At 32.7% G+C, this 121,896-nt stretch overlaps 9 protein-coding genes across 10 annotated transcripts in view; 2 read left to right on the top strand and 7 right to left on the bottom strand.

Annotated features, from left to right (window-relative positions):
• Nucleotides 1–752: 752 nt before the first annotated feature.
• LOC128181577 (proton channel OtopLc-like) lies at nucleotides 753–2,808 on the bottom strand. 2 transcript variants are annotated; one of them, XM_052850033.1, is made up of 2 exons: nucleotides 2,768–2,808; nucleotides 753–2,615 (listed from the first exon to the last, which is right to left on the bottom strand). In XM_052850033.1, the coding sequence occupies exon 2, from the start codon at nucleotides 2,581–2,583 to the stop codon at nucleotides 970–972; it is 1,614 nt and encodes a 537-aa protein (XP_052705993.1). In that variant the 5' UTR covers nucleotides 2,584–2,615; nucleotides 2,768–2,808; the 3' UTR covers nucleotides 753–969. The 2 variants fall into 2 exon arrangements, with proteins under 2 accessions (XP_052705993.1, XP_052705992.1); XM_052850032.1 differs by having other exon boundaries at nucleotides 2,755–2,786.
• An 8,292-nt stretch (nucleotides 2,809–11,100) lies between these two features.
• Nucleotides 11,101–17,177, top strand: LOC128181993 (uncharacterized). The gene is made up of 6 exons (XM_052850579.1): nucleotides 11,101–11,192; nucleotides 11,370–11,419; nucleotides 11,584–11,709; nucleotides 14,934–15,045; nucleotides 15,186–15,241; nucleotides 15,687–17,177. Exons 1-6 carry the CDS (start codon nucleotides 11,101–11,103, stop codon nucleotides 16,157–16,159), a joined length of 909 nt encoding a protein of 302 aa, XP_052706539.1. The 3' UTR covers nucleotides 16,160–17,177.
• Nucleotides 17,178–18,827: 1,650 nt separating this feature from the next.
• On the bottom strand, nucleotides 18,828–22,304 carry LOC128181992 (uncharacterized). Its single transcript, XM_052850578.1, has 8 exons — nucleotides 21,758–22,304; nucleotides 21,241–21,412; nucleotides 21,024–21,112; nucleotides 20,642–20,850; nucleotides 20,289–20,559; nucleotides 19,889–20,111; nucleotides 19,055–19,229; nucleotides 18,828–18,962 (listed from the first exon to the last, which is right to left on the bottom strand). Exons 1-7 carry the CDS (start codon nucleotides 22,284–22,286, stop codon nucleotides 19,178–19,180), a joined length of 1,545 nt encoding a protein of 514 aa, XP_052706538.1. The 5' UTR covers nucleotides 22,287–22,304; the 3' UTR covers nucleotides 18,828–18,962; nucleotides 19,055–19,177.
• Nucleotides 22,305–23,722: 1,418 nt separating this feature from the next.
• Nucleotides 23,723–25,660, bottom strand: LOC128181989 (FMRFamide receptor-like). Its single transcript, XM_052850575.1, has one exon. It carries the CDS (start codon nucleotides 25,450–25,452, stop codon nucleotides 24,313–24,315), a length of 1,140 nt encoding a protein of 379 aa, XP_052706535.1. The 5' UTR covers nucleotides 25,453–25,660; the 3' UTR covers nucleotides 23,723–24,312.
• Nucleotides 25,661–27,621: 1,961 nt separating this feature from the next.
• Nucleotides 27,622–49,203, top strand: LOC128181433 (protocadherin-like wing polarity protein stan). The gene is made up of 11 exons (XM_052849831.1): nucleotides 27,622–27,780; nucleotides 34,708–34,878; nucleotides 35,632–35,796; nucleotides 36,068–36,205; nucleotides 36,428–36,550; nucleotides 46,603–46,785; nucleotides 46,906–47,102; nucleotides 47,261–47,624; nucleotides 47,762–48,116; nucleotides 48,413–48,462; nucleotides 48,811–49,203. The coding sequence occupies exons 1-11, from the start codon at nucleotides 27,717–27,719 to the stop codon at nucleotides 48,861–48,863; spliced, it is 1,863 nt and encodes a 620-aa protein (XP_052705791.1). The 5' UTR covers nucleotides 27,622–27,716; the 3' UTR covers nucleotides 48,864–49,203.
• Nucleotides 49,204–65,769: 16,566 nt separating this feature from the next.
• LOC128182144 (growth hormone secretagogue receptor type 1-like) lies at nucleotides 65,770–67,259 on the bottom strand. Its single transcript, XM_052850755.1, has 2 exons — nucleotides 67,246–67,259; nucleotides 65,770–67,020 (listed from the first exon to the last, which is right to left on the bottom strand). The coding sequence occupies exons 1-2, from the start codon at nucleotides 67,257–67,259 to the stop codon at nucleotides 65,814–65,816; spliced, it is 1,221 nt and encodes a 406-aa protein (XP_052706715.1). The 3' UTR covers nucleotides 65,770–65,813.
• A 6,041-nt stretch (nucleotides 67,260–73,300) lies between these two features.
• LOC128181250 (uncharacterized) lies at nucleotides 73,301–74,057 on the bottom strand. The gene has a single exon (XM_052849579.1). The coding sequence runs from the start codon at nucleotides 74,045–74,047 to the stop codon at nucleotides 73,310–73,312; it is 738 nt and encodes a 245-aa protein (XP_052705539.1). The 5' UTR covers nucleotides 74,048–74,057; the 3' UTR covers nucleotides 73,301–73,309.
• Nucleotides 74,058–80,651: 6,594 nt separating this feature from the next.
• LOC128181559 (uncharacterized) lies at nucleotides 80,652–92,923 on the bottom strand. Its single transcript, XM_052850002.1, has 29 exons — nucleotides 92,271–92,923; nucleotides 90,705–90,784; nucleotides 89,898–90,014; nucleotides 89,509–89,591; nucleotides 89,352–89,416; nucleotides 88,942–89,087; nucleotides 88,574–88,828; nucleotides 88,055–88,411; nucleotides 87,855–87,956; nucleotides 87,605–87,711; nucleotides 87,319–87,516; nucleotides 87,151–87,216; nucleotides 86,645–86,756; nucleotides 86,496–86,543; nucleotides 86,337–86,403; nucleotides 86,145–86,244; nucleotides 85,920–85,972; nucleotides 85,702–85,828; nucleotides 85,113–85,222; nucleotides 84,818–84,920; nucleotides 84,292–84,448; nucleotides 83,497–83,578; nucleotides 83,076–83,142; nucleotides 82,870–82,955; nucleotides 82,265–82,388; nucleotides 81,960–82,001; nucleotides 81,711–81,764; nucleotides 81,265–81,292; nucleotides 80,652–81,133 (listed from the first exon to the last, which is right to left on the bottom strand). Exons 1-29 carry the CDS (start codon nucleotides 92,915–92,917, stop codon nucleotides 80,652–80,654), a joined length of 4,065 nt encoding a protein of 1,354 aa, XP_052705962.1. The 5' UTR covers nucleotides 92,918–92,923.
• Nucleotides 92,924–121,595: 28,672 nt separating this feature from the next.
• Nucleotides 121,596–121,896, bottom strand: part of LOC128181300 (tyramine/octopamine receptor-like) — a 1,837-nt gene continuing 1,536 nt past the window's right edge. The window contains exon 1 of the mRNA XM_052849656.1: nucleotides 121,596–121,896. This exon is cut by the window's right edge and continues 1,536 nt beyond it. The gene's annotated coding sequence lies outside the window, so the exon portion shown is untranslated.

Raw genomic sequence — 121,896 nt, 5'->3', positions numbered from 1 at the left:
GTATCCGATATATAATAATGACATTTAAATGAAACTTATTGTTAATTTAATACTGGTAGAACAAATGCATCTGCATGCAGGATAACTTGAAGATAATTAGGTTCTCCCTACTGCATAGTTATGATTTTTCCAGAGTACGACTACTCCATGATACGACTTCTCTAGCATCCGCCAGTGGGTGGCGGTTTATAGGAAACGCGAAAACGAAAGTGGAAGTAGGTTTAGAAATCTGGCGACAAAAAAGCGCTGCAGCTATGCTTAACGCTTTAAAAATCCCTTAACATTCTTACATGTATCCCACATGAATCATCAAAGAGTTTATACATGTATTTACATTATTCTTTTAACAAATTAATGTATTGGCTGTAAAGAGTAAGTGAAAGTATCTAAATTATTGCTAACATTATTATATCATACGTTAGATAAAAGAAATAGCCGTCTTATATAATACTTGAAGTCTGACGTCATAGTGATTATTTCGCGCAATCCGTTTTTTCCCTAGTAGAATGCTAAAGGGTTTTACTAATAGAAATTGGTTTAAACTGGATCGTGTAGTTTTCAGCCTGCAGGTTCCATATAGTTATGAATTAGTCAGTTTTCTGATAAGAAATAGAACAGAAAATACTCCGTAGATTTAAATATTTAATTTCACGAAACAAAACGTATGATAACATTCACTAATAAATTTGACTATAATGTTGATTTAAAATATGTTTAGAAAGGCTCTTAAAACATTCTTACCTCTTGTTTCAAAATATATTGTTGTTCTGGAAATTGGTTATTTAAAATCAATTAATGATGCTTTAATATGAATCAAAGGTCTAGATAAAAAAAGCAAAAAAACACATTTTTTAGTAAAATAATTAATAACAGTATAAATTATTGTCTTGCAAGATAAAACCGTCATCAAATTGATATAATGATATGCTGTTATAGCGGCTAATAGATACATTCTAAAATATCATATTTTCATTTTTTGCATCTTGAATTGTGCAAGTTTTCATAATTTTTGTATAATTGATAAATATCCATTGCTGTATGAAATCTGTAAAAGATTGTAATAGGAAGTACAACATCGTTTACTGCTTTCAAGTAATTATCTCCATAAAAACTTTGTTCAATGTGCATAACACTATCTACCACTTTTCCCATGTAGCTATTCACAAGCCACATTATGATATTGATTGTAAACAATACACAGTGTACTTTATACACAGGTATGTACCTTGAGACATTTTGAAGATGGACAATTTTGTTCGATGAATGTTGTAAGATAAGTATTGTTTGGAAATAGATACAGGCTATCTCAAATATCTTTTGAATAACTAATACTATGGACAACCACCTAGAATCATCTTTATCATACAATAATCCTGCAATTAATCCGAATGTACTATATGCAACTGCTCCTGCAGTACAGAAGATCAGAATAAGCCTACTGCTATTGATTCTATCTATACTATTACTAGCTTCCCTATATTGTTTATTACATAGAAAGAAAGCCAACATAATGACAATAAAAAGTTCAAGTTTAAACATACATTGAATGATCCCAGATGAGAGCTTGTAATGGTAACTTTGGTTTTCCATTGCCGATGACATTATTACAGTGGTTAAAATTGGCAGACATAATACGATGGCAACTAAGACGCAGATATATACTGAGGAACTCCGAACAGCGGATCTTAAGCTAAGCATTCGGATGATCCTTTTATGTATATTCACATGATTGCTTACTTTGGGAGAACTATCACAAAGCAAGGGGGTTCTTTCGTCATCTAGAGAAGGAACAAAAGACGGTTGACTATCCTTTTTCTCAAGCGATATCCACATTCGCAGCATCAATGAAACAGCAAGAAGACTGTACTCTGTCAAGGTCGGGTTGACGTATACGTCGACTGATTTTCGAAAACTAGTTAAATCTGAAGTCCAAAAACAATCGTTTAGGAAGATTTTTGAATCGTTTGTCAAATATATTAAGTCATTGCTTAAGAGTGACCTAAAAAGTGTTCGAAACCACCGTATCGCATGGGTTAAAATTATGGTCGAAATTCCGTAATTTACAAGAGTAGAAGACGTTAATCGATATGCAGAGTAAGAACTTATGAAGCCGAGTTGTCCTGTTAGAAAGATTATCTCAAATGTATGCGTAACAATACTGACTACGTAATCTCCTTGAAATTGTTCTTTGCCTTGCTCGTCTATGCACTCAAAATTTATTGCCATATCGACTGCACAATGTAGAATATTAATGATTCCAAAGATCCAGAGAAAGCATAATTTCATCCGAATTGTGACATCTTCTGCGTTTTTTTCCAGGAACTGATCTCCATTTTTATGTACAACTATCCAGATAATGTATGTAAACACCCCACCAATGGTTGTTAAAATGGCCTCTAATCCCCAGACTACGGGACTATGACCGGCATACTCTTGAACGGTTGAAAACACTATGATAATAACCAGGCAAATAGAACAGGCGCACGCCGAAACTACACCTGAAAAAATTCTTTTCCGTTGCTGACTATTCTCGGGTATCCTTTCCGAACTCATTATGTCCCTTAGATCGTCTAGGTTTGCCATTGGTAGAAACTCAAATCTTCTATCTTTTTAATCTGAAAAAAAATGTAATGAATATGATCCAGAATATTTAAAAGCATATTAACTTTGTGCCTTTGACTTACATAAAAACAAATTTTTAAAGAACGAGTGCAAATTTAATAGACATTGTCTCAAAATATAGAATGGCCTTACTTTAAGAAGTTACCTTGGTTCTTGCTTCGCTCTGTTGTACGATTGTCTTTAAAGTTTTCCTCATTAATGTTTTCACCTTTGCTTAGACAATATATGGACACGTGATTGAAAAGGAAGTTAGTTGTATTCAAGGAAGTTTTTTTATTCTAAATTCCTAATAAAGAAAGTGACAGTAAAAGAATCTGAGTAAATGGCAACATCTTTCTGTCGTTTTGTGGTCGTGAGCAGACTTTTCAACTCTTAAGTTGTTTATACCCTTTCTTAATTTCAACATATCTTTATACAAAACAGTGTTCTTAAAATGATATGATTACTTTTCGTTGGGTTTGTATACCCAGTTTTTATCAAATTCAAAATCCTTAACATTAAATTCGAAAAATTTTTTTATAAATATCTTGTGGTTATTTGAATTTTGGTATATATTGTAAGGCGCGTATGGGGACCCATCGTTGTGGTTTCTCAAACAAAATAAGAAAACACTGATAGTTTCTTCTCAAGTTGTATGCATGAGAAAAACTTCTTATATGGTGTTATGTACAATTCCAATTTTGCTACATAATTAATATCAATTGTTGGATTTGAACCCTATTCTTTGTTATAAACTGGGTATCTACATGTACAAACTTGCGTTTTGAAATTTCTAATTTTATACTTTTAAGTACATATATCTGTTAGTATCCCATTTACTGGCATTTTTTGGTACATTTTATAAGGACATATTTTTGATCCAGATAAATTACAACTACTGAAAAATCAATAAAAATAATAATCTTGCCAAAATTCTTCCTCAATATTTCAATTTTGAATGTTTTGAAAGTTCCTCTAGAGGAAAAGTAAAAATAAAATAGACTAGGAAATATTTGAATTGAGTTCAGTATGTTGATAACCGACCACGTTGACAGTTAAAATAAGCTTTTATCGGACACATTTCTCACTGTCTTTATATATCATTATAATATAGTTGATACAGTATGTAACGAATGAATGACATTTATACGGTAGTATCAGAAACTCGATCCGTATTGAATTATATTTGTATGAGGTTTAAAGTTTTTCAATAATATTATAATGTTATAATAAAAAGGTGGCTTAAATGATATCCCCAGTGGGCGATGAACAAAGATGGGAGACCAATTCAATTTCAAGGACCAAATTTTCTTTTAAAGATTAACTAGAAGAAATTTAGAAGCTATAGTAATGCCGCAAACTTAAGAAAGCAAGATTTTCTAAACCTAAAGGTATCAAATTTTGCAAAGGTAGAACTAAACTGACACAGACTGCTTTTTCATTTGGTTCAATCGATTTAAAACTCGCTTTTTACGATATGCTGAAAAAGATCAGACAAATCCCATACAAAAACATCTCAGCGACCTTTTAAGGGGAGATGTCCGGTTATCTTGTACACGTAAACTAATGTGTAAACATTTCAATTCTAAAACTGACATATATATACCAAATATTGACCAAAATTGCTTTCAAAAGTTCAAAAGCAATAAATATGTGGTTTAAAATGTTGTATTACACCCAAACTGCGCACAAGTGCAGAATTGTGACTTTAAAGTCACTTGGAAAGTTTTCGGCAGAAACAAACTAGTTCAAGAAATGTTTAATTTTTTGTCCTCATTGTACAAAATGGCAAACCTACTTAAATAGGCAATGAAATCTATCTTGTTAAATATTGGCTGGTAGCTCGAACGTGTGGGATTTTTTTTTATCATCGATAAACCTTAATCCAAGAGGTGCTTCGTGTAGTAAACAAGGTCATACAAGTGCATGTTTTAATTCTAAGTGTGTGTTTTTGTTGTTCACGAAAAATATTACATTGGACGAATAATATACACAATTTTGCCGGGAAAAAATGAATTTCGCATGACCTAGACGGATAATTATTGGAGTTATAAGGTCTATCAACTATTTCATGACAGTCACTATTTTTATTGAAGCTTGGATCTAACTGGTTGCCATTTTTAATGTATGTTCATAATTAAAGGTCGTTCTGAGATGACGTTGTTAAATCTTGCAACAGAGTGGGTTTACAAGTCTAAATCATGTTCGGTGACAGTAGGGCAATTATCGCCAGATACAGTGTAGCGATTATTTTGAACATTGGTTAATATCCAATTTGAAGCGATTGCTGGTCGTATTTTACCAACATTAGGCAATTAGTTTCTGCTAAAAATTCCGTATAACAGAACCCACAATACAGATATATTCCCTCTGTCTCCCTATTTTCATTGACAAATAATTTTAATAGAAATACCATGCGTGATAACTTTTCAAATAAATATATCAAAAATTTCATTTATGTTTATATTGTATACATGTTATAATAAAAAAATTAAACATATAATATAATTTTTAGAAGTAAGCAATCTATGTAGTTTAGATCTAAACCAGTAAGATTTCAACAATAATTTTTCAATTGAAAGCATCAACTAAACATGTGCGTTGATTTTCATTTCATTGGTATTGGAAGATCGAAATACACTTGCTAGACTTGAATCTTTATGACAATTAACATGTAATCAATGCATGATGAATCGAAAATCTTGCAAAAGCTTAAGGGTTTATGTATTTTGTTCCCTGCTTTTTCTCTTACTCATTCTTTCGTTCCTTCTTTTTCGTTGTAAAAGAAATACCCTTCACAATATAAAAATATTTTTAAATGTAAAATTTTATGTGAACAATTCATTTAAAAAACGAATTTATCTTAATGTAAGAGTCGCATTAAACAAAATTATAAAAAGTCATATCATCTTAAGTTTATCTATCAAGTCAATTCTAAATATTTTAATAAATCTCATACTTAAGGACATTTTTAAAAAAAATATTTTGTGATATGTTATTAGATTTATTCCAGATTCAATTTAGCAAAACACAAGATCAATTTTTGTTATTTCATAATTGGTGAAATCTTTGAATAATATTTAATAAGATTTTAATAACTGGAAAAAAATCCTAGGAATAATCAAATCAGGGAAATACAAAAGTAGCTTAAAATGTGAGGTTTGAGAGGGGCAACTTCCTGTAAATCTAGCTTTACGTCAATAATTAAAAAAACTGTCTATTTTTTCCCTTATACTCTTATGAATGCGTATTGATGTTCATCACAGTATCAACTTCAAATTCTACGGATTTGGTTTAGGATCAAAGACATAAAAAAGGATATCTTGGTGGAGAACTACTGATCAAATTTACCTATATAATAATTCACCGGAATGATATTTATCCATAATGATATTTCTACATATATTGTTTTGCATGTAATCTTTGCGGGTTCAATTTTGTCAATAACAGTAAATTTCATTTTTAATAAATGGTTTTACTTTGTGGTCAACCATATAATTGTTCATTTTTATTGATTACAGTTCCAAAAACAGTCATAATGAATAAAATTAATTCCTGGACGTGATCGTGTATTTGATACAAAATATTTCCTTAAAATGTCAGTTTCTATACCCAACATAACGGTAATCTCGATTTTTAAAACTTTGAACTCTGGAAGTATTTTGTTAACGCCCGTCCTCTATGTTTGTGTCGACTATTAAAAATCAAATGTTTATAAACCATTAATGAAACATGAATATGAATAAATTCAATTAATAAACGAAATATATAAATAAGCTAGACAATGACGTTTATTTTTTTTATTAATCATTCCATACAGTATCTTTATTTCAAGCGCAACTTACATAAATATAAATACATCACATTACGGAATATTAAAATAAATAATGCTTATCATAATATCAATTATATTTTCTGCAACGTTCGTAAAAGTGCATCGATGCGTGAAATCGATAGAAGACTGTTATTGGTAGAAGTCCACTACGAATTCTGTTCCAGTTTTCTTTTCCAAAGAAACAGACCTCTATCAGCATAGTGCGGGTCTGAGTGTCAAAGAGAATGCTAATCACAAGCCACAGAACCAAGTTTATGAGACAAAGAGTTCCAAAAAGCCGTTTGATGGTTTGTATTTTCTTTGGATCTGTACATTTCTCCATGTGCCATGCCTGTCGAATAAGGATCGTTTGTAAAAGCATTGTGAGCAATTCAAGAATATTCTTCATCAAAGCTGTTGAGCGAATTTTTGAAATTGATAGGTTAGGAACATCCTCGATGCATTCAGTCACTTCGATTGTAGCCAGAGTTTCAAATGTGCAATACACGATAGCACCTATCAAAGTCATTACAAGAAGAAAACTTGTATTCTTAGAAAAGGTTGTAATCCTGATATTTCTCCACTGGGAGAAGTTTCGTAATTGAACAAATGTTGCAACTATCAAAGCGAAGTGTTCAATGTAAAATATTAGAAGTATTGTGACAAATGCTTCGTAATACCTGAAACTGGATTGCTCGGAGTAGAGAATCACAACGCTTGAAACCACATACGGAAGACTTAGAAGAGTTCCAACTAATATACAAATGTAGAATGTGTTAGTAATTACGTATTGGCGCCGAGGTGTGTTCGATGAATTGTCAACAGGTTCACTAATTAGCGATGTAGTTTCATCTACTCCTGTTACATAGTTGAACTCGTCCTCTTCTTCGTCAGGAGTACCATTCCAGGAAGAAACTAGCATCATCATAAACAGTTCAGCCGCTAGCAAGCTAAACTCCGTGATGGCTGGTTTTGTAAAGGGGTTTAACTTATTTCTAAATTCTTGATTACTTTGCTGAAAAAAGCATGAATTTTGAAAAGTAATTGTTTTGTTATCAATGTTCAAGGTTGTTGGTGTTGTCCTGTAAAAATTCAAAAACCATATAACTAAATGTGATAAGATAACACAAGAAATCATGTAATTCTGGATTATGGAAGTCACGAAGGAATAACTGGCAAATGAACTTAGAAAACCTAGCTGTGCCAAATAAAACAAGATTTTAAAAGAGTGCGTTGCAATCCCTAGTTCAAAATCTCCTTCAATTATGTATGGTCGATTTGAAATCAAACAGTCGACGTTTACAGCAACATCGTAGCACGCCATGATTATGCACATCAATCCAAATATCCACAGAAAAACGATCTTTATTCTATGGGTTAGATGTCTGTTTGAATCGTTTCGCAGTTGCCGTCTGTTCCGTCTGAGTACTGAGACCCATAATCCAATGGTCGAGAGAACTCCTAATGGAATCACCATTCCTTCTACAGTCCACGACTTGGTTTCGATCTCGCCGGGATGTTGAGAGGTATTGACAATGATAAAGACAACACAGAAAGAAGTTAACACTAGTCCGAAAGCACCCGATGAAAAGCGCCCATCTTGTCCATTAATGGCATGGTTTAGAGAATTCACGATATGCATTTCGTTTTTTGCGGAACCTAAATAAATGCGTTTAGTCTTGAACTATTGATTTCTTAAACTGTATACTTAAACCGAGTGCCACGTGCTTTATTCATATTTCCCGTCTATGAAATTCCTTCCTTCATTTTATTGTTTTCTAAAGCATGATTTATTTCTATTGTTTAATAGAACCTTATAATTTCCTCTTTAGATTGTTTTATTCTGTTGTGTTTGTTAATCTATATAAAAATGGTGCATAAACAATGCATAACCAATAAAAGCAAGGACGTGAACAAAACATGCTTATAAACATTTCTCTTTTCAGATGCGTCGCAGAATGAACGGTGGAACGGAACTAAGAACAGATGCTGTAATTTCAAGTTAAACATAATTTAACCCGATTTGCATTTGAATTACACTGTTTTACTAAAATGCAAGTAATCAAAACCCAAACAAAGCCAGTGGGCATGTTCCTGAAGTGAATGTATCTTAAGATCCACCTTGATATGTCCTTTGACGTATCTCAAGACATATCTTAAAACCACATGAGCTTTGTTTACATAACAAATTTAAGGAATTTTGAGCTTTGTATCTCGCTTATAAATTCAAATTGACATTCAAATTTGGATGACTGTTGGAAATGCTTTCAAAAAAAGCTTTGTAAACTTTAATAACTTAAAACATTTTGACCAAAACTTGGACCACGCCCCTTTAAGTTTTGTCAAATTTCTAAAATAACAAAATATCAACTAAAATGTGTAAATAGTATTGTGAGTGTTTAACATAAACATACTCCAATAAGCAATTACATTTTTAAAGACTATGTGACTAATGTGATGTGTTGATTTGATTCACCTATGGCGGTAATTCATTTTCGTATCACATATTACATGTGTAAATACGATCAGTAATATTCGTGCCTTAAAAAATAATTTTAAAAATATTATCACCCATTTTAAATCTCGCTGAGCCATGACCACCTTTATTAACAAAATGAAATTGTCCGAAATTGAGTTTCAAGCATTCAAACAAGTTGTTACATGTATAGGATACAAAATCAAACTCGAGTAACCGCAGACCGGAAGGGGAATAGATTGAAGATTTTCAAAGCTATGAGGAACTGTCTCTGTGCAGTGGACACTTTTAGTCCTACATGTGAAGACAGTGGAATTTGTATAATTATATACATGCACATGTCATAATGCTCTAGATACCTTGTTAAACGCGAGGAATTAAAATTCGCGTAAGAAGCAACCATCACGAATTTCAAAATATCGCTTTCATTCATCAGACATTCTTTTTTAATGGTGCTCGATCCCGAGATTTTTATATTCTCGCAATTTGATACAAAACAGCGAAATCGCGGAATTAAGAACCCAAGTAGGATAAGGAATTTACAGTTTCTATCATGCAAATGACGAAAAGCTCAGTTACATCTTGAAATATTTGATTATTGTAAGGAATTGAGAAAATGAGTTCTGTACTCACTGTTACGTAAGCCATGCACAGATCGGGTGTTTGAGACCCCCCCCCCCCCCAAAGGAGCTTCGTAAACATACTCACCGGATATGATAAGAAAATAAATGAGATAAAACTTTTTTGTAAAATTACTTAATGATACTCGTAGTACTTAAAATAAACCGTAAGTAAAATGACAGATCTAATTTTTCTTATTCAATTTATAGTTACTTAAACTTTCTTAAAACGATTTATAAATAAAAATAGTGCATTGTAAGTATTATGTCTCTCTCTCTCCCTCTCTCTCTCTCTCTCTCTCTCTCTCTCTCTCCCAAAATTTGCTTCAAAGAGGTACTAGTGATGGTGACAGAGGGGACTTTTCTTTTGATCCAACCTTTGTCCTACTGTCATTGACGTAACCATTGATGTCATTTCCGCCGACGATCGTTCCTTCCGAGGAAGCCGTTGTTGAAAAAGTCCCCTCTAATTATAATGAAAGAACTACAACTATTAGGTTGTTAAAATCTCATAATAAAAGTCTTTTTCATAACTTTTTCATTAAAATTATATAGATTTGACATAATTAAACGAGGTTGTGACAGAAAGAGGGATTTCTATTTTTTAAACAATTAATCATGGTCATGTCAAAGTGTTATCATTTACCAAAATAGTAAGTTTTTAAAAAATATAATCTGATATTATTTGTAATTATATCAAATGTTCAGGAACTAAAGTGTATGGGGAAAAGAATGAGAATTCTATATAAATGTTGTAGAGCAGTTATAAATTTCAAAACAAGTCTGACAATGGCTACCTTATTCCTAGAAAACTATCTATCTAATATCTTTCTTTACTTTTCATTTGATTCAATTTCTTGAACGTTTAGACCATGCGCATACCATTGATTTATGATTGCTATTTACGATCATGATTTCAAGGAAACTAAGGTTACACAAGGAAGACATGACCAGGAAACTATTGAAAATAACAATATTCCCTTTATAGATGAAAAATATATTAAGACTTAGTTTAGAAACATGGAGTGACTTTAATATGTACATGTATTGTGACCCTCATTGCAATCATGTTTGAAAAAATCTGTTTATCTGTATAGATGGTATTCTCTAGTTCCAACCAATTTTTACCCAGCACTGTACTTGCATTGCTTTCAAAAAGTTTTGCCGTTGTGTGAAAGACAAGCTCAAAGGAAATCTAGTTAACATTGTCTTTAATCATTCAATTTTACCGATCAATTTTTCGAAGAACTTACATCAATATTAAACATATTTTACATGTTTGGCTGTTTTCTGTCTTTCTGTCAAACATGTTCATGACGTTGTCAAATTTTTTAAATATTGGCTTTCAACAAGTACATGCATCAATTGCAAAGAAGATTTGTGTTTACGGTTGATAGTTGGGTGTTATTTGTTTGATTGTTTTTTAATGTTTTCATTTATTAAAACTGGTAGAATGGTAATATTCATGCATATGCTTTGTAAAATTTCCGCTTTTCTAATTAATGCCTAAATGGGAAATGTCATCATTTCCTTCATGTACTTGTATGTTTTAACAGTGTTTTAATAATGTACATCATTCTTTGAAAAAAATGATTGTAGGAGTAGAGATTTTACTTATTCTTCTTACGAACTGTTATAATACATTTAGCAATCAAAATCCAGGTGTTTGTGATAAAAATGGGTAAGGTCTATCTATCTATCTATCTATCTATCTATCTATCTATCTATCTATCTATCTATCTGTATCAATTTATCTAGTGTACTGTATCAGTAAATGGGTCAGTACATATTTTAGTACTACGAATATTTTCCTTTCAGTACATCTATTTAGCATGTTATGTCGGTTTTTTTCTTGTAGAACTAAATGTTGTTTGAACTACTACATCACTACCAATAAAACATGTACGGGTAAGTTGTTTTGTTTTCTTCTGGTGTTAATGAAGAGGAGGTAATTATTTTTAAAAAGATTGTTTTTCGTGGTTACGTTTAAATATATGAACATATTAGATCAAATTTGAGAGTTGATGAATTATGATACCGAACTGGTAACAGGAAATTTATGCTATTTACAGAATGTCCACCGGGATTGTTTGGTGAAAATTGTTCCAACGCCTGCCCACCAGGAAAATTTGGTAGATTGTGTTTGCAAGACTGTCAAAGTTGTCGCAGATCATGTGATCCAGTTATTGGTTGTCACGGTAACCTTTAATTTAGTTTGATATCATCAAATGGTAATTTTAGAAATATAAAGTAAACATGTACAAGGAGATATTTCTTTCTTAATTTTAGTGTATTGATGAAGTGTTTTGTATATAAAGCTGTATTAACCTATTGTTCATAGAAAAGACTAGAGTTTTCAATCTATATAGTATAATTTATTAATGGATGACGAATTTGTCTTAATAGTTAAATGCAAGAGATAATTGTTATACTTTTAAAAATAGGCTGGGAGCAGCAATTAAATTTACATCGTTTCTTCAGGAGCAATCGATTTTCAAAGTACATTGTAACAATTGACGTATTTGGCTCAGTAAAACTTAATTATATTCCGTTGAACAAACGTTTGCAGTTCTATAAAATACATGTTGAACAAAAATAGTTGATGCTAACAGAATATTGTGGAAGGATGTAGAGCATTTGCCAAGATACCTATCATAAAAATGGTCATCAAATGTCTTTAAGTCAGAATTTTTAGTCAAAGATTTTTTTTTTTAAGATTGAATGAAGTTTTTTTTTTAATTGAGATTTTACAACAATTAAATTGCTGATAATTAGCGCACCGAGTATACATAGTAAGAGGAAGGAAGTGACAAATATCTGACCCAGGGAATATAATTACATGCTCAGTTCTTCCCATCTCCAAAAAATGGAGTACTTCTAATAGGCAGCACTTGACTTCATTTGTTTGGTTAATGAATGCCTTCTATAACCCTTAAACACCGACTCCAATACATAATCAAGGTAGTTGAGACTGTATTCAAAGTCTTTACATAAAACGTACGGTATATACCCATTTATTGGCACTGAGGACGATAGCAAGTTTATTGTCCCCCTCAGAAGCAACTTTTTTTCTCGGTTTTTCTACCATCTCAGGGGACAATAAACTTGCTTTTGTCCGATTAGTCAGTATTTTATTAAACCGTTTGTCGGAGATTCAGAGTTTACTGGCACTGTACCAGTTATCGGCTATAATTTTACGTTTCCTTTTCGTGTTTCCTTATTTCTTGATATATTTGACTAAAACATGACAGATTTTAAATGGTGAACTCCTAATTTATCAATCTGTTAGATTATATCATCATTTAGAACCCAAACATATTGTTTTTGTGCTATTTAGCACGCTCCGAATTTGCCGAGTTTTTATGATTTACTGTACCTGTTATCGGCTTCGTGATAATAACACAGTAAAATCCCTTTACATGTTGATTTTATATTCTGCAAAGTTTAAATTGAATTATGTCCCTTGCGGGGTCAGCCTATAAGTCGTGGGGGTTACTATACATAAACAAAACTCATAAAATTATCCGTTTATTATCATACGTTAATACATAAAAACGTATGCTGTTCAATACATAATTGTGCAATCAGGCGTTCAACTGCACCATGAATCTCTCAGAATTTAGTGAATTTTTTTTGTTTAGAAATTTTATATGTATTGATATTATATGTCAAATCAAATAAGTGATATAATAACGTATCACAAAGAGGTCGTATTCTATTTTTAACATATTACATCACTTTCCCCATAGCTGAAAGTGCAAAGATGTAAATCAGCGGTAAACAATGATCGTTAAAGTTCATGTTTAAAACATATTCAAGAAAGTTTTCAAGCAAACTCACTTTTCTTTATACGAAACAGACGACTGAATTAAAAAATCTCGGATAGTCGCATGCTATAAACCCGAACCCTCAGTTTAGCTGATAACTGGTCTTAGCCGATAACTGGTACAGTACCAGTATTGAAAAAAAAAATTGAGTTATCGAACATTGAATTTAACGTAGCGACTCGGATTTCCGATGTCAATCAAAGTACTAAAAGGGTTGGAAAGCGGTAATGATGTATATTGGGATACTGTAGAGTGCATTTACAAGTTCAGACAAAATACAACATTTTCCCATAAGACCGGCAAACCTTCCTTAAGCTAAGAATACCTGTGTGTTGTTACACATAGTATAAAAAGGAGGAAGACCGTCTGTGCAACTATTATTCAGTTTAGAAATATGCTATGTTTCATCGAGTATGCATATTTAAAATAAAAACTACCGACATTTTCAATATGAATACCACACGTGTGTATGCATAACTATAAAACAACGACTTAGTATGAAGCAATATCACAATATTATTTATTTCTCGAGCGTTATACTGATCAAGTTAATTGTTATCGTAAAGCATATTGTTTTGCTGCCAAACTCTGGTTCTGAATTCATTGAATGATCACTTAAATATAAATACAGACACTATATTTTTAAATGAAAGTGTTCAGAATTAAAAAGTAAAAATGTAACTATTGAAAAAATGTGTACACTGTATACACACATCAAAGTAAACCAGCTTTCAGTAGTCTCAGTACTTCAATTCATCATAGGAAGACGTCCGGTTGCGTATTAGTTTTGGTTACATGACATATACATGTATAGCCTTTATCGTACACGTTAACCGCTTAAAAATGAATATTCACCATTGGAGAACTCGCACTGAAACTATTTCACGGTTAGATGAAACAGCATGTTTTATTCGTCATAATTGTACATACTTAGGCTAGTAAAAGATGGTTGATGAAAAAAAAAAACACCACACAACCCGTGTTAGCGCATTATGTATTTTTATTGCAATGATCGCCTTCATAACCCGCATGAATCATCAAAGAAAGTGTTTTATTGTTTATATTTACATCTTTCTTCTTACAAATTAATAAATTAACTGTAAAACGTAAAATTCACTAAATCACTGTTAAATAAAACGGTTAAAGATATAAAGATAAAAAAAAACCCAGCCAAATCGTCTTCCATCGGAATTTGAGTCTGACATCATCGATATCATGATTATTTTGTGCAGTCCTTGGTTTTTCTTAGGCCGCTGTAGGTTTTGACAAATCGATAAACGGGGCGTGTAGATTTCAGTCTTGTCACTTTTCTCTCAGTCTTAGTTACTGCAGGTTTCGACCAATTGATAAACGGGACGTGTAGATTTCAGTCTGGCTGTTTCCTTTTGATTATGTTTTCGTAAGAAATAGAGGAAATCACACTCGGTAGATGTAAATATACTGGTATAGTTATATGGTATATGGTACATGCACTGATCGGTCTTTTAATAAATTTTCTGAAATTACATGCTTGCGTAAATGAGCAAAGGATCGGATTAGAAATCATTTCATGCATATAACCAATGAAGATTTTTACCTAATTGTATAATTTTCAGAAAATGGATCATATGGGACGTCTTTCTTCCAATCGTTTGAGTGGATAGCTACGTTTTCTGTGACAGGAAGCATAGTCTTTATTGCAATATTCACTGCATCGTGTATGGCCTGGTACTGTTAATCATCTATATCAATATAAAATCTAGTTATTTCAGTAATCAAAGTGAAATTTCTATTACTAATTTATGTCATACATTGTATATGATAGCATTAATTTATTACAATTTAATGACCATTGTTGATCTATTTAGTTCGTGTGTGAAAAACAAAAGGAAACATTCGTGGCAGCCAGTAAAATCAAAGAAAGGTAACGTTGAATATTGGTCTAGACTACTTTTATTTTGTTCTTTTTTTCGTGCATGAAAAATCTATTTAATTGCAATAGACCAATCCACATTTTACAAAGGTTATGTCCATTCGCCGCCATCTTTGGGGAAAACCCATATATTTCTCACAGTAGCCATAGTAGTTTAGAGTGTTGAGACGTTTTCATTTGATATTAAATGAAAATCCATTTTCATCGTGTATTTCGACTGCCGCAGGATGGGACATTCCAAAAAACGAATGAATAAATTAAATTCAGAAATATTGCATCAAAGTACATGTACGCTCAAATGCTGTTGTATAAAGAAGAAGAAAGTAAGTTTGTTTTCCCTTTTGACCTTTGGGATGACCCCACAATGGAAAACAATTTTTGCAAAGTGTGGATTGAATTATTGTTAAAGTTTTTCATTTTTCATAAATGCTTTCAGTAGAAAAAAAGAGTGCAAAGAAACCACAGGGAACCTGTTGTGACGTCAAAAACAGGACAACTAGTACACGTCTACCGTGCAAGAACTGTGCAATGAACCCCACGGGAAAAGTGATTGTGAGTGACCTGCCCACCGTTCAAACGGTGTCTCAAGAAGAGGCGCAAGCAGAGCTACCGTCCCACCTCTACTCAACAATTGGAGCCGAGGAAGCAGTCAGCGGCTATCTTACACCAGCCAAAACTGCGACGTTCTCAAAAACCCCGTACGGGAGAGGAAAAGACAACTGCAACAACCAAATTCATTTAGAAATTGACGAAAAATACATAACGGTCAACAAGAACTCTGCCAACAATGGCCTTGGAACATCGGATGTATATAACACCTACTTTGTTTTAGAAAAATCGGAAAACCAAAACAAGAATTCGCTTCAGGACCTTCGTTTTACTGATGACCTACCGCCTCCAAGATTTTAGTGCACGGGGTATCGTGTCTTTGAGAAACACAGCACCAATGATCGATGATTTTGTGTTAACATGTAGATACTGGTTCATTAGAACATGAAACGTTAATGTCAGATGCATACATATATATCGAGTATGTTGACATAATCTAGCTGATATAAACTTATTCAAAATATTACAATATGTATGGAAAACAAAATATATAACTATAGCAACTTTGTTTACCGATGATATGTTCAAAAAATAATACATGTAGTATGTTTGGCATATTATTTTCTAATATCCTAAGGACGTTGTTTACTCAGGATTTAAGTTATCAAATTCGGATTGTTATAAAGTTCAATGTCTTGAGTAAAATGATCCATACACAAAAAGTACTAATGAATTGAATCATAATTGATATAACACTCGAATTTGGTGCAAACGAAATTGAGTTTTTAACAAAACAAAGAAAATTCGGACTAAATTTTCCAGATTTTGTTTTTCATCGAAATGTTTTTGGCAGTTCTGTAATATTAATAGTTAAGATTTTATATTTAGTCAACATAATTTTACATGTTTTCTGTTGGTTTTATCTCACCTTTTATTTAAGATAAACGTATGGCACGCTCTACAAAATTATTGAAAAATGCTGAAAAACGATTTAAGGCAGCATATCTATAAATTTTGATCATTGACCTCATATTAATTTCATAGAAGCAGAAAAAGGTCAATTTAAATAATTTAATACTATAATAAGTGTTTAAGTATTATCGTCGTTCAATTTTTGTTAAATAAAATCAAAAATGGGAAGGGATTTGTAATCTGATAAAGGTATATGTAATTTGGTCTGGAATATTCATAAAAATTGCCAATGGAAACTTTAAAATGCCTTTTATCTATTTAGTTCCACTGCCATTCATAAACTGTATTTCATTTTTGAACAACTTTAACAATTTGTTTTAGTTTTACAATTAAGAAAATTTCAGTCATAGTGTAAAACTTTAAGGGATTTTAAATTTTCTAAAATTTGCCAAAAATATTCAATGGCCATTAAGGTTTCTCCACCCTTGATGTTTTTATGGTTTAATCCATGAAATTGTTGTTTAAATTTGAAGATCAATATGTTAACAATCAAAACAAACTAAAATATTGATATGTTGCTTATATATTTTTCATGCTGTAGGAGCTAACACAGGTACACTATCAGAGCAATTATAGCGACAACAACTCTCCAATCAAACATCACATACATTCCATACTTAATTCCAAAAAATAAAACCAAATCTTACTAGAAATTAATCATTATCATTTATTTTATGTTTGTAAACAATTTAAAGTCATGTAAACTTGCCAGTATGTATATAATAACAAAAAAATGGATTTTGATTCATGTTTTCAACACTGAAAAAATACAGTACACCAAATCAAAATGTCTATAACTTTTTAAATAATGGTTCAAACCCACTCAAAATTGGTACATTTGTAATTCATTATATATCCTATCTTAATTCAAAAAGAAAATAGTATCTTGCCAGGTAAAAAATTTGAAAAATGGTGTCTATACATGGTTGCCATTATACAGTTTTGACAGTTTTTCATTGAATTCAACGATTCCAACTATCTAAATTGAAGAAAATAATTGCCATATCACTCCAAATAACTTCAATTGTGTTAACACACAACAAATAATCAAGAAATGTGGGGAAAACCATGAATTATATAAATGATCTTATTTATTCATGTAGTACCCGTATGTACAGAGTCCGACAAAACTGTTTAGCTTCATTAAACACGTTTAATAAAACTATAATACATGTATGCACATGAATGTTTACAAACTGAAATACTCAACAACCTTTTGAATAACTTTTGCTGACTTTGTTATTCTTGCAGCTTTGGGATTTTCTGTCAATGGTTCTGTGAATACATTTCAAATACCATTTTCTGGGTCTCTAGTATGGATTTGTCTCAAATGTGACAAACTGAGGCCATTTACAACCAACTTTCGAAGCATTAAAGCTGACAAAACTTTGCATCTTAATAAAGGCTCTAAAGATTCCTTGCATGTGTAATATGACAAATAAAAAATATTTTCACATAATGTTCTATCTGACAGACACAATTTTGAGTAATACAGCTTTTCTAATGATGTTACATCAGCCATAGCATTATGGGCCTCATATTCCTCTCCTAGTAGAGTCTGCACTAATGTCTCTTGCTTGTAATTGGACAGGTTAACATCTTTCAAAGATTTTTTTGAAATCTTCAGAGTATCTAAAAACCCAGTTATATTACCACTAAATCTTTCAAGAAGATTGCTACTTCCTAAATGGTGGCGTAATATAGGCAAGTCAAAACTTTGAATATTATGTCCAACTATAATTGGATGATTAAAAGAATCTAAAAAGTTCAGGAATGCAATGAGTGCTTCAAATGGAGGAACTGCTGGAACTGCCTCTCCCTTGTAGCACAGATTGTTTCCATCAAAGGTTAAACATGTTGCTGCAGAGGCCTCCTTGCTGATGCAACGAGTTGGTATGGCATATATCGAAAATTCTTTTTCCTTGCACTTTGCAGCAATTTGAATAATATCAGATGTTCTTCCTGCAATAAGGAAAAAAACTAATAAGCTATTGCCCATTATTATTCACAATTATCTCTTTTTATAAATCAAACTGAAAATGCAATTTTCACAAACCTAATCCTCCAGTTTCCAAATCAAAAAACACCAATGGATATGTGTGTAGGTTTTCTACAGGGGAATTTAGTTGAATGTCATTTAAATCAATGTTTTCTTCCGACTCCAGGCAAATGTTTGTCTGATATGTGTCTCCTTTGAAAAAATAAAATAAATAAATTAGATTCTAATGTACATATACATCAAAGAGATTTTCAATCTTGCAACATACCAATAAAGAAACGTACCTTCAAGAACAGACTGAGATGCATTCTTTGATTGCCTTTCAGCCTTTAGTTCCAGTCTCCTACGTTTAACATCCGGCTGTCCAACTCTCAGTCGTTTTCTTTGCATCTTCCTGTCTTTACGTCTCATGTGTCTAATAGTGTACGAACCCGGCGACACAGAGCAACTCTTGTTAAGCTACCAATAAAAATGTTAAATACTTCAGCATATACATTGTTCTAACTTATTCTTCTAATTCAATTGAAGACATTTTTTATCATGAATGTGGCAGCTATTATTAGGCACAATTTTGTATATTAAATAGATATATTGATAATGGAAACATTTCAATTTTATGAAAACATACATGTATATTGCACAATTTAAACAATTGTTAGTTTATAAGCTATTAGTTGTAAGGCTAAATAAGACTGAAGTAAAATAAAGATTAAATTTATATATTAGTATACATTTTAATTCTGAAAAAATATAGTAACATTAAATATTTTTAAAACCACTGAATAGAAATAATACAAAACTTCAAACAAGATGTAAAAACAATCTCAAAATTGAATCAAATTGTTTTGCATGTAATACATTCTACCTCTGACATGTACTCAAAACCCTCATTTTTTTGACAGACTGTGGCTGAGAGCCTTGACGCAAGACTCTCTGAGCCCCCATAAAACCTGTATTATAAATGTATTACAAAATCAACTACATAACTAATGTGAAATTATTCTTATTATAAATAGTTCAAGCTATCAAAATTTTTTTTAGCTTTTACATGTACACTGAAAGTGTCAGAGCAATATCTATTTTGTACAGTATGGACATTCAAGACAACATGTACTTACAATCTCTTTGGTGCTTTTGAGGCAGCCATATAGTTAAAACTCTCATTTGGCTGAGTGGAACCCATATACGCCAATTCAGATGACTTTGAACTGAATTTTTCCATAAGAGACTGCAGGGCTTCCCTAAGGTCTCTGTCATCAAGGGGTTTACCATATGGTAGTGCCTTGTGCTTGTATCCCTCCTCATTGCCCCTGCACCAGGATCCACAACTAGAATGTTCACCTATACATACATGTAAATAAGTTCTTTAAAATGAATTCATATATATACACATAACCCTCTGGAACATCATGGTTTAAAATTAACAAGATAATCTGCAGTCATATTACATAAAATTAAAAAAAACCCTGTCATATTTTAGTTAAATAGCAACATTTGTATAAAGCTTTTATTACACACCATACAAATGAGGAACTATACTGCTTAATGCATCAGCCAGTTGCTCTGGTTGGCCTTTGTTTTGGGAAATACTGTAGGTAAAACACCTCTCAATGTGGTAGCGGACTTTCGTGTTGCGCAGTAACTTGTGTGCCTTGCTCAACTCTATGAGGGAAGCTGTAAAGCCTTTTCTTGTGTGGTTACTATCACATCGCTTAGTAATATTTTGGTCCACTGTTGACTTTACTCTAGCTATAGTCGTACTGTCATTGTCCATCACAAGAGTTGATACCTTTAAAAAAAAGCATGTTAGTTGTATAAGGCTACCTTTGAATTAATCTTAAACTTGAGCACAACTTTTATTAGTAATTTACTTTTTCTCCCTGGTCCAAAACAGACTGCAGCATTTCACAAGCCATGGCTGGTTCCATTGACTTGGCCGATCCTTTCCAATTTTTCTTGCAGTTATGCTTTCTTGGTGTCACATTTTTTTCCTTGGCGGCGCTGCAGATACGGCATTTCTTACTTTTCAGTGCATATCCAACACATTTACCTGTTTTGTTGCCTATCAGACTGGCATGACCTGATAAATGAATTTGAATTGATTGTTCATTTGTACACAATGAAATTCATTATATAATTTTTTATTACTGGTAAAATTTATTTTGTTTGCCCTACTCAATGTTGTAAAAAAACCTTTTAAAAAGCCTTTAAATTATTTTCCTAAAATAATATAATACATGTACCACAACTCACCAGTAAGACTGTTATATGCCCTTCCAGTTCCTCGTTTCTGCCAAGCTCCATCAAAGCTTACAACAATGCCATCCTCATGTGAATCAGTCCTTACATAAAAAAAAAGGTCAACTTAACAATGGGATCGACTCTGCTCATAAAAAAATAAATGTAAAGGTAATTTCAATTCTTTGTTTCTACAACTTAATTATGCAACGACATTGTTGTATAAACTTACAAAGCTACTTCATTTGCCAGATTTCTTTTACATGATGCATTTGCCATGACTTCAAGTTTTTGCCCCACTTCTCTCTCTCTTTCTTTCAAGTTTTTATGGCATATTCCAGGAATATTAAGAACAGCAAGTAGGGTATTTATGTGGCTTTCTCCAAACCCTCCATTGATCATTCCTTAGCAAAATGGAAAATATTGCCATTAGTACAACCATCAAACATTACCTTATTAGAATGGCTAAAGCCTTACACACATAGTTTTGACATATGTAAGACACCCCTGATCAAATAATTTATTCATGCTATAGTATGATATATATACACATCTTATTACCTATTGATTGCTCAGATTGTGCCAAAAACCTTTGTCAGAGCATGCATATTTTTTTATGAATAAACAGATATCAGAACAAATATGTATAGCATATATATCTTTCTCTTCCCATACATTTATCGGCTTATTGATAGAAATTCATAGACCTGTGAAAATACATAAATATAATTTTACAGTGGTGGCCCTACCTGCAGCTAGTTTTGTATTCGCATCCCAGGCCAACCCTCCTTTTTCTGTTCTGTGGCGGCTTCCTGTAGCAACGTCATTAATTAGCTCACAGTTTTCACATTTTATATTTAATATGTGCGAAAGTCCAAATTTCTTTTCACTTATGCAGTTGTGAAGTTGTAAAGGAAATTGGCAAAGCTTGCAAGCTCTTAGGCCGTCTGCGAGCATGCCCAACTCCACAATTCGTCTCCCCACACGCCAGTCATAAGTATTTTCATCGGGAACAAATGAATCTTCATCAACTTCATCACTACACACTATAACCTCTTCCTGGATGCCGTAATAGTCGTGGTCAATGTGCACTGGAATATCACAATCCGTGTCACATGTTTCATCCATATGCTTCTGAACTGGGGGTAAAGGATCACCATTACTACTAGCTAAGCGCGAGTTTAAACCTTTTCTCAAACCTAGTACCTTTTTCCCGTGTCCTTTCTTGGCAAATGTGCCATTTTTCTTTCGCGAGACGTCTTTCTCTTCAGCAGACATTGTGAAACCATAACCAGATTTTAATTTTAGCCACTAAAATTAAAGCTGATAACGGTAAAAATATTCCGGAATACTGCCCGTGCGATTGTTGAAAATTGATGACGTCACACGACAATCGAAAGACCTTAACTAAAAAGGCAGGTCAATGATCTACTTTTCTGAAAGTGAAAAATAAAACTCTGTGAACAACTGTAATAATTAAAGGTCTGCAACACACAATATATCATCAATGGATTATTTTTTTCATTCTGAGTAAACATAATGCCAAGGGTCGACGAAAAATCACGGAACTGTGGTTCTAGTTTTTCTAGGTTAAAGGAATAAATGTCGTTTTTGATTGCCTCCAACTGAATTACGAAAGGGAAATTGCATAACTCAGGAGTGTTAACACGTGCTCATAACCTCTCAGTGCCACCTTTTTATACTGATCTTTATTCTGCATTTAATTTGGAAATACCAATTTTTTAAAAAGTTGAATTTTATCGTTTGTTAATTAAAAAAAAATGATCATACAACTGGAGAGCTAGTTGATAATTTTAGATTCGGGAAGGAATGTTCCAGATTTCCGACGAAATTTTTGTTCCGCCATTGTTACGGCCTGGCTTTTTTACAAACTGTTCAGTGTTTTTATAAAATATATTTTACATTAACGTATCCAATATTCATTTTAAAAAGCACAAAAGACCCTGTATAATGATATTTTGCAAAAAAAAAAATTATGGAGAATTTTCTCTATTATGTATAATTCTTTAAAAGTTACTTGAAGCAGCCCCTTGTACTTAAGAGTGTCAACATTTTAAGAAAAGTAATTATCCTTTAACCTTGTTGACTTTCATCAAAAGTATCCATAAAGGGCACGCGTCTTAGAAGTATAAACAAAACTTATCCATTTGCTTTCGTACCCCTAATGCTTTGATTGATTCATCACATATTTACATCGTTTCCATAAACCTAAAAAGGTTTCAAGATGGGTTTTCCTTCCCTCTCTGCATGGAGCAATCTTAAGGAGGTTGGTCGACAAATTAACTATATGCATCTGATATTCTCTAGATATTGAATACGATTTCATTCACTGTAAACTATCATATAATTAAGGAACATCCCGCTAATTTTAACATTGAAGTTTAATATTTTGCAACATGTATATAATTTCTTTTTAAGGATATTAGTACTGTGGTTTCATCAATATTCGTTGAATTCAAATTTCGTGGATTTCATTGTTAAGTTGATCCATGAAATAAATGTTCATTGAAATGTCATTTCTATTAACAGTTTGTATTGATTAGGTCATTGGCCACGAATTTACGTGTCCTTGAAACTGTGATTTTCACTTTATCCACAAAAATTGATACCCTTGAATATTAATGAAACCACAGTATTATGAAAAAATTGGCCACGAACATTAAGCTCTCTTGAAACTCTGACACCATCTTTTATTGAATTTTCATATAAAACTCTCTTCATTCAAGTTCATTTTGAAAACTAAATCTGCACAACATTACATGTATCAGCATAAAAACTTACCTAAGGACCACAATTAATGTCTTTACTACATTTCAACAGAAATTCCAAAATTCATTGCTTATACATGTACAGTATGCAATGGCATCAGGCACTTTCAAGTTCAATTCATTCTTCTCTTATTATCAAAGATGATATTTTCATATCATAATTTTTCAATCTCGCATATACAGTTGAACTTTTGAGCAATTATTTTTCTAACCATAATGTGGTTAATGAATATTTTATGAACTAGTATTTAGAACCATTTTAACTTGGACTTTCAATAGGACGTGACTATCTATTTATTGCGTCAAAATAAGTTAAAATGACGCTGGTTTCAAACGAAATATACTTCGATTGCGTAACTTTCGCTCGAAAGCCAGACAAATCTTCTTGATTTCAAAGCGCCATGGCTGAGTGACATACAATGAAATAGACAGGCCTACGTCACATTGCCGTTTGACACAACTACCCAAAGTCCAAGCTCTTGTTAAAATGATTCTACATTGTAAAACAAGTATCATCAACAATCCGTCTCTTTGATGTTTATCATGATATTTGACTTCTTCCTATATGAAGACTGTGATAAGGATTGATACCTAAATCTAAACGTAATCAATTTCAAAAATATTTCAGTAAAATTCTGCCCGCTGATACAGTACAGACAAAAGTTAATGGAATGGTTGACGTACATCAACAGCTCGCAGATTGTTCGCGCAAGAAGCAGTGCCGCTGATTTTCTGGGTGATGCGTTCTCTTGGAATAGAACCTCTGTCACCATTAAGATAACCATCGGAGTGGAAGATATACAGAAAGTAATTGATACAGTCAGTAACATTACATTCAATTTAATGTCACGCCACCTAGTGTTTTCCGAAGCAGTGGATGTTTTGCGCTTTGGATGATTTGGATGTTGTAGTGACTGTCTCTTTTTCTTTGCGGAGAAGACTTTTGAAATGATTGCCGAGTTAAGCACCGAAATGACAAGCAAAGGAAGAAGACAATATATGGTTGCATCAACCCAGGTCCAGACTTTTCTGATGAATATTTTGTAACCATCTAAGGCGTCACAAACTCTACCTTTGTCAACTTCGACCATCCCCGTTGTGAAGAGGAAATGTGCATTAAAGCAAAGGCTAAAAATCAGAAGAAAAGTTATGATTCTTTTGGCCCTGTTTTTGTTGCAAATTCTGTGTGCAGTCAGAGGAAAGCAGACGACTATAAATCGCTCCGCAGTAATGGCAACTATCAACCACACAGAGAATATACTGGAAGTAAATGCAATCACATTCCAAATTTTACACAAGATATCGACACTTCTGAAGATATCCACACCGCTCACTTCATGAACCCATGTGGAGAGCAACCCAAACATTAACACACTGATGTCCGCCAGAGCTAGTACCGACAAATAAGCATTGATGGACATTTTCTTCTCTTTGTCATGCCTCAGGATCACGAACGAAAGTATATTTCCAATCAGACCGATGACCAAAAGAAGAGGTGAAACATACATTTTCAGGTTGTGCTGCAGATTTTGCATCCAGACGTAGTCAGTGATGCCCGCGTTGGTGAAAACTTTGTTATCCTGTGACGATAGTATTGCCTGCACTTTAGTGTGTACCTCCTCAAGCACAGCTAGTGAAATATTTGGGGACATCATGTAGTCTTGAAGACGTTGAAAGATAACAGAAGTATTTTGATGGTCGTAGAGAATATAATCTCTTATGGCGCTGCTACTTCTGTAATAAGAAAACAAAAACAAAGTTTTAACGTTAAGAATTAGTTCTATAGAACAAAAAAGTACTGTACAGCTATCGTTTACTGAATTTAATCTAATCGAATTAAATACACTATAATATTCGTGTACTTATTTTAATTTGCTTAAATAAAATTGAGTAAACGACACAATGGTATAATTGGTAAACCGTATTGGTAACGAATTCAATTCACCCAGTTCCGAATAAGCCTGATTATATAATAATAAACTGGTTCCTACCTATTCTGCATTATCTTCTGAAGTGTTTGTATGTTTCATTGACATTTTATCCTTTTATGCATTTCAATCGCCAGACGTTCACAGGCATTAATTAAAAAGGAGAAATATTTCTATCAATCAGTGTTAAACTTTCTACTTTCTTTATAGAACATGGTTTTTGATTGGATGATACCGTTATACAAGTACAATTCAATTTTCTAGAGTACACAGCCTGATGTTCGTTTAGAAGATGATCAAATGTTAAAAAATACTGAATGAAAGGAAGGGTCATATATATTAAATAAAAATGATTCTTAACTAACACATCAATGGTACATTTGCTAAATTCGTGTAATTGGCGTAATATCTTATTACGATTGAAAAAATCTCTCCCAGAATACATTGCAGATATGAGAGGTCTTTATAGAAAACAATAGTTATAAACTATCAAAGAGTTAATTCATTTTTTCGAGGAATATTTCAATAGATTGATTCTGAGTAATATTCCGTCGCATCATTTTGACGCCTTTGCCGCGGTAGAACATTATGCTGTACAGGACAAAAAGCCGGAACTGCGTGAAGAAATTTGGAACATGCTTATTCTAACTTAAAAACTACACCGCATTATGAAGTTTACGTTTATTAAATGATACCTTATCAAATCTTTGGAGATCCTCCTATGAACTCACAAGAATTGATACCAAAATTCATTTTTTTTTAAATTTGGTATTGGTTTTTTTTTCTTGCTCTTCTTAGAAATATGCAGGTCACAAAACCATATAACGTTAATATTATGTTTTTGTCATAGCCATTTTAGACATTTAAATTATCATGACATAAAAGACAGAGTCATCTGGAATAACATTGATATATATATATATATATATATATATATATATATATATATATATATCCGACATGGGACTTTTAAAACTGCACATCGTGTATTGATAGACTCGCCTGGTTGATGATTTGGCTTGCCTTTGATTTACTTGCGCACTTTTAAAGTTCATGTATCACGCCGCTTATGGTATCTAATTAAAGTCAAAGAGGAATGGCACATGTATTTCTTAAGAGGGTTAGACGGTAGTGGCCATTTTTAGACTGTTTTAATCTCATGTGGAAGAAGAGTTCTATATGAAAATAAAGGAACGTATCCCAAGTTTAAAAGGTGAAATATATGGATTTTCCCTTGCAAAATGATTAAAGCTAATAGCTGCAAGTCATTTCTTTAAATTTTAGGTAGATCTGGCGGTTAATTTGTTGATTACTCAGCCTCTTTAGAATCAGATTTGAATATTTAGGAAGATATTTTATTTATGTGCCATCCGTTTCACCAGCTAATTCTAAATAGAAACTCTCCAAATGGCGGTTTTTAATAATTAAGATGAAAATAGGTCTACTATCATAAACAAGCGTTCATCGTTACATGTATTTGTAAATAGTCTGCAAATTCTTTCAGTATTTCTTTAAATGCCAAATCAAACGCGTTTTATATATATATAATTTATATTAGGATATGTGATTTCTTAAAGCGATCGATCGAACTGCAATACACATCTTGAGCAATGACATCACAAAGGAGAAAGAAAACGTCTTTTAAAAATTCGTTTTATTTCTTCCTTTCTTTTTCCCTTACAAAAGAGGAACCATTTCTATGGCCATAACTTCTCTTCGCCAAGTGATTTCACTCGAGTAATGCAACAGGCATTCATCATCTTTTCAACACTACATTGAAGTCCTTTTAAATACCATTATTTACCCTTTAACAAAAACCTCATAGATAGAAATGGAGTCAACAAATTTTCGTCAGTTTAAATCGATCGATCGAATAATCATCGGTGTAGTTTATTCTATAAAACTTTTTGATGACTTTATATTTAAATTTATTCTGAACTTGATATCACGACACCTAAAAAACCCGCAAGGGAACAAGCGAAATTGTTGTGATGTTTAAACAAGGAATTTGTTTTGTTTTCATTATTTTCTTCTTTGCGGTATACTACAGTGATGGTAAGTAAATCTCACTAAAATACATGTAATATAATAATGTAATATTGTAATGGTATGGTCATGTAATATTGTAATTGTCGTATGATGACTGGCGGTTTTCATACTTGTTGTTTGGCCTTTATCCTTTATCAATCACCAAATTGTCTATCTTTTTTCGTTTTCTCGATTACGACAAAGAGCAAACGGCGGGTGTGACCGGCTTACTCCTCCATGGCACCTGATCTTACCTCTAATTTTTGTCGAGGTCTGTGTTTGCTCTCCTTCTGTTTTGATTTTTTCCTTTGGACTACACTGTTCGTTATCGCCGCCTCATTTCTTTTTGTAAGATAGTGATTGTATTTATGCGAAACAGGTGTACAGAAAATAGTGATGTGTAAGCAGCAGATTTCTTCGCCTTTCCCGTGTTTATCTCTGTGATAAACAACACCCCTGCGAATGTGTTCGGAATGTTTTCTTTATCGATGCTAAGTGTGTAATAAATCCAGAGGTGCTCGAATGAAAAATCACGATACTTCACCGAGATTTGTTAAGTTCCTGTGAAATTTCGAGCGGAAGTATAAGTGTTCGGATAATATTCTCAAAACATCTAAGTACTGGTCAATTTTCATATCATATCCTACTTTGATTTATGTTAAAACATCAAAATCTTTTAAGATGTATGTCTTATTTCACCATTTAGCGGTTATTCAAAATTAAGGATGATATTCAGAACAGAGTTATCGTTCCTGTTCAACCACGTGTAGAGTGGTTGAAAATATAAACATTGGGTTGCTAAATAAAATCATAGCCATGTTTAATGCTTGTGGTGTGCAATACTATGTTGTTTTTTTTAAATGGGTGAATGCTTTGCATAAAAACTTAGTATATCAAGCCATTTTCAAGGAACATTATGCATAAAATAGTATAGTCTCTTACACTATTGATGTTATTACTAGGTCAGGCGCGGATCGAAAATTAATTCCTAAGGGGATCTCTACTACGCATGTTAATTGTTGCAACAGCAGAAAAAAAACTATTTTTTGTATTGTCACATTTATTTCTAGAACACATTTTATCCACCAATTAATGAAAATAAAGTTTAAAATCAATATACGTCTAGAATATATATATTTGACAACAAGTACCTAGATTCTATAAAATAGACTATAAACACGAAGCACGATTTTTACTGTGAAATTGAAAGGGTCAAATAAAACCACGTGGTCTAGAATCTAAATGACAATAACATTCGCAGGGGGTGAACAACAGACGTATAAATTGTAAACAATTTGCTATAGATCTATAGATAAAAATGTTGTTTACACATGTAGCGACATTGAGATAAACACTTCTATAACAAAGATGATATAGCATATTGCAAAACTGAAATGACAACGTTAAAGAGCTTTAAAAGAACAGTGTCTTCTCGGGTAGGCGTTTTTAGAGATGACTTGTCTGTAACTCAAAGGACGTTGACATTAAAGACAAGATCAATAACTTTTGAAATTTTAACCACCTAAAGTTCAAAGATAAATCGATGTGTTTTGAAAGCAATCGTCAAAAATAATAAAAACAGTGTACTCAGATATTGCGAGTTTTTGACATACTAGTATTTAGATATTAGGGTGGGTTTTTTTTTTTTTACAATGGGTGAGCTTTTCTGAACATTTTTTGTGTGTGTCTAGCGTTTATTTATTTGTCTGTTTGCTACGTCTGTCTTTAAACTTTAAATTTTTTTATCAATTTTAATTTGAATAAAAACATGTTTTAGTTTTTAATAAACATATAAATCTCAACTTAATGCCTCGGTGTCATCTCAATTCTGTTAAAATAATGTATACAATGTAGTTTCTTGTAATCTGATGCTAGTATTCACCATTTTACACAAAAAAATCTTCTTCTGATAATCCTCCAATATTTAAAACGAAGCGTTCAGAACCAGGTAAATTCATGATCATGTATTTATGTTCCGTATGATGTCAACACCAGACTCCATGACTAAGGAGTAATTTTAGACCTGGGTCAGAACTTGTACACTGTCTCATTTTCATGTGATTAAAAACATCCAAAAAATGTAATGCTGTTAAAATGTATCTCTTTATTACGTTGACACTTAGAATTTTTAAGCGTAATTTCAGGATAAAAATCCTTTTCCTGAATGATCAGAATTTGGACTTTAATCTGAAATGCCCCATGATCCTGGGGCTAGGCCCCATGATTATGAAGCAGTCTTAGACTTAATTAAGTCAAAACTTTTGTACTTTGTTTGTAATTTGATTAAAAACATCGAAAATATGAAGTAATATTAAACGTCTCCATATGTTACGGCCATTTAAAGCGTCATTTCTATGATTAATATTCATTTTATAAATGACTGAAGTCGTCTATGTTATATAAAATACTGCATAATCCTGAGGCCAGGTCACAAATTAAATGTTTTTAAATTGACATACTATTAAGCTATACTTGATCTTAAATGATCTTAAATGAGTGGGGTACCATGGTTTCCCTTGGACGTCTTCTTCTGCAGGTTTAGATACATGTACATGTAAAATAAAATGTTTTGGCATTTAAAGAGTGAAAATTCACCGATATATCTGAAGTAAATCATGCAAATAACGCTAGTTAATTATTAATTCCAACATTAAATAATGGAGAGGAGTCGCAAATTAAAATTTTCGATTTCTTGTCCTAGTTTAAGTATCATTAGTATGTAGAGGATGGCACAACTTGAGGGCACTTAAAGCAGCTAAAGCCTTAGTCACAATGTACGTGCGTCTACGGGTGGTCTAAGGCGGATTTTTAATGAAAATCTTGCTAAACACGTAAGTGCATCATACGATTTTGGAAGCACATACTCCTCCCGTAAGCACGCAGGTGGCTGTTGGACACACACAACAATCACCATGCCACAGTTTCCTTGTAATATCTGAAAAAGTATGTTGGCTTTGCATTTCACTCCAGAAACCCGTAAGATAAGCTAACGACTTGACTTGCAGGAATGACGTAAGGAGATCTCACTTGTCCCTTGCGTTACACGTACATTGACTGCAAGTCGCTTGTACACGCCATCAACTTAACAAGAGGCCCAGGGGCCACATCGCTCACCTGAGCAACAATTGCCTTAATTCTGATAAAATTAGCATTATAGTATCAAAATATCTTGACAACTAAGTACAGTAGATCTTGCTAAAAAAAATTGAAAATCTGCCAATTTTTATCCACCTCTTTTTTTGGTAAATACCAAGCCCCTTTTGTTGTTGTACCTGTAAGAAGATTTTTCTCTATTCCTATATACCCCCCCCCCCCCATTTCGTGGCCCCAATTTTCTCTAGGGAATCATGGTTTCATCAAACTCAAATCTGCATAACCTGTGCTTTCACACTAAGTACTGAGTTTTGGACCGAAAACTTTCCCAGAATATTTTTTTAAAGATTTTCTCTATATTATCCTATGGCCATCACGGCCCCGCCCTACCACTAGGGACTGTGATTTTGCAAACTTGAATTTACACTACCCAAGGATGCTTCTACACAATTTTAAGCTTTTCTGGCCAAATAGTCTTCAAAAAGAAGATTTTTAAAGATTTTCTCTTTATATTCCTATGTAAAAATTCATCCCCCATTGTGGCCTCACCCTACCCCTGGACTATTATCTAAACAAACTTGAATCTATACGATCTGGGGATGCTTCAAATTTGGGCTTTCCTGGCCTAATAGTTTTGAGAAGAATATTTTTAAAGATTTTCTATATATATAAAAATTTATCCCCCATTGTGGCCCCGCCCTACCCCCAGGGACCATGATTTGAATAAACTAAAATCTACATTATCTGAGGATAGTTACACGCCAATTTAAGATTTCTTGGCCAAAGAGTTTTTAAAAGATTTTTTTTAAAGATTTTCTCTATTAATATATTCCTGTATAAAAATGTATCCCCCAATCGTGGCCCCACCCTATCCCCGGGGACCATGATTTGAACAAACTTGAATCTACACTATCTGAGGATACTTCCACTCAAATTTGAGCTTTCATGGCCTAATAGTTTTTAAGAAGACGATTTTTAAAGATTTTCTCTATATATTCCTATGTAAATCTTGATCCCCCATTGTGGCCCCACCCTACCCCAGACACTATGATTTGAACAAACTTGAATCTACACTACCTGAGGATGCTTCCATTTTAATTTGAGCTTTTCTGGCCGAATAGTTTTTGAGAAGAAGATTTTTAAAGATTTTCTCTATATATTCCTATGTAAATCTTGATCCACCATTGTGGCCCCACCCTACCCAAGACACTATGATTTGAACAAACTTGAATCTACACTACCTGAGGATGCTTTCATTTTTTTAATTTGAGCTTTTCTGGCCTAATAGTTTTTGAGAAGAAGATTTTTAAAGATTTTCTCTAAAGACTATTAATATATTCCTACGTAAATCTTGATCCCCCATCGTGGCCCCACCCTACCCCAGCGCTATGATTTGAACAAACTTGAATCTACACTACCTGAGGATGCTTCCATTTTAATTTGAGCTTTTCTGGCCTAAGAGTTTTTGAGAAGAAGATTTTTAAAGATTTTCTCTATACATTCTTATGTAAAACTTGATCCCCTTATTGTAGCCCCACCCTACCCACAGGGACCATGATTTGAACAAACTTGAATCTACACTACCTGAGGATGCCTCCATACAAGTTTAAGCTTTTCAGGCGGAATAGTTTTTGAGAAAAAGATTTTTGAAAAATACCAACAAATTTTCAATAATTCTCAATTATCTCCCCTTTAAAGAGGGCGTGGCCCTTCATTTGAACAAAATTGAATCCCCTTCACCTAGTGGTGCTTTGTGCCAAATTTGTATGAAATCTGCCCAGTGGTTCTTGAGAAGAAGATGAAAATGTGAAAAGTTTACAACGACGAAGACGACGACAACGCCGACAACGACAGACAACGGACAAATTGTGATCAGAAAAGCTTACCTGAACCTTTGGCTCAGGTGAGCTAAAAACTGAATTTTCAAAAAAACACGTTCTTGACAAAAAAATGGAAGGCAAAAAAAAATAAATAAAAACAGAACAAGAAGGAACTAGATATTAAAGTTTATTATAGAGATTAGAGAAAAGGCAAAAGATTGTCCGATCATTTTGACTTGCAAGCGTGCTTGGATAGAATAATATACATTTTCGAAATAAGGAGAAAAAAAGATATTTACGCGCAGAACGATATTTTTTAACTAAAACTACTACACAAACACTTGAACACATCCTACTGAAGAAAGTTGTATTCGTGAGGATGATAATTTTACTTTGTGAATAGAATACTTCCTCCATTTTGAAATATTCATTATCTTCTCATATGACCACTAAAATTTTATAGTATCATTTTTATAATTGTATCAAAATTAGAATACTGGAATTTTAAAAAATTGTATGTACCTTGATTTTTTAAATGAATGAACGAAGCGTAAATGTGTTACTTTTTTAATCATAACATTAAAATATTTGTAAAAGCAAAGTAATTTGATTGAAAGTTTAGTCGAAGCTTTTTTGAAAATATTGTACAGTTAAAAAATAGTCACAAAATTGTAACTTATTTAAAAATATCACATTGGCCTGGAAAATTATTTTAAATAATAATTAATTAGCTGAAATTAGATTTTTTTGAAAAATTTTTTTTAATAGATTTTAGAAAAGTTTTCAATATTCTATGGTATTAAATTGAAAAATGAATTATGTTATGGGCACAGAGACACATCAGTACGATTGACTTGCAGGTGACCTACGACGCGAATGTTACATTGTATTAATTACTGCCGTTCCCAATGAAAACGTACGTGTACGTCTGGTGCATTTAATTAATTGTAAAACAAAAGTACGGTGCCTACAGGAATTGCACGCTGCGAGAGCCAAACGTCAATTTGTATCACATGTACGTTGCACTTTCAATAACTTCAACTGTTTCGATCATGAATAAAACAATTGTATACCGTAGATTGTATTTTCTAATAATCAAAAAAAAAAAAAATTAGATATTCAGTTGTTTCGTCCATAACTAGCGCAATTTTTTTTTTCGCCGTAGACTGCATTTTTTTTTTATATGGGAGGCACTGTAGCTCCCAGGTCGTACATCCAAATAATTTCAGGTCAGGAGTTATAGACCTGCAGCTAATCGTGACCATTACTATACAAAAAATGTACATGTAATTATGGTTTTCTTGCGATAAATGGCTTTGTCTGCATTCAAATTTCAAAGCTAAATTATAATAAAGTTTGTTTTAACTAATAGGTTAAGACATACATGTATAACATATCTGATTGGTTGGTCATTAAACTTACTGAGGGGCCTCTTTAAAGGGGCATGGTCACGATTTTGGTCAAATTCTGTTTTTCTGTTTTTATTATTTACAATGCTTAAGGAAAGCATTTCTAATGATCAAATGAAATTTGAGAGTCAGTCCTAAAGTCATAAGCAAGATACAGGGCTCACAATTCTTTGTCATGTAAACAAGGCTCGTGTCCTGTTTTTGTTTACATTGGTTCAATATACAGGTAAACAAATCTTTTTCAAGCTGATTTGTCTATCTTCTTATTCATTTTAAGCAAAAATAAACATTTCCTAACGTTTAACACATTCATTTTAGGTATAAAATTGGAATTTTTAACTCAACATTCAAAATGCAAACAAAAGCTTTGTTTACACAGCAAAGAATTGCAAGCTCTGTAACTTGCTTACATGTATAACTCAACGAACGACACCCAAAGTTTTGGTTGCCTATTAAAAATGCCTTACTGAAGCATTGTAAATATTAAAAATGGAAAAATAATTTTTGACCAAAATCGTAACCATGCCCCTTTAAAACCCCAATCACAACTGGAATCAGTTAAAAAACGCGAACATTAATGAAGCCAAAGTAACCACTAATATTCGAGAATTTTTTTTTTTTATAATTTATAGCTCAGCCGCTTGCTATCACGAGTCTACCGACCGCCTATGATCTCCCAGAAGACACCATAGCGGAGACCCTTATACACACAGTGGTGTATTCCGGGGTCACCGCGGGGGACACCGTGACCTGTAGCATGAACACCGTGGCCAACTTCTTCATGAAAATAGTGTCCGGCTCAAGTAGGTGTTACTCTCTCTAGACCTAATAATAAACTTGTTCCTGACATCGTTAATAAATTTTGAGTTTTCATTATGTAAGAAAAAAAGATAAAATGGCATTTTCTTGTAAAGATGGAAATCTCAATCAATCGCAATGTCATACTAAAATGAGCATTAACAATAAAAATATGAAAAATGAAAATTATTTATTAATAATCTAACCATAATTTGTGATAGATACTTTAATGAACGTATTTTACTGTTATTCAGTTATATTCTCTTTGAATACTTTTTTATATTTGTTATCTGGAATGGTTGAAATCGTTGACGTTTAGTTAATTCCACAGAAGGAAGAGCCAAAACTTCCAAAAATGGTTAATACTAAAACTGCTATGTCGTTGGAGGTCTGATCTGAGTTCTTGTATTCAACGTTTTGAATGTAGCTGAACGTTTCAACGATTCAGACCTATATGTAAATACTCATAAAAACTAAAGTACAAAATGAGATCTTGCCAACGTAAATAAATGATTTCAACATCATTTATTAAAGGTACTTAAATATACGCTGTAAGTAAACTTAAGCTACTTAATATTGCCATATTTTTACTTATGATGGAATGTAATATTTAAAAGATAAATAAGGGAATGTGTAACTACATTGTATATATTCGTGCGCAGGCAAATAGCTTTATACTGGTAAGATACATTTATACATATTGTTTTTGTGCATGTATATGTGAGTAGATGTACGATAAATAGTGTCATATTTTACAGCAAATTATGGCGTGTATGTAAACGCCAATCCAACGGGCCTGACTTATCCCAACAGCTTCGATGTAACGGTCACGTGTACTGGAGCGCCCTCTGGTAGCACCGTCTCTCAGATTCTACAGGTCCACATCACCAAAAACACTCCACCGACCATCAACAATGTCCCTGGTGGGTTAAAAAAAGAATAAAATGTATAACTCTTGTTTTGGGGTTTTGATATATGAGTTTTTTTTTGTTTGGTTGAAAGGGTGGGGGGGGGGGGGAGCTGTGGAAGTCAGGGTAGGTTGTCACAGTCTCCGTTTCGTACATTATGAAATCAATGAATTTTTTTTGTACGTTTAATCTTTTGTTAATACAATTCATATATGTTTTCAAAATCGGTATGTGTTGATACATGTGTACCAGTGAATAAGAATTGACTTTGATTTCATTAATTTAGCAAGCATAAGTGTCGATAGCACCACCACCGGAAGTGGCGTCACCATATTTACCATAAGTGCTTCCGACACTGAAGGGGATCAATTGTACTTTGAGATAATTTGCGACCCAACTGGATGTCCATTTGAGGTTTTTGCCTGTAAGTTTTAGCATTAAATATATGCAAAATGTACAAAAAATGTGTTTGCTCTTTAAAGAAATTCTTAGATTTTACATTTCATTTAGTATGGATTTGATACGCGACATTTACGTATCAATTATTAATCGATAGCAACCTTTCATAAGTGTCAGACAAATATATCAAGTTCATACAGAAACGATAATTATATAATATTTGCTGTAATTCTTTCATTGTAATTAGCGGGGGCTATCTTAACGACGGCCTCTCTAGAAGGAACGACCGTCGGCGGATATGACATCAATGTTTACGTCAATGACAGTAGGACGAAGGTTGGCCCCAAAGTTCTCTCCGTCACTATTACTAGTAAGTAGTTCCAAAGAAAAGGGAGAGAAATTTCCAATAAAATTTTGTTTTGTATTTTTATAGTGAAATACCGTACATTCAATTTCACACAAAATTTAAAATAATGCCGCTTGTCATACAAGTTTGAAACAAGAGCACCCCGTTTGATTAGCGAAATCGTTCGAGCGTACCGTAAACGTACTTCATTTGGATGTGTTTTCTTTTAAGCGCTTTTGGCGGAATGCGCCTTCCGCTAAATCAAAAGCATCACTAAATGCCATGCATTTAATATTCACATTCATGAATACGCTAATTGAAATCCAAGCCAACTTGTTCAAAAACTAATATCCGCCAAATATAATATGTTTGCAGTATTCTGGCCAGGACCTTAGAATTCAGTTCATTACATGTAGCAAAATTATACATCATTATGATCATTGATATCTTCCGCTATATGGTGAAGTTGTTGACTTCTATTTAAAATTTGACGGTGTTTTTTTTTTCTATTTTGCTGATGTGAATAATTAATTCATTAATCGAAACCACATTCTTCTTGTTTAACTTAGAATGTGGAAATTATTGAATGAAGGACAACCAGCTTCATACCTTATTAATTTAAAAAACTAAAAGTCTTTCTTAAACAAAGCTTTATTTGCTTTCAGTAGTCAAGTAATGAGAACTACTATTATACCTTTGAGTAAGATGACGAAATCCATCCTAAAAAACTAGCCGCCTATACAATCTACATTCAGTCTTTTTTTTTCATGCAATTATATGTTATGTAGTAACAAAATTAGAACCATTTTAACGAGAGCTTGGACTTTGAGTAGATTTGTCTAACAGCAATGTGACGTTGGCCTGTCTATTTTATTACCATTATAGGCCATGACTCTTTGAAATCGACAAGATTTGTCTGACTTTTGAGCTATAACTATGCAATCTGTGTATATTTTACTTGAAACCAGCGTCATTTTAAACTTGTTTTGACGCAAGAAAAATAGAGTTACACTAAAGGCTACTGAAAGTCCAAGGTATTGTTAAAATGGTTCTTCATGTAGAGCACGAGAACAGTACTGTTACAAAGTCACGATTGAGGTAGATTTTGTAGAAGAAGTAATTTATATTTCCGTATATTTACATGTTTCAGTGTCTTTGCCTGTGATAACACTACGTATCGATTTTGTACTATACAGTCCAATAACTTCAAATGGGGCGCCAGCGGGGTTTGCTCTTTTATATTTAAACATTTAATCGAAGAGTGACTGAAAATTATGTAAATATAAGTAATAAGGAATCATTCTTCGAATATTATGAGATGATAATTTCGGTCGGGGCATGATCAAATCTATCATAAAGCCCGGGCCTTCGGGCTTTGTTGGAATGATCACGCCCCGACCAAAATTATCACCTCATAATACTCAAAGAATGATTCTTTATTCCTTAAATGTGTGCGTTCAAGACCGCAGCTGGTTGCTATATGGGTCATTATCAAAATATGCAGCCTTTTGCGTCAGTGTCAATTTAAAGGGGGAAAAATAATGTTCTGGGGAATATATACAGTACCATTGGATTTTAGAAACTTAAACCCATATTGTTGAACAAATAAATCGACAATTTTACTGCTTAAAGTATAAAAAAAATATTATTTGTTATGAGATTTCGGTGAATTTATGTTGTCATTAAATTTTTCCAACGTCTTTAACCTACAATATCTTCAATAATATTGATGTTTTATTCCAAAAATCGCCGTTAATTTTCAAAACAACATTCATATTTTAATTTCTGCTATGCTCCTTAACAAGTTCTCTTTTAAAAACAATGAATTTGATGAGATATATGCTTGTACAAAAAATTTTTGTCATTGGTGTTACAAGGCAAATTATATAAAAATATCTTAAAATACATCAAGTAAATAATATTGTACTACAGTTGGAATCCCCCAGATCATAGTGACATCATTCCCTGCTACTAAAAAGATAAATGTATCAGTGATGACATCATTGTGATAGAAAATATGACAGAAAATGTTAGTATGCTCCGAAAAATACAATGTAAACTGTGTCAGTGGGATAACGTGCTATTTAAGGTTTTCTATTATGAAAGAACAAAAAAGTTTTTCACATAAATGATGAATGTTTATCACATTATAACATAGGCTATGTAGCTTCGTGTAGTATCTGTTCTCTTGGGTCATACTGCTACATTTACTATGGATACATCAGTGGTATAACGGTCAGTGGTGTAACCAAAAATTGTTGTTACACCACTGAAAAAACTGTTACACCACATGACATTATTTAATTATTTTACTTTTTCTTCCATTTCATTTATATTTTGAGCATTTTGAACAATTGTTATTTATCAATTTTACAAGTTAGACACTGTCACAATAAAGAAAGCTTGACTATTTAATTGCAATTGTGTTTTCTTAATCTGGAAAATGAGACCTGTTACACCATTGACATTATTTGAAACACCATTGACATTTTGTATGCTCTAATTATGTTTTACCCATTTAAATACTTGATTAAAAGATAAAAGTAAAAACAAATTTATTCTAATAAAGAAATGAAATTATCCACATCATATTTTTATTAAAAAATCAAATTTTTTAATGACTTATAGTGTACAATAATATATGTTATTCCACTGACATTTCACATTCCCTATTATGTTATACTAAAATCTTTCAATACTTAAAGGTAACAAATGCTAGCTGAGCTTCAAAAAACATATATAGACAAAGAGGAAGTGTATATGCATTGTATGCATAGATTTTGGAGAAAATTGGAGAAATTTCAATTTTATTATCCAAAGTGTATGAATGATATGAGCTGGTATAGTATTGAAGATGTTGTTTGTGAGATTGATGAGCCGAAGAAAGTTCGAACTCGGTACAAGGTGGATAAAAGTGTGTGGATGCCAGTAGTAAAAAATATAACATCAAAGAATGAGTGAATTCATGTAAAAAAAAACATCTACATGCCATTTTTGTGTCAGTGGTGTAACACTGATTATAAGTGGTGTAACAGTGTGTCTATCTTCAGATTATGAAAGAAGGAGGCACGAAAACTTTTATTTAAGATCAAATTTATTATGTTTTAAATGCAATCAAAAATAAAAATTAGTTTATTTTACAAAATTTAACACGCTTATCTCTTATTTATTATCGCTAGGTCAGTGGTGTAACTTTTAGTCAGTGGTAAAACATAATAATCAGTGGTGTAACGTGTACATTTTTCTCCAAATAAAATTAACTGACAATGATTCATGTATATTTGAAAACACCAGTGCATTTACAATAATGTCTTTTTTATGCTCCATTAAAAGAAAAATCCAGTTGTGTTCTTTGTAATGCTCAAATTAAAAATTTGTTGAGTAACATCAAGACTTTGTCTCAAATGTTATGTTGGTCACTATGTAAATGTGTCAAATATTTTCTGTTATCTAATTCTAATAACTTTAAATGAAGTTTGTTGATATAAACTTTATGTCCATCATTTTAAAAGAATTATTTTATTTTATTTAAGAATTTTTTCCTATACTATATGCCTGTTACACCACTGACAAAATTTTCACAGTTCATTTAATTTTAGTCTAATTATCAACCAAATGGTAGATTCCAATGTTTGCAAATTTTTAGATGTTATACTTCATTGTTTGTTAAATGTGTTTTTTGCAATCAAAGTAATTTTTTCACCAATAATTTTCTCATGTTTTACATATTTTAAAAGTCTGCATATTTTGATAATGACCCATATATGGGTCATTATCAAAATATGCAGCCTTTTGCGTGTCAATTTCAAGGGGGAAAAATAATGTTCTGGGGAATATATACAGTACCATTGGATTTTAGAAACTTAAACCTATATTGTTGAACAAATAAATTGACAATTTTACTGCTTAAAGTATAAAAAAAATATTATTTGTTATGAGATTTCAGTGAATTTATGTTGTCATTAAATTTTTCCAACGTCTTTAACCTACAATATCTTCAATAATATTGATGTTTTATTCCAAAAATCAACGTTAATTTTCAAAACAACATTCATATATTAATTTCTGCTATGCTCCTTAACAATTTCTCTTTTAAAAACAAATGAATTTGATGAGATATATGCTTGTACAAAAAATTTTTGTCATTGGTGTTACAAGGCAAATTAAATAAAAATATCTTAAAATACATCAAGTAAATAATATTGTACTACAATTGGAATCCCTCAGATCATAGTGACATCATTCCCTGCTACTAAAAAGATAAACGTATCAGTGATGACAGCATTGTAATAAAAAATATGGCAGAATATGTTAGTATGCTCAGAAAAATACAATGTAAACTGTGTCAGTGGGATAACGTGCTATTTAAGGTTTTCTATTATGAAAGAACAAAAAAGTTTTTCACATAAATGATGAATGTTTATCACATTATAACATAGGCGATGTAGCTTTGTGTAGTATTTGTTCTCTTGGGTCATACTGCTACATTTACTATGGATACATCAGTGGTATAACGGTCAGTGGTGTAACCAAAAATTGTTGTTACACCACTGACAAAACTGTTACACCACATGACATTATTTAATTATTTTACTTTTTCTTCCATTTCCTTTATGTTTTGAGCATTTTGAACAATTGCTATTTATCAATTTTGCAAGTTAGACACTGTCACAATAAAGAAAGCTTGACTATTTAATTGCAATTGTGTTTTCTTAATCTGGAAAATGAGACCTGTTACACCATTGACATTATTTGAAACACCATTGACATTTTGTATGCTCTAATTATGTTTTACCCATTTAAATACTTGATTAAAAGATAAAAGTAAAAACAAATTTATTCTAATAAAGAAATGAAATTATCCACATCATATTTTTATTAAAAAATCAAATTTTTTAATGACTTATAGTGTACAATAATATATGTTATTCCACTGACATTTCACATTCCCTATTATGTTATACTAAAATCTTTCAATACTTAAAGGTAACAAATGCTAGCTGAGCTTCAAAAAACATATATAGACAAAGAGGAAGTGTATATGCATTGTATGCATAGATTTTGGAGAAAATTGGAGAAATTTCAATTTTATTATCCAAAGTGTATGAATGATATGAGCTGGTATAGTATTGAAGATGTTGTTTGTGAGATTGATGAGCCGAAGAAAGTTCGAACTCGGTACAAGGTGGATAAAAGTGTGTGGATGCCAGTAGTAAAAAATATAACATCAAAGAATGAGTGAATTCATGTAAAAAAAAACATCTACATGCCATTTTTGTGTCAGTGGTGTAACACTGATTATAAGTGGTGTAACAGTGTGTCTATCTTCAGATTATGAAAGAAGGAGGCACGAAAACTTTTATTTAAGATCAAATTTATTATGTTTTAAATGCAATCAAAAATAAAAATTAGTTTATTTTACAAAATTTAACACGCTTATCTCTTATTTATTATCGCTAGGTCAGTGGTGTAACTTTTAGTCAGTGGTAAAACATAATAATCAGTGGTGTAACGTGTACATTTTTCTCCAAATAAAATTAACTGACAATGATTCATGTATATTTGAAAACACCAGTGCATTTACAATAATGTCTTTTTTATGCTCCATTAAAAGAAAAATCCAGTTGTGTTCTTTGTAATGCTCAAATTAAAAATTTGTTGAGTAACATCAAGACTTTGTCTCAAATGTTATGTTGGTCACTATGTAAATGTGTCAAATATTTTCTGTTATCTAATTCTAATAACTTTAAATGAAGTTTGTTGATATAAACTTTATGTCCATCATTTTAAAAGAATTATTTTATTTTATTTAAGAATTTTTTCCTATACTATATGCCTGTTACACCACTGACAAAATTTTCACAGTTCATTTAATTTTAGTCTAATTATCAACCAAATGGTAGATTCCAATGTTTGCAAATTTTTAGATGTTATACTTCATTGTTTGTTAAATGTGTTTTTTGCAATCAAAGTAATTTTTTCACCAATAATTTTCTCATGTTTTACATATTTTAAAAGTCTGCATATTTTGATAATGACCCATATATGGGTCATTATCAAAATATGCAGCCTTTTGCGTGTCAATTTCAAGGGGGAAAAATAATGTTCTGGGGAATATATACAGTACCATTGGATTTTAGAAACTTAAACCTATATTGTTGAACAAATAAATTGACAATTTTACTGCTTAAAGTATAAAAAAAATATTATTTGTTATGAGATTTCAGTGAATTTATGTTGTCATTAAATTTTTCCAACGTCTTTAACCTACAATATCTTCAATAATATTGATGTTTTATTCCAAAAATCAACGTTAATTTTCAAAACAACATTCATATATTAATTTCTGCTATGCTCCTTAACAATTTCTCTTTTAAAAACAAATGAATTTGATGAGATATATGCTTGTACAAAAAATTTTTGTCATTGGTGTTACAAGGCAAATTAAATAAAAATATCTTAAAATACATCAAGTAAATAATATTGTACTACAATTGGAATCCCTCAGATCATAGTGACATCATTCCCTGCTACTAAAAAGATAAACGTATCAGTGATGACAGCATTGTAATAAAAAATATGGCAGAATATGTTAGTATGCTCAGAAAAATACAATGTAAACTGTGTCAGTGGGATAACGTGCTATTTAAGGTTTTCTATTATGAAAGAACAAAAAAGTTTTTCACATAAATGATGAATGTTTATCACATTATAACATAGGCGATGTAGCTTTGTGTAGTATTTGTTCTCTTGGGTCATACTGCTACATTTACTATGGATACATCAGTGGTATAACGGTCAGTGGTGTAACCAAAAATTGTTGTTACACCACTGACAAAACTGTTACACCACATGACATTATTTAATTATTTTACTTTTTCTTCCATTTCCTTTATGTTTTGAGCATTTTGAACAATTGCTATTTATCAATTTTGCAAGTTAGACACTGTCACAATAAAGAAAGCTTGACTATTTAATTGCAATTGTGTTTTCTTAATCTGGAAAATGAGACCTGTTACACCATTGACATTATTTGAAACACCATTGACATTTTGTATGCTCTAATTATGTTTTACCCATTTAAATACTTGATTAAAAAATAGAAGTAAAAACAAATTTATTCTAATAAAGAAATGAAATAATCCACATTTATTTTTTTATTAAAAAATCAAATTTTTTATTGACTTATAGTGTATTATAAGATATGTTATTCCACTGACATTTCACGTTCCCTATTATGTTATACTAAAATCTTTCAAATGCTAAAAGGTAACAAATGCTAGCTGAGCTTCAAAAAACATATATAAACAAAGAGTAAGTGTATATGAGTTGTTTGCATAGATTTTGGAGAAATTTCAATTTTATAATCCAAAATGTATGATTGATATGAGCTGGTATAGTATTGACGATGTTGTTTGTGAGATTGATGAGCCAAAGAAAGTTCGAACTCGGTAAAAGGTGGATAAAAGTGTGTGGATGCCAACAGTATGAAATATAACATCAAAGAATGAGTGAATTCATGTAAAAAAAAAAAACATCTACATGCCATTTTTGTGTCAGTGGTGTAATACTGATTATAAGTGGTGTAACAGTGTGTCTATCTTCAGATCTTGAAAGAACGAGGTACGAAAACTTTTATTTAAGATCAAATTTATCATGTTTTAAATGCAATCAAAAATAGAGATTAGTTTATTTTACAAAATTTAATACACTTATCTCTTATTTATCTTATCTCTTATTTATTATCGCTAGGTCAGTGGTGTAACTTTAAGTCAGTGGTAAAACATAATAATCAGTGGTATAACATGTACATTTTTCTCCAAATAAAGTTAACTGGCAATGATACATGTATATTTGAAAACACCAGTGCATTTATAGTAATGTCTTTTTTATGCTCCATTAAAAGAAAAATCCAGTTGTGTTCTTTTTAATGCTCAAATTAAAAATTTGTTGAGTAACATCAGGACTTTGTCTCAAATGTTATGTTGGTCACTATGTAAATGTGTCAAATATTTTCTGTTATCTAATTCTGATAACTTTAATGAAGTTTGTTGATATAAACTTTATGTCCCTCATTTTAAAAGAATTATTTTATCTTATTTAAGAATTTTTTCCTATACTATATGCCTGTTACACCACTGACAAAATTTTCACAGTTCATTATATTTTAGTCTAATTAACAACTAAATGGTAGATTCCAATGTTTGCAAATTTTTAGATGTTATACTTCATTGTTTGTTAAATGTGTTTTTTGCAATCAAAGTAATTTTTTCAGCAACAATTTTCTCATGTTTTACATTTTTCAAAAGTCTGCATATTTTGATAATGACCCATATAGACTGCAGGTCCTGAAGACATTCACACATGTAGAAAAAACATGTAAGCCCTGCACCCACAGAATAACAAGCCGGTTCGACCTGCAACAGAAAATAATTATCTGCTGCTTTTTGTCACACATTCCGTCAGTAATATTAAAACTGGGCGTTATTTTGTCTGCTGGTATTTAATTTCGATAATAACGTCTATTTTCGTCATTTAATTATCTGCCTACTGAAATTTCGGCAAAGTATATCATTTTTTGCCCTGCAAGAGAACTGTACCGCAGTTATCGTGAAGAGGTCTATTAAAAGGGCTACATGTACATGGTCGTGGTCATTTTAAGACTATATTGATCTCCTTTAGAAGAAGAGCTCTGTAAAAAATGTAGAAAAATTCTATATATTACTTAAGTATATAGAACTCTTTTACGGTGTAATTGATTAATGTACTTGTAGCCAGTCAAATGATATCAAAGGTTTAATGTAGATCTGATTGGTTACTATTGTAAACCAACTTTTATTCGTGTGAAAAATGTTCGCGAGGTTAGCGAGGGCCTCGTCGTCACGAATATTTCTCGCCGCGATGTCGTCTAGTTGTTATAACAAAACGGGTCTGGATATGGCTTGATCGCAAACATTAGTCGTCGCAAACCACTTTTGCATGAGTAAATCGCGAAATAATGTCTTCGTGAATAAAAGTTGGTTTACAGTATATTGATGACCACACAGCCTCCAAAGATGTAACAAACGTGATCAATTTTTATGATTTACAATATTTTGGTGAAAATCTTCAAAGACTGAGTGTAGAACCTCCGATCTTGGAATCTGCATAGTTACAGAATTAAATGGTAACTCCCTCCCCTTGGAAATTCGGACCCCATAAGTGAGTCCCCGTAGGACTTTTGGTACATGGTGCATGTATGGTCCTCTCTGTGAAAGAGTCGGATTCACCAATATTGCATCCATTGTACACGTACACGTAGCAAACTATACAACAAAAATGATTAAAAGATGTTCATGTTGTACAAAATGTACACGCTAAATATTCCCATGTAGGACACGTATGTATAGTTTTACTGACACCATAGCTAGGTATACATTTTACATGTGGTTTCAAAACACACGATCAGTATATCTATCCAGTATATACATGTATACTTCGAGTTTACTGAATTCCAAGGCAATGTAAAATGATAATTACCGATTACCACATCATATCAGCTAAACCTCAGAATAATCGATGGTTATATCATAAAAGAGACTCGCCCATGAAAAACATGCGGTCCAAAATGTACACATTTTTTCATATTTAATTTTATCTCTCGCGTTACTCTTGATAAGACACACGTACAGACTAACTTATTCACTAAACAACAAAAATGAATATATTTCGAATATCGTTTTTTTTTTGTTTTTTTTTTTGCTCATAAAAACCCCCTTTGCCAAACACGCATTGATTTACAAACTTTCTACACCAAAGCTGTCTTTTCTAATCAGGAGTTGAAAAGGTCGTACCTTTATCCATATGATATAACTACCGGTACAGTATGTCATTGATTTTCTATATAAGTCACTAATTTTTCGACGGAACAAAAGATCTAGACCTTTTTTTGGCACAAACTTTTCACTAGATATTGTTACATGTATCTATTTATTGAAATACTTTTTGATTTCATGAATAATGTGGGTTTTTTTAATCCAGTACATTTATGGTTCATAAACTTTTGATACAATGAACTCTGTACATGTTCTTTATAGATGTGAACTCAGCCCCAACGATCACCAACAAACTAACCACGCCGGTGTCAGTGTCTGAGAATGTTGCTGTGGGCACCACCGTCAGACAGTACACCGCCACTGACGTCAACGGTGGCACACTAACCTACTCCGCCACTTACAACCCCACCTCAGGGGGAACCTACTTCAGCATTGTGTCAACGTGTAAGCATTATTAAATTTTTATCTATATAAATTGACAATTGAACACTTCGAGTCTCTTGTAAATTTTAATATATTAAGAACATAAATTATACATGTATTGTGCCGCTTTATTTTAAACAGCCGGTGTTGTACAAACTGCGAGCTCTATCAACTATGAGACGCTGACTGTGGCGGAGCGGACTGTGTTGATAACTGTCACTGTCAGAGACACGGGCGCTCTGTCAGACACAACAACACTCACTGTCAGTATCATCGACCAAAACGAGGCTCCTGCGTTTCCAAAAACCACCTACACATTAGTTACGGACGAAGCAGGGGTAAATTTATATACACACCTATAATAGTGTTTTTCGATTCTAAAATCTGTTGTTTTGTTTGTTTTTCTAAAGAAATTTTTTTTAACTGAATTAAGACAGAAACGACTTTTAATCTGTTCCATAAATTATTATATTCATTCATTCTCTCATTGCGTCAGGCGGGAGCTTCCATCGGGAATCCGAATTTTCAGGCTACCGATCCCGACGCTTCTTCTACGATAACGTACAGCACGACCTGTACAGAGGTGACAATCGACTCTTCAACCGGAGCCGCCAGTTTTACTTCGGCCTACGACATGGACGTGGCAGGAACAACTGGGTCAATCACGTGTCCAATCACTGTCAGTGACGGGGCTCTAACTGACACAGCTACACTGACAGTTACTGTCAACAACATCAATGACAACACACCGACGTTTGGTCAGGCGTCTTACACCTTCACAACGGCCAATACAGCAGCCGTTGGAACGACGCTGGGGTCTGTAGCCGCAACGGACGGAGATCTAAGCACATCTTCCTTTGGTTAGATCGTTACACCTTATATTTACCTTGAAAATATAAACACAAATTAAATTTCAAATGATCATTTTATCAAAAAAAGTTGAATGAATATATGAGTATTAATTTTTAAAAGCAAAATTCTCATTTCTTTTAACCAGGTACAATAACATACGAACTTAATCAACTAACTCTTGGGGGAGACTACTTTGGAATTACAACGACCGGTAACTTGTACGTCAAAGCGGCAATTACATCGCTCTCCCTGGGCGCCACCTACACCATGACGGCGACGGCACGTGACGGCGGGCTTCTGTCTGACACTGCGGACATTACCATCATCATACCGTCTACCACCACCACCACCGCCGCCACCACAACAGATAGATCAAAGACGTTCTTCGAGGACCCGCGGAATATTGCGTGGTTCACGGCAGCCATGGTTGTCCTTGCTTTAACGATTGGGCTCATTCTTTATATGTGTATACGATACGGATTCCATTTCAAAAAGTATCAGTAAGTATTTTACATATATACCTGTTTAAAAAAATTGAAAAAAAAAATTAATAAACGTATACCTTTGTTGGATACTAATTTATTACATGTACAGTGTATACATTTATTCATTATTGTATATGTCATAAACCCAATGGCATGCATATATGTAATTGTTTCGATATTGTTTTTCGCTTGTCGGTAAGAGCCGATAAATTGTGACAGGAGACATCTGCTTAAAAAAAAAATCGCTGTCACATCGAGTAATATTTTGATGCCTCCCAAGACGAATAAATGAGATTTCATTTCTGTTTCAGGAAAACGTACAGATCTCGTCGAGTAGACCAGGACCGGGAAAGATTAGGCGGTAAATCTAATTTCTTTTATTTGGGGGCATGAAGTTCTATAATATTATCGATGCATGTATGTATTTTAATTTCACCTTTTTAATATCTTGGGGAAAAAATAAGCATTTTCTTATCCGCCAACTGAGGGCAATAAACTTCCGGCAATTGAACCTCATCTAGTGAGATATTATTGTACTTTTTTGTTTATTGGAAGTTTTTAATTTATTGCTAACGATTCCCTCCAACCCTTATTTTAAGAACCATAAAAAACTTATTATAAGAATTTCGAAGTTTGGTTGGTTCAACGAGTTATTTTTCTCCTTTTTTGGCTTGGAACTTAATTTCATTACATGTATATATTTTGACAGAATTTGTGGAGGGAAAATGGAAACCTTGGAAAGTGTGGGATAAGCCGCGCTGATAATGGACACCGAAGATCAGATTAACTGTTCTTTTAAAACAAATATTACCGTACTAGATTCTTGAAATATTTAACTGGCTTTTGAACAAATTTGGATATATTTTATACATAGTCTATTTTGCGATTAAACAGCCATTGTTTTCAAAAGGGATGTAGAGTTCATGTTAATGATGCTATTTGGATGTCATTATTTTCCTTAATCAAACCAAAAGAACAGTGAAGTGTTTTAGTTAAATGAATTGTTATTGCTGAAAAATGAAATTGATATTTATTGTGCAAACATGTCAACGATGATTTGTGAAATGAACTGACAATGTGTCTAGAGGATTGCATAATTATATTCATGTTTATTTTGTTTTTGTTTTTTGGTGTGGTTTTTGTTTTTGTTTTTGTTTTTTTTTTGTAAAAAAAACTAGCCGGTCAGATGTCCTGGTAATCCAAAGACATTTTTATGGCATAAACATTCATTAGACTTTTTTTTCAACATATTTTGTTTACTATGGATTTTGAAATAATGTTAAAAATAATTAACAGCAATATTCAAATCAAGCGGTTTTAAATTAAATTTAAATTTTGATGTACATGTACGTTTTGAACATTTTTCAAACGTGTATAATATGTAGTTGGTTTTTGAATTTTCTAAAATTTTTGTTTTCAAATTGATTCAAAACCATGTTGATGAATTAACACATGTCAATTTTAAATAAATAATGCACATAGGCGTCGGAACCGGGGGGGCTAGGGGGGGCTTAGCCCCCCCCCCCCCCCCACTTTTTTTGCAAAGTTATACCTAACCATTATAGAAACATAGCATGATAGAGGGTTCAGCCCCCCCCCCCCCCCACTTTTTCTCGCAAGAAAGATTATTGTTCCTAAATTTACCTTGAAAGATTGAAAAGTTAGATTCAGAAGCAGACTAGCCCCCCCCCCCCCCCCCCCCCCCCCGGATTAGGAATTTCCTGATTTTGGAAAAGAAAAGTTGGATAAGTAATTTTTTTTTTGGAAGTAAAGGTATACTCCCCCCCCCCCCCCCCCCCCCCCCGGATTAGGATTTCCATGATTTTGGGAATTACTTTTTTCTCAATATTTCTGAGGATTAGTCTAGCCCCCCCACTTTCAATTTGCTTCCGACGCCTATGATGCAGCTGCAGAAAGTTCGAATTAATTTTTATTTCAAAGGGATTGTCTCGAAATCTTTCATCCAAATAGGATTAAAAATGGCTAAAGATACTCTATAAAATATCTAAATATGGCAAGAGTTTAAAACCTTATAACATTATCAATATATAATGCTTTAGTTTGTTAACGTTCTTACCATGAACACAAAGTAGTTATAATGGTCGTAAAAATTTATTATACAGAAATAAATTTTAAAAATACCAACACATGTATTATTTCTACAAAACCTATTACACAAACAAAAACAAAAAGTCAAAAACCCCTACAAATTTGTTTGTTTGTGATGTGCATTTATTTTATGATTTTTTTAATTTTTTGGTGAATATTGTGAAACGATAAGAGAGAGAGACTTTTATTTCCAGTGGAGGTGCGACAACTCGTTCGTCGATGTTCACTGTCGACAAGCGTACTGGAGATCATGAAATTATCGCTTTATACAATATACTCAAACCTCAAGTACAACTGATTTCTATAGACATTCTGTAGAAAAAGCTAGTCAAAATGACGTCTTTATTATTTTTAAAATATAGATGAAAACTTCAAGGTAATATTTTCTGTAATCGGATACTAGTATATCATGTAACTAAACGAAAAGAAAAAAGACATATGAGATAGAGGCCGACTAATAAAAACGGCTAAGCAATAAGGAATGCCGATCCGTTGGGTGGTCAAGTAAACAAGAGCTTAGACTTCGGGTAGTTGTGTGTAACAGCAATATGACGTAGGCCTGTCTATTTCATTGCTGCCAACTCAGCCATCGCTCCTTGGAATAAACAAGATTTGTCTGGCTTTCGAGCTAAGACTAACACACGGAATCGGTACATATTCCGCTTGAAACCGCGTCATTTTTAACTTTTTTTGACGCAAGAAATCGATAGCTACGTCCGACTGAAAGTCCAAGGTCTTGTTAAAATTAGATTACTAGATTGGGCCAGAGGGGAATCAAGAATAAGTCCAACAGTGTCGGGCAATGCTTGCAGTAAGATTGTTTTTGATGACAAGGTCGTTGTATCGACAATAGAATTTTCGAAAAGATAACTTCAGTCGAGACTCACAGTTGATAGTCCTGGGTATCAACTTGTTTGTCAGTAGCTTGTCTCGCCTTGGGAACTGTTTGTATAAAGTACATGTACGATGAAATGAATCCACAAGACTTTTGGAAGCTTTTTTTTATTTGTTAATAAATGACCTCATTCCCCGCCCCCTCCCCCACCCACGGATTAGGGTCTTCAGGATTTTGAAAAGTTTTGCTTGTCAAGATTATTTGGATGAGTCCCCTCCTCCTCCCCCCCCCCCCCCAACTTTCAAAAACGATGCTACGTGCCTGCATCTGTGTGAAGCTACGCAGAAGACGCCTTGTTTACCCGGACGCTTTTTAAAAAACTCTTTTAAACTCTGTGCGTAAAGATTGATCTCTTAGTGACCTGATACCGTTTTTTTTAAAGAAAAAAGTAGAACGTGGAATGTACTTATGTATAAGTACAAAAAATGCAGTTAAATAAAAAATAGTTTCAAATCTACTTTATTTGTGTGACGAATCGATTACAAGTCATGTTTTATGGATTAGTTTTGGATTGATAAGGATGCTGAGCTTTAAAAGGTGGAAAAACACACCTGGAAAAGGTAACTGAAATTAACAGTAAATTACGAGGGTTGTCTATCATATATTTTTCATAAGTCATAACTAATATATTAAGTTATGCAACAAAACATATTTTATTGATATACTAAGTTTAAATCAAATGGAATGAAACTTCGTATATTAACAAAAATTAACAAATGATGTAAAATGGACAATGATGAGAAAAACATCTAATCAAATCTTAAAGTATTAAACATATTTTTAATATCTATATCTATTTATAATGTTACCAAATCATAAACAAGAAACCTGTTAATAAATTCGTGTTGTTCATTACAACCAATAAATATTGTATTGTATTGTATCTTCATTTTGAAATGAGCAAAATGAACAACAACTAGATTCTGTTTTCCAAATTTTAAACAATTTTTCATATGTACGAGGGTTGTTAAAAAAGTTCGCGGACAAGTTCGATTGTGAGCGGACTATTTGCACGATACCAGCGAAACTTTTTAGTCCCCTACCGGTTTCACCGGAGGGGACTATAGCTTTCCTCTGCGTCCGTCAGTCCGTCCGTATGTCCGTCCGTCTGTCTGTCCCACTTCAGTTTTCCACACTTTTTTTCTTTATGCATTTGAGGAATAATATGAAACTTGCTGAACAGCTTCAAAATGTCAAACTACAGATCAAGTTTACACTTTTGTAGCGTCTGATTGACATATTTTCGAGAAAATTAATTTTTTATATTCCAATTTTTTAATGTTCGGGTTCGTTATCTGGTTCGGAGTGTATTGAATAAACGAGGCCAGTACGTAGTCAGTAATAATGTCTTGCGTTACTTGTACCATTCCTTTTATCATTTCTAACAAACAAATAAATTCTGTAAAATAGTGTTAAACATTGTGTTGTAAATCTAATCGGCAGGGTTTTTTTTTGTATTATTACAATCGGGTTCGTTGTCGGGTTGGGCTGTTTAACTGTTTGGTTTGATTCGGGGTACAGAAGACGGTAATAAATTATATTGTGCATAACAGTGCATTGTTTTCACAAATTTTTACCAGCGAGTACAGGATAGACTTGGCGAAATTACAGGAGATGAAATAAAGAGTATTACTTTACCTATTTTGTATTTAATTTCTATATCAACTATATAGTTTTAATTTCCTCTGTTTTTTTATATCTGATTAAAGCATGATATCTCGTTTACAATAGCTCTGAAATAGTTGTGTGCTTGGAAGCTTTCATAGAATAATACAAACCGGTAGGGGACGTGTATTGCTTATGCAATACTCTCAGAATGCTTGTTATATTTAATCTTGACGTATTTTCTAAGAAATATGTAAAGATTTGTTTATTTTAAATGCACTTAAAAAAATACAGATTAATTATTTTAATAAGATATGCTTTACGGAGCATGTCAGTTTTTAATTGTTTTATATTTTGTACGAACTTTTCCTTATTAAGAAAATGTACAGTTTAAGCGCATAAAAATAAACGATATTTCATATATGAGATCACAATAAATTATGAAGGTCATTTTGTGAAAGTTTCAATTAAACTGAAAAAATTCTGGCCGTTTTATCGCCAAATATTGACGACCAACGCTAGAAATATGAGTCAAACACGTTAACGTATATGGACACCTTGGAGCACCGGGTCGTCATTAAATTTTGTGTGCACGCAGAAAAATCTCCAATGGAGACCAAAAAGTTCTTAGATGCGGCTGTTTTCATAGGACAATGGTTTACAATTGGAATCACAATTGGAATTGAAGGTTTAAAAAGGGAAATACTGATATCTTGAGCTCTTGCAGCACCCCGACCCTCCACACAGCCCGGATGTTGCAGCTATGGATTTTGCTTTATTTCCGTATCTGAAGTCGAAACTGCGTGGACAGAGATTTTCGGACCTAAATGATCTATAATATGACAAAGAAGACATTATACAAAAATTTGACAAATAATGGTGTGAACATGCGTTTTATAAATTGATGGCATGAAAAGTGTGTGAACTAAAAGGTGTTTACTTTGAAAAAGGGTGACAGGTTTAAATTGCAGTTCAGTAGTTTGACGTCACCTGACGTCGTGGAAATACGAAATGGTGCTCCGTAAATCCAATTCATGCAAAATAGAAATCGGTGTATTATTTGAATCATGTGATTTTTTGCATACTTATTTTCAATTGGCAGTCACTTAATAAAACATACGTCATCCTACAAAGTACACAGTAATTTTGCCGTAAATCATTTTGTCCGCGAACAACCCTCGTATTGCATTATGATACATTTGAGAAAGCTAGTTCAATAATTTCAGGTGGTTTATAAGACTCCAATTAGGTAGTCCGTCATTTGAAAAATACATCAGAATCATAAATATTAAAGTGGGCGCTCAAGATAGTAAGTTTGCAGGATTCATTGACACGAATCAACTGGGATTTAAATGTCTATAACCTCAAGGCGCTACAGGCTTGTACAAAAATTGATTACTAAAATATTGGAAGGTGTTACTTTTCTGGAATCACGACTATTTTAAAAATTTTGAAACTATTTTTGAACATGATGATTAGGGATAAATCGATAAATAGTTAGTTTATTAGTGTATATTACATTAATATACTAGTATAGGAACAGAATATAATATGAATTTAGCAGAAATCAAAACGACATGTTGAAACAACAATTTTATATCAACAAAATAATTAAACCTCGTGAACATCAACATTTTACTGAGATTCCTCTCCAGAATCAGTCTCCAATACAATATCGGCCGCGTCGCATAGAGATGGCGTGTACATGTCAGGGGTTGCCGTGTAGTTTTGGTGTCGAGCAAAGGAAAGGTACCATATGACAGAGCAGATATGGGCACAACAACCGACTGTTCTAGATCCTCCTTTACACTCACAGAACCATCCTGTCACATCCTCCCTGCTGAACTCAATCCATATATTATAAAGTTTTCTAGAGGTATGTCTAGACTGTATTCTGGCATGCAATAACCCAGCTTCCTCGCAGGATACATCAATTTTATAGTCCCCGTCTCCAAGATGTTCGTCAGTATACTTTTTCGCTTGTTTGAGCTGATAGACCCCAAATGTTAGAAGACGCAATCGGTCTTCAGTATAAATAGGAAAATCTGGTAAAGCATCTTTGGATTCAATAGTGAGCCAGTTTTTTGATTTTTCTCGGAATTTTAACTTTGGATTTTTATTTATCCTATCCTGAAGGAAATTTATTTTGGGTAATGCTGCGATTCTCATTTGTCGTGCAATGTCATCATCATCTTGATTATCTTTTTTTAAAGGAGGTCTATATTTGTTGATTATTGCACAAATAATTCGAACAAAGTCTCTGATATGTGGAATTTGACTGTTGCAAACAACATTGTCTAAAAACTTCCATTTTTTGATCCGGCCATTGGCAGCCTCAACCACCCAACGCACTTTGGTGACAAAACGTGTCATATTTGCTTCGTTTGTACTATGCTGTTTAACAGACTTTTGAAGAAATGCAGGCATGTGTGTTTTAAAACCCAGTTCATTTAAGAAGGGAATAGCATCTCTGAAACCGCGATCTACTATCAAAACATCGTCATCTTTGAGGAATTCCATGATGTTACCAGAATTTGACGTGATTATATGCTTGATAATGGAGGCATCGTTATTTTTGCCATTAGATAGGTAGGGGCCCATGACATCAACTATATAGCTATCAGTAGAGGTTATAACAAACGGTTTTACTAGGGGTCTGTTCTTATGCATGGAGTATGATAGCCTTTGAAAACGATATGCTGAGCTTTTCTGAATGAACACGTATGTACCATCCATAACAAGGATAACTGTGTCAGATATTGGATCACTAAAAAACTGTTTTGCAATGTCCGTCGTGTGGTCATTCACAATTGTGTCACGTGACAAATGACTGAACCCCAAGTGTAAAGGAACAAAGTCACGTACTAGTGCTGTCCGCGTCTGTTGAATTATATGCGCTACTTGTCGACGACTGCTAAACCCAAAAAGAGTGGCAATAAGGGCGTTAGACAATCCACATTTCATTTTAAACAGGAAAATGCCAATTGCGTTTCTTATTGTTCTTTCTTTTGTGTTACGCATAGATGTGACATGTTGATTGAGGTCGATAAATTGATCTATTGACACTCCTAACAAGGTTTTGTAATCTTCATCAGATAGCAAGTGGTTATCAAATGACATTCGGCGACTCTGAGATGTAGATGCAACTCTTCTTAAATCATTAAATAACGACACAATTTCATCAGAGTTTAAAGCAGTGGACTTTTTTCTGAACATTGATGCATGAACATGTGTTGATGGTTTAATGAAATTGCCGGTTAGATGGAGAGGGCAGCATCGGGCACCAAGTGGTACAAGAATACCAAAATTGATAAAGATGTCCATTCTTGCTTCTCTGGGAATGCATTTCAGGGAGCCCGTTTTTCTACAAATAATTACACTTTCCAGCTGTCACAATTGGCAAACTGATGCTATTTTCATTTGGACTACCCTGTATTGGTATTCGAGATATATTCTTAGACAAAGTATTTTTGATTGAAAGTCTACATGAGTCACATATGGTGCTTACATTTGTAGTTTCAATACCTCTCGTCCGAAGAACCTTTGCAATGTTAACACTAACTGGCCGCTTTCTTTTTCCTTTAAGTTGTCTTTTACAAACACAACACCCATACTTTTCCGGTGAAACCATTGTTTACATGTATACGTGTCAGAAAACAAAGAGGTAAACGCCTTTAAATTCGGAAACAAGACAATCATTTAGAAGTTGTGTTAAACTTTCGAAAACGGTATACCATAGCTAAAAAGGCCAATGAAGTATTTTCAAAAACCTAATTGTAAATTTAATTAAAAAATAGAAGAAAAAATATTGGTCAAAGAAAATACCAGCAGGATTCGAACCCAAAAGGCCGAGTTTCATAAAGCCTACACGAATCCACTGTGCCATGGGAGACTTCATAAAGTAATGATATAAAGAATTATTTAACAAGAAATTTTCATATCTCATAACTTAGTTTATTTTCATCCTAAAAATATATTCAAAAAGTACATATTTGGTCATTTCTGGGTCATCTCTCCATCTATTTTTAACAAGCAACACATTCTATGTTGAAATATATAACCTTTACACGTTTTAAATTTGTGGAGAGAAGACCCAGAAACAATAAAATCATTTAAAAATAGCTGTAAAGAAGTAGGATTTTGCGTAAATCGCCTCGTGTTGCTATATTCAGACCCATGTTTTGATAAACTAACTGCATTTCAAACATTTGTTATCAATTTCCTTACCGTAAAGGAACCAAATAACGATTATAGTTTAATAAATGGGCAAAAATAATCAATGAAATTTTACTCTTCCTATGTGCCCAGGTTCCTGCCGAATTTACATCTAATGCGCCCACTTTCTTTTTCTATCCACAAAATATTTGGTACAGGATATTGGACCAATCTGGTATAACTTCATATGTTTTACATGTGTAATCCCGTCTTAATAAAATCCAATTTAACATTTTACCCTTGTTTTTTTTTTACTTCAGACAAAAACCATCACGTTACTTTCTTTTCCGTTAAATAGCACATCGTCTTCTTTAGCATACCATGCGCTAAATAGTTCCTTGTAAAACTGAATTAATGTAAGTTAGTTTTGAATAAACAATCTAAGTAAAATTATTTCTATATTTACTCCTAAAGAACATATTTTTGACTGATAATAATCAAAAATGCGTTTCCCCCAAAAATCATTCGATTTACAAAAAAGTAAGCTACTAGATTTAAGTCTAAATGATAATATTTTGAGATGAATATCATTCAGCATTAAACTCCGTTATGTTTATCACCAACAATTGCTTTATATGACACCAAAATGTTCACAATAATTCTACAAAAAAAGTATTGCTGTTTAACAATCTTTTTGTATTGATTCTCTTGCCCATTTGGGCATTGATTAAAAAGGTATCAAATACAACAACTTTAACGTCAACATAGTATTCAGAACAACTGCCCTCCCTTGAATTGTTGAGTCTCTTTGTCTCCACAAATTAAGTATTTGTATAATATTTTGTACCTTGTCTTTCAAGTTTGAAATTTCACATTCTGTCTCCTATCGTTTTACCCCAAAATATACCAAGTATTTTCCTTATATTTGTCTCGGAAATACCATAAACGCCTTCCATTTTATCTTTTAAACATCCTAAACCTATACACATAATTTCAGATTTCTTGAATATTAATTTTCGCTTCTGATGCGTTTCCGTATACATGTAATTCAAAAACTACAAGCCCGACGATTACGAAAAAAACACAAAACGCTGTATTCCTGCCAGAAACAATATCAGTAAGAGAGTGGATTGTCTGCAATGATAGAAACACTGGAAAAGAACGATCCGACGAAGCGTAATGGCAGTACTCTCGACACTTATAATTTCTTTTTATGGCTCTGTCCAGTTGGAATGTTCATGGAGCACTCAGTTGTTTGTCGGAGCTTTCTGACGTTCTTGCGTTTTCTGACATCTTCTAGTTTTTGCATATCGTGCTTGAACCTTTTGGTTCTCATTTGTTGATCATTGTTCGATAGCATTTTGATATTTTAAAGATGAGAGAGCTTGTTTCAAAATACCATCAATTTTTCCACTTGGTGACAGTCTTGTTTTTGTCAACAGCTCGCTAAATCGAGACGCCCGTCGCTTCGCCGGCATGAAAGACATGCCCCCGAAACTCCCACGCAGTAAGACTGCATTAGAGCTGGCTGGGTCGCTTTGCCGGCATCAAAGAAATGCCGCTATCTTCACGATTATGCATAAGGATTGTTTAGTTTTCATTCACATATATTTATATGATGCATTTATATGATGCATGCATGCATGCAAGCATATATACACGCGTTTACTGACAGATTTTGCTTTTATTTTGATTTCCTGAACACTGCAGGTCACAAGTTATTTACACGTTTGAACTGTATCGATGCATTCACTTTCTTACTTTCTATCTCTTTTCTCTCATTCAAGTCACGAGCGGTAAATACTACGGTCCGTCAACATTTGTTAATCAGCAAAGATGCTGCAGCAAAGCTTACATACTAGTACTTAGTTCACTAACCTGTATGGGGTTTAGTGGTAAACCCAGAGATGCATTCTTATGAGATCAATCGGCTGCAACTATGATTATTGCGTGGACCCTGAGGTCCACGCAGAAAATATATAAGCGAGGTTAAACCGGATGCTATGGGGAAAATTCAGCCTGCGCATGAGCTAGCCTGGTTCCTGTACGTAATGGGTAGCTCAAGGAACCAGGCAAGCACAGGTTTATCTGAATCGGGACCGGGATTCCATGCCATATTCACATCTCACAGGGGCTTGGTTGATGGATAGTGAAGTTCTTAATTATTTGTTCCCGAAGAAAAAAATTTATTAAGATTGGTAATCTTAGATGGAACAAATAATTAAGAACTTCACTATCCAACAACCAAGCCCCTGTGGCACATCTAAGTTCAAAGGCGCTGTATTTGTAAAGTTGTCGGTAAACATTACAGAAACAAAGTATTCCTTTTAAAGCTGCTTGGTCCGATTTCATATCAATTTTTATGCACGCTTTTAAACGATGGCTATGCTTAGTATATGTATAATAATAGACATTGCAGTAGTTTTACCCGTCAATTATGCCAAATTTCAATGAAGAAAAATACGTACAAAATTTGCTAACAAAACAAACGACATTAAGAGGTACCTCGTTATTTCGCCTCATGTTGAATTTCACCCCTGACGACGAGACGGGTATAGTTGTATTACGAATTTGAAATCGCCTTAAATAAAGGTCGAAATGATCAGACAAATTACAAATAAACATGTGTACGTTTTGTTTGCTAACATTTCTAAAGTCTGCTTTCTTTACAATCGATGCATAGCATGCGGGTTGAATAACCCCAATCATTCGGGGGACGAAACCAAGGGGTTTCCTTTCTAAACATTCCCGTGATGCATTTTGGTTTGTTTTTTCGTTTGCCCAAAGAGAAATTATTTTTATTTACTTTGAATATTTCTAACTTTGAAAGGAGACTGATTCTGCTGGTGTAAATAGGAGAAAGTCCATAACTTTTTAAGATAAATGATTTGTATGAAAAAAAAATTGATACTGTAATTACAAGAAAATCGGACCAAGCAGCTTTAAAGAAATGATCGGCATGTGATAAACTGTCAGTATTATGAAATAAGGTAATGTTATGCCGAAACTACAGCATGCATCAAATAGCATAATTTATAATGTTTTGTTGATTTCCGAATACACATGTAGCTTAACTTCACTTTTATAGAAGGCGAGGCTAGAGTACTTCCCGATTAAAATTATTTAAGTATGATTGAATGCGACTGTATATAATAGATGATGGAATAATTATGTCACTGTATAAAAGTTTAAATCTCAAGAAAGATGCATCAAAATATGAAATTGATTTACACATTTATAGTATAGCTGTAACTGCATAACGTAGTTATATGTAACAAAGTAGTGCGAAGCGTAATGTGTGCGCAAAAATTAGAATTCGCCGAATGCCTGATACTATACATGCAATCTTCATTAATATAGATCATAATTATTTTAGAAGTATGAACCCTTTAAATTCTGAGATTAAAAGTAAACTTTACATATATATACGTAATACAACGTACAAATTTAGTGGTTAAAAGCTGGGGGCTAGAGTCGGTGGAATCTGTGATAATTTTAAGGCTTTCACGTTTTCGTTGGAAACACATGCAAATGGTCCACGTATTGCAGTTCTTTTTTAAAGGACAGCAACTTGTCGACATATATTATTCAGAACAAAAATAAGAGGCTAATTGTATTTAGCGCGTCGGTGCGCCTGCGCGTTCATCTCATCTCTTTTTTTTTCATGTGAAAATCTTCCCGTATTAAAACACTCAAATGACGTCGATTTTTCTTTATTATAAAGCATTATCGCTTACATTCATGTCGAGAAATATCAAGCCCGATAGTCATTACATGTACCTTGCCAAACTCGACAAATGGTAAAATTTGTTGAGTTGTGTAGTCAATTTGGATGATGAAAGAAAGAAGAGATGGAGCGTTCTTCTGTCCATCTGCAGTTGATACCCTTAGAATAGATATTAGGGGCTTAGCGATTGGTTGAGAGGACAGTATTTGTTCAACAGTTTATTAATGAAAATCAGTGATGCTTGTAAACAATGTGACCGGATAGCGTTGACTAAGAAATCAACAGGCCAGGTCAAACTCTGGTCGCCAACGCATGCGCGGATCTGGAAAATGAAAATTTATTAAATTTACATAGTAAAATTATCGCGAAAATATGCCTCGGACCCCCCCCCCCCCCCCGCAAAACACAATTATCCTTCGGACCCCCCCCCCCTGGAAAAAATTTCTGGATCCGCGCATGCAACGGGTATTCGAAGGTGTGGGAACGTCACGTCGGCTCAGCTGATGCGAATTCTCCTGGTGATTGAAATGCACGTGCTTAGAAATCTATTAACTGTCATGCATTTGTGGATTACAAGTACGGAAAATCTGAACTGAATCAAGGCCAGTCATGTATTTCAGCCAAGTCGGGAAATAAACATATAAATCGGGGTCTGGAAAGGAAGAGTTATCTTTCGTAGAACTTCAACACAAGTCGTCACAGGTTGCTGATAGAAATGTAAACACAGTTTTCAGTGAAATTTGAGCTTGAATTTATTAGATACAAATATCGGAGCGTTGAAATTTCGTTTCTCGGGATGATGGTTCCCTCTCCAGAATCCGCATCCTATTACATGATCAATGAATATTTATCCAGAGAACGCGTACGATTTCTCCGTGGGATGGTGGTTCAGTGCACGGATGTCTGACGTTGAAATATTTCTTTAAGGTGGAATAACACATCGTCACAAAATGGCTGACCTCTGATCGAAACGAGATTTTGTTTTAATTAAAGGATTTTATCGACACTAACATTAAAATTATTCCATATTCGAGTGGATAACGTGTCGGACTTTTGATCCGTACATCCCAAGTTCGAATCCTGCAGGAGCTTTTGTTGTTATTTAATGAATTGATTTTTTTGATATTCATTTTTATCGCCAATTTGCAAATTTTTCGCTTATTTGACATATGTATAGTTTATCTATCATTATATCTTTCATAATCAAATAACTTACTGTTAATTTGAGTGTGTTATTCCACCTTAATAAGACAGAGAAATAGATAACATGATGTTTATGTCTCTGAATAATATGATAATTCTTTGCACTTTAAAGGTAGTAATTATTAACTACATTGTATCTCTTTATTGCAATGTTTAAGAACTGTACATTGTTTTAAACATCAGCTAGCGGCTAAGCTGCTTTGCCCCACTCCACAGCACCCAATCATGCTCTCGAGATAAAATAAAGCTGATTTCTAGTGGTATTTAGCTTTGTATGAAAATAACAAGAAGTTTAATGACAAAAACTTAAAATAGTATTTTATCGTACACATTAAACAAATTTGAAACAAAACTCAAAGTATCAAAATGTTTTATAGATTTCTTTTTCCTATTCATTTATCATCTTTATTTTCATATACTCAGTGTTTCTAATAGTTTTCTATAATTCTAATCAATGTTATCGATGTCAGGATTATTTATTACTTTGTGCATCAACCTTGTGTGCAATTGTTGTTCGCTTCTTAATCTGGAAGAGTGAAACATCGTACCCGATGATAATAAAATAGTATAATTGATAATTTAATTAACAAACAAAATCTGTTGCGCAGGCGCGTCGACGCGCCGAATACAATTAGCCAAATAAGGTGATTTTTTTTAATCTGGCTCCACCGTCACCAAAATCTTAAAATCACGAGTTTTTTTTCGATCTGCAGTACACTATTTTTAATGCAGTTGCACGTTTTAATCGTACGCGTTCTCTCTCTCTCTCTCTCTCTCTCTCTCTCTCTCTCTCTCTCTCTCTCTCTCTCTCTCTCTCTCTCTCTCTCTCTCTCTCTCTCTCTCTCTGAGTGTCGGGGTATGTTTCAGCTACATTTTTATAAAGTAATTTCAAAGATGCATATTAATAATACTTAATATTAGAATAAATAAGCAAAAGAATTGTTTTCCGACCTGCAGTGTACTATCTCTAGTGCAATTGCGCTGTTTCTACCGCATGCGTTGATGTGGCGGTGGCATGCTTTTGATGCGTGCGAAGTTACCCGCTGACTGAGTCTAGCGAGCGGCTGACGTAAACATTGGCTGTCACTAAGTGGGAAAACTGACGGTATTTTAAAACGAGCACTATTTAGCCTGTAACGTGAAACGTACCAATAACAAAATTGGTTCAATATATTGAGGGCATCGGTATATCATAAAATATGAATCAATATTATGAAATTGGCACCTTAAACGAATGCAAAAAAGGTAATGACATAATTATTCAGCATTTGAAGTAAAAAAGAATCTTCTCCAGGAACCATTGATAAACTTTAATTATACATGTACGTGTATAAAACTTGCAATGCATTCTTCAAATATTAATAGAATGGACTGAATTTGGTATTCAAATATCTGCCCCCAATTTCAACCAATTAAAAAAATAGTATTGTATCAATATCAAAACTTCATTTAACATTATGCAGAAGATATCTATCACATTAATCTTCATATGAGTTATCATTATCCAATTACTGTTCATCTATGACGTCACAAAATTTGGCCAATTCTCTCAATTTTGCAAACAATTAAATGAAAGTATTGTCATCTTTCCTTCATATTTTGCCTTTGATAGTAAAGAGCGCAGGTCTACTCAAGTATGCTCTTTACATAAATTATGTTTTTGTTCTTAAAAATGTAATTATACACACTAGTAAAAGTGGTGCTTGAGCAAACATGCGCTCTGTGTTTCCCAGTCAAAAATCCGTCGAAAACACCCATTTTTTCCTCAAAAACGTTAATTTATCAAAATAAGACACATTATACATTATGACGTAAATGGGGTATTCACATTTTACATAATTACTTATATTATGATTTCAACTAACTAAAACATAATTTTTTCAAAATTCTCTTTTTAATTTTTGGGCAGAGAAATGCATAATACCGCAAATATACCTATAAGGTCAAGATCTAGTAAATGAAAGGTGCCTACAGGTTTATGAAATTCAAGATATAAATTCTTTTAATGATGCTTCATAACAATATCTTTGTTTCATAGGGTGTACCGGGGCTTAACTGTTTGGTAAATACAATGATTAATTACGTTTTAAACAACCATTTTCTAAGAAATATGAATGATAATTAAAAGTAACAAATCTCGGAGTTTTGTCCATTTTTGACAAATGAAATATATCTGGAATGCCTACTGTCTCTCCAAAAACGACATTAAACAAGCTTTTTACCTCCTCTTTCAAATGATGTCAAATTGAATATAGATATCGGGATTACTTTTCTCATGATTAAATATAGAATGTCAAAATACTGTTAAATTTTCGACCTAATTCCTTTAAAGCCGTAAAGAACGGAAAAGATTCATCAAATCAATTATGAAGTCATAATAGTTCTAGCACCAGAAGACATCCTCTAGAATCATTTCCTTAATGATTTTGTCAATCGTTAGGTGAATATAGCATTTATCTCTCAAAATATGTATAACTTATGGAGACAGAGCAAATTTACCATCAGGTACTGGGAGTAAACGCTTATCATTTAGTAAAGAAAAAATCCCTCTGTGTAAGTTTTGAAATTTGAATATTTTGCGAAACATTTATACAGAGTTCTTCTTTTTAGGGAGATTATTATAACCTAAAAATGCATAAGACCATCTAGTCATCTTAACTTATGCATTCCTGGTTTATCATATTGAAATCGTTGTAAATTTTGCGTCACCTAATGTTTCTTGAAACCAAGAAGAATCAAAGTACTGAAGTACTGACGGGAGTTGATTTTATCGATTATCATTTATTTTAAAATCAGCAATATGTGATTTTGCATGGCAAGTAGTATCAGTAATTGAAATATTTCTGAGAAATTGTATGGATCAAGGCAAGATTGAACTATAGTTTTGTTCAAACAAACGCTCGACTGTCTCCGTTTATCTCCGACAAGCAAGAGAGACTCTGTTTTGTCGGATATTAACTGAGACATCCGAGCGTCTGGTTAAACGAGACTAGTACATTGAAGTCTAGCGTATGAATACATACCACTTCCAAAAATATCTAAACTATTTGTACCATTTAAAATCTTACTATTTTCATGGAACTGATAAATATGTTTTCTTGAAAAACAATGCTTCAGAATACATTACATCTGAATTTATCGATTATTTTCAAGAACTAAGTGTTGTCAGCGGTATTGATTTGTGCTTAGGTCCAAACACTGTTTCACTTTCGGTTTGCCCGAGTAAGTGCATAGGAGAGTTGATTAAAGCTGCTTGGTCCGATTTTATATCAAATTTTATGCACGCTTTTAAACGATGGCTATGCTTAGTATATGTATAATAATAGACATTGCAATAGTTTTACCCGTCAATTATGCCAAATTTCAATGAATAAAAATACGTACAAAATTTGCTAACAAAACAAACGACATTAAAAGGTACTGCGTTATTTCGCCTCATGTTAATTTTCACCCTGACGACGAGACGGGTATGGTTGTATTACGAATTTGACATCGCTTTAAATAAAGGTCGAAAGGATCAGACAAATTACAAATAAACATGTGTACGTTTTGTTAGCCAATATTTCAAGTCTGCTTCCTTTACAATCGATGCATAGCATGCGGGTTGAATAACCCCAATCATTCGGGGGACGAAACCATGCGGTTTCCATTTCTAAACATTCCCGTGATGCATTTTGGTTTGTTTTTTCGTTTGCCCAAAGAGAAATTATTTTTATTTACTTTGAAAATTTCTAACTTTGAAAGGAGACTGATTCTGCTGGTGTAAATAGGAGATAGTCCATAACTTTTTAAGATAAATGATTTGTAAGAAAAAAAATTTGATAATGTAATTACAAAAAAATCGGACCAAGCAGCTTTAAAATCAACTCCCAAAAACCATCGTGTGAATGTGTGTCTGTATCTGTTGTGGTCATGTTTTAAACATATACACTGTAGGTGTTATATAATAAGATGCGAGACATAGTACGAAAGTGGAAAAACTTTTTTAATTCATTTACTAAATTTGTCTACATGATTATCAGAAACCTGTGTCTTTGCTCGTAATTATCACATTAGACCTTCTCCTGAAAGAATACTGCGACAGCGAATGATATCTTCCTCTACACGATATCAGCTTCATGAAAATTTTAGTAAAGCTCTGCCCACTAATACAGTACAGAAAAAAGTTAATGGAATGGTTGACATACATCAACAGCTCGCAGATGGTTCGCGCCAGAAGCAGTGCCGCTGATTTTCTGGGTGATGCATTCTTCTGGAATAGAACCTCTGTGACCATCAGAATAACCATCGGAGTGGAGGATATGCAGAAAGTAATCGACACAGTCAGTAACATTACATTCAGTTTGATGTCACGCCTCTGTCTTTGCTTTAAACCCACCGACGTACTGCGCTTAAGATGCTGCAGATTCCGCCTCTTTTTGGTGGCAGTTATAACTTTTGAAATGATAACCGTGTTAAGCGCTGAAATAATGAACAAAGGGAAGAAACAATACATAGTGGCATCAACCCATGTCCAAACTTTCCTGATAAACGTTTTATAACCATCCAAGGCGTCACAAAGTCTTGAGCTGCCAATGTTAACTATTCCCGTTGTAACCAGAAAGTGTGCGTTGAAACACACGCTAAATACCAAAAGAAAGACAATGATTCCAATTGCCCTGTTTTTATTGCAAATTCTGTGTGCAGCCAGAGGGAAGCAGACGACTATGAACCTTTCAGCAGTAATGGCAACAATCAACCACACAGAAAATATACTGGAAGTAAATGCGATCACATTCCAAACTTTACACGAGATATCGACACTTCTGAAGAAATCCACCCCAGTTACTTCCTGCACCCATAGAGAGAGTAATCCAGATATCAAAACCATGATATCAGCCAGTGCTAGTGCCGACAAATAAGCATTGATGGACATTTTCTTCTCTTTGTCGTACCTAAGGAACACAAAGGACAATGTGTTTCCAATCAAACCAATGACCAAAAGAATTGGTGATAGATACAACTTAAGGTTTCGCTGCAGTTTATGAGTCCGGAATAAATCAGTGGTGTCCTCATTAATGAAATCTTGACCTTCTTGTGACGAAAGTATTGCCTGCAACTTAATGTGTACTTCCTCCAGAATATCTAACGAAATATTTGGGGACATCATGTAGTCTTGCAGGCGTTCAAAAATCACAGAGGTATTTTGATGGTCGTAAAGAATATAATCTTCTATCGAACTGCTGCTGTAATAAGAAATCAAAAACAAAATTAAAAAAAATAATAAAATAAAACAACAAGTATATTCATAAGGGAAAAATAAAATGATGTCGGTAGTATTGGTTATATTTGAACTTGTTCCAATATGCTAATCTAGTCTTTAACTAATTTTACAGATAATAGCATGCATTTACCGATATTCGATAATTTTTGTTAATGATCATACACAGTCTACAGGTAAATATATCTACCTATTCTGAACCATCTTTATCTGTCTTTGATAATAAACATTTAAACACGCGTGTCCTTCTTATATACAATACTAACGCCAAATGTCGAAACTCTGCTTAGAAGTAATAACATGTGTGCCAATCAGGCGTGTTTCTGTGTGTCTCTTAATGTACTCGCTAATTGTTGATTGGAAGAAGATAATAATTATTCTTTACCTGGGTAGTTACGTGTGTATCTGTCTCGACATCACACACCTTCCAGAAAAGGAACTTATATGCAAATCTATATACAAGTCTAGATCTAGATCAATTTTTAATTGTCAAAAAGTCCATGACTAATGGGCGCATTGATGATTTAATCAAAAATTGTTAATTAGTAAAAGATCTAGACATAGACGTTATTAAATAATTTTACCTTACTGTGAATGCACCCTATTGCATGCAAGTTATTTTAACGATTACTACGTATCAAAAAGTTTCTACATATATGTAACATATAAATTTACACTAAAAAAATGAGAATGCTTACACTCACTTGAATAATCTGTTTGTGATCAAATACAGGGAGAATAAGAGAGTCTTTTGTTTTAAAACTTATTTTAATTATAGTCATAAATTATGGTTTGTTTCAAAATAAGTCGCAATAACCAATAAAAGTAAAATGTTTTCATAGACTTTACATAATTTACGAGCTTTTGATTTTGATATGTAGATTATATCTCTTTTAAACATAAATTGCTGCTTAAGATAGATCATATTAATTTGATATAAAATTTTGTGTAAATAGCTTTTTTTCAAAACCAGGAGAAAATCATATTTTATCTTTCTCGATTTTCTATTTCCTTATACATTCGTGTATTATAAAATGGCGGTTATTAAATGTAAAAAGGTATTCAAGGAAATATTTTGAAGTGCGATATTTAGTCAAATTAATGAGTTACACAAAGGACGAGGATCTGTAAAAATATGACTTTACATGTATATATCTGTTATGATTAAAACATAGTAATAAGTTGGCCTTTTTGATATAGATATATGTATTTGTTCAGAAATTCAACAGGGAGTGAAGAAGTCACCTATGAAAAACAATGACTGAAAACAAACATATTTAATTTTAAATAAAACAAAATATTAATCTCAGCATATACAGATGTAAATGGATCAGATTAAACTTTATACAAATAGATATAAATTCAAACGTAGGAAATATTTAAAATCTTAGTACTAATGCATCGCGCTTTTCACATTCACATGGGCGCTATATTATAGAAAATGAGGCATCAACATATTTTAATTATAACAATTTTAATTCGAATTAAAAGTTTTATTAAGTATCATTTTAGAATTGAAAAAATATCATTGTTCAAAACGTTATAATATATGTTATATCGCCGCGACATAAATTAACGTCTAGTTTTATTATCAGAAAAATAAGTCAAACTGTGAACTGAAATTTTCAAGCTATTGTTCAAATCTAGAAAGATAAATTCGTCCTCTAAATTTATTACATATGTCATTTAAAAATCAGTACTAAGATTTTAAAAGTTCCCGACGGTTGAATTCATATCAATTTTATAAGAAAAAGATAATGAATGCCTGTTCGAACACTGGATCGGCGAACAAATGAAAAATGATGCTCTAACTTATTATCTACTTGGAACATATAACATCTAAAAATGTTATGAAGTTTTATCAGATTTATTAATATCTATATGTAAAAAACATGATTTTGTCTTCATAAAACAACGTAATATGGATGATATAATAATAAGAATAAATAATAAGTATTTCATGATTTAAAACTAAAAGGTGTTTGTTTTCAAACATTTTTATTCAAAAGGGTTTTGAAATGACTATATAGAATTAAATAACTATATTAATATATATATATATATATATATATATATATATATATATATATATATATATATATATATATATATATATATATATATATATATATATATATATATAGCGTTAAATCGTGAAATTTTCGCGTTAATTCACGAAATAATTTTTATTTTACCTACGAAAATTAGCTCAATGGGCTTTCCTACATATGAAATATGTCCAGTTTTGTCCATGTGCGGTGTAATATATAAATAAGTGAGAAAACCGTACAAATACCGAAGAAATAATTCTCTCCCTCGCAATATCCCTGTCTTGTATAATAACAACATGTACTCAGTGAATTTTTTATCCTTTGAAATTGAAAAATTGTATGTACTTAAAACCAGTGTATACTGTGGAATCATTAAAATTCGTGGTGGCTCAATTTTCGTGGAATTCGTGGGTAGCCCTCTCCCACGAATTTAAATCCTCAACGAAAACAAGTTTAGAAAGAGTTATCTTTGTTACTGAAACAGTAGGCTATGCATCCACGAAATTACATCCCCACAAATGAGCAAAAAAGTCATAATCCACGAAAATTGGCCCCCACGAATTTAAATGATTCCACAGTAACTAAGCTGAGAATACATCGAAGATTTCGCAAACCAAAACTCGGAGCAAAATGTACTTATACGGTATATGTATATTTGGCGCTTGACTTTGGTATGCATGTAATATTTAAGTAATAAAGAATCATTCTTTGATTATTATGAGGACTGGTGAAGGGCTTTATGATAGATTTGATCACAAGTTATCATCGCATAATATTCACAGAACGATTCCTTATTTTGGAGTAATGGGTTACATAGTACAAAATCGATAAGTAGCGTTATCACAGGCAAAGACACTGGAAAATGTAAAAATAAATGTAATCAAATGCTCAGTCAAGGAGGTTCACTTGGCTTTTATTCCATAAAACCTAAAATAGAAAAAAAAACTCTTTATTTTTTAACAACATGTTAAATACACAAACTCTTGTATACTTGTGAAGTTTCATGAAAATATATAATACCAACTTGTTCTTTTAAGGTACTATATTAAATTAGAGGAGCGTAAACTGTATAAAGTCGAATGATAGTAAGTTTCTTATTTCAAATGTCGGCCACGTTAAGTCATATGGAAGGTAGTTGTTTTGGGGGTTTTTTTTGTTTTGTTCAAATTTCATAATCACCTCTGTCAAGTCTTTTTTGTCTGTTAAGTAAAAAAATTAATGTTTGTCAAAGATGACTTTTAGAGGTGACATTTCCGCAGACAAAATTAAGACGAATAAAATTTTCCGATCGACTATATCTTAAGATTAAAAAAACCGACCGAAATATTTCGTTTATATCAGTCATCTGTTGGAACATCTGAAATGAGTTTTATAGTGTTAAAAATTTTCATTTCATTTTTATTTTGAATTTTCCTGATGAATTAAAAAAAAACAAAGAAAGTATTAGAGCAATTCCAAATGACAGAAAATGGCTTCCATACTAATAAATGCAATCATATAGTTTCACTAAAAGAAATGTCTTGTAACAGCACCTTAAGACAGGGCGAAACCATCTGCAAGTGTAGAGGGCGAAAATAAAACGGGACGAAATTAACTCTGTATACACAGTTTTTGCTTTTTGGGCTATAACAACGCAAATAAAAAAATCGGCCTGTGGTTGTTTTGACAAAATACATGTTGTATATATAGTCTACAAAAAAAGAGGGAATCTCTTTCAATATTTTGAGAAAACTAGTCTGAAACTTTACTTGACCATGTTCAAATATTATGAAGTGTTGGTTTAGTCTTAGTCACAATCATTAAACATTTTCACACTTGCCCTTAGATATTTTATTTATTCTGTTTAATTTTATTTGCATTGAGAATATAACTATTGTCTTTATGGGAGACAGGCAACTGGTCACATGATGTTTGTAGATAATGTCATTTAATAAAATAGAGCATCATTGCAGATGTTGAATTATAAAGCCAATCTCTATGAAGCTATGCCCCCCCCCCCTAAAAACAAAAAAAAAAAACAAAACAAAACAACTAAAAAGCCTAAACACTTATAAAATAAACAAAAACATTAATTACGATTTTAAGTATGATGAAAGGTTCTAATAAATGTGTTTCGAGACAAAATATCCTAACTTTCGGTACCCATATAGGGAAAGTTTAGCATGATCATGAATCACGAAATCAGTTAATCTGTAGAAAAAGAAACATACGACTAACTGAGAGTTTATTTTCATTTTGTCGCAATATATATTGAACAATGATACAGTTTCTTACAGATGCAATGAAAGAAAATTGAAAGACATTTTTCTTACTTTCGTAATCAATTGCTAACATGTGTTACAAGTCCTTGTGTCTTCGATGGCTGTTTAATTGCTCGACGTCAATATTTTAGAGATGTTTGTGTACAGCTTATACAATATATATGTAACGTATAAGTAACGTCTTATTATATCTATATCGACTCCTATTATGTATAGTCATTTATGAAATTCTAAATAAGATGTGTTCTGTGAATAAGTATTCCACAATGCATTAACAAATATTTGTTTAATTTTTTTTTTTTCGTTATTTCTTTTTTGTTTTACTTCTTGCACTCCATTTTTCTTGGTGGTGAAATGGGTTATTCAAAACCCAAATTGAAAATGTATACGAGTATTGTAAGATTGTAAGATTTTCCCTATTTTCTATAAGAATTAAGAATCATCTGCAAAGATGCATATTACCTGATGAGGAACACATATACAACCATATAAATAGTTCTAAATCAACCGCAGCTTTCACCAACTGGTAAACTCGTCTGTCAGATATGTTTCAAAATGAGAGGAACGACCTACATGCGTGCTGTATCATAACAATGACTAGCTGTAATCTGAAGATGACGTGCAGATTCTACTTAGATATCGTGGGTCTTAATCTTGAAGTTAAGAGGGGAGAGAGACAGCTAGACACGTAGTAACAGGAAAGAGGGACACTTTTTTCAACCGACCTTTTACATGTACTTATATTTATATACATTTGTACATAAAGTTAAAACAATAAGTGAACTGTTTGTTAAAGTTTTCGTATAGTGCATTGATATCTACAGCAACCCCCCCCCCGACCATTGATTAGGAGTAAGCTTTTCCTTTTTACTTTTTTTTTTGGAGGGATGATTTTTCGGGGAGTGTAGGGGAAAGGATGAGAGATTTATCATTCTTCCGCTTCCAAAACCGTGCTATACCTACTTGAGAGAGAGAGAGAGAGAGAGAGAGAGAGAGAGAGAGAGAGGTGTTGGGGGAAGGGGATTCTAAACTTCCCTGTAGCTTGAAGAACTCATGGTAAGGAGATTGGGTGTTAAACAAATCAGCCAAGAGATTTACCTTCAAATCAAAAATATGATTTTTTGCCATAAAATATATTGTTTAGTGAAGGAAATGTCATGTTGAGAATTTCGAATTTACTGGGCGGGTCTAAATACAAAATCACAAACTTGCATGATGAATTTTGTCATGTTGTGAATTTTGTATTTTTTTTTATTTACACCATCCCACTAAACTCAAAAGTTACGCTGTCAACATGACGGAAATATTCAAATATCTATACATTTTATTCTTATCTTTATACATAACTTTTCGTGTATTCGAATAGCGTTTCGAAGAAAATATGATCTTACATTTGTCACCACTATCGGTCTCTCTTAAAATTCAATTCATTCTAAAAATTATATGTACTATGTTTTTACCTTATTCATTGCCAAGATAAACGTGTCTGAAAATAAAATATAGTGATGAACTTGCATATAAGTTTTATCGTAAAGTAAAATATCGTAAAGTGTATTTACATATTAAACCATTCATCCCTTTTTATTGTGAATTTTCGTGGTTATGGTGACATACATTTTGTACATGTAAAATGAAAAAGCAAGATTCATATATATTGAATTCTTCATCATGATTTTTCTAACATGCAAAATAATAGTCTTTGATATATGTTCTATATGATATATACATCTAAACACATAAAATACTAAAAAGAAAGTGAAAGTCGCATACATTGATTCTCCAGCAACCAGTCCACTAACATGCGCGAATTCTGGAAAATGAATTCCAATATAAACGGTGATTTCATGCTGGAATTATTTCGGGAAAGGGATGGGGAAGGTACCTTCCACATTACCTATTCCGGATTCGCGCATCAGGATCAGCATTTACACAGTTTGGGGATTTAGTTCGTTTCAGGTGGCTTGGCGATGCAACAATTGAGTTGTGTACTCGTGTTTTTTGTATCATCTCCAGTCGTCAAGTAAAATTTATCTCCACACAACCCTGCATCGATATTCAGCGTGGGCGTTGAACTGTCGGCAGTGAATGTCGCCTTCTGGCATTTACATTGGCAATCGTCTGCCTTGCTGTAACAGTCGCCAAATTTAGCGCTGCGAATTTCGCAATGACTGGCGCCGTCACGACGGAAATCTTCTACGAATGAGTAAACTCCATTTAGCAATTCTCCGTTGGCAATCGTCTTCATTGTTGCCATATGAAACCAATCTGAAGAGTTCATTTTAACATAACAAGAGTAGGCGGTCCAGGTACCATCCACGTCTTGAGCTTCCATTTTAAATTGCACAGTTTCGTTCAACTTCCACTCTAAAGGCATCATGGTCTTTCCCCCTGTTCCTTCATTTCCGAACCGTGACACTTCAACTCCCTGACCGCTGTACGTCACCTGTACCCGTTTGTCCTCTGGGGGATCTGTATTTGAAGAGCTGTCCCACACAGAGAAAATTGCCATTTTCTTTCCATCATACAGCTCTTGTATACCGCTGTATCCACGATTGAATCCGATGACGCAAAAATAGCTCCCTGTCTGTGATTCGGAGACGCATACTTCATTACAGACGCATTTTGCGTTCTTTGGCAAATCAAACCACAGGTGGACGGAACGCGCTGCAGGGTGTGTCATTCTCACTGTACCTAAAACAATAATCATATAGCGTCAAACATGAGCTAAAAGGAAATACCGTGCATGTGCCTGATCACTAATTCTTTTTTTTATGTTAATTAATTTTGGTGCTCTCATGAATAATTCTTGGCCTATTCAATTAAAAGGTGTTTTGGCACGGTTTAGTTGGGTATGCATAATGTAAAGGAATACTAAATGCGTATAATACATCATATATTTCCTATTTCGAAATAGGCCGAATTTTTACATTCATTTTAAGTTCATGTTTGAATTTATTAACGTTTCTATCTTATAAATTGAAGTGAAACGTAAAACCATGAAAAAAGAAAGAAAAAGAAAAAAAAAGGTTTTCAAATAAACGAGTCAGAGTTCGGGGAGTTGATTTTGCTTATACATTGAAAAGATGTTTTTGACAAGGTTAAATGGGCATGCATAAGGTAAAGGAATTATTAATGCATATACTATATCAGATATTTACTATTTCGAAACAGGCCAAATTTTAACAATCAGTTTTGGTTCATATTTGAATGTAGTAATTTTTCTTGTTTTATCTTATAAATTCAAGTAAAACGTAAAACTAAGTTACTAAAGGTTTTTTTAATGAACGAATCAGATTTTTGGGAGTTGATTTTGATCAAATCTCCAAGCAGATTATCTAGCAAACCGGAAATAAAACAGTGTTCAGACCTAAGCACAAATCATCACCGCTGACACAACGTAGTACTTGAAATCAATAAATTCTATGTAATGTATTCAGAGGCATTGTTTTTCAAGGAAACTTTGTTATGAATACCTTAGAAATAGTGAGATTTTAAATACATGTAGTATGAACAATTAGAGTAGAATTTAAAATCGGGGCATACTAATAGTATCCAATCTAAAGATAGCACCAGTATTAGCGTAGACCATACTTTACTAATATCATAATTTGTTTGTTAAAAATTGTTTTGATACACTTTTCCAGAAATATATCGGCTACTGATACATAATGCATTGGTGAGTTTGATGGCGTTAATTCAGTCTTTGAATACTACAAAACGAGATTCATATGTTTTTTTCTGTCTATAGCTCGGAACTTTGTCGATAATAAATTGTAGTCTATAAAACCAACTCCTGTCAGTTCTTCAGTACTTTGATTAAAAATTACTGTGTCAAATATCAAGTAGCCTCTCTTTCGATCACGATAAGAAATTCAACACGTGTCGATCGTGACGTTTGGATTGGCCGACTGAGCATCAACACAACTTAAAGTAATACAGATAGAACAAAATAAGAAACAACAACAGATTCTTTCTTTTTTTCATTTAGAATTTTAAAACATCGTGTAAGGCCGGGGCATTGGGTGAGGGGTTACATATATCTAGCCTTTGCAGTCGTTTCTGTCTATATTTTCAAATTACATTTGGCAGAAATGGGCAAAATCGAAATTAATATCCTTATGACGGGTTATTTACTACATGTAGTTCTACTGATACAAAAATCATTAAATCCACAGTATGTTTACACAATGATGAATCGCAATTTCAGCTCTTGTTCAATTTATTCTTAAAAGTGAAAGTAAATCAGCAGCATACTTTTTGTTCTAGTCTGTACACGTACTGTCACGTCTACAGCGCGTGTATCTGATATTTATGAACAGTTACTGTACTTGTTTCTATGAAAAAAATTATAATCTTTGAAAACATTTACCTGACGCTATAGCTAGCCTGACATCACTTACCTGAAGTGCAAACAGGTCGACTGGAGATTGTTGCCGATGTGCTTGAAATACTACAGAACAAAACGAAAGCGTAACCCGTAATCGATTTAAAACTTCCCGTTGAATCAAAGGACTGAAAGGGTTTACAGGAAAATCTACACAGTACTCAAAAGAGAGTGAAAAATGTTGTGGATAATTTATACTAATTAAACACGTTGTCGAATCAGGAGACAAGAACATATTATCAGTAAAATACGTGTATATACACAGTTTAATACATAATTCAAAGCCCTGTTATTGTCGTTATGCAAAAATGTGTGAATCTAAGTGAGCTAGGAAGACAGTATACACCAAACATTGACTTCCTGACCTACTGTGCCATCTATAGCCCTACCTTGGGGGTGGGGGGTGGGGGGGGGGCTACTTCACCATTATGTTATGTCAACTTGTAAGCATTTGACAGATTTTCCACCTTTTTACACTGATATTTTGATTCATCATGCTTTTTAGTTCGGAAACAAAATTTGTTCGTTAATTCTACGTATTGTACAGCTTTTAAACAGCCGGTGTTGTACAAACTGCGAGCTCCATCAACTATGAGACGCTGACTGTGGTGGAGCGGACTGTGTTGATAACTGTCACTGTCAGAGACACGGGCGCGCTGTCAGACACAACAACACTCACTGTCAGTGACATTCATTATTTTAATAATATAGGATTTTTTCAATTTTTTCCTCTTTCGGGCAGAATCAAGCCAGTTCAAGAAATGTTTACATTCTTATCCTCAAATGTACAAGATGGCCGCACACCCCCTTAATCTTACACTAAGTTGTTGATTATCGATTTTAATGAAATTTGCCGAGCTTTTATAAAATGGCATTGCCTCAAAGTTGTAAAACTTTCAAAGATTACGTAACTCTGGCAAAACGAGGTGAAAAAATGTTTGGACGTAAGTACAAATCATCATCACTGACAAGACTTACGGTACTTGAAAATAATCGATAAATTCGATGTAATGAATTCAGAAGCGTTGTTTTTCAATGAAACATTTTATACACAACAAAATAGTCAGATATTACATAGTACGGACAATTTAGAGTTTTCGTGGTGTATTCCTACGCCAGTGGTTCGCTGTCACAGTCGTAACTACTCGGGCATTTCCGCTGGCGGAAATTACCGAGTAATTACGATTGCTTGGATAGAGTTTTCCAGAAATATTTCGATTTCTCATACATAAAGCATCGTAGAGCATGCTGGCGTTAATTCTTTATAATAAGTCTTTATTTTCTAATCTTTAAATATTACACAACATGATTCATATGGGGTTTTCCGTCTCGCATTATAACTCGAAATTCTTCTTGACAAAGCCCGATAATTGATATTTTTTTTTTGATACAGCTAAAAAAATTACTTGCCATGCAAAATTACATACATGTTTTGTTGATTCTAAAATAAATGGTAATTGATAAAATAAACTCCTGTCAATACTTGAGTACTTTTATTATCCACGTTCCTCCTTGGTATGATGTGCATTTTAAACTATTTTTCTGTCGCCTCTTTCCCTGCCAAGCATTTAATCCATATAGCAGAGGAGTGTCCCTCCATTCTATTTGATCTTTGAACAGGTGCTTTTAAATTCATTGCTTTACCCGGTATAATCTCCTCTCTATCTGAGCTGACATTGGTGATGCTGGTGTTGGTGTGTGTGTGGGTGGTGCGACAACTTCTTGTGCCATTGACGTCTGTGCTAGCATTCCTAGCTAGATAAAAATATGTCAATATATTCTGTCTCGCTTTAATTGATGTACCTGTATCTTGCAGCTACATCCTAAGAGATACATGTACGTGTGATATATTAAATCCAGACACGTAGCATCGGAAGAAGGGGGGGGGCCTGGGGGCAAAGTTTTTTCTTAAATTTATATTCAATAAATTGATTTAAGAAGGAGTTCGCTCCCCACTTTTATGTGACCATGTAAAAAAAAAGTTAAATTGAAAATAAGAAAATGAACATTGAAATTGAAGTTAAAGGTGACCCCCCCCCCAGTTTAGCAGTTTAGGATTTTCAGGATTCTGAAAAGCTGAAAAGTAACATTTTCCCTTTCTTTTTTTTCTTGCTTGTCAAAATTGTTTGGATGACCCCCCCCCCCCCCCTACATATACGTGCCTGAAATCAATTTACAACAAGAGAAAGCTAATGTCTTTGTGCAATTAACAAAACGTAACCATCACAATGACTCAGATGTAATGAGAGCAGAAATATCTGATTGAAAGGGTTTTTACTTTCTATGGGTAAAAGTATATCATTATCGGTCCTTGCAATTGATCATTTTGCCAAAAACCAGTATTTCCTTACTGAACCGATTGGGGGTTTTCCATTTTTTCAGTAAAAACTGGTCTGAAACTGTACATGACCATGTTAAAATTTGATGATGAAGTGTTGAATTGTCATTGTCCCAATAATTTAAAAGCAATTTATTTAGTACAATACTTACCCTCAGTTATTTAAATTTAGTCTGTTTTATGTGACCAAAAAGAATACTTTACAAAACAGAGAACAGTTTTTAGTAAATGCTGATGTCACATTCTGATCAATTTGTTTTGAGACAAAATGTTCTAGCTTATGGAAGCCATACTGGAAAAAGTTTATCAATACCTCAAATCCTCAAATCAGATGATATGTTATGACTTACTGGACGGCTGTTGAGCTTATTATCAATCTGCCGATTTTGCTCGGATCGAGACTTAGTAATTATTCATTGATGAAAGAAAATCGAACACCATTTTTCTTACTTTCATAATCAATAGCTAACATATGTTACAATGTACAAGTCCTGTGATTTTGACGGCTGTTTAATGCGTTCGGCATCAAGCAATATCTTAGAGAGGGTGACTGCTTATACATTGTAAGATTGGAATATACATCTTTGAAAACATTTTGTTTAAATGTTATGCTTTGTAAAAATCTCGCCACGTACATGTAAAACACAACTAAACCAATAATGATTTTAGAATTCCAAGGCATTGGTCTATCATATCATACAACTCTGTGGATTTTTGGAAAATTGTTCAGGCTTTAAAGGGTGCCAAAATGCCACATTGGCACTGACATGCTTGACAGAATCGGGCACAAAGGTCAAAAACTTTAAAAGTAATGGTCATGATTTTGGTAAAAAAAAATATTTTTCGATTTTAATGTTACTAATGCTTCAGTAATGCATTATCAATAGGCCACCAACATTTGAGCGTGATTCGTAGAGTTGTATGCAAATTATAGAGCTTACAGTTCTTTGCTATGTAAACAAAGCTTTTGTTTACATTTTGAATGTTGAACTGAAAATGAATTAGTGAGAAACATGCTGACTTTTATATTAACTGTATAAAAGTCCGGCATGTTATTTATGTAGCATAAAGCAACAATGACTGTTTCTAAATTATGTTTAAAAAATATTAAAAGTTTTTTCGTTTTACAAAATCTATATTTTATTTTTCTTAACTATAACAATACGTGTCATTTTTTTCTTATATGTATAATTTAAACACATTCACGTCAACGTTGCCATAAACAGCAAATTTATGGCATTTTGCTATTTATCAATATGCATCAATGTATGCAATTTGATTAAGCATAAATCCTTATTTTATGAAAGATATTATAGTGTCACTACTGCAATGGTGTGTGCCTTCAAAATGAGTAATGCGCGTTAGCGTTTTATGAAAATTTGTTTGCACACATCGTTGCAATTTTGAGACTACATCTTTCAATACATAAGGCTTTAATGCTTATACATGTTTTTACATTTTTCACAAACTTTTTTCCTCGTTTGTTAATGTGATCAGTTATGTATATATGTTATTATAATTCTGTATTATCCTCTGGGTAAGCTTAACGAGCTTGACTTTTATTTGTTCTGCCCAAATTTTTTCAGGGTTTTTGAAACCAATTTTTTTCTGATATAATAATCATTTTTAGATTTTTAAAAAAAAATAGACATTTATTACCTCTTTTGTTTAGGGGGTCATCTCAAAGAGTGTTTATTTTTAACGTAGGGCCCATATATATCAATTTTGCACATTTTTTTTTTCATTTAATATAATCTTCTGTCTCGGGGATTTTTTTTTCTGTTTTACATAATTGTGAATGTTATTGCTAAAAAGCATCAAATGATCAAATAAAAAAAACCTTTTACCTCCTGGTTTGTTTTAGGGGTCTTATCAAAGTTCTCTTTGTATGCCCTATTATCCATTTATAAATGATAATAAAACACAATAAAATTCGACATTTTAACCTTTCAGTACCCTTTGTGCTACAGTGTTATAACTGCAGTACTTTTCCACACTTTTTGCATGCAAAAATATGTAGAATGTAAATATTTTAACAATAAAATGCTTTCTTTGGTGATTCATTCGGGATATGAAGGTAGCGACATTGCAGAAAAAATACATAACCCGCGTTAGCGGGTTATGTAAATTTTTCCTGCAATGATCGCTACCTTTATAACCCGCATATATAAAATATATATAAAACTGAGGAACATCGCATCTGTCCTTAAGGTATTGATTAATACTAGTAAAGCATATTCGTAAATGTGCCTTTGACGTCATCCAATTGCAGTTCATGAAAAATATGTTGTTAACTGCTGATGCGGTAACAAAGCATTAAAACAGTGTGTTCAGCAGCCGTAGGTAGGAGAAAGCTACATGCATGTGGACTCCGGACCATGGCTTGCGACGATGCATTTACATGTTTACAAGTTTATAACTAACAAATGTGTATTTGTGTTGTAAACAAGCTTATCAAAATTAGTTAAGATGATTTGCACAACCATGTAATGCAACTGAAAAAATCTTTTATTCACATTTTGTTAATGATAAAGATACAAACACATCTTAAATTAAAACCTTTTACATCACAATATGTATGTCTGCTTGGTGTATGAGCGCCTGATGAAGTTCCACGGCTTCGGTTATGTTTTCAAAAGTGTGGAATGGTACACAGGTTTCTCCGTTTTTATTCACGTTCCTCCTTGGTATGCTGTGCATAGTGAAGTATTCTTCTGTGGCCTCTTTCCCTGTAAGGCACTTCTTGCCTTTAGCAGGCGAGTGCTCCTCCATTCCGTCTCGCCTTTCAGCAACTGCTTTTGAATTCATTGCTTTACCTGGTATAATCTCCTCTCTATCTGAGCTGACATTGGTGATGCTGGTATTGGTGGATGTGTTAGTGGTTCGACTACTTCCTGTTCCATTGCTGTCCGTCCTAGAATTTCTCGCGAGTGAAGATGTTCCTAGCAACGACGACAACTCTTGTTTTCTTTTGCTTGTGTATTTTGTTTTGTTAACTTCGTCGTAATATTCTCTTGCATCTATTTCTGAGCGGAGTTTCCCATCTTCAGTTTTAAAGAAAAATACAAAACAAACAAAACTATAATAAGACAGGAACGATACTTATTAACATTAGTAAATGCTTATGAAGAACAAAATTTTAAAAAAATGATAGAGTAAATGCTCATCAACATACCAATGTTATTTTGTTTCCATCGCTTCTTCTGAAAATTAAAAGTAAGAGAATTTCGGAACATTTCAGCTTGTCTGAATGATGTAAATTTATATAAAAACAAAAAACAAAACAAAAGACACTGTATTTTGTTACTATTTGCTAAATTTTTTTTATATCTATGTGTATGTATTTATCTGCTGATTGTTATCTTGTTCAATCACCATTATTTTGTTTATATATGTGCCTGTTTAATTTACTTCGAGTCATTGATTGTATAAAATTTTGTGCACAATATCATTGCATTGTATTATAGAACCAGACTGTTATTTTTATGTCTATATGTAATCATATTGTTATATGTTGTATGTCATGCCCAATAAAGCTCCAATTTAGAAATGAATTATGTTCTAGTTCTATAATTTTTCTACAATGGCCAGTCTTAGTAGCAATTTTAAATTTAGTTTTACCTGTGTTAAATAATTGTTTAATAGCCACGTGTTTCGTACTGCACAGTGCTCAATCTGCAAAAAACATGCCTCAAACATAATACATTACCTTTAAAAAAATGAATGTACATTGCCCCTGATTTTAAAATGTGTCATGTCCAAAACATAGTTACATATTACATTTTATCTCTCTTTAATCAATCATAATGACAATATGAATGGGGGGAGGGGGATTTTTTATTCTAAAAAAGGTATATCTATTCCACAAACCTTGCCGTCTGATGCACATCTAGTGACATAGACACAAATTACCTACAAAAGAAATAAAGCCCTAGATACATGTACAACAATTGTTTCCAAAATACATTGTTAAAATTCTACCATAAATATCTGTGAAAAAAGTTAAAGACTGGTTGTTAAAATGCGTACCATATGAATGTTCTTTACATTTGATACTTTACCAGGCTTTATTTATAATTTTTTAAACAGGCTTTACAATAAAGTTTAACAGGCCTTACAGTAATGTGTACCAGGCTTTACAATAAAGTTTTCCAGGCTTTACAATGATATTTTACCAGGCTTATCTTGGATATGAAGTGTAAAATTAGTATTGAAAACTGCTTTCCAGTCATATCCATTCCTAGGAGGGATTCAGCCAACGTCAATACTAAGAGCGCAAGAGATTTCAGGAAAATTACTCTGAAAGTAAAAGTTTTCACAAAGTTTATACAGCTGTAAACGACTTAAGATGCCTCGATGGTCGTGGTTATTTTTGACTATGTTTTATCTGCTTTAGAATATGAATAAAATATAGAAAATACAAAAGTATCAAAGGTAAAATAAATGGATTTTTCTTTAATAAATAGTAATTTACAGCGTAATAAATCATATCTTAAAAGTTAAGGTAGACCTGATGGTTAGTTTTGTTGACTATCCAGCCCCCTTAAAACTACCTTATAATGCATTTGTTAATCATACTGTAAGAATAATAACTGCATAATTATGGGAATGGGATGTATTGACTGGTAATTGGTGATTGTGGTATATATATATATATATATATATATATATATATATATATATATATATATATATATATATCGATTAAACGCCACAAACCTTAAGCGTCTTTTAAACACCATTTCGCTTTCTTCAGTAAGTTTCATTAAACACCACAAACCTTAAGCGTCTTTTAAACACCATTTCGCTTTCTTCAGTAAGTTTCACTCGAATGTTCCAAACAATTGCCATAAAAATAAAGAAAGCCTGCAACATATATGAATTCGTTTTAAGTTAAGCAAATTTGATACAAGACAATTTCAAAAAGTTAATGATTTCCTTCTTTATTTATATATCACTGAATCACATCGAACTCTCAATACTTACTGCAGCTATAAATGCAACAGGTAATATGAACACCTGGAATTGCCATGAATACTTAGAAATCCAGCACCTTTAAATTGAAGTAGTATATGTTATAAATATGCAATATATGCTTGTTTTTAGCATTTTGGTGCACAAAATAAACGGATTTAATGGTCGTTGCCATTTTAGAAATGTACTGACGTCCTTTTGAAGAGGACCATCATTTTAAAAATACAAAAAAATACCCAAACTTAAAAGGTGAAATGTATGATTTTTTTTTCTTTATTAAAAAATAGTCTGTAGCTTAACAAATCCTATCTTTAAATTTTAGGTTTATCTGATGGTCAACTTGTTGAAATGTATGTAGACAAAGCATGTGGCAAACAGAGGAATACCTGATCAAATGTAGAATTGAATGAATGTATTATAAAGATATACTTACACCATTCTTTTCTCAGCTGATGCATCTTTTGGAATAGTTTGAGAGACAATGGAGAAAAATATGGTAAGAACCAAAGGTATTCCTATAAAACACGATAGTATAAAAGTAAAGTCATAAAATAGTTAATGGATTGCAATTTGTTTTTCAAATGACGATTTTTGTGTCAGAAACATTAAAAACAAGATAAAATCTTAAATTACTTGAACTAAGCAATAGAGGGTCGATCCATTACAAACCAAAATAATTCGTAAGAACATTTTCTAAGTCACTGAACGTTGTGATGAAAAGTTGTTTTGATACAAGTAACTAAGGCCGTTGGATGTCTGTAACGATATTCTTCACCCCCATTCAGAAATAATACCCTTATTTGCATCTTTTGTTTATATCGAGGCCGAAACCTATTTTCGAGATAAATTACTTAGAAATCATATTTTGCCATTTTTGAAACCCCCAGTGTTAAATTAAAAGAGAGGTTTGGTAATTCACACACTGCGCATGCTGCCACTTACATTTAAGAAACCATTACATAACTCTTATCTTTAATCCAACATTTATTTTCTGGTTTTACCTCACCAACCGGCTGTGTGCAGCTAAATAATGTTCGGTATTCCATTTTAACTATCAATCTATAGCAGCATAAGCATGTAAATCACCGAATAATTACGACACAGGTAATACACAATGAAACCTATCACATAACCATCAAAGGTAATCGATAAAGTGTTGTTGTTGTTTTTTTCAGTATGACTTTCCTGTGACTCTATGCAAAAGATAAGAATATCTTTTGAAACTCACCCCATCCAGTAATGATAAATCTTGAGCATCTCTTGTTCACCGAATATTCTTTGGATGTTAAGGTTAGGATGAAGAAATGGAACATTTCCATCAAAAGACAAGTGAATGCAGAAATGTATAAAAAATAAACTGCTATTTCTCCAATAATCCAAATCATCTATCAAAGAAAAAGTCGTAATTAAGATTTAAAAGATATTAAATTTTATTTTAAATTTTAAATGAATCTAACTAAATTTATTCGATAAATCTAAATTTGAATTAATTTAATTGATTTTATTTTACATATGAAACCTTTTATTTTTTAAATCAAGAGTTCTGCTCACTGGTATTATTGCTCAAATAACAAAAAAATGCCGTCCTGCCCAAGCAGTTAACAACCCTAACTTCATCTATTGCCCCCCCCCCCCCCCATCCGAGTTATCTAACCTTAACACATTTTTTCAATCTTTCTTGCATTCATTTTTTTAAAACACAAATGAGCAATAATATATTATTATCACATGTTAAAAAGAATTATGCAATATACCTTGTCATGCAGTCGTAAGTGACAAACCAGGAACACAACGTTGTTCATCAGTAGAACAAGGATATAGTTTGTGTAGAAGACATAATGTTCACCAGTCAGGTACCTAAACATTTATCATCTCGATTTTAAATACGTTTTTTTTTTTAAACTAAACACTTTCACTTTTTCATTGAAGTTAATGAAAGGCAATTATAACAGGTTTTCTTTTTTACTTATACTTGTTTTGTTTTTAAAAATCCATAAAAAATCTTAAGAAAATATTTGTTTACAACACATTAGGTTGTACATGATGTACCTCCAGTTGACAGCAATGATTACAACACAGAAAAACAGGCCACATATTGAAACAGCATGACTCAGGATAATGCCGAGAAAGATATCAGTCTCTGCGTCATTGTTATTTACCTGAAAATATTTACATGTTTTTCATCTTTCGAAAATAGTTTTGGTCAGTTTTTGGTATAAATAAGGAAAAGTATACATTTTGGTCCACACGTGTACAAGATGCCCGGAAATCCTCCTTAAATCTTTTTGCTTATTATTTCATTCGTAACCGCCTCTTTTGCATGATGTTAATGTAGATATTTGTCATATGTAAAAAAAATATAAAGATACTTACTCAAAATCAAATGTGGCACTTAAAATCATTATCTCCCTTAAATATCAAGGAATTGTGTGATCGTTGATGTCTATATGAATTTCGTTTTACTAGAGAAATCACTTTTTGGGAAACACGTTTTTAATTTACTATAACCCAAATACTCTTGATGATGTATTTTTTTAATTGACGACCAATTGAATGTTAAGCATCAAAATCATTAAGTGGAAATTTGTCAAAATGTATTCAAGTATTCATGTTAAAAATGAATGGTACTTGTACCTACCGTGATATTTATGTCTCGTTCTACCACAATCACCTCTACCGGAAGTTGACAGTGACATGTGACAACTCCTGCATTGGCAGACACCACAGAACAGCTAGCATTCCCCCATGACGGATATGAAATACCCCTTGTAACAAGAACAAATGGGTTTTGATGAATGCTATTTTTTTATTTCAAGAATAGATGCAAGAAAATATGATAAAGGTTTTGTTAAATACCTTTTCTTTCTAGTCCATGATACACATTCAAACTCCTTTGATTTGTTTTGTATCTAAATATAATAAAAACAGAATTAAAAATTGATATGAATTTTTTTTCAAGATTTTTTTCAGAAGGATATTAATGTCAATTACTCTGCATTATCTTGTTTAAAATCTATTTGATACAATGTTGTGATTGGAATTTTATATCGTTAAAATTGTTAATATGAAAGATTTTTTTACTAAATATATGGGTATGTCCATCGACTGTCCTTCCAATGATGATAAACTATGGTCTGCATAAACAGCCACAAGATCCGATGAAAACCTCATCATTGGATTTCTAAAACAAGAGCAAAACATGTCTAGGAAGTTATACAATATTTCTTAAATGTAATTAAGGTTGTTTTCAAATTGATCTTTGAAGAAACTTACTTGAAGGATGTTTTTGATGTCAGATGAGTATCCAGACTTCGAAACGTAAATAAGGTAAATGTCATACCTGCGTAATTCATAAACTTTCAACATTATTTTGATATGCAATTATGCACATTGCTATCGAAAACAACAAAATCAAATTAATATTAGTTTTACCATGTGTCTTTGAGGAACCATTTTCCCTGCTTTCTTGTTCCTTAACATCTGAAATTAGTTAACCGGAATTTTAAATATCTTTATCAAGGTTAATATGATAGTCATTAATATTTAACAATTTCATCTGAATTTTTAACAGCGAGCCTTACCAATAGTTTGTGTCTTCGTTTCCTTTTCTGTTTCGAAGTGAAAAAGCGTCTTAAAAGACTTTTGAGACAGATAGGCAGAAATGTGCAATATATTTTCCCCTAGAGTAAGTTTCTGCAAAAATAATACACCTATATACATTAATTATCAAACCATCAGTGAATAATATAATTTTGTAGCAGTGTCTCTACTGACTCAGGAAGCTAAGGAAGCTTAACGCCTTGAAAAGCATATTTTTTGTTCTTTTTAAAGAAGAATTTGACCTTTTATTAGTATCTTATCACTGACCAATGATATGAGTAACTGTTGTTTTTGGCTCGTAATGAAAAATATAAATTACGCACATGATTAAGTTTCTTAAGAGGAAAGCGCCACAAACAGAAAAACTATCCGGTCAATTTACTTTATATTTTGCACATAGTTTACTCATAAGTTGACATTTCACTGTAAAATTTTTTTTAAAGGAAATCATATGTTTGAAACATTCTCCCCCGAGACTCCTTAATACCTGTTTGATATTCGATGGCAAATCTTTAGTCGCAGTCAAAATGCAATCCATAACTTCAATTATATTCTATCGAAAATTGAAATGAACGTTATACATGTTATGATATCTGTAGGGGATAAATAATAAATCAAAAAAGACATAATAAGATCCTGGTTCTAAAAGACTTACTTTGAACGAGACTTTCTCATTGCTTGTTGCTAGCATTGGGTATTGGCGTTGGTATTCAAAAATTCTCCGTAGAATGCTTATCGATAGCTCTGCATCCCCAACATGAATATTTGGATTTACCGTACTTATAAAGCTGTGCAGTTCATCTAAAATATGTGATATCGTAGACGACCTGTATCCATGGTAAAGAATTTCAACCTAAAATTATAATTTTTGGAGCTTTTAATTCATAGCAATTAAAAAAATTTCCCTAGTTTAATTTATAAGGTTATTTGCATGCAGCTACCTTGTCATATATTTTAATCAGCTGATTAGACTGGCAATAAAGGAAGCTTGGTTCATTCCACTTGCAACCGCCTTTAACGTCGCAATAACAAGATCGTTCGGCATATCCTGGCATAATACAAAAATGAAAAATTTAAATACATTGCGTCTGTCTTCAAAGATAAAAAAAAAATGTTAATTTTCACTTTTCATTGACGTGTTTTCAATGTTTAAACTATATATTACAGAGTTATTTCATAACTTTTAATTACCTCCAAAGCCATCGGGACAATTTTGTTTTATCAAATGTCCATTTCTTGTGTCAGGCCAAAGAATGCCCATGTGTATCTCAGCATGACACATCAACTGGTTATCTTGAAATGAAATGTTTTGTTTTTACAAAACGTAAATTTACCAAAGTTTACGTCCTATTACTTTTTGCCACAAAAACCCATGCCAATAGTTTGGTTACCTTTTGCCACAAAAACACGCGTGGTTAGGTTGACCGCTCCAACCATGTTTGCAACCCTACACGTAAAGTTTGTACTTTGTGATATTCTTTTAGCAAACAGTTGTGTTCCAGCTGGTAACAGACTTTCTACAAAACGATTGTGGGTATGCCACTGAATCTTGGCTCCATTTTCGTACCACTCGTATTGAAAAGTGTTGTAAGGTTCGTTGATGGAAAAGCAAGGAATACGAACAGAAGCATTAGTTGACAGCACCATTTGCCTCTTAGGTATGTAAATCTGAGGTGTCGTCTGAACACTCACGTAAATAGATTGGTGTTTTTCAGAATAACCATCAGAGGCCACACAAGAAAAATAACCTAAAAGGATAAAAGACACCCAACATTTCATAAATAAGGTTCTTCGAACCAAACGTCAAATGCATGATATCTTAAGTTTAACTTTTTATGGTTTTAGCATTTACTGTTTGAATTGAAAGTTATACATGATTAGAATTTCAGACAGGTTTAGTAAATTCAGACCTTGGTCATACTTCTTTATTTGTGTATAATATAGAACAGAGCGAATAGTCCCTTCAGTTTTAGAATGGACTGTAGTGACATATCCACCGCGTGGAGAAATGGAAAAGTCGATCTGTATGTCATCTTTGTACCACTGAAATGTCGTGGTGTTCCTTCCTTTTGCTATACAAGAGATAGTAAGGAACCCGTTTTCGTTGATATAGCCCATAGAAGTTGGACCACCATTGCCAACAACTAAGTCAATTATCCTTAACTCTACAAGAAAGGGGGAACCGTTACTTATATTTTTATCTTAACTTTCTTTTGGACAGTACGAACTTAAGATGCATGCAAGACTTTATTTACGATACAGTTAAAAGTTGTATTACCTTCTGCAATAGAAAAAGTCAATACAATTTTGCCACCTTCCTTTTCATAAATTTGTTTTGTTATATTTTGCAATAAGTCCACCGTCGAATGCATGCCTTTTTTGTTAATAATAAATTTTAACTCGATCACATCAGAGTTGTTTGATCTGAAATAGAACGCATTCATGTGAAACATGTAAGGACCAAAATTTTAGAATCTTATTGTACTGTTTGTTTAGTTTTGTTTTTGGAGGTTTTTTAGGGGGATGTGATTGCGGGATTGTTTCTTTTAGGGGGGAGTTGTTTGTTTTTAATTTTTGCTTAAACAATAAAGATAATTTACAAAGTATCATAAACAATACAAATTCAACTTTTTCTTTTGCAGTACGACATTAATTATCAAAATGTTTTTGGTTGGTTATCAAACGTACCTTCCTCTGATATTCGTGACTTCGCTAATATTCTTGATATGCAAAAGGTGTAGTTCTCTGACGACCTTTTGAAATACACAAAATTTGTGAAACTCGGATAAAAAAATATTTATTTTTTATATCCATTCCTGAACGATTCAGCTTGTTTGTCACTTACATTGTTATAAACGGTTCGCCGTTCTAAAGATGTTGTCGGTTGCAATGAGGTAATATCAAGACGAACAAGTACAACCAAGTTTTCTGTTTTAATGATAGTAATTAAACGTGATCTTACAAACCAATAAAAAAAAAAATACGTACATATAAATTAAAAAAAAAACAACAATGAAATGTAAACAGATACTAGTACCCTACGAAGCTTTTAGACCAATACCTTTATATTGTCAAGTCAAAATCGGAAGGTGACTTAAAATTAAGATTTTAAATCAATAATAGTTTTGTAAAGAAAGAAAACCAAAGGATTATATACATTGTGATGCAAAAGCAAAAAAACAATGTATATATGATGTATAGCGTAACGCGCAAAATTGTCCCATTGAACGCTACCTTTGGCGATGCATGACTGCCTGTCTGGTCCAATCTGGTACCCTTCTTCACACTGGCATCCCTTCACTCCAGGTATTACTTCCACACAAAGATGTTCACAACCAAGATAATAACAGTCTGGACAGAAACGAACAAAATCAGAATGCTTCGTAAGACATTTAATATAGTTCTTTGTAAACAGTTTAGTTACTTTATAAGAGAAAGATTTTATACAAAAATTGCTGTGAAGCTGAGTAATCGTTATGCTTTTGTAATGTATTGTAATTGTATGCTGACAAGGTTCAAACTGTATGTATGACTTTGTAGAAATTAAAAATTAAGATGGTTTAGTTCACCTTAAATTGTTTCCCATCAGCAAAACACTACCTGAATATCACTGATACATTATGTAGCATGATGCAAAAGAAGTATTTAAGTCAAACAGACGAACAAATACCATTTGCAATTTTTGATGCAACCAATTTCAATTTTCAAAATTGTTATATAGTATATACGAACAAAATTTCCATTCTGTTTCAAACTCATGAACTGTGGTTGACAAACCCCATACTTTAACTGCTGGACTATGATAATATTCAACCAAACTGATTAATACGAACAAGTGAACGAAAGACTTTAATTGATATCTTGTGATGCAATGTTTTAAAAAGTACAAGTTTTGATGTAGAGAGATACCTTACACAGTGTATATATTATGATGAATCGTACATACAGTAGCTTATACTAGATTTACAATCTACAGAGTTTATGTCGATATTTTGTGTCGCTTAAGTCTTTTTTAAAAGGCTCAATTACACAATAACTCACCGTCTTGCTTAATTTCACACCAGTCCCCCGTGTAACCTGTAGGACATTCACATATATAATTCAGTGACCCGTTCAGGTAGCTGAAATCAACACAAACAAACAACATAATTTTCTTATAAAACAAACAAGCGTGTGGAGGAATACTTATTACAGTTGAATTCTTGTGGCTATTTTCAGATTAATATACATACATCTCCAGATGAAAATGAGCTTTCTGATTAAAACTTACCCCCCCCCCCCTCCTTTTCCTTACACTCGGTATTGTAATGTTTTTATCTCCTTTCGAAGATTTCCAATAAATTCATAGATTTTTCTAATGCAGTTAAAGCCCTCCCCTGATTGGTCAGAAATAAAGGTCATGTAAAAATGACCTCCTATCGACACCTGTCAGACCCGGAAGAGGAAGGGGGTCGAACTGAAAGTGAACTTTGTAAAAAAAAAAAAAAAAATATGGGGAAAAATTTCGATTTTGAAGTTGAAATACAAGGATTTTTTTCTTTACTGAATAATGGTTTAAAAAAAACGAAAAGTTTTTTTTCTTTATTTATTTTTTAGGTAGATCTCATGGATGCTTTTCTGACCACCCAACCTTCAGAAGTTCAGATAATCTGATTTTCTGAGTAATTAAAAAAAAATAAAAAAGTAGACTGCATTAAAGATAAACCCAAGTAAAAAAAATAAATAAGAAGAGGGCATTTTAATGTCCTATCTACATAAAGAAAAAACCGTATTGCCTCCATAAGTTCAGATAATTTGATTTTCTAATTTCATCAAAAAAAAAATATTTTGTGGACTGCATTTCAGATTAACCAAAGTAAAATATGAGAAGACCTATATAAGTTAAGAATTATTGAAGTTAGAATCCGGTTACACCTATAAGGTAATAGGTGCAAAATAACTCAGCTCTCTCCCTTCTATTTGAATGAAACAGGTAGTGTCCTACTTGAATGTTTCCTATTATGAATTTGCGTAATTGCAGTAGCCTACTTTAGCAATGACCCGCTGGTTCAAGCAAATTGTTTAAACCTGCCTTAAGACAATGTGACATTAGATAGATATTAATGAGGTGAACTCGCCGGAGAATATGGGCATCATATATATCAACTTATTCAATTATTCATGCGAATGTTGTTACATTAATAAAAACAAAGCTACTCACGAGAAGACAATCTCTACAGAGACAGTGTATCTATTATAAATCTAAAAGCATAATTTGCTATAACTTAATTCGAAATCAAGAGAGGGACAGGGCCGCGGGTCTTCTTTACAAAAGGCCAGTTTGTAAAGTAGATTGGTCTTGATGTTTGCATTCTAACGTAAAGAAAATAATCAGCAATATTTGTTTTGCTACATACTGTTCATTTTTAATACAATACTGTACGGAAAAATTATTTAGATTCGTTTACATACCAGCATGTTTTTAAATTTCATTTTAAATTTAATTATCATACATTTTTTTGGTAAACGCGAGACTTAATTACGTTTCATATCTCTAAATAAAAAACTAAAACATGCGTAAATCATGTCCATTGATATAATAGTTAACTATAATAAACTTCACGTTACCTGCAGATTCCTCCATTTTGACACCTATTGGTCTTAGTTTTGGGGTTGCAGTCTAGCCCATAATGGCAATAGTCTCCAAAGAAGTTGTTAAAACAATGACATTTGTATTCCGAGAAATCCTCAGAGGCGATGCAATGTCCAAGGTAAGAGCAGTGGTACGCAGTGCATGTTTCTTTGTGATAATCTATAGTTGAATTAACGAATTCGTATGTAATATTAAAACCGTAAACGTCGGTCATATGTTCCAAGACCCGGATATTTATGTCGCCCATTTCATGGACTCCAAACCGCAGAACGGCATACGGAGCCGGAATAACCATTGTGTACACGTCATGGTAAGCGTTTAATACTTCCGGTCTTGATTCGTTTCTGTACATTTCAGAATTCGTATATTCCTGAAAGAACTGGACGGTAAAATGACTTTTCAAATAAAATTGAGTAAGATGGATCAATGTGAACTTTGTCTGGCGGTTTAGGATAACCCATTCGCACAAAATTGGTGTAGGAAACTCATTTGGAAAGTTCGGAGATGTTACAACACCTTTTGGAGCACGGACGATTCCTCCGCAGTTCCTATAAACACAAAATGCTAAACAGAGCAAATTGAATGCCACAATTACTCGCACTAGAAGTCTTAGGCCCCACATTTTACAACTGACTACGTAAGATTATCAAATTGTATTGTTGTGGTCTTAAGTTTTCTCTTTAATATAATCTAATTTTCCTGAAGTTTATTTGATGAAGCGTATGAAATTTTAATGGGAGTTTACCAATAGGCAGTCGTTCCCTATTAGCTATGCTTACATTTTTTGTGTCATTTTCGGAGCACATTAATTTTCTTGGTTCATGAAAATCCTGAATTTAAAGTAATTAAGCTCAAAACTGATATCTACTTCACCATTTCAGAAGTATCCTGTGTCGTTAAGGGGATTGTTTTCGGCCTGGATTTGAATGTATACCTGCCCTACATAGCAAATAAGATGAACTATTTTTGAACATCCCGACACACTGCACTTTGACACTTACAGATGTTACATATGCAAAATCAAGTCACCGTAAGCATTAATATTATTCAACCTGGCTTTATTTTAATGTTAATATGCAATTTTCTGAATAAAAACATGCATAAAGTTAACATATGCATAATTATTCATGATGAACATATGATTAAAACCTAAAATTCTTGCAATTTGAGTAAATACAATAGTGATTTTACAATTATATTTCAGAAACAGATGAACAGATAGTTTTATAGTCAATGACCCCGTCGCACTAAAAGCTGTGCCAGCGAGAGAGATTAATATAAGTTGTAGAACTTGTTTTATCAATCGTTGTAAAATGAATTAAGTTAAATATAGTTTTTGTGTGTTAATAAAAGTATGTTTATGAATCAGGTGCTATGAATTTTTAAAAATCCGTAAAATTGATTCATGAACTTGAGAAAATACAAAAATCAAATGACAATTTATGTTTTATTGAATGAAGACCATAGATAACACAACACAGTCACTAAGGAGGGTTTGATGGTCGTGACCATTTTTAGACTTTAGTGACCTTCTTTATTTAGAAGAGTTCTATGTTAAATTAAAAGGAAAATACTAACATTTAAAAAATATATAGATTTTTCCTTTACTAAAAAATAGTTTATTACTTAACAAATCATATTTTAATATTTAGGCAGATTTGGTTGGTCAATCTGTTCACAATACATCCTCCTTACCTTAAAATAAACAGAACAAATGCAGGTGTGTTGTTCCCTACTGAACACAAAAAAACTCATCTTCATTCGACGAATAACATACAACTAGAAGTTTTTGTCTATCAATAATTTAAATAGAACATGAAAAAAAACGGAAAATATTAATCATTAGGACGTTTAAAGTTTGTGTTTTGTTGTCAATTGATTTCAGATAGTGCAAAAATCCTTTACTGTTGGTAAATAGAGTTAAACATTTTCATTTTTCTATCATAAATAATAATTTTATGATAAAATTTTCGGCATTAAAAATTTCATCCACTGTTGTTTTACAGATACACTCAAATTATTTTAACCAAATGCTGTAAAATTAATTAACTACCTTATGTATTAAGGAAGACAAGCATTGTTATGTTAGGCAAATAGAAACAGTTTATAATAAACTTCCTTGTATTTTCGTATTAAATGTTCACATTTTTCTCAAGCTTTGTCAGTATGTAATGAATTTTCATGTACCAGGTATACATTATATATTTACATTCTCTGCTTCGTTAATTTTGGGAATAAAAAATTTTAAATGTAATTTAGACATACAGGACCTTGTCTTTAACATTGCCTTATTCTATTACCTTGGCATTTTCAGCACATGACTTTGTACAATCATAACAGGGGAAATTAACAATAATGTCATTTCTTTTGGTTTTGCATTTACTGTAGTTATTCACATAATCTGCCCATAAGAAATGAATTTTGCAATATACTTTTTTTTGTTATTTGAATTCGTGACATCCTTGCCAGATCAGATGTTTAACAAAGAAAAAAAATAATACTAACTAATGATATTTATTGATAATATGTGGTAGTAATAGCAATGTGATTGACAAGATCTGACTCTGTAAATTGTTTTGTTATTATCACAATCTATTAAATTTAAAGTTTGAAGCTTTAAATATGTAATTGACTATATAATTTTGATACTGTAAACAGGGTAATATTTGCCCTGTTTTATTTTTGCCCCTTTCGCCTTCGTTGTCAGGGGGCGAATTTAAGACTGGGCGAATTCTAATGTCTTATATTATCTTTCTTCAATACAGCTTTGTCTGGGAGAATTCAAGACGGGGCGAAATTTGTAAAGTGCAAGAAAATAACACATGGCAAAAATAACCTTGTATATTATGGTACATTTTTGAAGATAAGAATTATACTATTATTCTTCAGAAAAAATGGATTGCAGAAACTTGCGTTGTCTTAATCAAATACAATCTGAACGGTCAATAGAATGTTAAAAACATACAGTAAACGTCGTTGGTTTTTAAATGGAAACAAACTCCATTACGTATAACTGTGATACAACTTTATACATGTACAATAATGATGTAATTCAATATTAAGGAAAAAGAAATGCATCAAAGTTAACCATGTCACTCGATATTTTTAAGAGATTTTAATACGAAATATGAGTCATTTGATCCTACCTCTGAATGGTACTACAGCGGGTTGGCCTATGTCTGACTTCGCATCGGGTGTCGTCGGCTACCGGTTTCATCGTAACCTTTGACCCAGACAAATAAATAACGTGCATAACGTTAACGAATGAACCTAATCAAGACATATAAGTCGTTTGACCGATGTCGAATTATGTAGGGTACATGGATAAAATGATAGTTTAAAGAACTCGCGATACCTCAGAAAAGGATAAAATTTGAGCATTATAAATTGAGAGACCAATGTCCTCGTCTTTTCTATTGTTCTGATGTACATGAGAAATGGCACAGTTCGAGATTGATTACACGAGTTTATATGTACACGTGTTCTCATCGCAGTAATCTTTGTTTCCGCGAGTTCGTAAATTACTTTTTAAGCTTGCATTTGTTTGAAAAGATATCAGAACCATTAAGTTTAAACTTATATATAAATATAATTTTTATAATTACCTCAGTAAAATAAAATAATTTTCATAAACCGATGGGATTTAATTAGCTCGGTTGATTAAGGGAAAACGAAGATATTGTTTCATTCTGGTCTCTTCGAATGATATTTTCTATCATCGTGATTACTTTAGTTGCAATCATGTCCATGGCTCGTTAATGATAAAAAGCAAGACTATTGTTCGACTTGTCCACCTATCTCCCCTTCCCGCCCGCCGAGATTATAACACTTATACAGAACCTCGTCAATCATACGTTAGTGCTTATGAAGAAAAACTCATTCTGACTTTTCCAAAGACAAATGAGTCTCAGCTTATTTTTTCATATTAAGTTTTTAAAGAAATAAGACAAACATTATCCGGAGGTCAGCTCCTTGGGGACTATGTTTATGGACAAAGATTTTAATGCTGGTTCTGGACATTAAAAACTGAAACAATTAATTTAACAGCCTTTTTTCTGTGTGTTTGATATACTCATGGCATCTACAATGTATATATCTTCAAAACTATACCATAAATAACATCTATTTTGGATACCTGGAAAAGAACAAGTAACCACACACACACACACACACACACACACACACACACATATATATATATATATATATATATATATATATATATATATATATATATATATATATATATATATATATATATATATATATATATATCCAAAGTCTCTTTTTCAATGAATAATAAAAAACTTTTAAAACACTGTTTCAAAATATTTCGACCGTGTTACCGGTCTTCATCAGTCGGTGTTTATTGTCTATAGCAACACAACGTAGAACATATACTATGACGTCACAATATGAATACAGTCTGGCAAGTGACGTCATACAACAATATTGCGCCAAAAACATATGAAATAAAGGTGAGAATCTATAGAAAGCACAGTGATAGCCGTAATTAGTACATAAACAAGTAATAAATAAAAAATGTATAGATAACGGAACATAAAATAAAGGAAATGTCTATACAAACCAGTAATAATGTAGTCTAAAGACAATAATGTTCCCTTTTGTTTATACCAAAAGGTATATAAGTATTCAATTTTTTCTTCCACAAATTTTCTCTGAATTTTCTGTAAGTTTCATCTTTGTACAATTTTTCGATACCTATTACAGAATAATCCTCAACTGTGTGTTCGTCAGTATAAAAATGCATTGCTACAGGGTCGTTAGTTTCTCTCCTGATCAGTGACAAATTTAAAACATGTCTTTGATATAAAGTCACCCCCGTTTCCCCAACATATACAATTTTGTTACACTTTTTACAAAACACCCCATAAACAACATTACTTGACTTGCAATCGATATGATTTTTAACTTGATACGTTTTGCCCTTAGCATCTTGAAATTGGCCAGAACAAATAATGTATTTACACATAACACATTTTTTTGCACCACACGGCTCGGATAAGTGTTGTTTTTTAAACATAGATAGGCAATGTGAAATTTTGCGGCAAAAACTCGGCGAGAAGCAATTTATGGCTGCCATTTCATCCATCAAAGATAATGTTGATGCTAGTGCTAACCGACTTCATAGGTTAAAGAATAAGAAACTCTCAGCACTATCTAGGATTCCAGTAGTTGATGATAACATTTCGGACATATCAGAAAATACTTCTATACATACAGTGGATCATGCTATTAGAGATGATACATCTACAGAAATTTCAGTAGAGGGAGACGGAAATTGTTTTTATAGATGCATTGCGTACAATCTTTATGAAAATCAGGATCTCCATGCAAATGTAAGAAACACCATTGTTCAAGAATTGAGTTCCAATAGACTATTTTACAGAGAATTTGTGGATGGGGATTTTGACACTCATTTGAACAACGTCAAGTTATTAGATGGTAGTGTGGCTTCCTGGGCCACAGAGGCAGAAATAATCGCTACATCTTATCGTTTTGATAAAGACATTTTTGTTCAAACATATTTCAAAGGACAATTGCAGTGGCAGAAATATCCGCTTGGTGAATGTAATCATAAGAAAGATTTTATTTGTCTTAATTATTCGTCAAATCATTTTAACTTAATTAAGACCTCACATCGCCCATGTATTTGCAACTTATCACCCTCTCCTGAAGAAGAGAATTACCAACCATCAATGCACGCTAATATTGACGAAATAACTACTCAGGCCAACGAACAAGAAGTATGTTCACCAAAAACAGTAGCTGAAACATGTGAAATGGAAGTTATTAACTTATCATCAAAAAAACTTACTGCAGATCAAATGAGTTTATTGAAAAAAGGATTAAAATTTGTACCAACTAGAAAAAATATTGATTTCACACAGTTACTAACAGATCTGCAAACTTGGGAACGTAGGATGCGGCTTCGGGAGTATTTCATTGACGAAGAAAATGGCATTTCTTCACAAGATGTAGGTACTGTTAATCATAAAAACTCTAAAAGTAATTGGACACCAGAAGAGGGAAGAGACAAGTGGTTGGATGAATACATCAGACAAGTGAAAGAAGACGTTATCCGGGGGTTAAATAGAAAATTTTCAAGTAACATAACTGTTTCAGAAGACAAAGCAATGAGGGAATTATTACATGATCAAAGCATTATTATTAGAGCAGCAGACAAGGGATCTGGGATAGTAGTGATGGACACCAATAAGTACGTCGATCAGTTGGAGAACGAAATGATTAACAGTGCGTCATATGATCAAGTTAAAGTAGATAAAAGCAAACAAATCACCAACAAAATTAAGAAGCTAATTAACAATATGTATAAAAGAGGATCCATCACGTCTGAATTACGACATTATCTTTTACCTACAGAAATATCGTCAGGAAAACTACAGGCAAATCCAAAAATTCATAAGGAAAACCATCCATTGAGAACAATAGTAAATGGCCGCCAACATCCAACAGAGAAGCTTGCAGAATATGTAGAATCGCAATTGGAGGAGGCAAACCAATCGTTAAAAAGTTATGTACAAGACACTACGGATTTTTTAAGAAAACTTTCTACCGTAAATCAACCATTATCCAATTCCTCAATATTATTTTGTATGGACGTGAAAGCGCTGTATCCGAGTATACCCAGACAAGAAGCGCGGGAAGTAATAGCAAAAGTTTTAAATCAACGACAGAAAAAAGAAGTTGACACAAATACCATTTTACAGATGATGGATGCTGTCCTGGAAAATAACAATTTTAGTTTTAACAACAAACAATATATTCAAACAGAAGGAACTGCTATTGGATCCAAACTTGGCAGAAACTATGCGTGTATATATATGGGGGATTGGGAACGTATTCTTTTGGAACAGTGTAACGTACATCCTCTTTTTTATGTCAGATATATCGATGACATATTTGGAATCTGGTCAGGGACAGAAGCTGATCTCCTACATTTCCATGAAATGGCAAATGGTATACATCCAAATATTCAGCTTGATCTACGCTTTTCTAAATCTAGCATAGAGTTCCTAGATGTAAATGTTACAATTGAAAAAGGATATCTTTCTACCGACCTGTACAGTAAACCCACTGACAAACACATGTACCTAAATAAAAAATCCAGCCATCCTGAATATACAAAAAAATCTATACCATTTGGACTGGGTATCCGTGCGCGCCGAATCTGCTCAACAGATGAGGGATATTTCAAACAACGGGAGAAAATTAAAACTAATCTACGCAAATGTGGATATTCCAACAAGGATGTCGAGGATCAGCTGGCTAAGGTGGATAAACTCAACCGCTCGGATTTATTGTACTACAGAAAAAATAACAAAAAGTGTAACCGTGTTCCGTTTGTGTTAAACTATTCCAGAGGACTACCAAATATTCATCAAATACTAAAGAAACGTCAAAAAATTCTCGAAAATTCCGACCGCCTAAAACTTGCGTTTCATAACACACCTATAGTTGCATTCAGGAGAGACAAAAACTTGAAAGACATATTGGTCCATAAGAAACATAATAACCTCTTTTTTAAAAAACAACACTTATCCGAGCCGTGTGGTGCAAAAAAATGTGTTATGTGTAAATACATTATTTGTTCTGGCCAATTTCAAGATGCTAAGGGCAAAACGTATCAAGTTAAAAATCATATCGATTGCAAGTCAAGTAATGTTGTTTATGGGGTGTTTTGTAAAAAGTGTAACAAAATTGTATATGTTGGGGAAACGGGGGTGACTTTATATCAAAGACATGTTTTAAATTTGTCACTGATCAGGAGAGAAACTAACGACCCTGTAGCAATGCATTTTTATACTGACGAACACACAGTTGAGGATTATTCTGTAATAGGTATCGAAAAATTGTACAAAGATGAAACTTACAGAAAATTCAGAGAAAATTTGTGGAAGAAAAAATTGAATACTTATATACCTTTTGGTATAAACAAAAGGGAACATTATTGTCTTTAGACTACATTATTACTGGTTTGTATAGACATTTCCTTTATTTTATGTTCCGTTATCTATACATTTTTTATTTATTACTTGTTTATGTACTAATTACGGCTATCACTGTGCTTTCTATAGATTCTCACCTTTATTTCATATGTTTTTGGCGCAATATTGTTGTATGACGTCACTTGCCAGACTGTATTCATATTGTGACGTCATAGTATATGTTCTACGTTGTGTTGCTATAGACAATAAACACCGACTGATGAAGACCGGTAACACGGTCGAAATATTTTGAAACAGTGTTTTAAAAGTTTTTTATTATATATATATATATATATATATATATATATATATATATATATATATATATATATATATATAGGTGGTTACTTGATCCTTTCTAAGTATCCAGAATTAGCGGCGACACATATTTGGCTCCAGGTCTTTAAAGCATATCCAACCTCTCTAACATTTACATGTGAAAGATATTAACTACAGGTGTATAGCTTTCGGTCTTGAAAAATCGGATGGACGACCTGGGAGCTACAGTGCCACCCGAAAAATGTGTGTACATGTATTTAAATTGCGCACAAAAACGTGCGCTAGTTTTTGGACTGATTGACCTTCTTAATATGCAAATTCTGTGAAAACAATCAGAACCATTTAATTCTTCATCTAATGTACTATTTAGAGTGAAATAAAACATGTTGTACTTCAAATGTCAATGTGTTTGCGAAATCAAATAATTTTAGCTAGCAAAATAAAGGAACAAGCAAACAAACAAACGATGGCTGTTTTTAAAAACAATATTCTCCCGGTAGATATCATTAACACTTCTGTTTAGGGTGTTTAGTTATAAACCTTTTCTTCAATCATTGACCTTTTCTTTACTGAATGGTTCACGCATGTTTTGCAGAGAGAAACGCTGTCTTTTTATATGCCAAATGACCCTTTGATTACTGTAAAATTGTTCTGCAAAATGTAACTAAACCAAGGTACTTTTTGCATCTTACATGTGTAAATGGCTTAGGATTGAATCTAAATTTTCCTACAGAATTGCGCTTTTTCTGTAAGTATATGCATTTCGACAAAATATTTCCAAATTTTCATTCACAAACCAAATCCCGTCGCTTTGTCAGTACAAGGTAGTTTGGGCATTCATGGTAATTTTTACTTTTTTGTGCTTAGCATTGTTAATATACATTCATCATGACAAGAAACCGCGAAGGGTCGTCACCAGATACAACTCTTACATAAATGGTCAAGTATCTTTAAGTATCGATAGTTGTCATGCATTGTAAAGTAGATACAAAACTACCAAAGGCCTTGTTCCCTCGCTTCTTTAACTTTTTTTCTGTGTGTTTGATATACTCATGGCATCTACAATGTATATATCTTCAAAACTATACCATAAATAACATCTATTCTGGGTACCTGGACAAGAAATAAATATATATATATATATATATATATATATATATATATATATATATATATATATATATATATTATATATATATATATATATATATATATATATACCTGGGAGCTGCAGTGCCACCCGTTTTAAAATTTGTGTAGATGTATTTATTGCGCACAAAAAAAACGTGCGCTATTTTTTGGACTGATTAACCTTTTTTATACGCCAATTCTGTGAAAACAATCACAACCATTTAATTCTTCATCAAATTTACTTTTTTGGTGAATTAAAATATGTCGTACTTCAAATGTCAATGTGTTTGCGAGTTCATATAATTTAAGCTAACAAAATATAGGAACAAGCAAACAAACGAACGATGGCTGTTTTTAAAAACAATATTCTCCCCGTAGATATTATTAACACTTCTGTTTAAGGTGTTTAGTTATTAACCTTTTCTTCAATTATTGACCTTTTCTTTACTTTAAATTTGTTTATGGTTCACGTAGAAATGACATTGCAGGTTTTGCAGAGAGAAACGCTGTCGAAGTCTTTTTATATGCCAAATGATCCTTTGATTACTGTAAATTTGTTCTGCAAAATGTAACTAAACCAAAGTACAATTTGCATCTTAAATGGCTTAGGATTGAATCTAAATTTTCCTACAGAATAGCGCTTTTTCTGTAAGTATTTGCATTTCGACAAAATATTTCCAAATTTTCATTCATAATCCAAATCCCGTCGCTTTGTTAGTACAAAATAGTTTGGGAATTCATGGTAATTTTTACTTTTTTGTATTTAGCATTGTCAATATACATTCATCATGACAAGAGACCGCGAGGGGTCGTCATCAGATACAAGTCTTATATATGTAAGTATCGATGGTCGTCATGCATTGTAAAGTAGATACCAAAACTACCAAAGACCTTGTTCCCTCGTTTCTTTATAAGGTGAAATAATACTGTAGTTCAGCCAGCAGTTATTCTTCTATAGTGCAGCCCATGGAGGGTTATCTTTCGTTATAGAGAGGGTCGTTTTGATTTGAAATAAGTTTTAATATGACTTTGCTATCAGATAGGTTAAAACGTCACTTATCTACTAATTACAAATACTTAAACCTGTAAACCAATTAGCATTAACAGTGGCTCCATTTTAATGAATTTCATGAGTAACCCTCACATTCAAATTAACATCCCAGAATTACTTGACCCAAGAAGCTGTAATGAACGATCAGCGTAGAATTATTATTTTGTTTTTTGTCTTTCTCATCGATATGGTTTAAAATCATATTTTATTATGATCACGTAGCTTTAATGTAGAATTTAGGGGAAAACGTTCAAATTCGAAAGCTAAGATATTTAGAGTTTTTTCGTTATCAATATCGTCATTTTATGGCTAAAAGTGTGACATCTAAAATTTTAAAGTAGATCATATTTATAGTATGTTGATCATCCAGCCTCCTTAACCTATTACATGTAGTGTGTAATTATAGAAATTCAGGTGACGGATCCGGAACTTATGGTTTTCCATAACATCTATAGTTTATTTTTCTCCCATCTCGTACTAATTTATCGTGCAAACAAGTTCCACTCCCTTCCTTTGTTAGGCTGATTTGTTAAAATATCATTGCTATCGTCATTAAACTCACACAAAGATCTTTGCTATAATTACAGTTTAATTGTTTTGTTCATATATCCGGTTGGATTTTTAATAAAAGGGAATGGAATATAAAAATATCTTTCAGGCTCAGAAACACCAAAATCCCAAAAGTTATTTGCTGATATGGTTTAGCAATCCCTCACCCGAAAATACCCTCACTACCTCAATGAACGCACAGTAAGCACCTTGATGCATTTACAGCTCTGACTCTACTGATTTGCCGGGAAAATGCACTTAAAGATGTTGGCACCCGAAATAATAGTAATGAAAACCACATGGATATAATGATGGGGACCTAAAATGTTCATTTTTTTTGTGACCCATGTCACATGCCATTGTTGGAAATAAAGGGTCCCAAACAGAAATGATAATTTTCCTGAAATTTTTACTAAATTTTGACATGGAAATTGATAATTTGAAGAAATCAAATAAATATTTAGAGTTTGAACAATTATTTAGATATGATTTTATACAGTATGAAGTTGAACACATGTAGTGACTATAAAAGTAAAATCTAAGTTTAAAAATTCTTGCTTTACTGGAGGCTTCAAAGGCCAGTACACAACAACAAATGTTACAAAATTTTTGAGTAATCAAATTATAAGGCAAATAAAAAAAATATAGTAATGTCATCTTTGCAGAACTTTGCATACATATAGAAATACATTCATTGGCTCATTTAACGGTAAAACAAGTGGGTCACATCTCAAAATTTTGAGATATGGCATGAAATAAGCTAATTTTAGTCCAAAATTGGAGTTAATTTTTTCTTAACTTCTATGAAATATAATCTAAATATGCCAAAATATATCGATAAAAATATCAAAATATTGTTTAAATATGTTTTCAGAACATCATGAATATATCGTAATACACAAAATATCTAAAAGTTTGGTCGGCGCCGAACATTAGGGAGCTAAAGTAACAGTACTCTAAAACTAGTGAGTTATAAAAATTGTTCATAATAATTACCTTCTTGAAAACCTTCCGCCACAAAATATAGTCTCTATAGTCTCTATATTTTGTGGCGGAAACTCTGTAAAAAAATAATTTTCAAAAATCAATTTTATTCAATAAAGTTTATTTGGCATTGTAAAATATAAGTATACTACTAGAATTAATATGTAATGCAGAATTTTCAAACTAGAGGTGACCCAAAATAGCTACCCAAAACCTAAGGAGCGAACCTCTTTAAACTATACTGTATTATGTAGAGTAATGGAATTTAAGACCTACATGTGATTTTTAAAAATTATAATCATTAGTTCGGTAAGTAAAATTTGTTTTAACCCAGTTTTTACTTGTTTCAACGAATGCATGCTAGGGAAGTCGTACCTTGGAGAAACATCCTATCACAAGGGTTCTACCTCCTCTGGGTATGAGTTTTCCAGATACCGTTTAAACAGCTATTAAAAGGGCATGGTCACGATTTTGACGAAATTATATTTTTCTGTGGTCATTATGGATTATTTGAGATGTTCAAGTAATTGAAGGGACCAGATATTTATTTTCTTAACACCCCTTTCTTTCAATTAAATGTTTCGTTATTCCTATCCCCATGCACGCTCCGGGATGTATCCGTGGGAGTTACATTCTCGTAATTGTACAATTCCTCCCATAACTAGCGAAAACAAAACACACCACAAATGTTTTAAACTTTAGTAGCATAGCTATATTCTTTTTATTCAAATGTTTTAAACTTTAGTAGCATAGCTATATTCTTTTTATTCAGTAACATACAATGCGCATTTTCAAAATGAATATGAAACGAATCTAAAGATCTAGCGATTTGTATGTAGGCTGCCCTATTAAATAATTCAAGTTAGCATGTCGTAATTTCAATCCCTGATTTTTTGAATAGAGTAAAGAATCTACAGCGATCAAGATAAAATGAATTCCTGGTTAATGTTTTTGACGATCCTTGTCAAAGTCTCTTCTGAATTATAAACCTGGTCTTTTCCTAGTAATGCGGGAAATTTAGCCCGAAATTCGTCTCTGAGAGCAGCTGCATATTTTGATTAAACTCGGATGAATATATTCTGCTGTTCGCTTCAACTTTACCTTTTGGACATCCATCTAACTCCCCATTTTTAAAAAATTGTTTGTTTCTTACCTTTACAAGACCTAAATCCAACAAAATATCAAGTTGTTGATTTGAAATATTGTCAAGTCGTTCGTAAAATTTCTATTTTAGGTGTTGTAATTAACGATATTTTAATGAATAATTCACAGAATTACTTCAAAATAAATAGACTTTGTCCTTTAAACCTGCTTATAAAGTGTACGAAGTTTGATAAACATACATGCGAGGGTTTTCTTTGCATTTTGCTCAAAAGGCTGAAATGGACACACATACATGTACATATACACACACGCACAGCAGCGATGCTATTTTCCCTTCGGAACAAGTTGTGCGAGGGGATAATAAACAGTTCCCAACGTTTAAAACATTCATTTGAGGTCTACAACTGGAATTTTCACTTCAACATTCAAAATGTAAACAAAAGCTTTGTTTCGGAGCAAAGAATTGTTAGCTCTGTAACTCGTTTATAACTCAACGAATGACACTCCAATTTTGGTTGCCTATTTATAACGCTTTACAGAAGTTTTGTAAACATTAATATTACTAAAGGGACATGGTCACGATTTTTGACCAAAATCGTGACCATGTCCCTTTAGGTGGCAGGGGACAGTTTTTTTGATACAATTCATTGTAGCCAAGGGATGCATGTCTTCGGAACTCTGTAACTAGAATTTCCTCAGTTCCCATTCAGCACAAATACCTTTAATTCACTCTTTATAAGGCCAATCACCAATTTCTGAAGAAAATTATTAGTCAAAACCTGTAAAATTCTCTACATACTGGTTTTTATGAGATTTTGACCCTTTCAAATTTTGCTAATTTTTCGTGATTTTTCAGCTTTTTAGACCTCCCCCAGCTAATTCCCTGCAGAGGGTTGACCTTCCGTACCGCGTCGGTTTGCACTATCACATGTCAGAAACTTACCGGTGTATAGTTTACAATGTACCATCCACCTTCTTTTCGTGTTATTTTACCTCCCGTCTGTAACTTGCAATTTCACTGTGTAAAGTCAGCACAACAGTCATAGCCGCAGGTTTCGCATTTTACTTCTGATTCCCATGTACCTAACATAAGGGGCCTACATATTGCATATCAATTTCAACAACAGACACCCCTCTAACTAATGATAATCGTTAAAAATCATTTCATGAATTTTAGCAACACTCATAAGCCTTCAAGTACAGTAACTCTCAATTTTACAAAAATATTGACCGGGTACTTTATTCCAAACTGTCCCTTGCTACCTTAATACTTCTTTTTTACTTTTGCTGTTATGATAATGTGTTGAATGATATGCCATTTCACCTTTGTAATCACATTGAAGTAGACAAAATGTTACATCAAGAGCTATCGGATGAATACGTTTTGGCCGTTAGTTTTATTGCCTCTAAGAACCCGAATAAAGCTCTACAACAAACTTAAAATATCACAATTTAATATTCATATCTGAAATAAATGTTAAAAGTTATACAATATAAAAATCACTAAATTTTTACATATATGATACCAATAAAATGTCTCAACGATCTCGAGCAATTTCGAAGCCCTCAGACTTTGCTTAGATCTCCCTGTGAGTTTTATCATTCGGCCTTTTTGGGAAATGTCAGACATAACGTCATTTGAAGGTATAGACTCAGCTACAATGTAATGTTACTTTTTGATTTTTATTTCTTATTTGCAATCTAAACCTGTTAATTTTCTTGATTAAAAATTAAAATTAAAGTCTAATTATACACTGAACAATTAATAACCAATTAATGACCAACATACCGATATACTCGGTTGAAATCGATATTAAGAGAAACATTTATCTACATGGTTCTTTTTTTCTATGGAGCACTTAGATATTTTTAAAACCTTTGCACAATTATTCAACGTTTTCACCCGGTTGCTTTCATGTGGCTTTCAATTTTAAATCCCAATAAACTCTTTAATTTCGGTTCGTATGAAAAAGGCCTTGTCGGTTGTCCAAATTTATCCTTTACAGATAAATATAATTACACAAATGTGTTGATAATATATGAGTAAATAAAAATCTTTTTTTTAAATATTACGCAATATTTCCGGAATTTTTTGTCTATACATCATGACTCAATACTTCCGTTATTATTGAGCATGCGTTCTTTGCCTGTTCAATTCAATCCCGGCTGACTGCAGAAGAAAATCTGTTAAACTTGATTATGAGTACACGTATGTTCGGTTTAAGTTTGGAAAGAGAAAAAAGATGCATGTAAGTGAAACAAAAACAGAAAGGCATCTTCTATAATGATTTTATATTCTGGTGATTGATTAATGTTCAAATGTAATAGTTAAATGAACTGTAAATAAAACAAAATAAACAAATAAATTTAATCACCAATTTCAAATGATCGAGGTTAGATCATATAATGTTTAATTCATCAAAGTCAAATGCTAGCTGCTCCCTCAAGAATTGTTATTCTTTCAATATTATAAGTGCGATGAGAGAAACCATTAAAGAGTATTTGCTAGACACTCTCGTCGGAAATTAATAGTTCTTAAGCCGTCATTATCGTAATTTCGTCGCGTAAATTCGGAGAAATTCCGGATCAAGAATCTGTCGATGACCTCTGTTTCAACTTTTCATTCACAAAAAAGAAGTTTTTGTTGTAAAACTGAATCCATAAAAATGCCTGCTATTCCCTATCCTGGATCGATGCCTCGTTTGCATAATTGCCGCAAAAAAAAAAACTTTTCGAGTACTTCATTCATGGATCTCGGCTCTGAGATTTTTAGTTAATGGTCTCCTTGGAACGTCTCATAAATGCGCGACCCGTGTACAATTAGTTCTCCGCTGAATTCATCACAAAACTCGCTAAAAAAATTGAAAGAAAGAGGTGCTTTAGTAGGAAGAAACATCGGTAATGAGCATATATACTGGTCAAATTCTTGCATTGGATTGAACGAGTGTCACGTGATTGAAACGTAACTGAAAGCGCATTGATAGCAAAAAATGAACAACCATTTAGCGCTGCTCACATTAAACTGATTTTAAAGAGAACATTGAAAGATTGGTTGTAACCAACATACTTTTTAATATTGGCATGTAAAAAAATTAAAGTACAATTAATTTAGTCCGTATGTTGTTTGTATATGCTATTTTCGTGTGCTGTAGTCATCATTCACAATGCTAGCTGGTTTCAGCAGTATAGCTAGTCACTCTCAGAAAAAAATGGTCCCGACACTTTAAAAATGTTCAAGTGATTGTTATGATGGATTTTTTTTCACACGTTGTCTTCATGTTATTCTTGGCCAAGAAATCTAAACATTGCATGTAGAAATTAGTTAATAAGGATTTGCTTGTGATAATTATTGTGTGTAGGGACCATAGTTTATCAAATTTTGAGGTACTTCTGTAAATATCATAATTAGCATAACCATGAAAAGATTAAAATCATTCTTAGAAACTGGTATACGTCTGTTGAAGAATTTTATGCCATAGTCTACAGGCGATAACAAGAACATTCCAAAAGAAGTGGGAACATATTTAGATTAAGGGAACCATATAATTACACAGAGCAGCTGTGGGTATAGAATTATTAAAAGAAACTATCTCTGTCATGATCGAAAAAATGCGCGGAATTAATCCTTAATTGAATAAACCTTTTTTCAGTCCAAAGCAATGAATTATAGGCTTTGGGCTCCGTCACATAAGCCCTTACTGAATAAAATCCTGTTACCATGGTGACAAGGATAATGGGCAACCATTTTTGGTTGGGTTTGAACACCGTCCCTTTTTTTCAAGACGAAAATAATATATTTCTTAAACAATACACATAAATTTATTCAAAGTATCCAGCAACCATGTTATGTAAAAAACCAACAAACACGACTATATAAAATTTAGTTTATAAACTGTATGCAACCAATAAAGCAAAAAACACCTGTAACCTAGTCCTAATTAAATTGGATTTTTTTATATGCAAGAAAATCCACTCAAACGCATTAAAAAATCAGTATTTGGTTTAAAGTTTCACTGGATGGTTGGTGTTTTGTAATTTTGCTTCAAAACAACATGGTTATTGGCATTTGAATGAAAAATATTTTTAACATAGATTTGATCATGACATGGAGATACATAAATGTTTTATGAACTACTTCTAGCGATCACCACAGAACCGCTTCCATCACTTTTCCAACTCGTGCCTTCCTCTCCGCCGATGGCCTTTTGGGGGGAGAACTGTGAAAAATATTGAATTTTATGCGGTTATAATTGGAGGAATCAAGCGGGAAAACCTGCACTATCTCTCACGAGATTTCTTACAAGATTTTCGAGATATTTATAAGCGGCTAATTACGAGCAAAACACATCTGTATATTATTCCCTAGATACTGAATTATGAAGTTATCGCATTAGGTGTAGAATATTGATAAATGATAAAATAGAGACAGCGATTAAGAGTGGACGGGGGTCAACTGGGCTTATAACTTTCAACTGAACTGTAGGGTGAATGACACTTTTGATACATTGTAACCATTTGTACCGTCTTATACTTATTCTTCACCCTTCGTGGCAATGTTGTAGAGAGAGAGAGAGAGAGAGAGAGAGAGAGAGAGAGAGAGAGAGAGAGAGAGAGAGAGAGAGAGAGAGAGAGAGAGAGAGAGAGAGAGAGAGATGTGTAAATATAGTTTTTTTTTAATAGCATGCATTGTCCTTTTTCTTTTTTGACTATCACATCAAAACTTAAGATAATCAACTGCATTAGGAAAACTAATCTGATGATCTCTGAAGAAGAGTATTAAGCTTGTTATATATATTGATTTCTCCATTTCATTTTCTCCTTCAATGAGTTCGCTTTTCTTTATAATATACCTTAGTTTATGAATGATACAGGAATGATACAGGAAAAACTATCGCCACAGATAGGGCATCGATTTTTTAAATCTCTCGCTCTCTCTCCATCCCTCTCTCCAATCATACCTATGATTATCTTTAAGTTAATTTAAGTACAGATTACTAATGAGACGATGTTGCTTCTGGTATTCACTGAAACCAACAAATTATCGAATGCACAAAGTGTTAAAAGCTCGTCCTCAGATATGAAGCTTAGGAAACCGTTACAAACTCTTATAATTTTTGAAGTTATATCTCAGTACTCAAATAAAATTGGTATCAACTATTCACAAAATTAAAATGAAGTTGATTTTTGTTTTTGGCGGGGGGAGGGGGAGGGGGGTATCAAATTACAATTTGTTCAAAATAATTAATTGATAGCCATATCTAAAATTCAATTTCGTTGATACATGTCAATTTGATTACAGATGTGAAAAAAATAGTCTTTATAAGGTGCTATCATTATCTTGCATGTTCCCCAATCGTCATGATGGCCAGGATATGTGAATGTACCAAACAGTAAACCTACGTGAATCGGGAGACTGTGTTTGTTGCTGATTCAGGAAACCCCTTAATAAATCATTTCTGTCATGCAAGACATTTGAGTTATTTGATTATCAGTTGTTTAACACAAAACACGTCACTTTTGTTGACAATAATTAGATTCTGGATCGTCCATCGATCGAATTCGTTAGAAACACAAAAGATGTTGTTAGTTGTCAAGATCATAGTCAGGGATTGTTAAACAAAATTAGAGCATGGTCGAACAAGGGAAAAGACGGTCTTCCAAATAATACCAGATAAATCAATGGATTCTACACGGTGAACAATTGCACGAGGTTATTCATACTATTCATGCTTGCCGTTTCAGCCATTTTTAAAATCTACACATTGCAGAATTCGAATTTACAAAAAAGATTTATCGAATTTTTACTATTTGACAAACATTTATTTTTTGTGTTTCTCAAGAATCTTCTTTTAATACTACTTTCTTAAGAAGGCGGGCTGGCCATGGCCATTTTCGGATCATGTTAATCTCTTTAAAAGGAAGAGTTTTGTATGAAGATAAATGAGAACTTTAGATTTCACAGATATAAATTGTGTCTTTACGAAATGAAAGTTTATGGTTAAAAAATTTATATCTAAAATGTCATAAAAGATCTGATGGCTAATTTCTACACTATTCAGCCTCCTTAAACATGGTTGAATCTCTAAAGTGACTATAATATACAAAAAAAGTTGTCTTTGTTTTACTCAATCGTTTCAGTATTTTATGTACTGTGCGTTTATAAACTGGAAAGCATTTTCTTTTCAATTTATTTCATTTTAATTTTTATAGTTAATATGCAAAGGTAGTTGTCTTTGTTTTGTTCAGTCGTATCAGTATTTTATGTACTATAGCTCTAAAGAATGAAAACTATTTTCTTTACAATTTTTTTTTGGGGGGGGGGGGGGCTGTTATGCAGGAATGTTTTTGATACCCAAAAAAATGTCTTGAAAGTCCAATTTTAAAGAATGTCAGGTCTCGCGATTTGAAGTTTGAGCTGTCTCTGAATGTTCCTGAAATATGAATGGCGAGGATTCTTTTCATAAAAAATCATTACAATATTTTACCATATAGAAATTAACATTTTTGTTTCTTCAAAATATGTTTTTGACATTTTTAGACATGTTAGATATGGGCGCCTTGGCATATATTTTATTGAAACAAATTTGATATTTATTTTTTTCTTTTGAGGTGGTTAGAATGGTCAACCACGGAATACAGAGAGAGCTACCATAGAAGACAACATGCGTGTACCTCGACAGGACATTGTCAAATTCGTGTTACATGTAAATGTTGAGCAGCAGCGACAGACACAACTATATATATCAAAGTTCTTTTTTTTTCTAAAGCAGTCGATCTTGAACAGTGATCGAGATTTATCAACTGCATTTGAAATATTAGTCATAAAATTTTACCACTGTTAAATAACGATGGTGTTACGAAGTGGAGATTAGTGTAATGAGGTCACTGTAGTAAAATTTTGATGGGGGGATGTCATTATAATACCACCGAAGAGTATTAGTAGCTACTGTACAGTAACAATTTTTCATTCACAAAACTGTTGAATAGTGATAGCTATTGTATAGTGACAAAACTGATATGTTAGATACGATAAGTTAGAGGTGGTGAATATGCAATGCTTTGTTCACCTTTCATTCATATTAGAATAAGTATATGGAAGTAATTGTATTATAAAAAGACAAGTTTATAAGATAAAAAGACAAGTTTATAAGACAACTATTTATTCTTGGGTGATGCTGGCTGAAGCTCTGTCTAAGAAAGATAAGTATAAAGCGCAGTGGTAAACGCACTCACTTCTCACCTATGAGACTCAAGTTCAAATCTCGTGATTGGCATACGTTGTGAATGTGAGAGGGTATGGTAGTCACGTGTTAAGTTCTCTTTAAGTTCAATGGCTTCTCTCCTCGTCATTGACCCCCTCAGCGATGTAATAATATAAAGTTGTTGAACTTGTTCATCAGTTGTTTTAAAATAAAATTTGAATAATAAAAATTCAATGTTTTAATGCTTTTTGTTTTGTGGCAACATTTCTGTCAAATCTTCTTAAGGTTATATAATAGTGAGTGATCTAAATTTGGAGTGGTAATTAATATTCTAAAAACATTTTAACGGGTTGATGACATTAAATGTGTAGGGTAAATGTTGAAAGCATTGTACAATAGCAAAGGACATTGTTTTGTGGTGACATCAGACAATATAAGGACGTGTTTATGGTAAAGATTGCGTCTTGGCTATGGTAGATTAGCGGTTGATCCTTTAAGGTGACTATGATATGCAAAAAAAGCTGTCTTTGGGGTTTTTCCAGTCATATCAGTATTTTATATACTGTGTCTTGATAGAATGAAAACAATTTTCTTTACAATTCATTTCATTTATTTTTTTTCCAGCTGTTATGCAAAAGAAGTAGTCTTTGTTTTGTTCAATTAAGAAATAAACAGCAATTTAAAAAGTTTACCGGGATATGAAGTTAGTTGATCACGTGATCAAATCCTGTGAAGCCTTACGGGCTTCTCCGAAGGTTTGATTACGTGAACTTTTTTTAAACATTGCTGTTTATTATTATATTACGTTTAAAAAAGACAAATCGTCCAGAACCGTTCAAATTACCGAGATTTTAAGTTTGCAATAAGACAAGCGACAAGCGATAAGCGCGTGCTAAGATCATTGTAACGTCATGAAAAAGTTCATACAGAATTGAACGTTTTTGCTATTCTATAGGTTCATATAAGGAAACATATTTGCAAATGTGAATATACAGAACTGAACGTTTTCGCTATTCTATAGGTTCATATAAGGAACATATTTGCAAATGTTAATATTTGTATCAGTATTTTATATACTGTGCGTTTATAGAAGGAAAACTATTTTTAATTGATTTCATTTATTTTTTAGCTGTTATGCAAACGAAGTTGTCGATGTTTTGTTGAATTGTATCAGTATTTTATGTACCGTGCCTTTATAAAAATGAAAAGCAATTTATTTATTTTTTATTTTTTTTAGGGGGGGGGGGGGGGTGTTATGGTCTGTTATGCAGGAATGTTCTTGATACCGAAAAAAATGTCTTGAAAGTCAATGTTGAAAGCATTTGTACAATAGCAAAGGACATTGGTTTTGTGGTGACATCAGACAATATAAGGAAGAACAAATAATTCTTTTAATTGAGGGTATTGTATGGTTAGAATGGTCGTTGTAATCACGGAATACAGAGAGCTACCATAGAAGACATGTACTTCGACAAGATATTGTCAAATTCGTGTTACATTTAAATGTTGAGCAGCAGCGGTAGACACAACTGGATATGTCATAGTTCTTTTTTTCTAATGCAGTCGATCTTTAAAGTGATCGCAATCTATCATCAGCATTTGAAATATTAGCCATTAAATTTTACCACTGTGAAATTATAATGGTGTTACGAAGTGATGATTATGTGTAATGAGGTCACTGTTGTAAAATTTTGGTTGGGGATGTTATTATAATACCATCGCAGAGGGTTAGTACATGTAGCTACTGTGTAGTAACAATATTTCATTCACAAAACTGTTGAATAGTGATAGCTATTGTATAGTGACAAAACCGATATGTTAGATACGATACGTTAGAAATGATGAATATGCAGTGCTTTGTTTACATTTCATATTCATATTCATATTTCATATTCATATTAGAATAAGTATATGGAAGTAATTGTATTCTAAAGAGACAAGTTTATAAGACAACTAGTTATTCTTGGGTGATGCTGGCTGAAGCTCTGTCCAAGTAAAATAAGAATAAAGCGCAGTGGTAAACGCACTCACTTCTCACCTATGAGACCCAAGTTCAAATCTTGTAATTGGTATACGTTGTAAATGTGAGAGAGTTCTCTCCAAGTACTATGGTTTCTCTCCTCGTCATTGACCCCCTGAGTGATGTATTAATATAAAGTTGTTGAACTTGTTCATCAGTTGTTTTAAAATAAAATTTGAATAATAAAAGTTCAATGTTTCAATGCTTTTTGTTTTGTGGCAACATTTCTGTCAAATCTCTTTTAAGGTTTAATAGTAGAGATAATTATTTAAATTTGGAGTGGTAATGTCTAAAAACATTTTTATAGGTTGGTGACATTAAATCTGTAGGACAAATGTTGAAAGCATTGTACGATAACAAAGGACATTGGTTTTGTGGTGACATCAGACAATATAAGGACGTGTTTATGGTAAAGATTGCGTCTCGGCTATGGTAGATTAGCGGTTGATCCTTTCAGGTGACTTTAATATGCAAAGAAGTTGTCTTTGGTGGGTTTTTTTCCAGTCATATCAGTATTTTATGTACTGTGCGTTTATAGAATGAAAACAATTTTTTTTCAATTTATTTCATTTATTTTTTTTCAGCTGTTATGCAAAAGAAGTTGTCTTTGTCTTGTACAATCAAGAAATAAACAGCATTGTTATACCCCTGTAAAACAGTTACTATATATCTCTATACGAAAAAAAGTCCAGCATTTTGACTGTAAGACTAGAATTTTGGATTGGAACTGTTAAAATCGACTGTTAAAAAAAGACTGTTGACCGGTGACGTCACATTCCGCAAAAACTTGTCATTGATTAGAAGGGGTATAACAAAAACAGTTGTTGACTGTGTCTCGGGCAACAGTTGATCTGTCGAACCGGCTTGTTGCTCGCGGCCTTCTGCCTTGGGCAACAGTTTGCAAGCCGGTCCGACAGATCAACTGTTGCCCGAGACCCCAGTCAAAAACTGTATAATGTTAAAAAGTTTACTGAGATATGACGTTGGTTGGTCACATGATCAAATCCTGTGAAGCCCGAAGGGTTTCCCAGAAGATTTGATCAAGTACCAACCAACTTCATATCCCGGTGAACTTTTTAACATTGTTGTTTATTACTTATATTTACGCTTGAAAAAGACATAAGCGCGTGCTATGATCATTGTGACGTCATGGAAAAGTTATACAGAATTGTACGTTTTCGCTATTCTATATGTTCATATAAGGAAACATATTTGCAAATGTTTTTAGGGGGTTGGTGGGTTTAGGGGCTGTTATGCAAGAATGTTCTTGATACCTAAAGAAATGTCTTGAAAGTCAAATTTTGAAGAATATCGGGTCACGTGATGTGAAGTGTTGAGCTTTCTATGAATGTTCCTGAAATATGAATGGCATGGATTCTTTTAATAAAAAAACAACACTACAATGTTTCCAATATTTTACAATATAGAAAAAAACATTTTTGTTTCTTCAAAATAAGTTTTTGACATTTTTATACATGTTGGATATGGGTGCCTCGGCATGTATTTTATTGAAACAAATTTAATATTTATTTTTTCTTTTGAGGTAAAACCGTTCGAGGAGAAAAACGTTTTAACATTTAGCCTTAAGTTAGAATAGAATGCAGAAAAAAATAATTCTTTTAATTGATTGTATTATATGGTTAGAAGGGTCATTGCAACCACGGAATAGAGAGAGCTACCATAGAAGACAACATGCGTGTACCTCGACAGGATATTGTCAAATTCATGTTACTTGTAAATGTTGAGCAGTAGCGACAGACACAACTGGATATGTCATAGTTCTTTTTTTATAAATGCAGTAGATCTTTAATAGTGATTGCACTCTACATGTACCAAAAGCATTTGAAATTTTAGCCATAAAATTTTCTGTGAAATGATGGGTAATGAGGTCACTGTAGTAGAATTTTGGTTGGGGATATCATTATAATACCACTGCAGAAGGTTAGTACATGTAGCTACTGTGTAGTAACAATATTTCATTCACAAAACTGTTGAATAGTGATAGCTAAAACCGATATGTTAGATACGATACGTTAGAGATGGTGAATATGCAGTGCTTTGATTACATTTCATTCATATCAGAATATGTATATGGAAGTAATTGTATTCCAAAGAGACAAGTTTATATGACAACTAGTTATTCTTGGGTGATGCTGGCTTGAGCTCTGTCTAAGTAAGATAAGTATAAAGCGCAGTGGTAAACGCACTCACTTCTCACCTATAAGACTCAAGTTCAAATCTTGTGATTGGCATACGTTGTGAATGTGAGAGGGTATAAAAGTAGTCACGTGTTAAGTTCTTTACACGTACTCTACCTTCTCTCCTCGTCATTGACCCCCTCAGCGATGTCTTAATATAAAGTTGTTGAACTTGTTCATCAGTTGTATTAAAATAAAATTTGAATAATAAAAGTTCAATGTTTTAATGCTTTTTGTTTTGTGGCAACATTTCTGTCAAATCTCTTAAAGGTTTTATAATAGAGATAATGATCTAAATTTGGAATGGTAATGTCTAAAAACAGGTTGATGACATTAAATATGTATGACAAATGTTTAAAGCATTGTACGATAGCAAAGGACATTGGTTTTGTGGTGACATCAGACTATATAAGGACGTGTTTATGGTAAAGATTGTGTCTTGGCTATGGTAGATTAGTGGTATTAATTGTGTATGATAGTATACTCTGTCGTAGGTCTCTGCTTCCACCAGTTTTTGCTTAAAATATAGATAATCATAAATACCTTTGTGTGAACAAACTACATGATCATCCATTCACTAGAAGGAAAAAGGTCCTTTCATGAATTGCCCCTCTACCGCTTCAGGTTTCAATACACACCAAAAATAGAAAGTCTACAGACATTTTGCATTGCAAACGATATTAAGGTCTAGATCTAGTAAATGAAAGGTGCCTACAGGTTTATAAAATTTAAGATATATTCTTTCCACGATGCTTTATAACAATAGCTTTGTTTGATAGGTGTACCATGGCTAAAATCTTTGGTAAACACAATGAAAAATCATGTTTAAAACTGTGATTTTCAATGAAATATGAAAAAATAAGGTAAAAAAAAATTCAGAGTTTTGTCCATTTTTAACTAATAAAATATATCTAGAATGCCTACAGTCTCCCCAAAAACGGAATGAAACAAGCTCTTGACTTCCTCTTTAAAATGATGTCAAATTGAATGTAGATATCGGGATTACTTTTCCCATGATTTAACATAAAATGTCAAGAAAATGTTTAATTTCCTACATAATTCCTTTAGAGTCGTAAAATACAGGGAAACGATTCTTCAAATAAGTTATGACGTCATAATGGTTCTATCACCAAAAAGACACTCTGGAATCATCTTTTCTCCGTACGATGTTTCGTTTATTTTCTTTTTCATTCGAAATTCTCCGTTATAAACATATGATGTTTACATGAAGAAATCCTGAAATTTTTTCCCTTTTATCGACTTGAATTGTACTTCAATAATATCTTAATTGAAAATCATCAACAAGTGACGGAAGCAATAACTTGGGACCCTCCATTGTTGTTATCATGCGACGGCAGAAGTAACAATATCTAAACATATTGTAATATAAAAATGGGAATTGATTATAGAATGACATTATCTTTAACATAACGATAGGTTAGGTAACAGGAAATTGAAGGTTATTATATTATCTTGTAACGGTTGTAATTGTATATGAAAATCGAAATGGAAAATGTTGTTTGTTGCTTAAATTTATCATATTTTAACTCAATGTGCGGTGTTCGTGTAATATATATATATATATATATATATATATATATATATATATATATATATATATATATATATATATATATATATATATATATATATATATATAAAAAGCACTGAATAGAATCAACAACACTAGGCATCTTTAAAGTGTTGGATCTAATATATAGATACTAAGCCAGTAAACTGAATATAAAAAGCACTAAAAACGACAATTTCTATTGTTCGTGTCGTTAGCCATTTTTAGTGCTTTATATATATATATATATATATATATATATATATATATATATATATATATATATATATATATATAACAGTGTGTATTCTTACGTCACGTGACGTCATAATTGAACACTTCGTAGCTCTTTGTCGGACGATTTTTGCAAATTGAAAAAGTAACTATAGTCAGGAGTTATAATTGTAAAGTATATAATGCTGTTTCATAAATTTTCTGTCCAAAAATTGAATCGGAATATGTTCAAAAATGAAATGTTTGTTAAGCTTGATATTTTTTTTTCATGTAAAGATGTTGACGTTTTGTAGTAAATATCTTTTGTGACTCACAATTATGATGTTTAAGAAGAGAGGTTGTAAAACCCGTGATAAAAAGAATCTCTCAGAATATGCAATGGTATTTGATTTTTATTCCCGTGACCTTCTATAAATGAAATGGATAGAATTTTTTTTTTTGGGGGGGGGGGGGGTTCTTATCGTATTCTTTGTATTGATTTATGGGAACGCTAACGATGAATTTAAGCAGCTTTATAGGAATAAAAATAAATAAATTGACATTGATGCGCTGCAAGTCTCAACAGAAAGGCTGTTTATAGAGTTTTATCCATTTCCTGTTAACCGTATAGAGCAGGCTTTGTGGCAGTGACGTTCTGTATTAGAGGCATACCGTTCATGCGTTAGACATAGCTGCACGAGACCCACATACTATTACTAGTTTACCGTAGAGCGAAGCTGCTTTTAAAGGGGCATGGTCACGATTTTGGTCAAATTCTATTTTTCTGCTTTTTATCATTTACAATGCGTTAGGAATGCATATTAAATGATGAATTGAAATTTGAGCGTCAGTCGTACAGTTATAAGCAAGATACTGGGCTTATAATTCTTTGTCACATAGACAAGGCTCGTGCCCGGTTTTTGTTTACATAGGTTCAATCTATCAGTAAAAAACTTTTTTCAAGCTGATTTGACTATTTTCCTATTCATTTTAAGCATAAATAAACAGTTCCTTACGTTCAGCATATTCTTTGTAGATCTTAAACTGGAATTTTTACTTCTATATTTAAAATGTTAACAAAATCTTTGTTTATAAAGCAAAGAATTCTTAGCTATGTAACTCGTTTAAAACCCAACGAATGAAACTCAAGTATTGGTTGCATACCAAAAATGCTTTACTGAAGCATTGTAAACATTAAAATCGGAAAAATAACTTTGGACCAATTTCGTGCTCCTTTAAGGTGCTTTGATAACCGTTATTCGTGAGCAAAAGTTGTATTTTTTACTTTTAATTAATGTGTATAGCAGAGCTGCAGCACTGGTTAAAAAATGAATGAATTGATTGTATGCATGAAGTTTAATGTTAATATGATTTTCTTTAACAAAATACTATATACAGGAAAATTATTCGCCCATGTTTTATTTTTCCTTCTTTCGCCTTCATATAAACATAGTTACTATCGTAACTAATTACATGCACATAAATTGATGTTTGTTCAATTATCCATTGATATGAACTTCGATTTGAGCTGCAATTCCCCTATCAAAATTTACACAATATGGTATTCTAGCTTTTTTAAATTGATATATTTTACAATTAATTACTATTGATCATACTTATCAACACAGTACTTTAGTTATACTCTGTCCCGAGTTTTTGCTTCCACCCACTTTTCGCTTGATAGTTCGATAATAATGAATACCTTTGTGCTTAAACTACGTTCATCCCCTAATATGAAAAATATCCAGATTATCTGTTTGAAACGCCCCCTTTACTGCTTCAGGTTTCAATACACATCCCAAAATAGAAAGTCTACGGGGATTTTGCATTGCATCAGCCATTAATAAGCCCGGATGATAATGTTGAAAAATTGCGCGAGGCGTCCCGAGTACTTCCGAATGGATAAAAGATGTAAACATTTCCCATTATAAATTTGCGTAAGAAATTTGTTTTCGTTACTGTAAATTTTTATGAGTGAAAAGGGATAATTTGTTAATGAAGATATCTTGGATATTTACCTTTTCATCGATTTCAAATGTACTTTTTCCACAGATATGTGTATTTTTATTAAAAATCATCAAAAGGTGATGGAAGCAATAACTTGGGACATACTATAGCTACTTGTTTGTTAATTTGAAATTCATCTCATGCAACAGGAATTATTATATGCTTGGGAAGGACGTTGTAATATAAGCACAAAAACGAAGAATAACTTGTCAAAAATATTTTTCCTGGAACATTGCATAATTAATTGCAATTACCCTAGATCTACATGCATATTTACCATGATTTGCTACTGAAAAACGTGAAATATGACAGCAGTGTAATTTAAAAAAAAACACCAAAGTTTCGTGATATAAATTGCTTAAATGCACACCATATAGGCCATTGCATTTTGAAGGTTGCCGTGCTCCAAAAAATAAAGTTCGCAACTTGATTTATGCTAATTGTTAAAACACCATATACATGTATCATTTGATAGAATATTCTTCCCTTTCAGAAATTCAGTTCTAACATATCACGGTTTTGTCGATTGAAAACTTACCAAATTAAATGTTGTTCTAAAATTTCTGGTTGATCTGAGCAGTTCTGATTTCAAACACTTCTATCGAATACAGTAATTTCTTAATCTTGGGTCCCATTATCTCGATTGCACGTGATGTTATTTGCGTGAGAAAAAAATAAAAGATAAAAAAAAAAGCTGATGAATTACAATATAATAAAAAAAAACTAACGATTGGCTTTTTTGTCCTTGGGGACCGAAGAGAGATATGCGAAATCTCGCGATGATACCATTGATCAGCATTTGATACTGGTATATTTTTAAACCCAGTGTTTTACATCAGAATCCTCTGTTCTTGGAGTGAAAAACATCATTACTGGCGGAGTTTTTTCCCCCCATTTTTACTATACTCACGGGACCGAGTTTGAGATGAACAAGTTTATGAGATTGTTGTGTTTTATTGAAACATGTCCTCAATTTTATCGCCTCGTTATTTTTCTTCCTTGACAATATAATGCAGAGAGTGCCCAGGGCAATGTACACCGATTGGTAATTTTAAGATTTCCATTAAAGACCTCGGTTACGTGTTATGCTAAAATGGGATATTATAAATATTTGAATGGGTTTTTTTCTTCAAATAAATAAGTACTAAAATACATTTGATACTTGGTCATGGTAAAAATAATACAAACAATAAAATAACGAATGTGAGAGTCGATGCATTAATTATTATTACTAAATTTTATTACAAATATAATGTGTTTACT

This window comes from Crassostrea angulata, chromosome 4 (genome assembly GCF_025612915.1).
Source record: "Crassostrea angulata isolate pt1a10 chromosome 4, ASM2561291v2, whole genome shotgun sequence".
NCBI classification, from domain to species: Eukaryota; Metazoa; Mollusca; class Bivalvia; order Ostreida; family Ostreidae; genus Magallana; species Magallana angulata.
This window is presented reverse-complemented; position numbering and strand designations above follow the sequence as displayed.

Bases quoted from the DNA above. Each gene is read 5' to 3' on its own strand.
- LOC128181989 (XM_052850575.1), bottom strand. From the start codon at position 25,452: ATGATGTCCCCAAATATTTCACTAGCTGTGCTTGAGGAGGTACACACT.
- LOC128181992 (XM_052850578.1), bottom strand. From the start codon at position 22,286: ATGTCTGCTGAAGAGAAAGACGTCTCGCGAAAGAAAAATGGCACATTT. The intron at 21,413-21,757 runs GTAGGGCCACCA...CATTTTGCTAAG, and splicing joins GAATACAAAACTAGCTGCAG to GAATGATCAATGGAGGGTTT. The intron at 20,560-20,641 runs GTAAATTACTAA...TTTTTTTTAAAG, and splicing joins TTTTGGACCAGGGAGAAAAA to GTATCAACTCTTGTGATGGA.
- LOC128181250 (XM_052849579.1), bottom strand. From the start codon at position 74,047: ATGACACACCCTGCAGCGCGTTCCGTCCACCTGTGGTTTGATTTGCCA.
- LOC128181577 (XM_052850033.1), bottom strand. From the start codon at position 2,583: ATGGCAAACCTAGACGATCTAAGGGACATAATGAGTTCGGAAAGGATA.
- LOC128181993 (XM_052850579.1), top strand. From the start codon at position 11,101: ATGATTGTAGGAGTAGAGATTTTACTTATTCTTCTTACGAACTGTTAT. The intron at 11,193-11,369 runs GTAAGGTCTATC...TTTTTCTTGTAG, and splicing joins GGTGTTTGTGATAAAAATGG to AACTAAATGTTGTTTGAACT. The intron at 11,710-14,933 runs GTAACCTTTAAT...TATAATTTTCAG, and splicing joins TCCAGTTATTGGTTGTCACG to AAAATGGATCATATGGGACG.
- LOC128181559 (XM_052850002.1), bottom strand. From the start codon at position 92,917: ATGTGGGGCCTAAGACTTCTAGTGCGAGTAATTGTGGCATTCAATTTG. The intron at 90,015-90,704 runs GTGAGTTATTGT...GTTTCTGTCCAG, and splicing joins GTGTGAAATTAAGCAAGACG to ACTGTTATTATCTTGGTTGT. The intron at 89,088-89,351 runs GTACGTTTGATA...GTTCTATTTCAG, and splicing joins GTCACGAATATCAGAGGAAG to ATCAAACAACTCTGATGTGA.
- LOC128181433 (XM_052849831.1), top strand. From the start codon at position 27,717: ATGTTTAAACAAGGAATTTGTTTTGTTTTCATTATTTTCTTCTTTGCG. The intron at 36,206-36,427 runs GTAAGTTTTAGC...CATTGTAATTAG, and splicing joins TCCATTTGAGGTTTTTGCCT to CGGGGGCTATCTTAACGACG. The intron at 48,117-48,412 runs GTAAGTATTTTA...TTTCTGTTTCAG, and splicing joins TTCCATTTCAAAAAGTATCA to GAAAACGTACAGATCTCGTC.